Source organism: Staurois parvus, unplaced genomic scaffold, assembly GCF_062004578.1.
Source record: "Staurois parvus isolate SC_StPar_1 unplaced genomic scaffold, SC_StPar_1.0 ptg000090l, whole genome shotgun sequence".
Taxonomy (NCBI): domain Eukaryota; kingdom Metazoa; phylum Chordata; class Amphibia; order Anura; family Ranidae; genus Staurois; species Staurois parvus.
In genome coordinates, this window is record NW_028317886.1 from 2947540 (window position 1) to 3091718 (window position 144179).

A 144179-nucleotide genomic window follows, 5' to 3' on the forward strand; every position below is an offset into this window, starting at 1 on the left:
TGTTATTGACTGCTGAGATGCAGTGGTGAGCCTCTCTGTTGCTGCACAGAGAAGCGCAAGATCTGGTGAAGAAGTTCAGTCCTCCTCTCTGCTGCTGACTGCTGAGACAAGGTGGGGGCGGTGATGGGGGGGGGGGGCTGCAACTACAGGAGAAGTGGCAACATGAAATGACCTGGTGGGACAGATTCGGCCTACAGGCCTAGTATTTGACACATGCAATAGAAGATGGACAATCACTCTACTTTATGCTGAGCAAGTAATTGATTCCCATTAGAGGAATTCCAAACCATTAAATTAACCCTGTGTATATTCTCCTTATCCCACCTCTGTTGTAATAGTTTATACATTGTGATAGAAAAAACCCAGTCACATAGAAAGCACATTCCCACTTTTCAATATGAATTACAGGCATATTAAAATGTGGATTTGGTTGTCTCCATCCTCTACACACAGTCATCTCCATCCTCTACACACAGTCATCTCCATCATCTACAAACAGTCATCTCCATCATCTACAAACAGTCATCTCCATCCTGTACAGAGTCACCTCCATGCTGTACCGAGTCTTCTCCATACTGTACACACAGTCATCTCCATCCTTTACTGAGTAACCTCCATCCTGCACCGAGTCATCTTCATCCTGTACAGTCATCTCCATCCTGTACACACAGTCATCTCCATCCTCTACACACAGTCATCTCCATCCTATGCACAGTGTCATCTTCTCCCTGTACAGATTCATCTCCATCCTGTGCACACAGACATCTCCAACCAGTACACACAGTCATCATCATCCTTTACACACTGTCATATCCATCCAGTACTCACAGTCATCTCCATCCTGTACACACAGTCATCTCCATCCTTTACACACTGTTATCTCCATCCAGTACACACAGTCATCTCCATGCTGTACACACAGTCGTCTCCATCCTGTACACAGTGTCATCTCCATCCTGTACACACAATCATCTCCATCCTGTACACACCATCATCTCCATCCAGTACACACAGTCATCTCCATCCAGTACACACAGTCATCTCCATCCAGTACATATAGTCATCTTCATCCTGTACACACAGTCATCTCCATTCTGTGCACACAATCATCTCCATCCTGTACACATAATCATCTCCATCCTACACAAACAGTGATCTCCATCCAGTACACACAGTCATCTCCATCCAGTACACATAGTCATCTTCATCCTGTACACACAGTCATCTCCATTCTGTGCAATCATCTGTCAGCGTGCACTGGAAACAACATTAGGAGGTATACATCCACTATAATGTTGTTTTGCAGCAGAACTCCTGGGGACTTCTCATGGAGCCCTAGGGTTCCACAGAACCCCAGCTGAGAAACACTGCTGTACACAGTGTCATCTTCATCCTGTACGCACAATTATCTTCATCCATTCATCCCTGTCCTGTACACACAATGATCCAGTCATCTCCAACAAGTACACACAGTCATTTCTATCCTGTACACAGTGTCATCTTCATCCTGTACACACAATTATCTTCATTCATTCATCCCTGTCCTGTACACACAGTCATCCAGTCATCTCCAACAAGTACACACAGTCATCCTGTACACAGTGTCATCTCTATCCTGTACACATAGTCATCTATATATATATATAATTTGGGGGGGTTCTAAGTAATTTTCTTGCAAAAAAGTTGACTTTTACAAGTAAACAAAAAGTGTCAGAAAAGGTCTGATCTTCACACTTGTGTTTTGTAGACTACAGTAAGCATAACGTTTTTTTGTACTGCATATATTTGAATTCTGTTTTTTTTTTGTATTCAATTCAGTAATAATTTGTCTTTAAATTGACATTTGCATTTGGTGCAAAAAATAATTTTCTATAAGACTGCAAATTTCGAAATGTGTTCACATTTTTTGCCACCACTGCATACAGTATAAATATTTGCAACAAATAAATATGTTAATGATATGCTTCTTTTAGAATCACGCCCATAATAAATGAATGCCCTGCCCCTAATTAATGAACATGCTCTTTCTACAGTGAAGAATACTTCTCGGGAATATCCGATTGCCTCTCCGGGAATCAGGAAGGAATGTTCTCCCCTGCAGGAGCAAATTTGATCATGCTTTGCTGGGGTTTTTGCCATCCGCTGGATCAACTGTGGGTGTAGGATTATAACTTTTTTTTTTCATTGGTTTGGTTTTTATTGGTTGAACTGGATGGACTTTTGTCTTTTTTCAGCCAGATTAACTATGTAACTATGTAACAATGGCTTTCTGGATACACAGAAAATTCCTAGAGCCACGATTTTGTAGTTTGGATAGACTTGGAACAAGTAAATGTCAAGCATCTGTGGTAGTGAGCCCTTATAGATTGCCAACTCAGGGTTCCCTAGGATGTGGAGTCTAAGCCCCAGTCTTCCCAGGGTTCCTGATGGTGAGGATGAACTTGCAGCAACCTGGAACCAAGTTGCAGCCCCAAGGATGCGAAGATGTGTGCAGAATACAAACTCACGTGTGCAGAGTACAAACGGCAGGAGACAAGAGGAAATCCAGGAGACAAGCCAAGGTCAGGATGGGCCAAACACAGGCACAGATGGTGGACAAAGCTGGGTATTCCAGCACAGGATATACATGTAGTAAGCAAACAGGACCTCAAGGAACTCTGAAGTTGCTCAGGCAACATGGGCTACACTGAGCACACTTATATAGGCAAGCAAACTAGTAGGTGAGCCAGAAAGTGATAGAAAGGAAGGAAATAAAAACCCACAGAATAGAAGGCAATGTCCATAGGTAAACACAGCAAACCCACACATGTGAAAGGAATCATGGTAGGAAAAGCACTGCAGCAAAGAGGTAAGAATACACAGGCAGGCAATGCAGGCTACCTTGTGACAGCACAACCCCCCCCCCCCCCCCCGCTTTACAAAGTCTCCCCACTTTCCAGGCTTGAGAGGAAACTTACGATAAAAAAAGTTTCATGAAGGGGGAGGGGAAGGCAGAAACATCAGCAGAAGGAATCCAGCACCTCCCCTCAGGACCATATCCCTTTCAGTCAGTTAGACACAATTGCCTCCCCTGGAGAATTTGGAATCCAAGATTTGCTTGATTTCATACTGATCCATGGTACTGACTGTAGGAGAAGGACGATAAAGAGGACAGAAAAACCTATTGATGATGTACGGTATTAGGAGAGAAATATGGAAAACATTAGGGATCTTTAGATACAAAGGGAGATGGAGTTTGAAAGTTGGAGGATTAACCTGGCAGAGCATGGTAAAGGAAGCAATGAAATGAGCAGCAAATTTAACAGAGGGACTCACACGGTGATGAACTGCAGCTACTTTGTACTGGGAAGCTGCCAGATGTAAATTCTTGGAACTCACCAGTGCTGGCAGTAGCATGGTTATTGAGGGCAAACTCTGCCTAGGGTAGTAGGTTTACCCAATCATCATGATGGACAGAAATGAAGGCACAAAGATACTGTTCAACATTCTGATTGACCCTTTCAGTTTTCCCGTTAGAGGAGAAGTCCAACTTGATTCCAAAGGATGCAACCAGAACCCTCCAGAAGTGAGCTGTAATATGAGCTCCTCTATCAGAGACGATGTGCGGGGGCATATCATGAAGACAAAAGATTTACTCAATGAAGATGGAAGCCAAGGTGACAGCAGAAGGTAGTCCTGGAAGTGGAGTTAAGTGACACATTTTAGAAAACCTGTAGGCCACCACCCAGATAATGGTGGAGCCCACTGAGTGGGGTAGTTTAAAGATAAAGTCATTTGAGATACAATGCCAAGGTTCATCTGGAACAGGTAGAGGTAAAAGGAGACCTGTCAGAGCAGACATGGGGGACTAGATTACACACAAATGGAGCAAGCTTGAACATATTTTTCAACATCCTTCCAAAGTGAGAGCCACCAGTAATAACGCTGCAGGAAGGCATGGGTACATTGCAGACCAGGATGTCCTGAGAGTTTAGAGTCATGTGCCCATTTGAGCAGCTTGGAGTGAGGGGCGAGCACCACAAAGGTCTTTCCGGATGGGATGCATAAAGACTGAAGATGAGTGGTGGCCAGGATATGATTGCCAGGATTAATAAGTTCCCATTCAAAATGATGAGTCAGCAATGTCAAGTGATCTGGACAAGGCATCAGCACAGGCATTTTTACAACCGGGCCAGATGGTAATATCAAAGTTAAACCTGGCAAAGAATAGAGATCCCATTGCATTTGTCTGGGATTTAAAAACCGGGTGGATTGCAGATACTGGAGGTTCCTATGATCGGTATAAATCAGGATATGATGTGGAGATCCCTCCATTAGATGTCGCCATTCTTGCACTGCCAGCTTGATAGAGAGAAGTTAATGATGGTGTAGTTTCTTTCAGCATCTGAAAATTTCTTAACCACTTCCAGACCGGACACTTTTACCCCCTTCCTGCCAGGGCAATTTTCAGCTTTTAGCGCTATCACACATTGAATGACAATTGCACGGTCATGCAACACTGTACCCAAATGAATTTTTTACCATTTTTTTTAGATAGATAAAGCTTTATTTTGGTGGTATTTATTCACCACTGGGATTTGTATTTTTTTTGCTATGTAAATGAAATGTCCAAAAAATTTTTAAAAAAGTGTTTTTTTTATAAAATTTTGCAAATAAATAATATTTCATCATAAATCTTAGCCAAAATTTATTCCGTTATCTTTTTAGTAAAAAAAAAAATCCAAATTAGTTTATAAGCAAAAATTATAATTTTTAAACATTTTTTTTTTTTTTTTTTAATATTATTATTTTTTATTTTTATTTTTTTACATACTGTCACCCTAGCAGTACAGTGTCACCATGGTGACACTGTACTACTTGTGAGGGGTGATAAAGATTTTTTTTTTTTTTTTACACTGATTGCTTTTACACCCATATAGGATGTAAGGTGACACTGTACTACTTGTGAGGGGTGATAAAGATTTTTTTTTTTTTTTTACACTGATTGCTTTTACACCCATATAGGATGTAAAAGCAATCATTTCTCTTTCTCTCTGTGTGCATTCCTGCACTCATTGAGAAATACAGAGTGAGCTGTGATTGGTCACAGCTTGTCACATGGTACAAGGCTTTTGTGAATAGCCTTGTACCATGTGACCTCTGTGATCATTCACAGATTTCACACATAGTAAGCAATGATGTCAGAAGTGACATCTTGCTTACTACTTTGCATATGATCACTGATTGGCCAATCAGTGATCACATGATCGGGACCTCGTACAGAGGTCCCATCCGACGATCGGTGTTTCACTGTGTCCGGAGGAGGGTGCGGGGAAGCCGTTTATAGACGGCCACCCGACCCTGCAGTGCCACCGTCCGGCCGTTTATATACAACGGCCGGTCGGGAAGTGGTTAAGGAAGAAGGCACAAGGACGGACCTTACCATCATGCATTTGGAGATGAACAGCCCCCACTCCCAAGGATGAAGCATCTACCTCCAAGAAGAAAGGCTGGAGAATGTCAGGACATTTAAGAATAGATGCAGAGAGAAATGTCTTTTTGAGTTGACTGCCTCAGGAGGCCAGGTACTGGCATTAACATCCTTCCAGGTCAAAATGATTGGAACCACCAGCGAGGAATACTCAGGCATGAACAGGTGAAAGAAATTGTTGAACCCCAAGAAGCGCTGTGTAGCTTTCAGACCAGAGGGCTAAGGCCAGTTGGAGAAGGCCTGAAGATTGGCTGGATACATAATCAGCCTTTTATCCGTGACTATGTAACCTAGGAAAGGAGCCTGGGTTTGCTCAGAGAGGCACTTCTTCAACTTTGCGTATAGGCGGTGGTCCCGAAGATGTAGAATAATCATACATACATGCTGATAACTAGTATTCAAATTTGGAGAAAAGATGAATATGTTGTCCAGATACACAATGACACAAACGTATAAGAGCTCAAAAAAAATGTCATTAACAAAGTTCTGGAAGACGGCTGGGGTATCACACAAGCCAAAGTGCATTACAACACAGAGGCGGACTGACAACTCATGGGGCCCCCGGGCAGTAAGAGATAATGGGGCCCCTTGTGCCCCCGCCTACACTGAAGCACACCCACACAATTCCCTACCTACATATTGCAGCTCAACTGCATAGAAGGGGCATTTAAATATTTACTGCAGCAAAGACTGCATGAATGTTCCTGGCTTCTTTCTGTAGAAGCCACTGGGCACTTCCAGGTTTAAAGATGGCTCCCATGTGGGGAAAGTGAAAGAGAAAGGGGAGTGAGAGGATGAAAAAGAGGAGGGGTGAGAGAGAAAGAGAGAGAGAGAGAGAGAGAGGAGTGAGAGAGAGAGGAAGGGATGAGAGAGGAGGGGTGTGTTTTAAATTGGGTTAAAAATTGGGTATGGATTAAAAGGGGTGTGATTAAATAGTGTCTGAGATGACTTATATAGTGCAGAATGAGGTAATGTTAAATAGGGAATGTACAGTGTGGAGTGTATAACAGTAGGTAGTATGTAAAGGGAGGGGAGTGCGGAGTGTATGGCGGTGGGTAGTATGTACAGGGAGAGGAGTGAGGAGTGGATGGCGGTGGGTAGTATGTGTAGGATGGTGTCAGTAAGTGGTGCCAGTAGTTCTTCATTATTATTAGTATTATTTTATTTTTTTTTACAATTTTATTTTTTTTTCAAATTAATGTTTTATTATTTTTATCTTTTTCAAAATGCTTTTGGGTGGCCAGTGGATGGTGTCAGTAGAGCAATGGCGTGGGTGGCAGAATTTTTAAGTATTTTTTACAATTTATTTCTGTATTATTTCTTTCACATTGATTTTGTGGGGGCAGTGCACAGTGTCAGTAGGGAGTGAACAGGGAGCACTACCATATGTTGGGCTGTCATTTGATTGGGATGAATAAACAGAACCTGTTACCCCTTATATCGGTAGGAAGGGAATGAATGGAGGGAAGGAAGGAAGAAAGAAAAGGGAGGGAATGGATGGAGGAAGAAAGGGGAGGGAAGGAAGGAGGGGTGGGAGGAAAGAATGAAGAGAAGGGATGAAGGAAGTAAGAGAAAGAAGAAAAGGGAGGGAGGGAATGGATGGAGGAAGGAAGGAAAGAAAATGGATGAAGGAAGGAATGAAGGAAAAGGAGGGAAGGGAGGAAGTTAGGAAGGGAGGGAGGGAATGGATGGAGGAAGAAAGGGGAGGGGAGGAAGGAAGGAAGGAAGAAAAGGGAGGGAATGGAAGGAAGGAAGTAAGGAAGGAAAAAGGAGGGAAGGAATGGATGGAGGAAGGAAGGAAGAAAAGGGAGGGAGGGAGGGAATGGATGTTGGAAGGAAGGAATGAAAGAAGGAAAAATATGGATGGATGAAGTAATGAAGGTAGAGGAGGGAAGGAAGGAAGGAAGAAAGAAAAGGGTGGGCATAGCTGGAGGGAGAAAGGAAGGAAATGGATGAAGGAATGAAAGAAAGGGAGGGAAAGAAAGAAGGAGGGGAGGGAGGAAGGAAGGAAATTAAAGGAGGGGAGGGAGGAAAGAATGAAGGGAGGGGATGGAGGAAGGAAGGAAGGAATAAAGGGAGAAAGGAAGGATTGAAGGAAGGGGGGAGAGGGGGGAAGGAAGGAAGGAATGATTGAAGGACGAGGAGGGACGGAATGAAAAAATGAAGGGAGGGGATAGAGGAAGGAATGAAGGTAAGCAATTGGAGGGAGAGAATGGAGGAAGGAATAAAATGGATGGAGGAAGGAATGAAGGAAGTTGAGGGAGGAAGGAAGGAATAAAAGGAAGGAGGAAATGGATGAAGGAAGCAAGGAAGGAAGGAAGGAAGGGAGGGAGGGAGGGAGGAGATGGAGGAAGGAAAAAAATGGAGGGAGGGAATGGATGGAGGAAAGAAGGAAATGGATGGAGGAAGGAAGGAAGGAAGGAAGGAAGGAAGAAAAGGGAGGGAGGGAGGGAATGGATGAAAGAAGAAAGGAAAAAAGGGAGGGAAGGAAGTAAGAAAAGGGAGGGAGGGAATGGATGGAGGAAGGAAGGAAGGAATAAAGGAGGGGAGGGGAAGGAAAGAAGGAAGGGAGGAAGAAAGGAAATTAAGGGAGGGGAGGAAGGAAAGAATGAAGGGAAGGGATGGAGGAAGGAGGGAAAAAATGAAGGGAGGGAGGAAGGGAGAAAGGAAGGAAGGAAGGGGAGGGAAGTGAAGGGGGAAAGAAGGAAGGAATGATTGAAGGACAAGGAGGAATGAAGGTAAGAAAGAAAAGGGAGGGAATGGAGGAAGGAAGGAAGAAAATGGATGGACTAGGAATGAAGGAAGGGGAGGGAAGGAAGGAGGGGAGGGAGGAAGGAAGGAAGGAAGGATGAACTATAGGAAGGAAGGAAGGAAAGAAGGAAGGAAGGAAAGAAAGAAAGAAGGTGAGGGATGGAGAACTAAAGGAAGGAAGGAAGGGAGAGAGGAATGAAGGGAAGGAAGGAAAGAATGAAGGGAGGGGATGGAGGAAGGAAGAAAAGAGAGGGAGGGAATGGATGGAGGAAGGTATGAAGGAAGGGGGGGAAGGAGGAGGTGGAAGAAGGAAGGAAAGAAGGAGGGAATGAAGGAAGGACGAAAAGGGAGGGAAGGATTGGAAGGAAGGATGAAGGAAGAGAGGAAAGAAAGAAATGAAAGGAGGGGAGGGAGGGGAGGAAAGAATGCAGGAGGGATGGAGGAAAGGAAGGGGAGAGAGAGAGAGGAGGGGAGAAAGGGAGAGGGAGGGGGAGAGAGAGAGAGATAAGAGAGGGAGGGGGAGAGGAGAGGGAAAGGAAGTGGGGAGGCAGAGCAGATCCTCTCTTCTCTGCCATGGAGGATGGGGGGAGGGGCTGGACACTGTCAGAGAAGATGAGGCATCAGAGACCTGCAAGGGAGGGGGGGCTGAGCTGCACAGAGGGGGGGCACAGGAGGGAAATCTGATGCACAGTCAGGGATGATCGGTGCAGGGGAGGGACAGGGACAGCACCGATCTCCCTGCATGGATTCCAGGGAGGCAGCTGAAAGTTTCTCCCTCCCGTAGCTTTCAGCTGCTTCTTTGAAATCCATGCAGGGAGATCGGTGCTGTCACTGTCCCTCCACTGCATTAAACACCACTCCAGTAAACACCCCGCAACCATGGATAACATGCCTCTCACCTTCCACTGCCCACCGACTCCATCACCAGCACTGTGTCCAGACCCGTCACCCAACTCACTCTGCCACCACCTGAAGTGACAGGGGAGCTACTTCTGGGTTGGTATCTGAGATTGCCTTCTCCTCCGCTCCCGACACTGTCACTGGACAGTGATCCTCTCACGGGTCCCCCTACTGATCCCGGGCCCTCGGGCAATGCCCGAATGCTCGATTGGTCAGTCTGCCCCTGTTACAACATATTCATAATGCCCTTCTCTGGTGTTGAAAGCTGTTTTCCACTCATCACCCTCTTGGATCCTAATCAGACTGTGTGCTCAACGAAGGTCTAACTTTGTGAAAATTCTAAAATTGAAAAGTTCAGAAAGCAAGGGTAGTGGGTACCGATTCTTAATAGTTATGGCATTGAGACCTCTATAATCAATGCAGGCCTGGAGCGTACAACCAGAAGAAGCCAGCCCCAGCAGGAGAATTTGACTTACGGATAAATCCTTTCTGCAGATTTTCCTGGATGTACTCAGACATGGCTTGACTCTCAGGGATGGAGAGAGGGTAGACTCAACCTCGAGGCAGAGTAGTTCCAGGTTGCAGATCAATAGCGCAATTGTAAGGACAGTGAGAAGGCAAACTGTTAGCACAGACAATGGACGAACCTGGGATCAGTACACAGGTAGTCAGGCACAGGATACACAAGTAGCAAGAGAACAGGAGCTCAGAGAACTGTGAAGTTGCTCAGGCAACATGGGCTACACTAAACATGTCTTTCATAGGCTTCTGTTAACTTCTGATTGTCGCCTGCACGCTTTTTGGGGGAGATTTCACCTCACTTTTTCCTTGTGACAGCAGTACAAGAAATGCAGGAAAACACCGACAGATGATGTACCCGTTACACTTTTACTGAAAAACATGTTTTGTTGTAGCCTGTGTCTGTGAGGTAAGATTTAACCTGTATGTATCACCCTGTGATATTTTATTTCAATTTATAATATATGATTTTAATATAGTTGTGATCATATTAACTACAAATGCATGAATGTAACAATAAGCAGTTATAATAATTGATCTTGAGCTACCGGACTGTAATCAGTTCATGGAACCCTCCCCACACAAGTTTAATGGGATCATAAATAAGGGTCAAGATCAGAGTTATTGGATTCAGCATAACATCTCCATCTGCCTTCTATGTTGACTACTGCTTATATACTTCTGTAGAAGGGTAAAATCCCGGTCAGACCATTTGCAGATCAAATAGCCTCATAGGAAACAACACCACCCAGCCCCCCCCTTACCCCCCCTGACATACATATTTTGGTGTACATATACATAGGAGGTGATGCTTAATGTAATGAGGCAGAGAGAATACTTGAGCTCAGAATTAAGGGTACAAATCCAGCTCCCATTGAAGTTGATTATTAGGTAGCCAGAGGAACAACCTGACTGCCAAAGGGTTTTGTATCCATCACTCCACTGGCCAACCCCTTCCAGTGTCCCTCCCCCTATAGTGTCCCTGCTTCTCCTGATTACCCCCCTCTCCCTCCATTACCCCCAACCAGCTTTTGTGGCTCACTCCCCTTTCTAAGGTCACTGTTGGTCTTGACTCAGCTTGCACCCCAGCAGTCATCCCTCTCTACCCAGACCCCTATATTGGGTTTCTGCTGTACATGATGTCAGGCAATAGCCATTTCAATTTTAAATCTGTGCAAATATCGTGTGACAGAAATAATTGCACACACCTCCAATTTATTTTCCAGGGCCTCTGATTATGCCAAATATGATGATTGGGCCTCTTCTACGAAATTGTTTGACCCCCAAAAATGCTGAATTTTACATGCCCAAGGTGGCAGATGGCTAAGGTTAGATAGGCTGCCTTCAAGTACAGGATAAAGCCCCCTCATTTTACAAGTACACGCTGGCTCAGGTGCTAAAGCAACGGGCTCACAAGCCTGATGGAACAACTTTTATCTGACCTGGTCCAGCCAGGGAGCACTGGTCAGGGTCATGGTGATGCCTACATCCATTATGATCATGTGAACATTCCCTAAAACCTATTGGCACTTTAACATCAGCATGAGGATATGTGCATATGTAGGGTGACATTGATGATCCCAATATTATTTCTGTACAAGGCCCCTATGCAACTTAGATCAGCTAATTGACAACTCCTGCCAAAGAGCCAACAGTTTTGAATGGGAATGCTTCCAGATCTATTAAACCACTCATTACACAGACTGAAGTACACATTGTTGGAGTTTAATGTATGTCTGTGATGTGCTTGCGACAAGAATACCTGGCAGTGTAAACTTACAATGGGACATGGCACTCTTTATTAAATTACAGCTTGAAAGTTTGTCTGAACAAGCAGATGTAACATATTTAATCAGTTCACACAATGATCATGTTCAATACAGAGTTGCTGTGCTTTTTCCAGTGTACAAAGTATGTAATATGTATTAAAATGCTGATATGCCACTAGTATGCAATTTTATTAACTAATAATTTAATAGACTGAGTATTTCATATTGCACAGAATATCAGGTAATTACAGCAATGATATAATCTGAGCAGTAACCTCTCTGATACATTCTGCTGTTGATGGATTCACACTACTTTGCTTATTTATTATTATAGTGCAAAGAGCTGTGGTGTGTAGTGGTAACCCACAGCAACCAATCAGAAATGAGCACTTACATTGCTTAACTCTTGTCATTATACACAGCAGAGGATCCTCTTACCATAGCATACCCCTGTAATATGTGCCACAATATGTTCCATAAAATATAGATAGCCCAATGTTATCTTTTTAACATGAGGATTTATAATTTAGAATATGGAGCATTTAAAGTTTAAAATATCTAATCTACATAAAATGTGTTCTTTCAAATGTGTTAACACTAATAACTACTGACTAGTACCACTAATATTGGTGAGACTAACGATGATGATTTCTGATAGGTCACTGTGGGTTTATTATCTATTGATCTACAACATATTAACATATCCTCTGAAGGCTTACAGAGTACACAAAATCATTCCTGCCCTCATGAAGCTTACATTCCAATGGCCTCACAATGATCATATAACGTCACACACTCTTTAGGACCAGTTTCAGTAGAACCTCAATAACCTACCAATAGGTTTTAAAGTTTCAGGTGAAGACCCACACAAGCAAAGGAATAACATATGTTCTATTTGATGTGGATTTTGTACAAGTTGAAAACTTATGGACATTTGCAAGGCTTTTGCCCTCAACATAAGGGAGACTTTCCTGCCTAAACTCTCACTGCTATTTTACTAATGACTACATTTTCTAACCTAAAGACTATGTAGCGCCCTCCTAGTTAGCTAGGTGTGGAAAATGCATGTTGTCTAGCTGAGCAGGTCTAACGGGGGATCCAAAACTCTAGCGACTCCTAAGGACTACAACTGTCACATCCTTTTTTTAATTTTTTATGGACATCTGCTATACAGTTGAAACAACAGTTTAGATGACTTTCATTTTATGTTCTTGTAATGTCATTATTTGGTCATATGTTAGTTCATATCTACTGCTTATTCAGAACACCTTCCTAATCTGGCCTTCAACTGGTCATATCTTTAATCTATATCTACCGGTCAATCATCACAGTTGTCATAAGTGGCCTTCAGCCCGAAGGCAACAGGGGCTTTGAAATTAAAGAAAAAAATTTTAAATATGTACATCTTATTGGCTTTGTAACATGTTATGTAATATCAGCTCATGTCTTTGGGATGTAATCAGTATATAAAAGCAGTATACATCTGTCATAAAATCACATTGATAATCTACATTCATAGTTCTCCCACATGTGGGACACCTTCGCTTTGCATAGCAAGAAGTCTTTGATTTTTATCAAGGGTTGAGTCCATCCAGGACAACATATGTTCTATTGCAGACAAACTGAACCTCAAGACCTCAATGCTAACCACTGTGCTTTATGCCTTTGCCCCTTGGACAGCATTAGTAAATATGCCTATATATGCTCTATTCAGTCTTCTAGTATGAGTTTGCTCTCATCACCAAGGTTAAATCAACAACAGCTGCATAACAGACATAATGGCCCTGATTTACTAATGTGCATAGACACATTTCCATGGGCTAAAGTCCACTTTTCATTGGAGTCTGTCTACTTTTAGATGGCAAAGAAATTTACTAAAGAAAGAGTCTAAAAAGTAGGCTCAAAAGTGAATTTACTAATTAGGCACAATACAGGAATCAGTCTAAAAAAGCAGTTGTGCTAGAAGCACGTCTAACAAAATGAAAAATCACTGCAGAAACATGTTCACATTGAAATTTGCTTACCCAAATATCTGGACTTCACTTTAAACAATATATTATATTGCAAAAAACAAATTTTCAATGGGTAAAAATTAGTTTTTTAAGCAAATTCATGACAATCAAGAACTAGACACTTTTCCGTCTATGCAGGGATAGAAATGAGCATGTGCAGGACACAATTTAGCCATCTGCTGTGGGCACTTTCTTTTTAGACGCTGTTTAATAGTAAATCTCTGTGTGGAGTCCTCTGCAAGACAGCAATCGAGTCCGTCTACTGTGTTTAACAGACAGCACTATTTGTAGCTAGGCATATCTTTATGAATTCTAATTTGACTTCCTTAGTTTTATTGATTCTATTTTTGTTTCTTATCCTTTATAATTATTTCTGTAATGGATTTACATATCTCGAAAGTCTAGATAATATATATTTTGACAGCTAAATTTAAAAATAAAGATCGGCAATTAACTAAAGAAAAATGGCGTGGGTCCCCCCTCCCATCCAGCACGTGGCCTGGTATAGTTCAGGAGGGGGGGCGCTCACTCACCCCCCCCCCCCTTCCTGACCTGCATGCTTCAATAAGGGTCTGGTATGAATTTTGGGAGGGACCCCAAGCCATTTTTTTTAAATTTTGGCGTGGGGCTTCCCCTCTAAATCCACACTAATCCCGAAGGGCTTGGTAAGGATGGGAGGGGGGACCCCACGCCATTTTTTTTATTTATTATGGTGCTAGTTTTTAAATGTAATTAGCAGGTTTTTTTTCTTCACTATAGCTCAGAAGAAAGTGAAGAAAAAAAAAAGGATGGCATTTGCATTGAAAAATCAGCACCGACATACACTTAGTATTGCAAAAAAAAATATAAAAAAATATGTAAACCGAGGCTTTATTTTCAATGGATTTTCATTCGTAAATCAAAAATTACGTTAACCGAGGCATTCGTAAACCGAGGTACACCTGTATTAGTATTGCAATCCTTTGTATTGGGATACATAGAACCAACATACATCTGAATTGGCAACATAGCACAACATTTGTGTCACATTTGAGATATCTGGCTAGTTACACTGACCTTGCCCAGGGACTTAGGGTTGATTCACACCACAGAAATACAGATAAAGACAGAGGCAGAGACAGAGAAGGATTTGGAGGGGAACCCCTACGCCAAAATTTAATAAAATAATGGCATGGAGTCGGGGGACATGCTGATTACAAGTGCGATTTGCAAGACATCTGACACAGATCTCTCTGCAAATCACACCAATAGTGTATTCACTACTTTATAAACAGTTGCAGCTCCAACCAAGTTTGAACCACACCAATATGAACGCTCTAATAGCGGTCACATTGAGCGTGACTTGGCATGCAATTTGCATAACATGCGACTTGCAAATAGTGTGCCAAGTAGCACGCTATTGTCCGCTATTAGAGTGGTAACAAGGTTGCATTTCCCACACCGATATCTAAAGTAGTACATGTACTACTTTTCTGGCGATTTGCATAGATATCTGTGTCAGATGTCTTGCAAATCACAAGGAAATCGTCAACTTCACTGTAAGTCTCACGATTTCCAAATCGGCTTTGATGTGACCGGGGTGTAAGGTCTTTTTATGTTTGATTTCCTGAGTGTTTTTCCGATTTATGGGAAATCCCGCATACTAGCAAATGTGGATTGACATTTTCAGTATAGCTTGCGAGATGTGGTCATGTGACTGCCTTAACTCATGCGATAATCTGGAGTGAATTGTGCCCATAGGGCCAATAAATGTTGCCATGGGTGTCCCCTTCACATCCCTGTTCATTTTTCTGTTGTATGCTGCACAGGTACACTTCACTGTTGCTTTCTTTCTGACTCTGATTTGTGGGGCCTGTATACCAAGGGTTAACGCAGGTGGGAAGAGGATTGGTGTCGGCTAATCAGGTGCAATCACTTTCTCTGATCAAATGAAGGACAGTGGTGGGTGTGGCCTTCATTGGAGGCGTGGTGTTGTTTGGCGCGCTCCAAAGCTAACCTACCTTATATAAATCCTGCAGTAGTGGGTAGTTTGGCCTGGCATAGGCCAGGTTATTTTCAGCAAGTCCTTGCCTGTGGTGGTTTGGGGGGAGGAAGAAGAGATATTGTGCTGAATTGCCCCAGACCCCACTCAGGATGTGTTTTGATGTGGGCTGTAAATGTTTTGCATTTTTTTCCTTCTAAAGTGTGTTTGTGTATTATTATACAATGATTGTGTGTTTATTATCTTTGCATTGTAATCCTAACACATGTCAATGGCGAGATGTGGTCATGTGACTGCCTTAACTCATGCTATAATATTGAGTGAATTGTGCCCATAGTGGCAATAAATGTTGCCATGGGGGGTCCCCTTCACATCCCTGTTCATTTTTTGTAATTGTAATCCTAACACATGTCAATTGCTCTGCTCTTCCAAATCTGCACTTGGCTATAGTTTGCTTGCTTATTTATACTGAAATGCAGTTTTAGGAGAAACCTGATCAGAAATGTATGTGTGGGGGATTTGGGGAGGTGGGAGGTGCTTGTTATTTTGGCACTTTCTTATGTATTTTTATATTGATATTTTGATCTGGAGCCTGTTTTGTGGCTAGATAATCCTACTAAGTGATGTGTGAATTTTATGGCCCTGAAAATGTTGCTGGATTCATATTAACTGTTTGTTTCCTGCTGTAACCCATGAAAGCACTGTTCATTAGAAGTATAATCTTTTAGATTGTAAGCTCTTATGAGCAGGACCGTTCTATTTTAGCAACATCAATCCTGCAAGGTCATGTGGCCTTGTATGGTTTAGGAGGGGGGGGAGCTCTCTCTTCCCCCCTCCTTTCCTGACCTGCAAGGGTGCATGCTCGGATAAGGCACTATTTTCAATGGATTTTCATTCGTAAACTGAAAATTACGTTAACCGTGACGTTCGTAAACCGAGGTAAACCTGTATTAGTATTGCAATCCTTTGTATTGGGATACATAGAACCAACATACATCTGAATTTGCATAGACATCTGTGTCAGATGTCTTGCAAATCACAAGGAAATCAGCAACTTCACTGTAAGTCACATGATTTCCAAATCGGCTTTGATGTGACCGGGGTGTAAGGTCTTTTTATGTTTGATTTCATGAGTGTTTTTCCGATTTATGGGAAATCCCGCATACTAGCAAAAGTGAATTGACATTTTCAGTATAGCTTGCGAGATGTGGTCATGTGACTGCCTTAACCATTTCAATACCGGGCAATTTTACACCTTCCTGCCCAGGCCATTTTTCACGTTTCAGCGCTCTTACACTTTGAATGACAATTGCGCGGTCATACAACATTGTACCCAAACTAAAATTTTATCATTTTCTTCACACAACTAGAGCTTTTTTTTGGTGGTATTTAATCACTGCTGGGGTTTTTATTTTTTGCTAAATTAACAAAAAAAGACCAAAAATTAAAAAAAAAACCAAGTTTTTCTTTGTTTCTGTTATAAAAGTTTACAAATAAATAATTGTTCTTCATAAATTTAGGCCAATATGTATTCTGCTACATGTCTTTGGTGAAAACAACCCAAATTAGGATGTATTATTTAGTTTGTAGGAAAGTTATAGAGTTCACAAACTATGGTATAGATCTGAAAATTGATCAATCCTGAAGTACTGACAGCCAATCTAATTTCTTGAGGTCCAAGAATGTCAGAATAGTACAGATATCCCCCAAATGACCCCTTTTTGTAAAGTAGACAGTCCGACGTACTTCATAAGAGGCATGGCGAGTTTTTTGAAGTTGTATTTTTTTTGTCATAATTTTTTGGAAAATGAAAAAATTAAAAAAATAATTTTCACTATTTTTTTTTTTACATACTGTCACCAGTGCAGTACAGCGTCATCATATAACTGGCATGGCGGTGAACAGGGATACTGACTGGTGACAGTATGAAAAAAAAATATATATACATTTTTTTTTTTATTATTATTATTTTTAATTACATTTTGTTTTTATTTTTTTTAAGATTTTTTTTTCATATTTTACTATGACCATAGTAACATTGTACTACTTTGGGGAAGTGATCAGTATTTTTTTTTTTTACACAATTTGCTTATAGCAAAGAATTACTTTGCTATAAGCAAGCATTTACCTGAATGACATCGATTCATTCAGGTTTTTTTTTTTTTTGTGCTTAGCTGTGATTTGGCCACAGCTAATCACATGACATGTGCATGTGACCTGCTGTGACCATTCACAGCTAGGCACTAGTATACAATGGATGGCATGAATGAAGCCATCCATTGTATACAACTGTCATGTGACCTGCTGTGATTGGTCACAGCAGGTCACATGGTACCAGCAACGGGAGCTGGTACTCAGATCTGTCATCGGCCGTGTCCCAGGTACACGGCTGGTGACAGATCGCGCCGCTGCGCGGCTCTGCAACCGCGCGAACTGCGCATGTGCGGGAGGACGCCAAATGGCGTACACCCCAGAAAGCTAAACCATTTTTGCGGCCGCCAAACGGCTATAGGCCGGGCGGCTAATGGTTAACTCATGCGATAATATTGAGTGAATTGTGCCCATAGGGCCAATAAATGTTGCCATGGGTATCCCCTTCACATCCCTCTTCATTTTTCTGTTGTATGCTGCACAGGTACACTTCACTGTGGCTTTCTTTCTGACTCTGATTTGTGGGGCCTGTATACCAAGGGGTAACGCAGGTGGGAAGAGGATTGGTGCTGGCTAATCAGGTGCAATAATTTTGTCTGACCAAATGAAGGACAGTGGTGGGTGTGGCCTTCATTGGGGGTGTGGCGTTGTTTGGCATGCTCCAAATCCAACCTACATTATATAAATCCTGCAGTAGTGGGTAGTTTGGCTTGGTATAAGCCAGGTTATTTTCAGCAAGTCCTTGCCTGTGGTGGTTTGGGGGAAGGAAGAAGAGATATTGTGGTGAATTGCCCCAGACCCCACGCAGGCTGTGTTTTGATGTGGGCTGTAAATGTTTTGCATTTTTTTCCTTCTAAAGTGTGTTTGTGTATTATTGTACAATGATTGTGTTTATTATCTTTGCATTGTAATCCTAACACATGTCAATTGCTCTGCTCTTCCAAATCTGCACTTGGCTATAGTTTGCTTGCTTATTTATACTGAAATGCAGTTTTAGGAGAAACCTGATTAGAAATGTATGTGTGGGGGATTTGGGGAGGTGGGAGGTGCTTTTTATTTTGGCACTTTCTTATGTATTTTTATATTGATATTTTGATCTGGAGCCTGTTTTGTGGCTATATAATCCTACTAAGTGATGTGTGAATTTTATGGCCCTGAAAATGTTGCTAGATTCATATTAACTGTTTGTTTCCTGCTGTAACCCGTGAAAGCACTGTTCATTAGAAGTATAATCTTTTAGATTGTAAGCTCTTATGAGCAGGACCGTTCTATTTTAGCAACATCAATCCTACGAGGTCATGTGGCCTTGTATGGTTCAGGAGGGGGGAGGGAGCTCTCCCCCCCCCTTTCCTGACCTGCAAGGCTGCATGCTCGGATAAGGCACTATTTTTAATGGATTTTCATTCGTAAACCGAAATTTACGTTAACCGTGACGTTCGTAAACCGAGGTAAACCTGTATTAGTATTGCAATCCTTTGTATTGGGATACATAGAACCAACATACATCTGAATTGGCAACATAGCACAATATTTGTGTCACATTTGAGATATCTGGCTAGTTACACTGACCTTGCCCAGGGACTTAGGGTTGATTCACACCACAGAAATACAGATAAAGACAGAGACAGAGAAGGATTTGGAGGGGAACCCCTTCGCCAAAATTTAATAAAATAATGGCATGGAGTCGGGAGACATGCCGATTACAAGTGCGATTTGCAAGACATCTGACACAGATCTCTCTGCAAATCGCACTTAAGTAGTGTATTCACTACTTTATAAATAGTTGCGGCTCCAACCAAGTTTGAATGACACCAATATGAACGCTCTAATAGTGGTCACAGTGAGCGCGAGGTGGCATGCAATTTGCATAACATGCGACTTGCAAATCATGTGCCAAGTAGCACCCTATTGTCCACTATTAGAGTGGTAACAAGGGTGCGTTTTCGACACCGATTTCTAAAGTAGTTCATGTACTACTTTTGTGGTGATTTGCATAGACATCTGTGTCAGATGTCTTGCAAATCGCAAGGAAATCGGCAACTTCATTGTAAGTCGCACGATTTCTAAATCGGCTTTGATGTGACTGAGGTGTAAGGTCTTTTTATGTTTGATTTCATGAGTGTTTTTTCGATTTATGGGAAATACTGCATACTAGCAAAAGTGAATTGACATTTTCAGTATTGCATGCGCGATGTGGTCATGTGGCTGCCTTAACTCATGCGATAATATTGAAGTGCATTGTGCCCATAGTGCCAATAAATGTTGCCATGGGTGTCCCCTTCACATCCCTGTTCATTTTTCTGTTGTATGCTGCACAGGTACACTTTACTGTTGCTTTCTTTCTGACTCTGATTTGTGGGGCCTGTATACCAAACGTTAACGCAGGTGGGACGAGGATTGGTGCTGGCTAATCAGGTGCAATCACTTTCTCTGATCAAATAAAGGACAGTGGTGGGTGTAGCCTTCATTGGGGGTGTGGCGTTGTTTGGCGCGCTCCATATCCAACCTATGTTACATAAATCCTGCAGTAGTGGGTAGTTTGGCCTGGTATAGGCCAGGTTATTTTCAGCAAGTCCTTGCCTGTGGTGGTTTGGGGGGAGGAAGAAGAGATATTGTGCTGAATTGCCCCAGACCCCACTCAGGCTGTGTTTTGATGTGGGCTGTAAATGTTTTGCATTTTTTTTCCTTCTAATATGTGTTTGTGTATTATTGTACAATGATTGTTTATTATCAAGTTGTATAAGGAGAGATGTTTAAGAGAAGAGAAACAAAGTTGCAAGGAAATATAAACAGAAGGAAAATTGAAAGTTTCAAACTTGTCAGAAGAACAGGACACAGGTAAGATTCACTCCCTTTCCACTTTCTAGTCAGTAGCCAAAATCTTAATTGATTGATCAATATTCCTGGCTCTGACAGAACCCTGAAAATTGATCTCCATCTTTTGGGCATTCACAAATGTCAAGGAGCTTACAATCTAAGGCCAGAAATTCAGTCATATACTAGGCCCAAGTAACCTAACAGCATGGCTTTGGAGTGTTGGCAGAAACACACCCGCACAGTGAAAGCATGCAAACTCCAGACAGGTGTGGCCATGACTGGGATTAGAACCCATGACCCAAGTGCTGTAAGCCCTGTGTGCTAACCACGAAGTCACTGTAACAGACAGAGTTTGAGCTGGAATGTAGAATCGTTACATGATTAAAGAGAATGAAGATATATCATTATATTGGCACATAAAAACGCTAACGGGACAAAGCCCGTACTTGTGCACCACCTAGCGACCATATCCAGCATTGCTCCTAGAAATGTGTCTAACCAGACTGGGTATTTACTAAGGGAATTGTGCCTAAAAAGTAGACTCTTTTCCAATCAGCTTGCTAGACTCTTTTCTGAAGACTGACAGGTCTTAATTGATTGAATTGAGCCTGCCTGAATGTTCAGCATCTGCTGGTAGACTGAATTCTTAGTAAATCAAGGCCAATCTGTTCTGGTATTAACATGTGCTTGTGTTGTTTCGGCTGTATATTAGGATTACTCGGCAGTGTCATCCCATAATAATATAGTAATGAAATGCTAATTTTTTTGAGGTAACATAATGATGTAATTCACATTTGGAAGAAAATAAAATATAAATAAAGCGGCTCAATCTTTTCATATGTACCTTTCTTCTTCCAGGGCCCATTTCTACATACATACTGCCAAGATATTTTTGGCAAGAGCTGTGCTATACTATTGTGTAAACTAGAATATATTTTACAACACATGGCTTGGGCATAGAATATTGCATTTCTACAGAAACAGACATCATCTAACTCTTATGTTGGGTAGAAAATTGAAGCTGTCACTCAGACATTGTCACAGAATTGTTGTGCCAAGTTCTACAGTAACCCTAGCTTAGAGTCTAGCATTTCTAAAGAGTGCAGGTTCATAATTAGATTTTTCACAAAAACAAAGAGAACAGAGGCTGAAAGATCAAAATCACACATTATCAAGTATCTATAGGAATGAGTTTAAGACATGCTTTGGGGAATATTTATGCATTTATATAAACTCATTCCTATACATATATAGTCCACAGTACTGCATACCAACTGAACATATAAATTAATAGAATGTCATTATTGTTTTCTTAAAAATTCAAAGTCTGGGACATCATTTTCCACCATTCCATCAGCTCTTCCTTTTCCTCTTCTTTTCTTTCTGATAAGGACTCCAAATCAAAATCAATCTGTGTAAAAAGAAAAGAGATCTTCTTTGTGGTCAATCAAAAAAAGGAATATGGGAGCAGCAGAGAAATAAGAGCGTGGGAGGAGCAGAGAAAATATATATCACCTCTGGTATTATTCACATCTTGATGCAGAAAGATTTAGAAAGAAACCATGGAGCCCGCTTATAAAGCAGTAGCATGGCTTAACCAAAAACAACACTCCTGTATGAAAAAAAAAACACCTCCACATTTATAAAGCACAGAACAGTGCTTTACAAATATACCATTAAAGTAAAGGCTGAAGGTTTTTTTACCTTCATGTATTCTATGCATGATGGTAAAAAACCTTCTGTGTGCAGCAGCTCCCCCAGCCCCCTCAAAACTTACCTGAGCCTCATCGAGATCCAGCAATGTGAATGACAGTCTCGGCTGTCCCAAGTCTCTGCCTCCTCAATGGCTGAGACAGCAAGTGGGAGCCATTGGCTCCCACTGCTGTCAATCACAGTCAGCCAGCCAATGAGGAGAGAGGAGGCGAGGCCAAGCCATGGCTCTGTGAATGGACACACGGAGCAGCAGGTGCCCCCATAACAGGCTGCTTGCTGTGGGGGCCCCCAACAGAAAGGAGGAGGCAGGAAAGCCTGCGGGAAACCCAAGAAGAGAAGGATCCAGGCTGCTCTGTGCAAAACCACTGCATACAGCAGGTAAGTATAGACATTTTTGTTATCTTACAAAAAAAATTAACCTTTAGAAATGCTTTAAGTACCCTCAAGCAAACAAACCCCATTCGTTTTTAATAATGGCAAGGTAAATTCTGGGATGTCAGATCCTGGTAACACGACCTGTCACAGTAATGAAACTGGGTTCTCCTTCTTTGACAAGATTAGACTGCTTACTGCACCCCTCTAAGCGCCCAGCCAGTGTACTCCAGTGATCCACTACACTCTCTCTCTCTCTCGCATCAGTAAAGCCCATCCCAGCCTACTGTGAAAAAATGTAATGAAAAGACAATGCCCTCCTGACAGCTCGCATTTTAGATTGAGATGGAAAGTGGCCCCAGCCTAGGCTCCTCCCAGGCCACTGACCTGTTTCACCTCAGTGACTATGACTAAGCCCTGCATATCGGGGGCATGACCTGGGAGAAGTCTAGGCTGAAGCCACTTTCCATCTCAATAGAACACATGAGCTGTCAGGTGTGCAGTGTCTTTCCATTATATTTTGCACAGCAGGCTGGGCTCTCTATCACAGAGTATTTTCTAAAGAGTTAGGCAAGCCATAGATGATGCGACTTTCTTTGCAGCAGCCATGGGTCACAGGAAAGAAAATTGCTTGATTCCTCTATCAACACAGTCAGTGTTGATGGGGGAATCCCTCCAACTGAGCTATTGTGTTCTCCCAATTGGGGAGCACAGGGATCTTTCCCAGCAGGGAGAACAGAATGAATATTTCTAGCGGTTATAGCCGCTGGCAGTAATTGCATCCTAAAAATTCTTTGACGTGCTGGTTGTACTCAAGTCGATCAATGGATATACAGTGGGGATTGAAAGTTTGGGCACCCCAGCTAAAAATTTGTATTAATGTGCATAAAGAAGCCAAGGAAAGATGGAAAAATCTACAAAAGGCATCAAATTACAGATTAGACATTCTTATAATATGTCAACAAAAGTTAGATTTTATTTCCATCATTTACACTTTCAAAATGACAGAAAACAAAAAAATGGCGTCTGCAAACGTTTGGGCACCCTGCAGAATTTATAGCATGCACTGCCCCCTTTGCAAAGCTGAGACCTGCCAGTGTCATGGATTGTTCTCAATCATCATCTGGGAAGACCAGGTGATGTCAATCTCAAAGGTTTTAAATGCCCAGACTCATCTGACCTTGCCCTAACAATCAGCACCATGGGTTCTTCTAAGCAGTTGTCTAGAAAACTGAAACTGAAAATAGTTGACGCTCACAAAGCTGGAGAAGGCTATAAGAAGATAGCAAAGTGTTTTCAGATGTCAATATCCTCTGTTCGGATTGTAATTAAGAAATGGCAGTCATCAGGAACAGTGGAAGTTAAAGCAAGATCTGGAAGACCAAGAAAAATATCAGACAGAACAGCTCGCAGGATTGTGAGAAAAACAATTCAAAACCCACGTTTGACTGCACGATCCCTCCAGAAAGATTTGGCAGACACTGGAGTTGTGGTACACTATTCCACTATAAAGAGATACTTGTACAAATATGGTCTTCATGGAAGAGTCATCAGAAGAAAACCTCTTCTACGTCCTCACCGCAAAAATCATCGTTTGAACTTTGCAAATGAACATATAGACAAGCCTGATGCATTTTGGAAACAAGTTCTGTGGACCGATGAGGTTAAAATTGAACTTTTTGGCCGGAATGAGCAAAGGTACGTTTGGAGAAGAAGGGGCACAGAATTTAATTAAAAGAACCTCTGTCCAACTGTTAAGCATGGGGTTGGATCAATCATGCTTTGGGGTTGTGTTGCAGCCAGTGGCACAGGGAACATCTCACGAGTAGAAGGAAAAATGGATTCAATAAAATTTCAGCAAATTTTGGATGGTAACTTGATGCCATCTGTGAAAAAGCTGAAGTTAAAGAGAGGATGGCTTCTACAAATGGATAATGATCCTAAACACACCTCCAAAATCCACGGGGGATTACATCAAGAGGCGTAAACTGAAGGTTTTGCCATGGCCTTCACAATCTCCTGACCTCAACATAATTGAAAATCTATGGATAGACCTTAAAAGAGCCGTGCGTGACAGACAGCCCAGAAATCTCAAAGAACTGGAAGACTTTTGTAAGGAAGAATGGGCAAAGATACCTCAAACAAGAATTGAAAGACTGTTGGCTGGCTACAAAAAGCGTTTACAAGCTGTGATACTTGCCAAAGGGGGCAGTACAAGATATTAACTCTGCAGGGTGCCCAAACTTTTGCAGACGCCATTTTTTTGTTTTCTGTTATTTTGAAAGTGTAAATGATGGAAATAAAATCTAACTTTTGTTGACATATTATAAGAATGTCTAATCTGTAATTTGATGCCTTTTGGAGATTTTTCCATCTTTCCTTGGCTTCTTTATGCACATTAATACAAATTTTTAGCTGGGGTGCCCAAACTTTCGATCCCCACTGTACTTGTGTACAGTCAGCCTGCCCATTTATGATTCAAATCTCGGCTTGTCCCTGCTGAACCAGCTAAGATTCAAACCATCTATGGTAGGCTTTACACTCTATGGGATATAGTATACTCAACCTCGCTGCCTGTATTTTATCACTAACAATGCAGCATCCCGTAACTAGCATTATCTGCTCTGTTTTGAATAGCCCACTATGTATATTATTAGCATTTAAGTGTTTAAGGAAGCCTACATCAACTTTTTTACCATGGAGGAACCCTTGAAGTAACTGTTTGGCTTCAGGGAACCCCTGCTAATAATTATTATATTTACAGCTCACAGTACATTAGTGTGATGGTCAGTTTGCAGAATGCTCCTTAGTTTTGTGGTCATTGGGAAGATCCCTCCCTTACAGCAAAAAAGATCACTGGTGTCAGTGGTTACACATCTGATAGGCAGAAATCACTTATTGCTTAAGGAACCCCTAGCAACTTCTGAAGAAATCCAAGAGTTTTTATGGAACCCTGGCTGAGAAAACCGGTTTAAAGGCTCGTTCACACCAGGTGGCCCTTGTCTTGTTCCGTATGATGGCAGTATTGGTCAATATTAGAAAATTATTACCTTGGTAGCAGGACTATAACCAACAGCTACTTTCTTAGTGATTGCCAGAAAACCAGGAGCTGAAGCTGTGACTTTGTAGTTTCCAGGTAAAAGCAGCCTCCAGTAATCACCGTCCTTAGCTAAAACACAAATAAACAAATAAATATATAAATATTTAAAGCATATCCATAGTCAAAATTAAAAATTATATATTCATTTCCACATTGTATTTCAATTATTTTTAGCCTCCTTCTGAAAATCTGAATTATTTTGAAGTTTGTAAACTGAAGGAGATTCCCACTTCCTTCAATTCTATGAAGTATGCACTGTGCCCTGTGAATAGGCAATGCTGTGTCACACATTTCACAGAGCCTGCCTACAGAGGTGCTGAAAAGCAGGGTTTCAAGAGGCGGAGTAAGTACAGGAATTGCTGCTTCCAGGCAGTAAGGTACCATGGGATATGTAGTCCATAGAAATTGCAAGTAAACAGAAGAGGGGAAGCTGCAAATCATGCAGGGAATACAGGAAGTTGGGGAAAGAGATGACCAGCAGACAGGCAGCAATTACAACATGAAAGCAGATTTTCAAGTAAGCTTATACTGGATTGTCAGTGGTAACTATTGTTTGTAAATCAACCCCAACATAACTGATAAGAGTGTAGCACAAGCAGAGAGCATAGGAAGTTAAGAGGAGAGAGAGGTGCGCCAGACCTGAGTGCAGTATAAAATCATCAATTTATTGCACACAATATAGAGTAACTCACAGGAGGTTCTCAGAGGAGGAGCAGGGAGGGCAGGTGGGTATCCAGGGGGCCATAGTAGTCTGATGAAGAAGCATAGAGCTTTGAAACGCGTTACTGCCCCCTTCCTGCTGCTCCACGTTCCGTCCTGACGTCACTTCCTCCCGGCGGCCATCTTTGCGTTCCAGGCTGGTTCCAAAGACGTGACACAGCCCATGCCGGCTGGATAGGTGCAAATGTTTACCAGGAGACCCAGCTCTCATCCGCACCGTGGCCCCCTGGATATCCACCTGCCCTCACTGCTCCTCCTCTGAGATCGGTGATAGAGACTTGGTCATCACGTTAGCTGTGGCCCCTGGAACCCATCCAGTTCCTCTATCCTGCCTCTGGTACTATGCCTGGATGACGTCCCTTTTGCATTGATGTCTGAATACTACTTACCTCCTGTAAGTTACTCTATATTGTGGGCAATAAATTGATGATTTTATACTGCACTTAGTCTGGCGCACCTCTCTCTCCTCTTATTTCCTATTGCAGAGTTCCGCTTAACTCTAGTGGGTGCTGCCTCACGACGGTGCCATACCTTACAGCTTTAACATCACCCCCCCGAACTACCTATGTGATTGTACTGTATTATCCCCATCTCTCCAGCAAAATGCTCATTGCTATAATCTCCACCATTTTTACCCTTCTATGGAGAGTCTTTATATATCCTCATAGTTTAACTTCCTTGGTTTTCCCTATAACCCTTGGGACTATAATATCCATAACCACCTCTCCTGCGCCAATATACTCTCTTACCATAGGAAGTTAGCAGCCCAGAGAATTTCTGGCAAGATCAACAGGTTTTGCACTTAATGAAAATCTATAACACATTTTCAATAGTATATTGAATAAATTAAAAGGGATCAAATGCATAACCTTTAATACATTCAAGGACTGCAAGGACTGTAGGCTGTGGGCACCCAGAGGGAAGGCACGGCACCACACAGTGGTTATAGATGCGAAGTATATTGTCAAAACATTCCAGATACAGTAAAACAGTATGAGACAAGCAGCAACACTCAGTATGTGGGACTTGCAGGGAGAGAAAGTGATGCACAGCCCTGGGACAGGGAGTGGATGGAAGGCAGATGCAGCAAAAACAAGTATCAGAGAATTTCCCCAATCCTTATGATGTCCCTCCTCCTCTGGAACCTCTCCCTACGCTAGGTGCACTCTTCCTGCCCCTAACCAGCCACACGCAGAATTCCAACCAACTGCAGTGAGCCAGGGCTTTTTGTAAGCTATGTCCTCACTAAAGACATTTAAGATGGTTGTAGGTGTTACTCAGGTGGCAGCGTCCAATCAAACAGCAGCCCACCCCATGATAAATACGGAGGCCTAAGAGGAATGGGTCTACCACCTGTGTATGGAGGTATGCACCTGCCTACAGGCTCCCTGAACTGTATTAGGGAAGATTACTGATAAAACACAGAACTAACTATGCTTGTCTTTAAATCAGCTCTTTTCTGAAATGGGAAGCAGCCAGGATCCTGGGCCAAGGTTTTATATGGAGTTTCTATTTCTCTCTAAACCCAGGCAAAACCCAGCACCCTCCTGGTGATAATCCCTTCCCCATTTTACTCAGCTATCACATGCATGCACCTCTTTTGGGCAGTTTGGACCTAGGATGCAAGGACTTCATGGTACACAAGAACTGGTCTGAAGACAACTGCAGGTGTTTTCATGTGCTACAACATGCCTACACGTCTCCCAGTAATGATGGATTAAACATGTTGTTGTGCCTGACAGGTTCAAACATGTAATTCTAATTCTCCCATATGCACATCTATACACTTTCTTCTCCAAACAAATCTGGGTCTCTACCATATTTCTGGCCACAAACAGCAATTTTCCAGCCATTGCAACCACCTTCATGCAGCTTTCAATTCATAAAACGATCAATAAGGGTAAGGCAACAGCTTCCATTATTTAATGGTTTTAATAGAAACTGTTTATGGTAGCTTGTCATGATTCATTGAGACATTGGTTAAAATTGCATAAAAACTGTATGGTTAGAATATCTGTCAACTAATGTTCAAATAGAACCTCGTGATACCACTGGCCCTATTCATAAAAGTGGCTGAAGAAACATATTCACGGAATTTATAGCAACCAATCAGATTTAGATCAGCACTTTAGAATAGCAGCTGAACACCTGTCTGTTGGCTATTAATTGTTGGAGACAGTTCTGCACTCATTACTGGTATAAATAAGTTTTAAGAGTATTTTTATGTATCATATTACTAATATCTTTTTAGATAAACAACAATTAAGCATGTTTAGCAGCCAAAAATAACAATACAATGCACCTGTAATAAAGACTAAGTACTGTGTAAATGTTTAATCACTTGCCCTCCTGAGGATTTACCCCCTTCCTGACCAGGCCATTTTTTGCAAGACGGTGCTGCGTTACTTTATCTGACAATTGCACGGTTATGCAACACTGCACCCAAATTAAATTTATGTCCTTTTTTCCCACAAATTGAGCTTTCTTTTGCTGGTATTTGATTGCCTGTGCGGTTTTTATTTTTTGAGCTAAAAAAAAAAAAAAAAACTGACAATTTTGAAAAAAAAAAACAATATTTTTGACTTTTTACAATTAAACATGTCCAGTAAAAAAATTTAAAAAATCAAATTTTGTCATAAATTTAGGCCAAAATTTATTCTGCTACATATCTTTGCTAAAAAATCCCAATACGTGTAAATTAATTGGTTTACGTGAAAGTTTTAGCATTTACAAATGGCAAATGTTTTTTTTATACTAGTAATGGTGGCAATCAGTGACTTATAGTGAGACTGCGGCGGGCATTCTGACACTAGGGGGAACCGACTTGGTGTCACTGACATCCCCAGTGACACCAATACAGTGATTAGTGCTAATTAAAAGCACTGACACTGTACTAATGGCACTGGGCAGGGAGGGGTTAACATTTGGAGTGATCAAAGGGTTAACTGCGTGCTGTTTCACTGCGTGCTGTGTGTGCTTTACACTGTGAGCACACTGCTTTGTATGGCTGTGCTATGCAGAGCCATACAAAGCAGTGTGCAAGAGCTGACATGGGAGAGATCTGTGCTTTTTATACACAGGTCTCTTCCCCGTCCGTTATACTCGGTGATCACCGGGCGGGGAATTGACAGCCGAGGCCACGAATGGGTATATATACATGGTTTTGCGCACCCATGCTGCCCTGTAGCAGTATTTCTGCTATAAGGCGGCCCAGAAGCAGTTAGTGTCATTAAACCCACATCATAAAAAAAGACCAATAAATGCTGTATTACATGCTGTTAAAACGCCCTTATTCACTATAGGATTTTTTATTCTGAAAAAAACCTGGTTGATTATCCTGTTCTCTATCTCCCTCTTCTGTCCATGTCCCCAGTGGAGTTGGGAATTGTGCATAGCAGTATTTGCAGCTTCTGCACATGCTCAGTTTTCGATGAGTTTCTATGCTGAGCATTTTCTCCTTATCACATCTGAGCAGCCCATGTGAATACCGAGTCACAGATGTATACGAACACTGGTAAATGACAGCCCACTCCCTCCCTTCCTACTCCTCTATGCCCACTAACCAGCTAAACACAATGGGGGTGGGATATTACATCTTAATTGATGGAGGCTTCACCTCGCCTGTGACTGGCAGAAATCTGCCCATACCATGTTACTACTAAAAAATAATAAAGATTTGATTTCAAATATATATATATATTTGTATGACAATTTAAAACAGTTTATTGATAGTAATTATTTATTTTTAATCTGTATCCCAGAGGCTATTTATTTGCGTAATTTTGAACATGTGACCAGTAGCAGAGGGGTAGAAGCCCCTCCTTCTTATGCTTCCTTGCAGACCTGCTGCGATAGAGCTGGGTCATGTGACAGATGTATATCAATCAGGAAAAAGGTACTTCGATTTTATTGTAATTAAAATAAATACAGTGCCATCATCCACATACTGAAAGAGAAGGGATAATGTAAATTAAACTGTGTGTGTTTAGTATTACTTTGTCTTATACCTCTATCTAACAGATCAACTATACCTGTATAGAAAACAAAGTTCAAAAAATTCTTTAATTATGTATTTTTTTCCCCCTGTGCTTATTAAATGCCTAGACTTCCAGACTCACCTGTGATTATGTCATGGTTGATCCCGTCTATGGATATTGTTGCATTAGCAATGGGATTTCCCTGATGGTCCTTGACAAATCCTTTCACGCCACGATGCACCTGGAAAATAGATAAACTTGTTACCAGGCTATGTCCATCAGTAAGAGTCCAAAGAAAAACTCCAGGCAAATGTATAAAAACACCCTCTAGTAACATAAATCTTCTTTTTAAAAAGCAAGATTCAGTCACAAATTGCAATTTTTTTTTCCTATTGTGTGCAACCTGTGTTGCTTCCAATTTTTCCACCTAGGCAAGAATGATCCCCGGCCTGAAGCATCCTGGGATACCCATGTCAAGCAATCTAAGAGGCTTCAGGGCCATGTAGCACACATTGTGTCTTCACAAAAAATGATGTCTCTCCACTGCCAAGTCCTCCAACTGAAGGAAAGGAGTGCTAAGAGGAAGGGTCTGATTGCTAACATTACCTAATCAGTCCCAATGTAATAATAATAGAAACACTGGGAAATCTCATGATCAGAAAAGTACACTTCTGGGGATTTTCTGTACACAACTATTCTGCTTGCAATTCAACACATGCATTACTTCAATAAAACAAAGATACCTGCTTAACGTAATTCACTAAAGAGTCCTTGTTTTCTTCCCAGTAATTCTTTAGTAGTTCTTCAGGTGGAAACTTGTCACAGCTCAACTCCACTGTTATCTCAAAACAGTTACTGCTTAAATAATTGAAATCCTGCATACCTGGAAGCCAAGCACATTGTTGAATTGTTTACAGAGAGACTTCATTGAAACCACATCCTTGAACTGTAGGTTATAAACAATGTAATATGTAACATGTGTATCATCCAGTTTGCTCATGCTGGTTTTATCTACCAAAACAGGAAGGCAGCAAAGCAATTGTGTTGAGGTCCATAGGTGGAGAACAATGAACATTAAACAAATGTCATCATTTGCACTGCTCTTTGCACCCCTCAATAGGTCCACAGTGAGAAATACTGCCTAAAGAAACCAACAGAACCTTCATCAATGCTACATTCCTCTACCCTACTTAAAAGGAAACATTTCCAGATGTGCATATTGAAGCTTCACTGCTTTTATTGTATATACAAACACATGGAAAAAGGTGGAATAAAGGAGGTGTTGTTCAATGTTCACAACATCCGATTAAACATTTCAATGTTTTTATGTGAAAACCAATAGAAATTGTTTACGCTAGAAAATTATTTACCCTAAAGGGTTTAAAAATGAATGAAAATCAATAAATAGGAAAAGGTTTGCACACCCTCAGTGGAAAATATAGCAAATCAGACAACACAATGTAATGGGGTGGGATAATTATATTAACAGACTCCTCCAAAGGAAAAAGTCTCAAGCAACCACTAGTAAAGTAATGAGATAGTCATCACACCACTGTCTGTTTAGAATTAATGTACTGTCACATATAAATAGTTATACTATCATATAAAGACAGGACATACACTATATTGCCAAAAGTATTGGGACACCTGGCTGTACACGCACATGAACTTAAATGGCATCCCAGTCTTAGTCCGTAGGGCTCAATATTGATTAGTCCGACCTTTGCTGCTATTAATATTATTATACAGTATTTATAAAGCGCCAATAGTTCACTCAGCGCTGTACATTACAAAGGGGGACAGAACATGTGACAGAACAATACCAATACAATGTGATACACGAGGGGTTCGAGGGCCCTGCTCTTTCGAGCTTACAATCTAGGAGGGAGGGGATGGTGGCACAGGAGGAGATAGCTGTGGGGGATGGAGTGGTAGGAAGAGTGGAGGAGGTCGGCAAGTTAGCAGGGGGTGGGGTAGGCTTCCCTGAAGAGATGGGTTTTCAGGGTGCGCCTAAAGGAGAGGAGAGTAGGTGATAATCTGATGGGTTGGGGCAGGGAGTTCCAGAGGATGGGTGACACCCTGGAGAAGTCCTGGAGGCGGGCATGGGAGGAGGAGACCAGGGAACTAGAGAGAAGGAGGTCTTGTGAGGAGCGGAGTGTGCGTGCTGGGCGGTACTTGGATATTAGGTCAGTGATGTAGTTCGGGGCAGTATGGTGGACAGCTTTGTACGTCAGCGTTAGGATTTTGAATTTGATTCGTTGCGCAATCGGAAGCCAGTGGAGGGATTGGCAGAGGGGGGTGGCGGAGACAGAGCGGTTGGAAAGGTGAATGAGTCTGGCAGCCGTATTCAGGATCGACTGAAGCGGGGATAGCCAGCGGCGAGGCAGGCCAGTGAGGAGGGAGTTGCAGTAGTCGAGTCGTGATATGATGAGAGAGTGGATGAGCTGTTTAGTGGTTTCTGGGGTTAGGAACATGCGAATTTTGGCGATGTTGCGGAGGTGGAGTCTGCACGAGTTTGTTAAAGATTGGACTTGGGGCTGGAAGGATAGGTTGGAGTCCAGAATGACACCCAGTACTCTGGCCTGCAGGGCGGGTTTGATGGTAGCGTTGTTGGATGTGACGGAGAAATCAATGGGGGGTGGTGTCCGGGCTGGGGGGAAGACAAGAAACTCGGTTTTGGAGAGGTTCAATTTAAGGAAGTGGAGCGACATCCAGTCTGATATGTCGCTCAGTAGGTGTGTGATTCGGGCTGAGACCAAGGGGGTGAGCTGGGGGGTTGAGAGCGCCATAGTCGCTCCAGGGCACAACTTTGTCGTTTGAGGGTTTTGGTGTGATCAGTCTGCCAGGGCTGGAGCGGTCGGGGTCTGATGTTGCGTGTGGTTAAAGGCGCTAGTGAGTCAAGGGCTGTTGAGAGCGCATTGTTGTAGGCGGTCAAAGCCAAGTCAGGGCAGGACAGGGGGAGGATGCGGTCGTGGAGTTGATCAGCTGCAGAGTGGAGGGAGGCAGGGTTAAGGTTGCGGAGGTTACGGCTGGTAGTAGTGTGACATTTGGAGGGGTAGGTGTTGGAGGACGAGGAGATAGAGAAGGTGATCAGGTTGTGGTCAGAGAGAGGGAAGGGGGTGTTAGTGAGGTTGTGGGGAGCGCAGAGGTTGGAGAAGACAAGGTCCAGCTATAACAGCTTTAAACTATTCTGGGAAGGCTGTCCACAAAGTTTAGGAGTGTGTCTATGGGAATGTTTGACCATTCTTCCAGAAGCACATTTGTGAGGTCAGGTACTGATGTCAGATGAGAAGGGCCTGGCTCGCAGTCTCCGCTCTAATTCATCCCAAAGGTGTTCTATCACGTTGAGGTAAGGATTCTGTGCAGACCAGTCAAGTTCCTCCACACCAAACTCACTCTTCCATGTCTTTACGGACCTTGATTTGTGCACTGGTGTGCAGTCATGTATGAATAGGAAGGGGCCATACCCAAACTCTTCCCACAAAGTTGGGAGCATGAAATTGGCCAAAATGTCTTGGTATGCTGACACCTTAAGAATTCCCTTCACTGGAACTAAGGGGCCAAGCCCAACCCCTAAAAAAACAACCCCACACCATAATCCCTCCTCCACCAAATTTTACACTTGGCACAATGCAGTCAGGCAAGTAGCGTACTCCTGGCAACCACAAAAACCCAGACACGTCCATCAGATTGCCAGACAGAGAAGCGCATTTGGTAAATCCAGAGAACACGTCTCCACTTCTCTAGAGTCCAGTGGAGGTGTGCTTTACACCACTGCATTCGGTGCTTTGCATTGCACTTGGTGATGTAAGGCTTGGATGCAGCTGCTCAGCCATGGAAACCCATTCTATGAAGCTCTCTACGTATTGTTGTTGTGCTAATCTGAAAGCCTCACGAAGTTTGGAGGTCTTTAGCGATTGACTCTGCAAACAGTTGGTGACTTCTGCACACTGTGCTCTTTAGCATGCGATGACCCAGCTCTGTCATTTTATGTGGCCTACTACTTTGTGGCTGAGTTGCTGTTATTCCCAGTTGCTTTCACTTTGTTATAATACCATGAACAGTTGACCGTGGAATATTTAGTAGGAAGGAAATGTCACGGACGGACTTATTGCCCAGGTGGCAACCTATCACGGTACCACGCTTGAATTCGCTGAGCTCCTGAGAGCATCCCATTCTTTCACAAATGTTTGTAGAAGCAGTCTGCATGCCTAGGTGCTTGATTATATACACCTGTGGCCATGGAGGTGATTGGAACACCTGAATCTATTGATTTGGAGGGGTGTCCCAATATTTTTGGCAAAATAGTGTACATATACATTTTGGCTGGACTGTGCCTCAAACAAACCCTGCTAATGCTATATAAAGGAATGCTACCCAGAGTCTCAGTTATACAATAGTCATAGGAAAGATTTTATAAGGAGAACATCCAGCAAAAACATATGTAAAGAAGCACAAGATACCAAATACCGACTCTTTTGTGGTTGTGTTTGGCTTGATAAATGAGGTTCTTCTCTCTGAAACATTTGCATCATTCACATTAATGCCTTAATGTAAGCAAGGGTGGATTTACCATTAAACATAGTAGGCCTGTGCCTTAAGGCAGCAGAAAAAGAGAGCAAATAACCCTTGTAAAGTTATCTCCCACATTTTTTACTCATAATAAGAAGAAGTGCAGTTATCTAATACAAGCTTACTTACTGACACAGGAACTGTGACCCGTTCCTTATTAAAGTGGTAGTAAACACAGATATTAAAATAAAATAAATGGTTTCCCTGCAGGTTTAAGTCATAATGTACTAGTATGCACTGCGTACTGGTACATTCCTATATGACAGACCTATCTTCAAATGGAGCCCTTCAGCGTTGCGCTGTCACAGATCTGTTTGGTCTCCGGAGGCTTCCATCTATGCCCGGTCTTGAATGGACAGGCCGAAGCGACGTCACACCTGCACATGCACATGTGAGTCATATCACAGAAGCATGCAGAGCGGGCTGTAAATGTGGTCTGAGCTGCGCATGTGTGGCTCAGATCACATTACCCGCTGCTGGGTTGGGGCATTAATGACAGAAGAGATCTTTAGTGTCTCTTCTGTTATAAAAACCCTGCCACTAAATCAATCTTCACTGCCACTTTAACCTGGCAAAAATTCATTTTGTGGGTGTCCACGTTGCCCCCCATCATTATTTGATTGAAAAATTGAAGGTGCAGAGCATAAAATTGTCAACTGATACAATATCCCAGAAGATAGATTCACCCATCTGTACTGTATGGCATAGATTGAGGAATCTGTTAGATTTGTTTTTTTTTTTAGTCTGTAGTGTATGCCAGTATATGGCTCACCTAGGCCAGGGTAGGACCAAACCAAAAAACAAGGAAATGTTCTGTGTAAATGGATAATCCTAGCATAGGGGTACATTTTGAGGGGCCAAAGGTTGTGTGCCTACAGGTTCTAGTGATATAATTGATGCAATATGTAAAAGTAAGCAATAAGTAGATGGTTTTGTCTCCTGCCAAGTGCCTGCTGAATCATGGGGCAAATGTAGTGAAATGAGCTCAGTGACTCAGTACATATGGAAGAAGTGGGGGCAGTGGTGTGGGACAGCTGCCTGGACTTTTTTTTAATTTAATATTCAGGTCATGGTCATGGGGGAGCAGCAGAAATTCCACAGCAACAACACAGACACAGGATACTCTTTTACATGCAAAGTTCATGTGGATCCAGCTTTAGAGTCATGTACACGTGGAAGCGTTAAAAAAATACAAATCTTGGTGTGCTTCTCTGTTCCTTAGCTAGTCACAGCAGAATCTTCAAATGACTACCAATGATCTTAGAGTGCATGTAGATTGGCTTTCTTTTCCAGTATTTTACTTGGGTATGAAACAACCATTTAAAGCATGTCAGGTCACTTCCATTAAAAAACGATGCAGTGTTGATATGTGTTCAGAGACTTCATATAAATGGTTTTATGTGTTTTTGTGGATGCAGTCTATTGTGTATTGGGATGTGTTCCTGCAGCTTCAAAGGGACCACCAATGGTTGAAAAAAACAGAAGGCGCATGCTTTAAAGCAGAACATGAAATTAATTTTAGCATAAATCTCATCTACGTAAGCGCTTAAAGGAGTGGACACATGTAATATTTAATCTGCTTGTCTGATTAAAGAACTATTTTGCATATTAACAGTTTGAAGAAAAGAGACCAAATTTGCTAACATGCAATCTAAGCAGCCATACATTAATAGTTTCTTTAGACTGTAGGTCTTCATTGTTTAGACCAGCCCTTCTCAACTAGGGTGCCCAGGCACCCTGGGGTACCTTCAGGCTTCTTCAGGGGTGCCTTAGCAAAATGCCCAAAAATTGTATACAAGCTAGCAGGTGGATCAATCCTGCCTTTTACTACACAAAGCCACAAGTTTTCATTGTGCACTTTTATAACCTTCTAGCTGCCAGCATCCTAACAACCAATGACATCATCACTTGATAATGAGGACGTCGGGTGCATGCACATCATCCTTGTTTGGCCCTCCCCTGTCCCTCTCTGGGGTCACAATAGCAGAGTACCAGTGTGCAAAGGTGTATTTGCTTTGGAAGAATAAATCACCTCTAACATTGGGTGTACTGGATATGTGAAGTATAGGTTTTTAAATTTTAGATTGGGGTGTCTTGAGATTGTGCAGAATTTTAAAGGGTGCCTTGAGATTATCCATAATTTTAAAGGGTGCCTTGACTGAGAAAAGGTTGAAAAACACTGGTTTACACTACCTATCATATCAAAGTGAAATAAATGACTTGCAATGGAAGCTTACCTCCAGGAACACTGTACCATGCAGCACCATTTGTTGTCCCATCCACAAAACTGCTTTCATCGTCATTCCTGCGACATGGTTGCCGATTAGTGTCAGACATAACTGGGTTGAGAGAAGAATAAGTACGGGCCAAATTTTGGAAAACTTTGTCATCAGGGCAAGCACTGTATTCATGAGAAGTGCCTACAGGAACAAAGAAAACAAAATAAGGGGGGTGATGTTCATAACGATAGTTTGATTTCATTCTGGCAAAGGTGAACGTGCTTTAGAAAAAGCAACCCATCACATTGCAATCATAAATTCATATATATCTTTATTTTTAATCTCCCTGGCGGTATGATTATTTCAGATTTTTGGTGCTGAAAGCAGTACCATTTTTTTGCATGGAAATATGTATTTTTTTTATTGTAGGCATGTAATTTTTAGGAATAACTCACTGAAATCTGTTCGAACAAGAGTCTAGTAAACATCCCGGGTATGATAAAATTTGAAACACAAAATCATAAATTATAATTTAATAAATAATCATAAAAATAATAATATAGTAATAATAAATTTAATTCAATAATATAATCAAACCAAAAACACTGAAATCTGAAATATAGCGCCAAGTTCGCACATCACTGAGCAAAGTCGCAAAATCGTTTTCAGTGTCTGATGACGAATTTCCCCACGAATCATTATCAATCAATTCTGTAAGTGGTTCTGATTTACTATCGCTGTTCTCTAGCTGGTCTAAAACCGCTTTTGACCAAATGGGATGCTTTTTGGGCGCCATGGACATTTCTCAGTTTTTCAGACAGAAAGAACAGTAAAAATGCAGGCAGGGCACAGAACAAAGCACTAGGGACAAAATGTATGTGAAATGGTTTGATACAGTAATGTTTTACTATGTCAAATTCGTTTCTAAGAAAATGACAGTTTCAAAAAATTTTTAAATTTGCCGCCGTTCCGGCCCCCGTACGTCCCGACGCTCGCAGGGACCGGAACACGGAAGTCGGATGCCGGCATCGGCTGGAGGAGATGGCTGGGGGCGCTGCAGGGGACGCATCGCGGAAGCAAAGGACAAGGTAAGCACTGCAGGGAATCCCTGAGCAACGCCGCATGGTAAGCCTGAGTGTAGCTCGGGGTTACTGCTTTTGGTACTGAAACCTTACCCCGAGCTACACTCAGGAATACCGCCAGGGAGGTTAAGTGAAAGTTTCCATCAAATGGAATCCCATCACATTTTCTGGAGTTTTACTTTAAGGCTGAACTTTAGTCAGAATACGAATTCCTGCTAGATCACTCCAGGCTGGCCCCTTTTACAGGTAAAACGTTATAAGTGCCTATACCGGTTAAAATCCATTAACACACTGCCTCACCCTGCTCTGCACATGCTCAGTTGCTTTCTATTTTTTGGCACTGTACTTAAAATGTAGAGCCCGATCTGCTGACATCCTAAAGATTTACTGCTGTTCAGTGGCTCTGGGTTTCAGTAAAATGGAAGCCCCCAGGAAGAGGAAACAGGAGCAATGCTGGAGGCAATTTACATCACACACTAATTTTGGTAGCATAATTATTAATGTGGAATGTATGTTCCTTGCTAAAGAATGTTATTTTGTATCAAGCTGTTATGGTAAAGTTCCACTTTAAGCTTGAGCAGTAGAGCTGGCCAGCTTCCAACTAGAAATAAATCTCTGAAAGCTAGAGATTTTCTTGAGCTTCTAAAGCTTGAGATAGATGTCCAGGTCATGATGCTTAAGATACCCCAGAGTGCTTTGCAATCAGCTTATTGTTGATTGTCGGTGATTTTCTGGAGTACTTGCTGTTAGGCACTTTATTTTTTTACAAAGTTGGAAATATCTGACGCTCCTTTGCAGGGCAGCTTGATTTAAACTACCCATTGGTTTTGCAGTTATTTTGCTTGAATAAAATATAGACAAGAAACCTTTTGTTTCCCACAAATACATGACTTTATTGCTAAGAAGAAAGCAATACACTTATTCGATTACTTATCCTATTACGAAGGACTGTGCTGAGTAATAAATTTACACACTGTCATTCATCTGTGAACCAAAGGCTTATATGAATCCTTAACACTAGTCCAACAACTGAAACCTACTTAGATGAAGACAAGAACTTTCAATAATATTCCATTAACATCAGTACCTAGATCCGACTAAATATTTCCACTTGAACAGTAACAATGAAAATACAATATGTAAAAGAGTATAAGGCATAGAAAACCCCACTTTTCTCTCCTCGTACCTAATCGCTCGAGGCTTTGCCTATGCTACTTACATTTTTGTTTAGAAGCTTACCAGTGCGGGTCTTGTCATAAGGATAATTAGCAACAAGATCGCCTCCATGTAGATTAGCAGAAAGAACAAATGGAATATCCATAATCCAGTGAATGACAGCTTTGGTTTCAGGGGCAAGCTGGAAAAGACAATTGCATAGTATGTATGTTATTTACACCAGATTCCAGTAATGGGCAAATCTTATTTACTATGCATAAACAATTTATTAAACTAGCTAGCGGAAAGGTCTGCAATGTGTGCAAACTGCAGGCTCCTTCATAATCCAATCAGTTTGTTGCAGTTAGATGATAAATCATCGACATCATTTATTGCACTATGATTTTAGCCGCTTGCCGGCCGCCCTATAGCAGAAATACAGCTACAGGGTGGCAGGGCTGCGCAAAATCACGTATATATATATACATGAGTTTTCATTTCTGGGTAGGGGGAGCGTACTTCGCATTTGCCGGCTTCAGCTGTTGATTACCAGGCCCGTCTGGTAATTCCCCGCTGTCATCGAAGATCGCCAAGTATCACTGACGCGGGAGAGGTCTGTATATAAACAATACAGAACTCTCCCCTGTCCGCTCCAGCATGCTGCTTTGTATTGCTCTGCATAGCAGAGCAATACAAAGCAGCATGCTTATACTGTAAAAAACACACAAAGTAAAACAGCACACAGTTAACCCTTTGATCGCCCCAGATGTTAACCCCTTCCTGCCCAGTGCCATTAGTACAGTGTCAGTGCGTTTTATTAGCACTGATCACTGTATTGGTGTCACTGGGGATGTCAGTGACACCAGGTCAGTCCCCCCCAGTGCTAGAATGCCCGCAGCAGTCCCGCAGTCCCACTATAAGTCATTGATTGCACCATTACTATGATTGCCGCCATTTGTAAACACTATAACCAATTAATTTACACGTATTGGGATTTTTTTTAGAAAAGACATGTAGCAGAATACATTTTGGCCTAAATTTATGACAAAATTTGATTTTTTTAAATTTTTTTACTGGACATGTTTAATAGCAAAAAGTTAAAAATATTGTTTTTTTTCTCAAAATTGTTGGTCTTTTTTTGTTTATAGCGCAAAAAATAAAAAACACACAGGTGATCAAATACCACCAAAAGAAAGATCCATTTGTGGGGAAAAAAATGACATACATTTCATTTGGGTGCAGTGTTGCATGACAATCCAATTGTCAGTTAAAATGACGCAGCACCGTAACGCAAAAAATGGCCTGGTCAGGAAGGGGGGTAAACTTCTAGAGGGCAAGTGGTTAATAATCTCAGATGGACTGATACCTTGGTGCTTTGATCGACTGACTTCTTCAGGTTCTGCATTAAGTGATGATTGTTTCCTCCTTCTCTTTCATTGATGTACACGATACGATCCAAATCAGGGAAATTTCTGTTCAGATCTATACCTTGGCCATTGCTGCGACCCACAAACCAGTCTTTAATATCACCAGGCTTATGAAAGGATTTAAGAAAACACATTAAGTTCAAATATACACAAAATATTTCAGATATAAAAGGACACACTTTAAAGGCCTGGTTCACACCTATGCGTTTTTTAGTGCTTTTTGCAGAAACGCACTACAGTCAGTTTAACATGGTTTCCTATTGGACACGTTCACATCTATGCTTTTTTGAGCAGCTGTGTTTTTGGAAAGGTCAGGAACTTAAACAAAAAAGTAGCATTTTTGCTACAATAGAGTTCAATGGAGATGCTACTGAAATGCATCTAGTGCGTTTTTGCCGCAATTTGCATTTTTATTCTGCCCAGCAACAAAAACATTTCCCCTTTAACAAAAAAAAAAAGCAATACGCAGCAAAAACACGTGTGCAAAAACACATAGCGAAATGCAAAAATGGATCAAACGCAAACTGCATTGGTGTGAACCAGGCCTAAGGCTTCATCCTTCTGCCTTCTCTAGTCTGTCTGAAGATACAATAGATTTAATGAATGTAATTAACAGAAAATACATGTCATAATCTAAATTTGATTTTACATATTTGATTACATACATTTCCCAATGAGTTTCACTCAGGAAACACTTGAAAACTATTCCTTTAGAATGAACATGTCCCATTTTTTGTCTCTTGTGCAGGTCTTCAAAATGACCACTAGAGAGAGCATGAGCACACTAATTCTCCATAACCCAAAGCATAACTTCTGTCTACACTGGAATAAATCTGAAACCAGAGAATTATAGAAGGTATTATTATTATTATTATTGTTATAATACATGATTTATATAGCGCCAACAGTTTGCACAGTGCTTTACAATCTAAAGGGAGACAGTTCGGTTGCAATGTAATAAAATACAGGAGAGTTTAAGAAGGCCCTGCTCATAAATGCTTACAATCCAATAGAGAAAATGATATAAAAGGTTGTAACTGTGGGAGATGAGCTCATATAACAGATAAAAGTTCAGTTAGCTGGAGGCGTGATAGGCTTCCCTGAAGATATGAATTTTTAGGGATCAGCTAAAGGCAGCCAGAGTAGGAGATAGCCAGACAGATTGAGGTAGAGAGTTCCAGAGGATTGGGGAGGCTCCAGAGAAGTCCTGGGGATAAGCATGGGAGGAGGAGACACAGGAAGTAAAGAGTAGGAGCTCTTGGGAGAAACATAGAGGATGGTCTGGGTGATATTCTGGGACAAGACTGGTGATGTAGCTCAGGGCAGAGTTATAATTTACTTTGTTTGTCACTGTTAGTACTTTGAATTTAGTTCACCGGGCAATCGGATGCCAGTGGAGGGATTGGCAGAGATGGGGGCAGACACTGAGCAGTCGGTGAGGTAGATGAGTCTTGCAGTAGCATTCATGATGGACTAAAGGGGGAAATAGCCTATGGAGAGGTAGGCCTATTAAAAGGTAATGGAATAGTCAAAGCGAGAGATATCAAGGGAGTGAATGAGTAGCTTGATGGTTTCATTAGTTTAAAAGGAACACATTTTAGAGATGTTATGAAAGTGAAGTCTACAAGCTTTTGACAGCAATTGGATTTGGGGCTGAAAGGACAGGTTAGAGTCCAGTACCCTGGCGTGACATGAGGGACTGATAGTGGTAGTATTGATCTTGATGGAAAAGTCATGTGGAGATCAATAAGGCAGTTCAGCCTATAGTTCATAACTGATTTTATATGGAAGGACACAGTAGTGACATAGTGGACAGTGAGCACAGTGTGCAGCTGGCTTCTGACACAATCGAAAGTTTCAGATACCAATGGCACCTAGAGCTCTGCAAGAGAACAAAGAATGGAGTCACCGCCCATTGAAGAATTAAAGTGATTCTAAAGGTTTTTTGTTTTTTTTGGAAAATACCAAACATGTCTATACTTACCTGTGTGTGTAGTGGTTTTGCCAAGATCAGCCTGGATTCTCCTCTTCTAAGGTCCCCTGCAGGCTCTCCTGGTCTCTCCCTCCTGTTGGGTGCCCCCACAGCAAGCAGCTTGCTATGGGGGCACCCACTGCTCCATGTGTCCATTCACACATGGAGCCGTGGCTTGGCCCCGCCCCCTCTTTCTCCTCATTGGCTGACTGGCTGTAATTGAGCCAATGGTTCCCACTTCCTGTCTCAGCCAATGAGGAGATACAGATCCGGGACAGCTGAGGCTGTCATTCACATTGCTTGATCATGATGAGGCTCGGGTAAGTATTGAGGGGGCTGGGGGAACTGCTGCACACAGGAGGTTTTTTACCTGTATGCATAGAATACATGAACATATAAAACCTTCAGCCTTTCCAACCACTTTAAAGGATAAGTTTACCTCTTTGACAAAAATTAAAAATGCACATTTTTTGCAGGTAAAAAAATGTGCATTTATTTTTTTTGTCTGCAGGATCCTGGGAAGCATTGCACCCATGATCAGACAATTGCTGATGCCATGCCTGTCTCTGGCAGACCTGTCAGAATATCTGCTTGCTGTACAGGATGTACAAGTAAGCAGATATTCTGAAAGGAAGCTTCAATGAACTACCACGGCGCTCCACAGTGCCGTGGTAGATCATTGAAAACTACAAGCCGATAGCTGCTAAGGCTGCTGGGACTTGTAGGCACTCATTCACAGAACTCTGTGAATGAGCCCCACATGGCCGTGCTGTTTTCACATCTGATAGATAGTACAGGGAAACTTCTCACCATACTATCTATCAGAGGGAGGGGGTAACATGTAACATTATCCTTTAAGTATTTTTGTAGTGACAGTATCACTTTAACTGCAACCTCATCACAAGTATAGGTGAAGCACATATAGCAAATAACAGTTTCCTGTTTGTATACCTTCAATATGAAAAGGTTATAGGTAAGTGGGCAGGTATGACCTACAAGCCACCAGTCTGAGGTATCTATGAGGCTGGTGCAAGTTCTTTGGTGCACTGAAATCTGACTGCTAGCAAACCTTCCTGGAGTCTCAACAACAAAATCTCATTTTCTAGCCTGTGCCAAGAAGATGTGTCATCTCAGAGGGAAAGAGACATATGATTGGTTTCCTAGAATACAAATGTAACAAGCCCTTGTACAGACCTCATCCTTCCTGTTTAGATTTAATCTGATTCAAATGAACCTGGTTCATCCTAAAGAGGGGTCATTGTCTAAGATCATATAGGAGTTAATTGGAATTACAGTTATTAATTGATTTTAAATATTTTTATTTTATAACAAATTATTCATATAAAAGTTAGATGTAGTGTGCGATTTTTGTAATAATGCTTTTTTCGATATGCAGTATTATAAAAAATCAAGCCTCCTACCCGTGCACCTCTGTAGTAACAGCCCTTTTACGATATTCTGTTGCTCATTGTTAACATGCAGCAGATCACCATTTCAGTCCATTCAGGACTTAGCTAGATAACCATAATACAGAAGCCTAGGAGCCAATCATTTCAGCTGCTGGGATTAAAGTATATCTAAAACCAAAACTTTTTTTTTCATTTTAGATAAAAAAGGAATTGATGATCCTCTCACGTGTCTTTTTCTGCCATCTGTGTCCCACTGGGGAGATTCCAATCCTTCTTGTAAACACAACAGCAAGTGGCAGGACATCTCTCCAAAATGAGAGAAAAATCCCTCTTAGCAGTCACCGGAACAAGTATCCCAATAGGAAAATAAACCCTCTTGTCTTGACAAAGCAGAATGCTAGACCATACCCTGTGACAGAAGAGCTGCATGATTTGGTAGGGCCCAAGGAGAGTGTGCAAGGAGTTTGATGAGGTCTGAGTATCACATTCTCCTGGGCCAGTTTGGTGAAATGAACATCAGTGGAACACCCTCTTTCTGCAAAGTAGATGAAGAAGAAGCTTCAGGTGGAAAGGCAAAGATCAAGATGAACTGATCTCAATCTCGTGGAGATACCAGGGCATCCACTGAGTGTGCCTGGTCCTGGTGAGAGAGTAGCAGAGCTAAGACAGGAGCTAACATCTTGGTGAAGACTGAAGGTGCTGTGGACAGCCCAAATGGGAAGGCAACAAACTGTAAATGTTGTGTGCCCACAGCAAAATGCACGTAGTATTGATGGGGAGAAAAATGGGAATATAGTAAGTAGGCACACGTGAGGTCTTGGCTGATGTAGCAGATTGCATACAGAATTTTTAAACAAAAAGGGAACTTATTGCGAGTTTACGGATCCTGAATGAGGTGAATGTCCCATTTTACTTTGGGGACAATTAACATTTTGGAAATTTCCCTCTCTTTGGAACTGGGGCCGCACCCCCCCCCCCCCACACACACACACACACACGCACACACACACTCCTGTGAGAGGAACTACTGTGTGGAGGAAATCAAGTTTGATAGCATGAAGTGGGGTAGAGGCATGCATCAGAACCTTATCTTGCAGCCCCGACAACAATCAGGACCCAAGCGACCAAATGTCTAGGTCTGGTGACGAAACTGTGAGATGGGCTTTGTATCTTACTCAGATGATGAGAGTTCTTTTTTCTCCTAAGGAGTTAAAAACTTTCATGAAGGAGATTTTGTCCTCTACTTCTGCAACAAGAGGATACTCTTAGTCCCTATGACTTCCTTGATGTAGGTGTCCAAGGAGTTATGAAATAGATATTGTCATTTTAAAGGATTCCAAACAAGATGCTTCTTGAGCCATACTTGAGCCAAAGGATCCATTGAATATGCGCCAAAAGAGGGCTCATCCTAGGAATTGTGCAGAGAGTATCTGCTAACCTATCAATGCAGTAAAATTAGGCAATGGGCAAAAGCTTCAACCGAGAAGAGATAGATCAGTAAGAATGGACCCAGTGCCTCAGGCTATGCCCCTGGACCAGACAGCCAGAGTCTGACATGCAGACATGGTAGCAATCGCAGGTTGCATAGCAGGACCAGCCAGACAAACCATGGCTTTAAGGAGGGCTTCTAACTGACCCACAGGGTCTTTGAAACCTGGAACACCCATAGACACTGTAAGGGTCTTGTCAAGGCAGAACATTGCTCAGATTATGATAAGGACTGTCCATTTGTTTCAGGAACACTTCTCAATAGGGTATTACTCAGCAGAGCGCATGAGGATATGAAGATTTTTTCAGGAACAGGCCAGTCACCTTATAAGACAAGCTCCAAGAGGAAGTGTACTGGGGAAGCATCTTTTAGGAACCCAGCCTGGTCAGACTGAAATAGGTTGCTCTAGGGCAAGACAGGAGTATACTGTGTCAATAAGGACAGAGATAATATCTTTCAGCAGATTTAGCATCCTCCAGTGCAGAGTCATATGATGTGCCATCCATCACTTCATTGAGCATTGAAGCTGCAAGAAGATAATCAGAGAGGAGACTCAGAGGGGGTTTGATGGCATCCCAACATGTTTTAGGCCTCTAACAGGACAGACAGTCTTCCCAGTCAGCCCAGGGTTACTCACAACCTGTAATGTAGAGCAAGAAAAGGACATGCCTTCTGTGACCAGTCACTGTAGGTGGAAGGGGGTTAGCAAAAAGTAAAAAAAATAAAAATGGTTGCTTGTCTCAGAACAGAGAGAAAATATGTTTGTATATCTAAGGACACTAGCAAAACTGAGGTCTGAAGGGAGTGGAAGGGGTTATGCTAGGGCTGTCTTTACAACTTTGCTTGTCCAATCACATGAAGGCATCTGCATGACCCAAATGTCTCAGACTCAGATTCTGTTTCCTGTAGCATACAATTAAGAAAAGTAGTTTGTACCTGTTTTCTGCAATATTACAGAACAATTTTTACCCAACTGAATATGACATCTTTCAATGACCAGAAAATAGTGCTGAACAAAGTGTCAAAGCTACAATTGACATATCAGATATAGTTTGCTGCAAACATCTGCATCACTCACCTGCTGTGCGGCTTTTTCAAACCCATCAGGATTCATCGAAGGCATTATGTGTATGCGAGTATTGTGGATCAGATTGATAATTGTTTCATTGCCTTTCTGATATTCATTGCAGAGATACTGGGCCAAATAAATAAGAAGTTCTCTGCCCACAGCTTCATTTCCATGCATGTTTCCAACATACTTAAATTCAGGTTCACCTGCAAGAGTTCAAATTATGTTGAATGTTTGTTTCGATTTTTTTTAAACATTGTTTCACACTATAATTTTATATGTAACATTCATATCATAGTTTATTGAATAACTTTTTTTTACCCAGTGAGCAGTACATCAATGGCTGAAACGTGTGAGACATTTGTGTTGGACTTTTTTGGCCATAATGGTGATAAGAAAAGTGGAGATATACACTCAAAGGCAACTTTATTAGGTACACCTGTTTAATTGCTTGGTAAAATAAACTGCGAATCAGCCAATCACATGGCAGCAACTCAATGCATATAGACATGTAGACGTGATGAAGATGACTTGTTGAAGGTCAGCGAGCGCAGAATGGGGAAGAAAGGGGATTTAGGTGACTTTAACCATTTGCCGCCTGCCCTATGGCCGAATGGCGGCCGGCAAATGTCATCAGCGTTCCGAGTGGACGCCATATGGTGTCCTCCCGCACATGTACAGATTGCGCTCCTGCAGAGCTGCGCAGCGGCGCGATCTGTCACCGGCCGTGTACCTTGGACACGGCCGATGACAGATCTGAGTATCGGCCCCTGTTGCTGGTACCATGTCACCTGCTGTGACCAATCACAGCAGGTCACATGACAGTTGTATACATTGGATGGCTTCATTCATGCCATCCATTGTATACTAGTGTCTAGCTGTGAATGGTCACAGCAGGTCACATGCACATGTCATGTGATTAGCTGTAGCCAAATCACAGCTAAGCACAAAAAAAAAAAAAACCCTGAATGAATCGATGTCATTCAGGTAAATGCTTGCTTATAGCAAAGTAATTCTTTGCTATAAGCAAATTGTGTAAAAAAAAAAATACTGATCACTTCCCCAAAGTAGTACAATGTTACTATGGTAACATTGTACTACTTTGGTCATAGTGAAATATGAAAAACAAATCTTAAAAAAAAGAAAAAAAAATGTAATAAAAAATAATAATAAAAAAAAATATATATATATATATATATTTTTTTTTTTTCATACTGTCACCAGTCAGTGTCCCTGATCACCGCCAGTTATATGACGACGCTGTACTGCACTGGTGACAATATGTAAAAAAAAAATATTGAAACTAATTTTTTTCATTTTTTCATTTACCGAAAAATTATGACAAAAAAAATACAACTTCAAAAAACTCACCATGCCTCTTATGAAGTACGTCGGACTGTCTACTTTGCAAAAAGGGGTCATTTGGGGGATATCTGTCCTGTTCTGACATTCTTTGACCTCAAGAAATTAGATTGGCCGTCAGTACTTCAGGACTGATCAATATTCAGATCTATACCATAGTTTGTGAACTCTATAACTTTCCTACAAACTAAATAATACATCCTACTTTGGGTTATTTTCACCAAAGACATGTAGCAGAATACATTTTGGCCTAAATTTATGAAGAACAATTATTTATTTGCAAACTTTTATAACAGAAACAAAGAGAAACGTGTGTTTTTTCAAATTTTTTGGTCTTTTTTTGTTAATTTAGCACTTTAAACTGATTTTTAGCTATTTAAACTGATATTTGATGTTTCCATTTCTCCTCCAACTTCCTCGAGTAGCTTCTCTGCCTGTAAAACTCTGCTACATTGCAGCAAAGATGCTTGTGACAGATTCAAATATATCTTACCTGCACATACATGAGTCTGTTGCATGTTCCCCCTTTTGTAGCAATAGAAACAGAGGGGTTGATTTACTTAAAGAGGAACTACACTACATCTGAGCACCACAAATCAAAACCACTATTTAATTCAATTTTAATATTCAAAGCAAACTCATCCATCCATGTATCTATGATTTATTTTGCTAAGAAATCATTTTGAAAAACACCCCTCTAGCATTTCTGACCTCTGACAACACAAGTAAGGGCAGATGAATTTACATCCTGGAATCTGCAATCCATCTGCCTTAGCCGAGAAAGCCCCTCCTGAAGACTTCTGAGATGTATGAAATCGTTTGCCTAGGCATGAAAACCAGAAAGTAACTGAAGAAATGTAAAAAAAAGGTTTAACAAGTAAATATAATATACTTTCCTATCTATGTACTAATGCTAGCAGCATAGGGATTAAAAATAGTGTTGATTGAGAGAGTAAAGGCTTGCCTTAAGGCAAATAGACTGTGAACTTTGCAAGTGTAGTTTCACTCTGCATTGCTGTTGCTCCAGAGTTTAGTAAATGAGGTGAAACTTCCCTTTGCAAAGGATACCCAAATTACATGCATCCACATGTGTGGATCCTAGTCCTGACCAACCTGAGTGATCCTACCAGGTAGCTGTCTCTGTACTGGGCCAATCATAAACAGCCAAGGTATTCCTTGCACCGCAGTCGCATGTACACACGTCTCTTGTATATATGCATCTGTGGGGTGTGGGAATGCCTCGGTTGCTCATAATCGATCCAGTGGAGGTGAGAGCTTATTGGCGGTCTAGGATCCAAACACCCTTGGGCTAATCCCTAATGATGAATGCTACAAAGCACGCAAAATTAAAAAAAAAGAGGTCACCAATGGCAGATACCATATTGAAGATTTCCAACGTTTCTCTGTTTAAATATGAAGGCAATGATATCTTAGGTGGAAATTGTCAAGCTGATCAAGAGGTCAAGCAACTTCTGAATCTCTAGCCACAGGGATTTTTTTCAGAGGGAACACAGGGGAATGCAGTTCTGGCACCTCTAGCACTGAATGGGTTGTTGGAGGGTCTATTGGTGCTGGCTGCTGGGGAATCTATTGTCACTGGGGGGATCTCTTGTTGCGGGGGAGTTTAGTATTGCAGGTGGGGATCTATTGTTGCTTGGGGGGTCTTATGTTCTTAGGGGGTCCGTGCTACTGTGAGGGATCTACTGTTGGGGGAGGGGGTCTATTAATACTGGCTGCTAGGAAATTTACTATATTGTTCCTGGTGGGGGTCTATGTTGATGGGAAATCTATTGTTGTTGGGAGGTATTTTGTTGCAGGTAGTCTATTGTTGCTGGGGGGCTATTTTTTCTGGGGGATCTAATGTTGCTGTGGGTCTATAATTGCTGTGGGGAGCACCTATTGTTCCTGGGGGGTGTTCTATTGTTGCTGGGGGGGGCTGCTATTGTTGCTGGTATCTTTTTTACTGCTTTTCTTGCAATCATTAACACATACAAATGATACTTTGTTCTATATTCTCTAAGAGGGGTGGTACTGAGAGGTGGGTAGGGGGTAGAACCAAGTGATGGTGCTCAGAGGTGAGTAGGGGGAGGAGACAAGGAGTTACTTAGAAAGCCCTGGCTAGCCATACTTACGGGAAACATTTGACTGGCCAGGGGCTCATTGAGGACCCGAGCGGAAGCTCTTTAAAGCGGAGTTCCACTCACACTGTAAAAAAATAAAAGTCAACAGCTACTTACCTGTCCCATGATCCCACTGCGTCCTCCCCGCAGCCAATTTCACTGTCTATCCTGTGTTCCAGGTGCCGGCATCTTCAGTGTGGGCAATCGGCTGTGACAGCTTGCGGCTTCACAGCCGAGTGCCCACTGCACATGCGCGAGTATCGCTGTGCTTCCTGAATTACCCCGTAGTCTTCTGGGACCTGTCACGTGTCCCAAAAGACTACAAGAAGGGAGGGCTGGAGGACAACTTCTGCTTTCGATCGCCTAGGCCAGCGGTGGGCAACTGTGGCCCTCCAGCTGTTGGTGAACTATAAGTCCCATCATGCCTCTGCCTTTGAGAGTCATGCTTGTAACTGTCAGTTTTGCAAGTCCCTCATGGGACTTGTAGTTCTACAACAGCTGGAGGGCCACAGTTGCCCACCCCTGGCCTAGACGATCGCAGCGCAAGTGGGAGCGGGAACCTGTCAAATTCGGGTACCTGCTCCCTAAAAATGCCAATCCTCAATGGGGAGCAGGGGATCAGTCTTTAAAGCGGAACTTCCCCTTTTTTGTGGAATTCTGCTTTAACCTTTAACAATTTCATGTTTTCCATCACAGCACCACTGAAGCAATAATTCCCTGTAAATAATAAAGTGAATGTATTTGATCTGTTTCCAGGTATACAGAGCTCTGCACTCCTTTCACAAAACACAAAAATAGCTCTTTAGCATTTTAGGAATGCATCCCAGCTGCAGATTAAGGCTTGTGGTACAGGTTTATGAATGTAATGGGACTCTTCAACTCCAATTTCAACATCTTCCTTTACAAAGTCTTACAACCGTTATACAGCAACCTGTTAAATCAGAACCTGGGGGAATAGTAATGATGTATTTCACATTCAGCAGACAAACTTGTAAAAGAAGCTATTGTGATATGTGAGACTTTACACTTCTTTTTTTTTTTACAAATGACTGATGACGGCGCGAACCATGCAAGGAATACATTTCTATGTAGAGTCATTGAGTGGGTGAAGTTGAGTTCAGATCCCAAGTTTTTAGTAGGGATGCACCAATACCAAGACTGAGTATTTTCACGAGCACTCATACTTGTGAAAATGCTTCCGATACGCAAACCAATACTTTGCACTGCGATTTGCGTCAATACAAAATGTATGGACGCAAATTGCACCACGAAGAATAGCATGCAGTTTGAACAGGAATGCTATTCCTGTCCAAATCGCATGCAGTTTCTGCACTGCTCCCGTGTGAAATCAGGCTTGTCATAGCCTGATTTCACACAGAAATGGTGCAGGAAACCTCCCTGCACCGATCCCATGCTAAGTGGAGAGTGAGAGAGAAGGGCTTGTAGGGATGTATACACCGGTGTTGGCTATGAGGCGGAAGATGGGAGTCTGATGCTCTAAATCAGTGGTCTCCAAACTGTGACCTGGGGTCCAGATGTGGCCCTTTGCTTGGTTTTATTCAGCCCTTGGGGCACAATTCCATCCACTGACTTCAACATTGGGACATCATTTATGCCACTGACACCAACAATGGGGCACAAATCCTCCCATTCAGACGAATGATAGTATATAATTCCACCCAATATCACCAATAATGGGGCACTATTCCTCCCAATGACATCGAAGATGTGGCACTATTTCCCTCGCTGACACCTACAATGGGGAACAATTCCTTCCAAAAAAACAAAAAGATAGGGCATACTTTCTTCCACTGACACCAGCAGTTGGGCACTATTCATTCCACTGGCACCTACAGTAGAGCACAATTCCTCTCACTGACACCAGTTCTGGGATACAATTCCTTTCAATGACACCAACCATGGGACACCATTCCTCTAATTAACAACAATGGTGTGGTGCTGTTCCTCCCACTGACACAAATGACAAGCCACTATTCCACCCACTGACACCAGTTATGGGGCACAATTCCTCCCACTGACACCAACAATGGGCTACAATTTCTCCCACTGACACCAATGATGGACACTATACCTCCTCCTCCCATTGATACCAATGATGAGGAACTATTCATTCCATTGACACCAACGATGGGGTAAGATTCCTCCCCAATTCCAAAGACCGGGCATTGTTTACTCCCAGTGAAGCGAGGACGTTTTCTTCTCTGACTTCCCACTGTCCGGCCCCCCTAAAGTCTGAAAGACCCTTAACTAGCCCTTTGTTTAGAAAGTTTAGAGACCCCCTATTCTAGATTTTCAGTTGTAGGAAAGGAGAGAAAGCCTCGGGGATTTCAAATCCCCGCGGCTTTCTCTCCTCTCATTGCAGGGATGACATTACAGCTTTTGATTGGTCAGCACCATCACAATCACCAATCAGAAGCCATCTAGCCTGTACTGTCATCCCTCCACTGAGCGCAGAGAAAACCATGGCAATTTGAAATCTCCTACAGCTGAAAATCTGGAGCATTGCTACGGCTTTCTCTTCTTTCCTACAGCTGAGAATCTGCAGCATCTGCCTCCATCCTCCATTGGCCGACACTATGGTATACATCCCCACACACCCTTCTCTCCCACTCTCCGCTCAGCATGGGGTTGGTGCAGGGAGGTTTCCCACACCTCTCCTGTGTGAACAAACTTGGGGTCACACAGGAGAAGTGGGGAAAACCGCATGCGATTTGGACAGGAATCGCATTCTTGATCAAATAGCATGCTATTCTTTGGGGGTGCAATTAGCGTCCATAACTTTTGTATGGACACAAATTGCACCGCAAAGTATCGGTATTCGGTATCGGCGAGTACTTGACCGAAGGTATCGTTACTCGTACTCGCTGATTAAAAACATGGTATCAGTGCATCCCTAGTTTTTCTGTTTCAATATTTTTATTAAGAAAGTTTTGTTTTAAGAATATAACAAGCTCAAGATACGCCCACGCAGGGGCAGAGCAGAACAATAACACATAAACAGATACATCCTACTGACTTGTATTAGCCAAATAATGAAATGTCCAAGCATCCCTAGTTTGTAGTCTTTGTTTACACTAAAGGTGAGTGCAGTAAATCCATGTGGTCTACTCCCCACACTACTCCCTCTAATGTGGCAAAGGCAGCGGCAGTGGATGTAAACATGCCGCGCCCATGATCCTTTGCACTGCAGCAAAAATTATTCCCGCCATCATGTTCAGCAAGTGTTACTACCTTCTAACCGTGACCAATTCTACTTAATAGGAGTGCCCCGCAATCAGTCCACAACTGTGAGCATTGTAGGGCGCTAACGCACACTTCCAGGGGTTAAAGCAGGTGGTGAAGAGGAAATACAACACCTCCTCACCTCCTCTCAAATGCTCTCCAAAGTGCAATCTGAACGTGGATCACTCTTCAGAAAGCATTGTACGTGTAAACAAGGCCTTAAGAGCTGAGCAGAAGGAAGATTATCTCACCCCAAACTGCATTCAGTCTTGTGTATTTGGCAGCCATGGCAGGTGGGCGAGGCTGGAAACTCAGGTGATGGGAGCTTGCCATCATAGTGCCTTTCCTGTTTCACATAGGCGTTCAGTCTAGATCCGCCTGTCAGTTTTTTAGATGGATCCAGACTAAACCACAATGTATAAAGTGGGCAGATGTAAACAAATGTATGTTTGTTTACATCCGTTACTTCCAAGTCAGTTTATGTTCTTTATTGTTTTCGTGGGCATAAATGGATGATGTCCATTTACATCCATTGTTATATATTTTTTGTTTATACTTTACTCACCTATTACTATTTTCTTCAACAACTGGAAAAAAAATAGCATGTAAAATAGTGATGCCAAAAAAGATGCAAACGCATGTAAACTGAACTGAAGATAGATGTGCATATTGATGTAACCTGAATCAGTATTTATTAGTTTGTTTTTTGAACAAAACATGACTGAACTGATGACGCCTGTGTGAAAGGACGCTTACAGTAATAGTAAAGTCCAATACTAACTCTTCTTAAAAATGTTCCCACCCCACTCCTCCTACTTATCCTGTGAAAAAAACATGTGTACATACCTTTTTTTAATCTGGTCCGGTCCAGTCATGTGATCCTGCAGATCCTGTGAATTCTGGGTGAAGAGGCATCGCCTATAGGCTTCTGTGACCAAGCCATTGTCGGTGGTCCCTCCTCTCCCTCGCAACTGCTCACTGACACATGACAAATGTAACAGCAGGATCATGTGATTGGACTGGACAGAATTACAAATACACAGGGTATCCAGAATAAATAGGAAGAGAGGGAGGGAACTTTTTAAAGAATAATTTGTGTTAGGCTTTACTATTATTCTATGATGGGGGTCGGCAACCCATTGATCATAATCTACCCATCGATCGTGGAGAGGTGACAAGTAGATCACCTCTTTTCCTTGAAAACCCCTGGAACCTGGACAGGAGGGGAGGCAGGGGCATAATTTTTACTTGAACTGATCCCCTGTATTTTCCTCCTGCAGCAGCTGAAGACGTCTTCTCCTGCTTTCCCTCCCTCCAGCATTTAGTTGATGCAAGAGGAAAATGCAGGGGATCGATTCCAGCTAATTCCACCCCACCACCCTTCCTTTCTAGAACCCCTTTTCGTCTACCTCTCGGGCACCCCGTGTGCTCCCCTGGTCCCCCTGCAGTGCTGCCAGCTTCCCCTCCTCTCCTGCTGTGGGGAATGGTATCAGGATGTAAAGCAGGGAAGGGGCCAGCAAAAATTTCTTGTTCAATACATTTTCTATTAGAGTTTACATTTTTAGAAAAATGAAGTACACAAATTAAGTAGACAATGAGATATAATGAAAACAATAGAGTAAGAAGTATCCAACACAGAGTGACGACTGATGAATGTAAAAAGGGCTCCCAAGTACCACGTCCTACCACAACTAATGTAGTTCAACCAAAGAAAAGGAGGCCAGAATTAGAACTTTAGAGGCACTGCAAATAAAGAAATGATTTTAATGAATATTGATGTAGTACCTCTAAAGTCCTAATTCTGGCCTCCTTTTCTTTGGTTGAGCTATAAAGAAAATAAAACTGGGTTGCAGAAATACACACAGAGGGGCTGGGACACCCCGTCGCAGGCACCAAGAGTAGCCGATAACATCAGAGCAGCCAAGGCTACTAGAGCCAATTAGGCCAATTGTAACAGAGGTGCAGCAAGTAGATATAGGTTCTGTAAAGGACGAATCAAATATTACCCCATTTTGGGGAAAGCCATAAAAAAACAGAACCCTATGGATATACCCAGGCTCTACTCTTCTGCAATGATTTCAGATTAGAGACAGTCACCTGTATGATTGCCTTCCTGTATCGAACATGAGGGCCAAGAACTATAGAGGCCCTTTCCTTTTCTGAATGAATACAGTGATGATTGGCACCAATCTCTTCTGTGTTCATTCATAACTGAAGTTTAGTAAACTGTGTTAGCTAGGCTTCTGTTTGTGAATGAATAGGAAACCACTCAGCACAGTCCAATGCACCTAAGACTGTAGAGAAAGGGACTGGGGAACCTCTGTCATCAGTCCCTTTCTCTGCCTCAAAAGTGAGACATCAGAGGTTTGTTTAGACCCCTGATAGTTCACCAAAGCCCCCCCCCCCTAACAGGGCTCCCAAAACAGTTGTAAAACATAACAAAAATAATGTTGTAAAAAATAGTAAAAAATTGTACAAATTTATTGTAGCGCCTTCCCAGCCATCTAGGGGGAGCTAGATCCTAATGGTTATACAAGAGCTGAACAGCAGCTCAGGTATAATAGCCAGAGGGGTCATATATTGGTCAAGAGCTTGGAAGGCTCTGCACACTTCCCCTTGCCTAGAACTTTGGGAAAGTTCTAGAAGCAGTGGGTAGATGTAAGGAGTGGCTGATCTGCATATCTAAGGGACTCTGATCAATCCCCAACAGAAGGCTTGGCAAGGGGTCAGATAAGCCCTTAAATATGAGTGAGCCTTTCCAATGAAGGAAGTCGGGTGGAAAAGGGAGAGAGGAAGATGTGAGGCTGTGAGGAAGGAGGCTGCCAGGAGGTCTAGTGGAATTGGGCCTGTCTATGAGCCTGGAGCTGGAAAGACAGAAAGCTTGGAATTTATTGGACCCCTGAGTGAGGACAACCTGTATGGCAGGGAAGGAACAGCCCAGCTGATAGGCCTGGTAGCAGCGGCCAACCCACAAGCGATACAGGAGAGGATCTAAGTGAGTACACCTAACCCCCCTGGGCAGATAGGAGAAGAAACACTCTGGTGGGAAACCAGATTATCCCCTTACTTGTGACTGTGCACCTCTTTAAAGGGACAGGAATCGGATTCCCTGCTCAGGGATACTTCCATATTGTTGGGAGAGGAGGAGAAGGTCATCCAGGATCTGGGGTGGTACATTAAGGAGACGCTGGCTAGCTCTCTAACAGAGACTGTGCTGCAGAGAAGGCTTGTAAATAGTTCCAGGGAGTTGTCCTCGGTACCCTTGGTCATCCAGTACACTCCTAACCCTATCCCAGTTCAAATCCTCTAAACAACAAAACCAAAGTACAAAGACTGATTTCTGACTCAGGATGCAAGCCTGTGTGAAAATGTGTGATGCCTGGCTGCGCAGGGCTATAGGGAGACCCAATTCATCAGAAACTCCTAAGAGGTAGTGCTACATGATTAAAAAAATAATACAAATAAAAAATATTGACACAATCCACTACAGTACTGACACCAACCTCTGCCTTACTAAAACCATCCACTGTTCTACTAACACAATCCTCTGCCCTACTGACACCATCCACTGCCCTACTGATACTGTCCACTGCTCTTCTGACTGACACCATCCTCTGCCCTACTGACACCATCCACTACCCTATTGACACCATCCAGTGCCCTACTGGCACTCTCCATTGCTCTACTGACTGACACTGTCCACTATTAAGGTAGGCCAAATTAAAAAATGTTACAGTGACATTTGTTTTATTATATTTGTCTAACTTTCCTTACTATTTAGTTTGACCTCACTAGTTAATTTCTTCACCTCTAAGATAACAGATGTTAGTAGGTGAATGACAGACAGCATTAGCCTTCAAATGAAATAATAGGAACTGCTGCTGGCAAATGAAAGACTTTGTAGTGTAAATGCATGCCTGATTGTATACAGACTGATTGGTTTGATTAGATAGGTGCTTGTACTACATAGTTGATTTACATAGATTGTATGGCCAGACTGTCACATGTGATCAGGGAAGCCCAAACACTGATCGAAATGCGCCAGTCCCTTCTTAACTGAATGCATTTCAATCATTTTATGGCCAGCTCTAGATAAGGAAATTTTCTCTTACTTCCTGTTCTGTCTACCAGGTAAGAATTCAAGGGAAATCACCTCTATGGAAAGCATAAAAAAACAACAGGGGAGTAGTATGTCTACTACATCTATTATGTCCAAAACAAAAATAAATTTGGTTTTAGGCATACTGTAAGAAACATAAAAGTAATGTTCTGTTTCCTCAGGATAGGTAGGGTGATTATATTCATTATTTCAAGGAAATGATTTCCAACAAACAAAATTACTTGTAAATATTCAAGAGTAATGTTTGAAATGGAAGCCAAGCCATTTAGTATAGATGTAATCATAGAGAACCTATTAACGTCCTCATTTGTCAAAGAATACAATATACTCATCACATTAGGAAATCATCTGTAACCAGCGCCAAGTTTTCACTTCTTATTATATCTCTTTATGTTACTCATTATGTCAGCCCATCACTACATTATTATCCCTCTGTTCTGCTCTGAGCTGAGGTGCAGACAGGGGAGGGGGACATGATAGAGAAAGATATGTTCCTCCATTTACTTCAAACTACTTATATCCCAAAATTAGGATATCACTATATTGAGGGCTTGTCCACACCATATTTTCAGCATTCCTGATATGTTTTTGCATATGTATTCACACACATATTTAATGCGTTTTCAATGCAGTCCAATGCATTTTTGTCCTCTTTTTTTATTTTGACACTTGAGAAAACCTTCAACATTTTCACTAGGATAATATTCATTCTTAGTCATTTGCATGCATTTTAATGCATTCTGGATAGAAAAAATGCAGCAGCTTTCCTTTTGTTGAAAGCTCTGGAAATGATCGGACTGGTGTGAACTAGTATATGGTAAACACTGTCAATGCAGTCTGGATGTGGTTTAAAAATGAACGGTAAAGAATCAGGTGTGAACTAGCCCCTAAAGGATCTTTACCTTTTATAACATGTTACATGTCACATCTGTATTTAGGGTTATTTATGTTACCAAAGCCCACACCCCCAAACCCTCATTGTGACAGCAGGCAGGGGATGCTGTCCCCTGGCTCTGCCCACACTGCTACATCATTCACTCACAGTTTCCAGTTTCCTGTGAATGAATGAAAGTACCACCTGCCATTACGCCCTGGGCTGTCTTTAAGGAGGGGCAAAGGGGGCAGCTGCCCTGGGCCCAGTCATTGTTGTGGGGCCCAAAGCAGCTGTCCCATACTTGCCAACTGTACTGGTTTACATTCCCTTGTCCCTGGAAGTCTTTGTTCCAGGCTGTGTCCAATATCTCAGTGTGAAGTGCTGTCATGTATGCTGCCCAGCTCTGTCCTATTACCATGTACAGATGACTCACCATGATGACCATGATATGTAAATATTGGTGACAATGTGGCATTCATATGTAAACAGTGGCAGCAATGTAGCATTCATATGTAAATAGTGATGACAGTGTGGCATTCATATGTAAATAGCAACCCCTCCCCTCCAGGTTCCAGACACCAACACCTCAGCAGGTGGTCAGTGTACATTCCCCCTTACATTGGTGGCCAGTGTAGAAATGTATTGGTTGTTGGCGTAAATGCTCCCATTACATTGGATATCAGTGTAAATCCTTCATTACATTGGTGGCCAGTGCAAACTCCCCATTACATTGGTGGCCAGTGTAAATTCCTTTTACATTGGTCATCAGTTTTAATTTCCCCTAACATTGGTGGTCGGTGTAGAAATATCACCTCCCATCCCCTTCCAGCACTACCATTCATCCCATCAATCCCAAGGACTGTCATTGATCCCATACCCCCCAAGCACTGCCACTGAACCCATCTCCCCATCAGCACTGTCACTCATTCCATCCCCCCAGCACTGCCATTTATCCCCTCCCCCCCCAGCACTGCCACTGATCACACCCTACCGTCCAAAACTGCCATTGATCCCAGGAGTCCTAGGAGTTTTCTGTCTATTGGTGGGTCCCCTAAACTTCTCGGTCCATGATGTGCAGGCAGTGAGCTGATGTGCTGTAACCTTCAGCAACCAATCAGTGAGATGTAATTAAGTGCTGTAACCTTTAGCAACCAATCAGTGACTGGAAAGGATGCGTAGTAACCTCTAGCAACCAATGGGTGAGCAGTAATGAAGTTTAGTAACCTCTAACAACCAATCAGTGAGCGGTAATAATGTGCAGTAACCTCTAGAAACCAACCAGTGACCAGTAATGATGTGCAGTAACCTCCAGCAGCCAATAAGTGAGCGGTAAGGATGTGCAGAAACCTCTAGCAACCAATCAGTGAGAAGTAATGATGTGCAGTAACCTCTAGCAACCAATCAGCAAGCAGAAATCATGTGCTGTAACCTTTAGCAACTAATCAATGTGTGTGTAATGTGTGCTCTAATCTCTAGCAACCAGTCAGTGGGTGGTAATGATATGTTGTAACCTCCTGTAATCAATTGCAATTGCTGCCTGATCTGCTGCAGTAAACTGATTTTGAGATTAGCTGCTATTTATTGTATGTCTCAGAGCAGGAAGAGAGAAAAATTTCATGGGGGGGGGGGCAAGAAAATGTATGCACAGGGTCCAATCAATATTAAAGATGGCCCTGATTACTCCTAATGGCTTGTAGTTCTCGAACTACGGGGGCGGTGGTGAACTGTCTCATACTTCACTGATTCCTCCTGCAGTTCAGTAAGTGTCCGCCTGCACATCTTTTTAGATGTGAATTTATTTATTTTATTTTGTACTTAGCCTTTAAGTGTATCTAGACCCAAAAACAAAAAGGTAATATATTGCAGCTTGTCAGTTCTTAGATGTGATGGCAGCGTTTGTTTCCTTTTTTCAGTCTGGTTCCCTTTATTTTCACCTGGTTATCCTGAAAAAACACAGTTCCTGTCCCTTTGTGGCTACACTAATGTTTCTGCTGTATCTATGTAAGAAACCATGGTTGTCACAGAGACTGGGCTCCAAACATGACTAAATTCATCTCCATTATATGGTGGGTTGATAGGACTAGTAGTTTATACAGAAAACATGACATGTTTGTGCTCTCTGTTCAGATCACTGGTAGTAACAAGGACACTGCACTTCTGGCAACATCATCAGATATTTTGTATTGTATTTGCTGAAAATGTTCCTAGCCTTAAAGAAGAATTCCAGACAAAATGAATATTTTACCATGCAGTGTGGCTGTGCCCACACTGCATGGGTTAAATGCTCGTTTTTGTCTAGGAGCTCAGAAAGCAAAGAAATACCTAACTTATCTGCTGATCCTCCGAGCTCAAGACCGGTTCCCGCTGCTCTTGCCCCCCACCCCACATGCAAGCGGTCTTGTGAATGGGCTGTTTCTGAAGTGATCACACCCACAGACCAGCTCTTGACCTGAGGATGGCAGGAACAGTCCACTGCTGGGCATGGGGGAGAGCCATTTTCTGGAAGATCGGAGGATGGGGTAAGTACAGCTTTTCCCTGAGCCCCTGGACAAAACAAGCACTTAACCCATGCAGTGTGGGCACAGCCCTATTGCTTGGGAAAATAAACGTTTTGACCGGAGTTCTGCTTTAAATAAAGAAAACTAATGGACTAGGACCAAGGACTAGTACGCTGAAATATATTACATTTGTGTTATAGGATTTAGATAAAGTTCAATATTTTTCTGTTCCACTGATCCTTAGCAGGCAGCAAATAACCAATATTTAGAATAAGTGGGCAGAACACTGACAAATGTGACAATATGTAGACAACAAATGGGCAGTCATGAAAAAATATGGCTACATACAAAATCACTCGCTTATGCTCCTCCCCACACTCAGCAAAAATCTTTCCCTTCTAGCAAAAATCTCTTATCCCCTACCAAAAGATCCCTTCTCCCCAAGCAAGCCCCCAACAAAACGTCTATCGGCAAGAATTAACCCCACCAGCAAAAAATCTCCCTCCCCCTAGTAAAACCCCCTCCAACAAATTGAAACTTTACTAGACCTTGGCTTCAGCAGCACCCAGCAGAATGAGGGAAAGTCCTCCCGAGCTTCTCCTTGGATATTTTATGACACATCAGAGCTGAGAAGAAGCTCTGTCCACCATTGTATGTGACTTCTAGCATTCTTAACTCAGCACTTGCAGTTTACATGCTGGCTCCTGCTCTCTCAGTGCTGCTTCCCTGAACGTCTGATCTTCATAGGAAACAATTAACAATGAATATTTCTCACTGTAGTCACTCAGAATAGTTTAGACTGGAATCATAGGGGGTCCAGACCAGATCCCCTGTGGTCTGGAGGTTTTGCTTCAAGCAAAGTCCATCCAGGCCCTCTACCTGGAGACCGCTGAGGCCTCTAGAGCATCTGTACAGTCCATAGCCTGCCTGAGGACAGTAGACCTTCTGGCTCTGGAACCCTCTTGGGCAGACAAAATCCAGCACTCCAGTGTCACTCCAGGGATTGGCTGGAACCTAATAAATATTCAAGCTGGTTATTTTGAATCTCCCACCCTAAGCTCTGAAAGCTTCTTCCAGAAATAGGGGGAAGCAATCGAATTCCCAGTCTGTGAACCCTGAGCAGACAAGGCTAAACAATTATTGCTCACTTGAGTACAGAAGGAGCCAAACTTAAATTTACTTAAAGCGGAGTTCCACCCAAAAGGGGAAGTTCTTCAAAGATTGGTCCCCTGCACCCCATTAAGGATTGGCACCTTGGGGAGCGGGGGGGGGGGGGTACCCGAATTTGACAGGTACCCGCTTACACTTCTGCTGCGATCGCCTAGACAATCGGAAATGGAAGTTGTCCTCCTACCCTCCCTCCCCGAAGTCTTGTAGGACATGTGACAGGTCCTAGAAGATGACGGGCCATTCAGGAAGCGTAACGCTACTCGCGCATGCGCAGTGGGCACCCGGCTGTGAAGCTGCAAGCTGTCACAGCCGGGTGCCCACACTGAAGATGCCAGCGCCTGGAATACAGGACGCCCATTTCTGGCAAGATCAACAGGTATCCTCTGTATTTGCTGAAAGTGTTCTTAGCTTGAAAAAAAAAAGAAAAATCCTTTTACCATTGTCTTACCAAAGCAATCTGGGAAATAATAATCCATATACCTTGTTATATCATAAAACATCTACTAGACAAATGGACACAAGGCAGATAGATTAGATAGATAGAAAGATTTCATATCATCAGATAACCAGCAAGTGTGGTGAATTTCAAGCCATTTCCCGTAGTCAGCATGGACAATTGATTTTTACAGACGTACTGAGCAGGAGGTAGGAGATTGTGCTGCTGACGCAGTTGGTGGATGTGAGTAGGCGTATAATAGAGACCGCTGCTGGCAAACAATGGTGCTGTGTGTGTACTCTTAATGGGGCATAGGAAAGACAACAGCTGGCCTTTTAGAGCAGGTAAACATATTAAAGGCAAACAGCATGCTCAGGGTCTTCTCGTATGATTAAGATCTCTTTTTCCATGCAGGCAAAGGAAAAAAACACTCATGACAGTCATCACTAATGTTCCTTCCAACATGGCTCATTTCCCTGGGGACAAGTCCTATGAAGAATATCAATTATTCAGTAACTCTGATAACTGAAATTACTGAGGCAACAACATCCATCATCAAAGATAAAAGAGCTAAGAAATGAAGAGAAAAATGAAAAGGCACGAATCTTCAGAGTTCTAGTTAGGTCAGCAATGGAATAAAGGAAATGTGAAGTATGATGTATAATCATTTTTGCTGAAGTGTCTAATACTCTCGGATTGTAATACATGAATTCTCCCCATAATGGATTCTCTATATACAGAGATTTTATCGCCATTATTGTCAGGTTTAAAGTACACCTGCCACAAATCTGGGAAATTCTAATTAGGCACATAATGAGAATTATGCATAGGAAGAGGTTACCTTCAGTAAAAACAATCAGTGGATCATCAGATGCAAAATATATGCAGCAAAAATGATGTGCAAATCTCAACTTCCCTATTATATCAAACATGACCCCCTCTTCTTTTCTCACCCCTCTCCCCATTAGTTCTTTAGCCTGGGTTCACACCTGTGTGGTGTGGTATATCGCATGTAATTCGCACAGGAACCGCACCTCATTCCTGTGCAAATCGCCAGCAATTTGTGTGCAGTGCGATCGGAGCCATACATTTTGTAAGGCTATAATCGTACCGCACCCACACCAAAAACATTCAGGACCCTTTTATTGGTCAGCACTAGAATCGGATCGCATGGGTATTCACACCTATGTGATTCGATTCTGCACATCGCACCGTATTTTGCGGACCCCTTTTGGGGTGTTGCTAGCTTAACCATTTCAATACCGGGCAATTTTACACCTTCCTGCCCAGGCCATTTTTCAGGTTTCAGCGCTCTCACATTTTGAATGACAATTGCGCGGTCATACAACACTGTACCCAAACTAAAAATGTATCATTTTCTTCACACAACTAGAGCTTTCTTTTGGTGGTATTTAATCATCCCTGGGGTTTTAATTTTTGCTAAATTATCAAAAAAAGACCGAACATTTTGAAAAAAACACGTTTTTCTTTGTTTCTGTTATAAAAGTTTGCAAATAAATAATTGTTCTTCATAAATTTAGGCCGAGATGTATTCTGCTACATGTCTTTGGTGAAAATAACCCAAATTAGGATGTATTTTTTAGTTTGTAGGAAAGTTATAGAGTTCACAAACTATGGTATAGATCTGAATATTGATCAATCCTGAAGTACTGAAGTACTGACGGCCAATCTAATTTCTTGAGGTCCAAGAATGTCAGAACAGTACAGCTATCCCCCGAATGACCCCTTTTTGCAGAGTAGACAGTCCGACGTACTTCATAAGAGGCATGGCGAGTTTTTTGAAGTTGTATTTTTTTTGTCATAATTTTTCGGAAAATGAAAAAATGCAAAAAATTATTTTCACTATTTTTTTTTTTACATACTGTCACCAGTGCAGTACAGCGTCTTTATATAACTGGCATGGCGGTAATCAGGGACACTGACTGGTGACAGTATGGAAAAAAAAATATATATATATATATATTTTTTTTTTATTAAATTTTTTTAAGATTTTTGTACTACTTTGGGGAAGTGATCAGTATTTTTTTTTACACAATTTGTTTACAGCAAAGAATTACTTTGTTATAAGCAAGCATTACCTGAATGACATTGATTCATTCAGGGTTTTTTTTTTTTTTTGTGCTTAGCTGTGATTTGGTCACAGCTAATCACATGATATATGCATGTGATTAGCTGTGACCATTCACAGCTAGACAGTAGTATACAATAGATGGCATGAATGAAGCCATCCATTGTATACAAAGGGGCTGATACTCAGATCTGTCATCAGCAGTGTCCGAAGTACATGGCCAGTGACAGATCGCGCTGCTGCGCGTCTCTGCAGGAGTGCGAACTGCGCATGTACAGGAGGACCCCATTTGGCGTCCAACCCGGAAATGCAGTACATTTTGCCGGCCGCCTTTTTGCTATTGGCCGGGCGTGTGCTGGTTAACATACACACCCGCAGCAGTTCGCATGAACGAGGTGCAATTCTGATGCGGTGCGGAATTTGCACAGAAAATGCTGCAAATTCCGCACTGCATCAGTGTGAACCAGGGCTTAATGTGGAGGGCGGTTTCAATAATCAGCAGGAAGTCTTGGAAGCTCAGAGGGGTCAGGATCAAGTTGATTTTTACAGGAAAAGACAGGATTTGCATGAGTTTTATACATTTTCATTAAATGCTCAGTTCACATTGCCCATGTTTGTGACAAATGTACTTCAACCCTAGGTTCACACCTATGCAGGTTGTGTTTGAGGTGTTTCTGCACTTGCTTTTTTGCCACGTTTTGTTTTTTGTTCATTTTTTTTTATTTTTGCAAAACGCATCAAAAATGTGGCAAAAACACAGCAAGAATGCAATACATGCTTTTCAGCAGCATTCCCACTGAAGTCTATAGAACCAAACACGCAACGTTTTGTGTTCAAAAAAGTCCCTGACCCTTTCCAAAAAACGCACCGGGTGAAAACGCGGAGATGTGAACCTGTCCCATAGGAGATCATGTTAAATGGACTGTACTGTGTTTCTGCAAAACGCATAACGCTGCAGAAAACGTTTAGGTGTGAACCTAGAGTAAGGGTCCATGCACACTGGCTTAAAAAAACACTGCTTCTACAGGAGTTTTGTGTTTTGCCTGTAGAAGCAGCTCAATGTTATCCTATGTGACCGTGCACATTATTATTATTAATATACAGGATTTATATAACACCAATAGTTTGCGCAGCGCTTTACAATATAAGGGAGACAGTACAATTACAATACATTTCAGTACAGAAGGAATAGCAGGGCCCTGCTCGTGGAGCTTACAATCTAAAGGAAGGGGGAGGTGATACAAAAGGCGACAGCAGCAGGAGATGATCTGGTGGAGGTGATTCAAGTACAGTTCTTAGGTGGAGGTGGGGTAGGCTTCCCTGAATAAGTGGGTTTTCAAAGATCGGCTAACGGCAGACAGGGTGGGGGCTGACCGGACATACTGTGGTAGGGAGCTCCAGAGGATGGGAGAGGCTCTGGAGAAGTCCTAGAGGTGAGCGTGGGAGGAGGTGATGAGGGAGCTAGAGAGGAAGATATCTTGGGAGCAGCGGAGTGGGTAGAATGATGCTGTGCAGCTTCAGGCCCCCGTGTACAAGGGGCCTAAGTCCTCATGCACACTGGACAATTTTACAGCTGCTGTTTTTGGTTTTTGATGTTTTTTTACTACAGCCAGTAAACCCCCCAGCATGTTATCCTATGTGTCCATGCACACATAGAATGTAATCAACATTTTTGGCAGAGACGTTTTTTGGCTGGAAACAACCCAGGACTAGTGGGTTTCTAGAGAAGTTTTTTAGCTGAAAAAACGCTCTAACGCTGAAAAATGTGGTATAACGCGATAAATCTCTGTAAAATGCAGCAAACCGGCATTTTGGATGTTGTTTTAACAAAATTTTGTGGTTTTTTTGTAAAAACAAAAACGCTAAAAAACGCAAACGCGGCAAAACTCTAATTAGCTAAGCGCTAATGCAAAAACGCTAAAAAAAGCTGAAAAACACATTTGCACAGTTAACATTTACACAGACTTTACGCAGCTAATGTTACCAGCGTTATCGAAGCACCCCGTGTGCATGGAGCCTTACTGTCAAGTGTTTTCCTCCAGCTAAATTGCTCCTGAATATATAAAGTTTACAATTACTACCAAACACCATATTTATAAGTCCTCATGCACACCGGACTATTTTACAGCGGCTGTTGTGGCTTTTTTACTTTTTTTCTACAGCCAGTAAATTCTCCAGCATGTTATCCTATGTGTCCATTCACACATAGACTGTAATCAACGTTTTTTGGCAGGGACATTTTTTGGCTGGAAAAAAACCCAGGACTAGTGGGTTTCTAGAGGAGTTTTTTTGACCCAAAAAAATTATTTTTTTGTACAAAAAACACAAATGTGGAAAAACGCGAGAAAACGCAGCTAAACGCGGAAAAACGCTGCTAAACACTAATGTAAAAACATTTAAAAAAGCTGAAAAACTCACGTTTTTAACGTGCCTTTACACGCTAACATTACCAGCGGTATAAAAACGCCCCGTGTGCATGAGGACTAAAGCAGCAAATATGACTCTCATGAAACATTCACTCTCTGAAGTGTGAGAGAAAAGCCATGCAAGCACAGAGAGAGTATGCAAACTCGATACATATAGGACTCCAGTACTGAAGGAGTGCTAACCACAAAACCACTGTGTACAGTTGTGGTATTTACTCTTTCCCATTGCTGGACATGCTTTTACGCACTTTAAAGAAACTGTAAACTGTTTTCCCTGTTATGCTCATAAGCATTTTATATTCTATTTCCTCTATGACATCAGTGTCCGTATTGTGTGGTTTCAAATACTTTTCTTCTGACAAGCATTATAAGTAAAGTGTTCCTTTTGGCAGTAATTATTTCCCAGTATAAAGTGGGCAGGCACTTTTATTGTTCAGTTTTCACTGTGGTGGTGATGTACCCTGGAAGTAGCTGGAATGCTTGATGAAGCCACCAAGAAGTTCAGCAAAGCTGGCTAGGAAATGGTTGGACTCATTCATGGTGCTGATCCACAACCCCCAAATCAGCTGCCACTGTTACAGTATTTATTTATTTTATGTACTTATATAGCGCCATCAGTTTACGCAGCGCTTTACATATATATTGTAACCCTCAACAGGCGTACAATCTAAGGTCCCTAACTCACATTCATACATACACATACTAGGAGCAATTTAGACAGGATCCAATTAACCTACCAGCATGTCTTTGGAGTGTAGGAGGAAACTGGAGTACTCGGAGGAAACCCATACAGGCACAGGGAGAACATGCAAACTCAAGCAGGAGTTGCCATGGCTAGCATTCGAACCAATGACCCAAGTACTGCCAGGCAGAAGTGCTAACCATTTAGCCACTGTGCTGCCCAGTACAAGTTGTTTGGATTTGTCACCAGCGTTGGTTAGACTACGTCCATCAAGCTGAACTCCAGACTTAAGCCGGCCATACATGCGTTGAATTCCAAAAGAATTTTCTTTAGAAAATCTTTTCTAAGAATTTTTGTTTGAATTTCGCACCCTTAGTGGGCCACAGCAAGAGCCAATTTTCCCGCAACTATCGAATTTGAGTGATCGGGCATGTTGGAAATTTTTTGGAAAAACAAACACATTTCTAATCAATGATGGGAGAATATTGCGAGAAATATAATCGAAATTATTATTATTATTATTATTATTATACAGGATTTATATAGCGCCAACAGTTTGCTCAGCGCTTTACAATATAACGTGAGACAATACAGCAACAATACAGTTCAATACAAGAGGGATAGGAGGGGCTCCTTGGAGCTTACAATCTAGGAGGGAGGGGCTAGTGGTACAAAAGGTAGTAACTGTGGGGGATGGACTGGTTGGAAGAGTAGAAGATTCCATTATTAGCTGATGGCAGGATAGGCTTCTCTGAAGAGATAGGTTTTCATAGATCACCTAAAAGTGAGCAGAGTAGGCGATAGTCTGATAAATTGGGGTAGAGAGTTCCAGAGGATGGGGGAAGCTCTGGAGAAGTCCTGGAGGAGGAGACAAGTGAGCTAGAGAGTAGGAGGTCTTGCGAGGAGCGGAGCCAGCCATACATGGGTTGAATTCCGAAAGAATTTTCTTTTGAAAATCTTTTCTAAGAATGTTTGTTCGAATTTCGCACCATTACTGGGCCACAGAAACTGACAATTTTAGTGTGACCATCGAATTTTGAGTGATTGGGCATGTTGTAAATTTTTTGAAAAATTAACTAATTTATAATCAATGATGGGAGAATCATGCAAAAATATAATTGAAAAAAGAAAGAGTATGAGCTGTGACCTGGTAAGAAAAGAAAATTCTTGGTCTTGAAAATTCTTTTCTGTAGCAACATGAGGTGAAATTGAAGGCTTGGTTGGTCAAATTTTGAAATTAATGGTGGCACCATCGGATTACAAAATGCACTTAAATTCTGATTTTCTAAAGACAATTTGTTTGGAATTTGACCCAGGTGTGGACTGCATTATCAACCAATGATGTCAGTGGCCCCTTGGATGCTGGCAGCTGGCCTGCACAGCACCCAAGGTTGTAATGTTGCACAAGGAAACCTGTGGCTTTGTATAACAAAAAAGAAGGTTGATCCAGCCTCTGCTTTGGGCAATTTGGGGCAATTTACAGGCATTTTGCCAAGGCACACCTGAAGAACCCAGAAGGCACCCTGGTTGAAAAAGTCTGGCATAGAGAAGCAGAGAGATCCAGTGATGACATCATTGGGTCTAAAATAAGCATATGTTATAAAAAAAGGAAAAATTTTGTTATAAAATGTCATTAGCATGTTGATGAGAGGGACAGGAGGATGCGGGGAAGGCAAAACATAAGCAGAATAAAAATGCAGCCTGCACTGAAAGGAAGTAAAACCTTATTCTAGACCCTACTGTGAGCCCTGATTCACACTGATGCGGTATGGAGCTTCCGTGCAATTTCTGCACTGCATCATAATTGCACCCCATTCATGCGAAGCGCTGCTGGTGTGTAATTTAAGTTAACAACACACCAAAATCAGTTCGAAAAATGCGGTGTGATGTACAGAATCGGATCGCATGGGTGTTCGTACCCATGCGATCTGAATGTGGTGCGGACAAAAAAAAAGGCTCCTGCAGTATTTCGAAGCAGATGCAGTGTGATATAAGCCATACCAAATGTATAGCTCAAATTGCATCGCACAGAAATCGCATGTAAGTTGCACACGAATGTGGTGCGGTTCTAGTGCGAATCGCATGCAATGTGCTGCACCGCATCAGTGTTGACCAGGGCTGAAAAGTACAACAGTTTTTCTGCAGTATGCATTAACACCATGATCAAGGTGCAGTCACCTATAGCTACCATCAAACACCATCTTTTATTCTTTCAACTCTTCAAAACTGATAAAAGTGGAAACAAGGTTCACTGCAATGCCCTATGAAATAGAAGTGGCATTGAACATTTGCTTTATTGTGATATTGTGTGCACAGGGAAGCATTTATTTTCATCAAGGTCCCAGATCTTCTGAGAATATGCCTCTCTATGGCAACGCTCTCTGTGCTCCCTGATTTCTCCCATTATGGTAGGCTTGTCACTGGGAGCACTAACACTGAATAATGAGAGCATAACATCTGAAAGACCAAACTGCAGGAAATCAGCTCTGCACTGCATCAATGTACCAGAATCGACCGTATATTCCACAAAACGTACAGTTCACACATCATCAGAGGCATTGTTCTGAAGGTTTCTACTGAAAGACTGCATCTCAGTGACCTTCCAGCACATAAATGAATAATATTGTACTCTAGGTCAATGACGGACAAACAACTATGCAGATGACAGGGATCTTATAGAAAGAATGACAGAATGCAAAGTATAAGAAAACACAAATTCGCAAATATACTGGTTGAATAGTACCGGGTTTGGACTTGCAGGGGGATTTACTAAAACCGGTGCACAAAGAATCTGGCGCAGCTAAGCATAGTAAGCAATCAGTTTCCAGGTTTTATTGTCAAAGCTTAATTGATCAAGCTGAAGTTAGAAGCTGATTGGCTACCAGGCACAGCTGCACCAGATTCTGTGTGCATCAGTTTTAATAAATCCCCCCCCAAAGTGTATCTAAACCAGGGGTCTTCAAACTGAAGCACTATTCCTTCACTGACACCAAAGATGGGGCATTATTTATCCCAATGACACCAGAGATGGGGGACTATTCCTCCCACTGACACCAAAGATGGGGCATTATTTCTCCCAATGACACCAGAGATGGGGAACTATTCCTCCCACTGACAAAAGAGATGGGGAACTATTCCTCCCACTGACACCAGAGATGGGGCACTATTCCTCCCAATGAGACCAGTGATGGGGCACTATTCCTCCCACCAATACCTATGATGGGGCACGATTCCTTCAACTGACACCAATGATGGGGCACCATTCCTCCATTACACAAATGATGGGGTACTATTCCTCCCACTGATACCAATGATGGGGCACTATTCCTCCCACTGACACCAGTGATGGGGCATTATTCCTTACACCAATACCAATGATGAGGCACTATTCCTTCAACTGACACCAATGATGGGGCACCATTCCTCCACTGATGCCAATGATGGGGTACTATTCCTCCCACTGACACCAATGATGGGGCACCATTCCTCCATTGACACCAATGATGGGGCACTATTCCTTCAACTGACACCAATGATGGGGCACTATTCCTCCACTGACACCAATGATGGGGCACTATTTCTTCCTGCAATATTTCTTTCCTCCACTGACACCAATGAGGAGGCACTATTCCTTCAACTGACACCAATGATGGGGTTCCATTCCTCCACTAATGCCACTGATGGGGCACTATTCCTTCAACTGACACCAATGATGGGGCACCATTCCTCCATTGACACCAATGATGGGGCACTATTCCTTCCACTGATACCAATGATGGGGCACTATTCCTTCCACTGATACCAATGATGGGCACTATACCTCCACTGACACCAATGATGGGGCATTATTCCTCCCACTGAACAACAAGCCTTTGGCATTCTTTACTCCCAGGTAAGAGTCATGGTGATTTTTTTTTTTTAAGTTGATGCCAAGACATTTTTTATACTCCTTCTGCCCCCCCCCCCCCCTGAAGTTTGCAGGGCACTAAACTGGCCTTTTCTTTTGAAAGTTTGGAGACCCCAGATCTAAACACAACAACAATTTAATATAGTGCAGCTTAATTTAAGATCTGGCGGCTGCCTTATATTTCTTTTTTTAGGCTTTGTTTTCTTATAGTCACCTGGTGATCCTGACAAAAACACACTTCCTGTCCTAGAGTGATAGCTGTCACTCACTGTACTGTATCTATGAAGGCGCAATGTTGTCACTCTAAGACTTGTTTTTATAACATAGGACCTTTTTCTGTAATGGGGACACTTCTGTTCTGTAGTTCACAAAGGTAACTTTCAGTTACAGTAGATGCATTGTGTTGTACAGGAAATATGAAGCTTGCTACATTTCTGGCAGGATCAAGGCATTTTCTTTGCATTGACTAAACAGATATAACACTGATTTCAGTGGTTTATTTAACAGACCAAGGGACAGCAAATAAGAGAAGTTTAACGTCAGATTTAAATACACTTTGTTTCAGATTTTTTCTACAAAATATAAAAACGCTAAGGCCTCATTCACAGAAGCATACTGATCTGTACACCTGCGTGAAGGGCCATCTTCACCTGCTTCCACTAGGCAAACTAGGTGGCAGCCTAGGGTGCATTGCCACCTAGGGGAGCTTGGGCGCAGCACAATTCAGCACTCTCTCTGTGTGGGACGCCGCCACGTCATGAATGATTCAGCTGAGCGGAGGGGGGGCAGAGGGGAGGAAGAAAGGACAGAGGAAGATGCCAGGTGTCTTGGGCCAGTGCAGCAGCTGAGCTGCAGCTCTTTCCAGTGTTCCTCTCAGACTCAGTCCCTTACTGTAAGATGGCTGGCAGTTGCTGATCACTGTGTAGTTCCAGCCCTTCTCTTCCCATTCATCAGCAGAGGCAGAGCTGCTCCTGCGGATGAAGGTAATGTCTGACTCTGATGTCTTGTGTCTATGTGAGTGTGACCCAGCCAGCCATCCATCACATGTGCAATGTGTCAGTGAGTGATGACATCATCACAATCTTGAAGCATGCTCTTCTAGTGCCTGATCTGTATCACTGTTGGTGGTGGTGTGTTGTGTCGGATCTGTCACTGTGTGGGATCGCTCAGTTCAGCTGCCTGCTGTCACTGAGTTTTATCTCCCCCCCCCCCCCCATTGCCTGGGTAATTCCAGCCTGGGATCTGTCAGAGTGTAGATCCATCATCCTCCACTCACTGCAACTGTCACCCTGCCACTGCCAGCCACAGATACAGTCCATCCGTGACACTGATTTTGTCTTTAATATTGGTGCTGGTGGCAACTTATATTTGCTAATTAAAAGACATGTAGCAGTTTCATGTTTTGTTGATGTATTATTTTCTACTGTTTTTAAAAACTTTAATTTAATTTTTTTTTGGGGAGGGGGGGTTGGTGCGCAAGTAGCTAGTCTTGCCTAGGGCAAAAAACTGTGCTTGCAAGGGATACACAGGTGTTCAATGTAGCCCCGTGCAGGCAGCCTGTTCAAATCAGTGGTCCAGTGCTCCTCCATGGATCTCCAAGCAGTGTACATCTGTGCAGGTCCAATGCATGGATCAGGATGCAGTCTGTGTTCTGCACTGATGTGCTTGGAGATCCCTGTTGGTGCCTGCAGCCACTTGGCTGTGCAGGCACAATTTTTGAAAAAAGGAAGAAGACTCACTCCTAATATGCTAGGGGAGATAACCAATGGCTGTGGCCAAGCTGCATGGGGTCAGAAGACTCAAAGATAGCCTACAGGCATGTCATCTGCATCTAACTACTTCAACAAACTGCACAGTACATTTAAAACTACCAGGGCCCCTTGTCTGCACAGGCCAGTTTATGTAAATGGTGAATTTAGCTGTTAACGTGACTGTAAAGTTAGGTTTTTTGGTATTGGTATTCAGCAGTCCTGAACCTCTCCTTCTGTGGTCCCCTGTCGGCGCTGTCTGCTCCTCATTTTCTCTCAGTGCCCCTATAGCAAACTGCTTGCTATGAGGGCAGACATGCGGACTTGATCCCAAGCTGGTCTGTGTGTTTCTATAGACACACACAGTGTGGCTCGGCCCCGCCCCCTGCTCCCTCTTTACAGGTTTTGACTGACAGCAGCAAGAGCGAATGGCTCCAACTCCTGTTGAGTCTCCTGTGAGTAGAGAGAGGGGGAGAAGAGCACAGGCAGACAAGCACAGAGCTGGATCGAGATTGGGCTCAGGTAAGTGTATATGGGGGAGCTGAGGGGCGAGCAAATTTTGAAAGGTTTTTTTTAGCTAATGCAGAGAATGCATTAAGGTAAAAAACCTTTTTTTCCTTTTAGAACCACTTTAGGCAATAATCACTTTTTGCAATAGCACAGTAATACAGGCATACAGTAGGATGGGGTGAGAGGATGGGTAGGCGTGGGCCACACAATGAAATAAATGCATGTTAGCTGTTTGCTTATAATATATGTTTCATAAACATGCCATTTAAATGATTTGCCTGGAAAATAATTGTTATGGGGTGTCAGCGCTGCATTCAGCATATATGCAAACATCATATATCTGCTTAAACAAAGCTTTGCATTGATCACAGGGCGACAGGCTGACAGCAGATGGCCAGAACCCTTGTAGCAGCAGGAGTGAACATATTACTGTATCTAAGAACAGAAACCAGAGCCAATGGAAGGACCAATGAAATCATCTACGCCAGCTAATCCTCTCTGTCACCATGGCAACATCTCCCGGACAAATCTTTCATGTCTGCATCGAGTGACCGGGAACTTTTCAGCCGCACTGCTGCCTATTCACAGATTCATAAAAAAAAAACTGTGAGCTTAATAGTTCAATTAAATGGAAAATACTGTTCCTGATGGGCATATTTCACTAATGTAAAGGCAGCCACACTTAGAAGGGAGGTGAAAGCTCATGCTGGCATTGCATACAGTTAGAAAGTATTATATTTAATACATTAGAAAGGCTTTTACCACTTGCCACCCAGCGTACATATGTAAAGGTTCTGGATGGCAAGCAGTTTTGCCACTGGAATTGTTCTTTTTAAAGCTGGCCATTGGCTTTTGTGTGAAAGTGATCCAGGGTGGTTTACAGCAGCCCAATCACTTTTAGAACCCACCCTTCCCCCTCCTGCTTCCCACTGTGGTTCCCAGACTTTCCCATTCTGCCAGGAAACCCAGAACCACAGCTGCCCAAAGAGGAGATGGAGGAACATCCGTTCCTCCATCTCATCTGTAACACAAGATCCCAGAAGCGACAGGTGACGTTTTATCATTGAGCTATTACAGCTAGGAAAGAAGCTGATTAAATGTGATCTGTGCTTGATCAGCTGCTTCAGAGGGCAGTAGAGATATCTAGTAGATGCCTGATGTCTCCATAAAGAGTACCTGTCAATTATACCCTCCTAGATTGTAAGCTCCAAGGAGCAGGGACCTCAAATCTATCTTGTATTGAACTGTATTGTTGCTGTATTGTCTCCCGTTATATTGTAAAGTGCTGAGCAAACTGTTGGCGCTATATAAATCCTGTATAATATTAATAATAATTGTGAGAGCAATAAAGTTAAATGGAAAAAAAAATTAACTTTCTGACCACGCTATAGTCAAAAGATGGCTACAGTCTATCCCAGCAATGGGCAAACTACGGCCCGTGGGCCGTATACGGCCCAGCGGACCTTTTAATCCAGCCCGCGGAGCTAGACTCCTCTCACAGTCCGCCCTGAAGACCGGTGTAGCATGAAAATCTGTCTCCTATGAGGATCTGTCCCCCTCGACGTATCTGCGCATGTGCCGGAGATCGCCGATCGGCTGCTAATGCCTGAAACTGGCACATGCGCAGATACGTCGAGGGGGACAGATCCTCATAGGAGACAAATTTTCATGCTACACCGGAACGCGGGAACACGGCGAGAGGAACGCGCGGAGCAAAGGTAAGTGAATTGACTCAGGGGGGACTTGGGGACTTAATATGAGGAATGAATTACTATATGGGGGATGAATTACTATAGGGGGGATGAATTACTATGGGGGATGAATTACTATGTTGGATGAATTACTATATGGGGGATGAATTACTATGGGGGATGAATTACTATATGGGGGATGAATTACTATATGGGGGATGAATTACTATATGGGGGATGAATTACTATGGGGTATGAATTACTATGGGGGATGAATTACTATATGGGGGATGAATTACTATGGGGGATGAATTACTATGGGGGATGAATTACTATATGGGGGATGAATTACTATAGGGGGGATGAATTACTATATGGGGGATGAATTACTATATGGGGGATGAATTACTATGGGGGATGAATTACTATAGGGGGGATGAATTACTATGGGGGATGAATTACTATATGGGGGATGAATTACTATGGGGGATGAATTACTATATGGGGGATGAATTACTATATGGGGGATGAATTACTATGGGGGATGAATTACTATATGGGGGATAAATTACTATGGGGGATGAATTACTATGGGGGATGAATTACTATATGGGGGATGAATTACTATGGGGAATGAATTACTATGGGGGATGAATTACTATATGGGGGATGAATTACTATGGGGGATGAATTACTATATGGGGGATGAATTACTATGGGGGACGAATTACTATATGGGGGATGAATTACTATATGGGGGATGAATTACTATATGGGGGATGAATTACTATAGGGGGGATGAATTACTATATGGGGGATGAATTACTATGGGGGATGAATTACTATATGGGGGATGAATTACTATGGGGGATGAATTACTATATGGGGGATGAATTACTATATGGGGGATGAATTACTATGGGGAATGAATTACTATATGGGGGATGAATTACTATGGGGGATGAATTACTATAGGGGGGATGAATTACTATATGGGGGATGAATTAATATATGGGGGATGAATTACTATATGGGGGATGAATTACTATATGGGGGATGAATTACTATGGGGGATGAATTACTATAGGGGGGATGAATTACTATGGGGGATGAATTACTATATGGGGGATGAATTACTATGGGGGATGAATTACTATATGGGGGATGAATTACTATGGGGGATGAATTACTATGGGGGATGAATTACTATATGGGGGATGAATTACTATGGGGGATGAATTACTATGGGGGATGAATTACTATATGGGGGATGAATTACTATGGGGGATGAATTACTATATGGGGGATGAATTACTATATGGGGGATGAATTACTATGGGGGATGAATTACTATATGGGGGATGAATTACTATGGGGGATGAATTACTATATGGGGGATGAATTACTATATGGGGGATGAATTGCTATGGGGGATGAATTACTATATGGGGGATGAATTACTATAGGGGGGATGAATTACTATATGGGGGATGAATTACTATGGGGGATGAATTACTATATGGGGGATGAATTACTATATGGGGGATGAATTACTATGGGGAATGAATTACTATATGGGGGATGAATTACTATATGGGGGATGAATTACTATATTGGGGATGAATTACTATGGGGGATGAATTACTATATGGGGGATGAATTACTATAGGGGGGATGAATTACTATATGGGGGATGAATTACTATGGGGGATGAATTACTATATGGGGGATGAATTACTATGGGGGATGAATTACTATATGGGGGATGAATTACTATGGGGGATGAATTACTATGGGGGGCGAATTACTATGGGGGGATGAATTACTATATGGGGGATGAATTACTATGGGGGATGAATTACTATGGGGGATTAATTACTATGCTTACTATGGGGGAATATTACTATACTTACTATGGATGACACATACACATCATTCATCTACTCTTGGTCCGGCCCCCGGGTCCAATATATGAACCCATTGCGGCCCTCAAGTCAAAAAGTTTGCCCACCCCTGCCCATATAGTAATTCATCCCCCATAGTAATTCATCCCCCATATAGTAATTCATCCCCCATATAGTAATTCATCCCCCATAGTAATTCATCCCCCATATAGTAATTCAGCCCCCATATAGTAATTCATCCCCCATATAGTAATTCATCCCCCATAGTAATTCATCTCCCATATAGTAATTCATCCCCCATAGTAATTCATCCCCCATAGTAATTCATCCCCCATATAGTAATTCATCCCCCATAGTAATTCATCCCCCATATAGTAATTCATCCCCCATAGTAATTCACCCCCCATAGTAATTCATCCCCCATAGTAATTCATCCCCCATATAGTAATTCATCCCCCATATAGTAATTCATCCCCCCTATAGTAATTAATTCCCCATAATAATTCATCCCCCATATTAAGTCCCCAAGTCCCCCCTGTGTCAATTCACTTACCTTTGCTCCGCACGTTCCTCTCGCCGTGTTCCCGTGCCGTTCCGGTCTTCAGGGCGGACTGTGAGAGGAGCCTAGCTCCCCTCACGTTCCTCACGCTGCCCTGCCTACACACATTCTGACAGCCGATGTTTGCCACGCTCCGCGGGCCGGATTAAAAGGTCCAAACTTGATGGTTATTGGCATTTTCTTTCTCACGTGCTTTCACTGTGTGAGGAAAGGAGAGACGATAACCGGAAATCCTGACAGGACACATTTACATAGGGCACTTACCATCAGTGCAGCCCCATAAGTGCCCATCAGTGCAGTTTATTAGTGCCTATAAGTGCAGCATATCAGTGCCTATCAGTGACACCTTATCAGTGCAGCCTCATCAGTGCCTCCTCATCATTGCCCATTGTGCCACGTCATCAGTGCCCATCAGTGAAGCCTCATCAGTGCATATCAGTGCAGTCTCATCATTGCATATCAGTGCAGCCTCATCAGTGCCCATCAGTGCAGCCTCGTCACTGCATATCAGTGCAGCCTCAGCCAATAGGAGTTGCCATCTTCTGAGGAAATAACTGCCTCTGGCAGTGGAAGGCACAAGTTATCACAGAGATTTTTGCAGTTTACATGTTGTATTAGAAAATTCTTTGAGATACTCCATGTGCACTGTTGTCACCTTTGGGCAAGACTTGGAGCATATCCCAGCATTCAAGAGACTCACTCAAGGATGAGCAGACATATGTGGCCAAATGGAATGGTGGGAGGTGAAGGTGAAGGGGCAGTTAAGGGCCCATAAGCACCATGGGCTAGGTTCACAGCTCTATATGTTGCGATTGATGCTTTTTTCTGATGTGCTTTGCGGTGTGTTTTGCATTTTGCACACTCATATTTGATGTGCTTTGTTTTGTTTTTTTTGCCATTAGGAAAGTATTGACTTTGTTGCCACTTTGATGTGACTTTGGATTTGTGAGACTTGGATACAACTTTGATGCTACTTGAGTGTCAAAGAGTGTAAAGGCGCATCAAATTCACATCAAAGTCGTTCTACATGAACAAAACTGACATACTTTCCTATTAGCAAAAAGAAAAAAAGAAGCATTAAAAGTCGCACCCATCCAATGTTGCACTATTTCCTATTGTAGCTATTAGCTAACCATTGTTAATATGATAACTGATTTTTTCAACATGTTGGAGCATTTACCCACAGCAATGAGATTATTTAAAAGATTAGTGCAAAGTGCAATTGCTACGTGTACAATGCAGTAATCAAGAGCAAACAATTATCCAATGTAAACAATCTCAGTCAAAAGAAGACAAATGTGGAATTTGATTTTTAATATAGATTACTGTACTTTGCACACAGGCAATGCATTTTGCATGATTTTACTTAAAGTGGTTTTAAACTCAAAAGCAAACATTTAATGTACTGCAGCTGACCAATCATCAGATGTGATGTCTGTATCAGTTTTCTTTTTTTAGGCTTTCTTTTCCTTTTTTTCACCTGGTGATCCAACCAGTAAGTCTGTTATTTTTCAACAGAACAAACTGTTCTGCAGATGTAGCAGTTAGAGGGTTGAAACAAATAATTTACCACTGACAGGGGTGCTCACGATGATCAGCTTTTATTTATTTATATAAAAACTTTATTCCAAAAGAAAAAATCTGTTGCTGTAACTGATTAGAAAATATCAGGCTTCATGTACACAAGCAGCTCCTAAACTCGAGTTTAGGAGCTTTTGGCATTTTTGTTTTGCCAAAATTCCTAAATTCCACTCCATAAAAGCCTACATGTCCATGTACACATTGACTTTTAGCAGAGTTTAGGAGCTGCCGCATTTAGGTGAGGTTAAACCTCCCTCTCCTGAACGTGGAAGAATCGCATTCAGGATAGGAATGTTTTGAGCACCGACCGCAGGAAAACGCAAAGCGCGGCAAAAACGTGGTACCGCGGTTGCCTTGTTTTGCTGCGGCTTTGCCTCACTTTGTATTTTCCTGCAGTCAGCGGTCAGGGTAGGCTTGTGTACATGAAGCCGTAGAAGGAATTTGTCTTCAGTGTGTCAGTTTGTCTAAATCTGCTAGTACATCTAGCATCCCCTCCATGGCCAGATTTAAGGGGGTTCTGGTGGGCTGCAGCCCCCCAGATTCAGTTGCCCCCCCCCAAAGTTTTCAGCTCCCCCACTCCCATCTTCAGGGCTACTGATAAGGGGATAGTCGGACACGATTCCCATAAAGTCTGCGGGGGCGGCGAGGCGGCAGGGAGGCTGTACTTAAAGTTGCCACTATCTCTTGTATTATAATACATGTCCTCTCGGCTGCTTGCATAGTAAGCTAGCCAGCTGGGATGCGGGAGATCCCAAGTGATATCAAGAGGGAAGGGCTTAACAGAGAAATTCAGCTACCTATTGGTTGAAGAGGCAGCAGGAGGCGGCAGCGGGCATAAGGGGACCCTGATGTAAGGAGGGTGACTATGGGGACCCTGATGTGAGGAGGGGGGATAAAGGTACTATGATGTAAGAAAGGAGGCTAAGGGGACCCTGATGTAAGAAGGGAGGCTATGGGGATCCTGATGTAAGGAGGGGGAGCTAACGGGACCCTGATGTAAGAAGAGAGGCTATGGGGACCCTGATGTAAGAAGGGAGGCTATGGGGACCCTGATGTAAGAAGGGAGGCTATGGGGACCCTGATGTAAAGAGGGGATAAGGGGACCCTGATGTGAGGAGGGGTGATAAGGTTTGTGTATCTGTGAGAGTGACAGTAAATAGGAGTATTTTGTAAGTACAAGAACTGTGATATATGTGTGCAAAGTATACAGTGACTAGGCACAAATTTTATTTAATCATTCCCTTGAAGCTTCTCCCACTGTTAGGCAAAATCTGACCTCTGCATTACTTATTACTGGCCCCTGAACTCTGCAAACTTACTTCTGACCTGTGAAGTCTGCTTCATCTACTCCTGACCCCTGTCCTCCGCCCTGCTGACCCCTGTATACTGCCCTACAAACTAATGACCTCTGCACACTGCAATACAAACTAATGACCACTGCACACTGCAATACAAATTAATGACCTCTGCACACTGCAATACAAACTAATGACCTCTGCACACTGCAATACAAATTAATGACCTCTGCACACTGCCATACAAACTAATGACCCTATCCTCTGCCCTGCTTACCCCCTAAACACTGCCCTGATTGATGACCTCCAATCTTCTGCACCCCTGACTATTTTTTACTGCTCCCCTCCCATCAGACTGACAATGCTGCTGTCCAAATGTGACTCCTGTGCTCCTTCATCCAGAGCAGGGACATTCTAATACTGGAGGTGTGTTACTGGCCAGATCACCAGATGAAAACTAAGGGATAAAAGCCTAAAAAAGAAAACTGATACAGCCACCACATCTAATGACTGGTAAGCTACAATATATTATATTTTCGGTTTGGGGTTTCATACTGCTTTAAAAGCCTGATAGTCTCCAACACACATTCATTATTCTGGCAAAAGTTTACTGTTGCCAGCCTAAAAATAAGCAGCTTTTTATCAAACAAAATCATTTTATTCAGAATATCAGGCTATGAGATGAGTTATACATTTAAATTGACTGCTCTGCTGACGTAAATAGAGAGTGAATTTTCAATAGCTATTTGTAAAGGTCATTCAGTTTATTTTGCAATCTGAGGAATGAGAAATCAGAATGCATGAACAGGTTTATGTATTCCTGCCGATGACGTCCTTCAGAACATGTTGTACCCGAGCATTCTCTACCTTCTGTGCCTATGGGACAAACAGGCTGAGAAAACTGACAGGAAGGCTTTAATGGATAGATCTGAATCTACTGAAAAGAAAAGGCCACGGTTTCATTTTCATTGAATTCTTATGATGAATGAAACTGCTAATGGGACTGACCACCATTTAGGAGGCAAGAACTAGACTCTCCATTTAATACAATAGAAGAGTTTATATGTATGCAAACCCTCAGAAACCCCTTCTGTTTTTATTCCCTTTTGTTTTGTTAAATACGCCATTAAAAGAGCTATATCTACAAGTATAAGTTCACAAAATACCTGTTGACACCTGTGATGTTGCTGAACTGAAATCTCAAGCAATGTTATCAGTTTGGCCTCTCTGGACTACAGAACACCTTCCACCTATGTTATGGAGATGATTGGGGGGGTGGAATTCTGTAGCCCTGTTCTAGTGAGTGAACACTGACCCTAGGACTGGAAATGTTACTAGCAGGATCACCAGGTAAAAATAAAGACAAATGTGCAAAAAAAATAAAACAAAATCAGCCACTACAAGGACTAGTAGGCTCAATGCACACTAGCTTTGAAAAACACTAGTGCTCTTAGCAGAAAAAAAAGCTAATTTTGAGCCTTTTTTTTGTACTAGGGTTTAGTGTTTTTTTGCCAGAAAAACGCTCCCAAAAATGCAAAACAAAAGGGTTTTTTCTGCCTTTAAACACTGAGCTTAAAGTGGAGTTCCAGATGTTTTTGTGTTTAATAAAAGTCAGCAGCTACAAAAACTGACTTTTAATAAACAAACACTTACCTGTCCCAGAGTACAGCGAACTGAGCCGGAAGTGGTAGCAGGTACCTGTCAAAAACAGGTATCCGCTCCCCCCTCAACCCCAAAGGGGGAAAACATGGCAGTGGAGGGAGGAGGCAAATAAGCGGAGCTTCTGCTTTTGAGTGGAACTCCGCTTTAAAAACACCTCTAGACTACCTAATGTGCATGGACACATAGGATAACATGCTAAACTTCTCTAGGAGCAACATTATTTTGTGGCAGCACCCAGATATTTCTAACAGTATCTGCTTGCAAAGCAAGGTTTTCAGCTCACTTTTCCCCTCCCTTATTTCCTGTAAAGTAATGTATACCAGCCTGTAGAAAGCACCCTTATCTGTACCTGGAATTCAAGGCTATGTTCTGTAGAGTTTAGAAAATCTTTTGAATGTATAGAAAGTGAAAGTGGAAAAATATGCATTGTGATGTAATCATTGGTATATATGCTTGTAAGAAGTGGATTCAACTCACTCGGCTTTGCAGGCATGAGCCCAGCTGGGTCAAACAGCGCTGTTTTCCTCAAGGTCCATGTCCGGAGTTTACCTGGTTTTCCAAAATTGCTAATACAATTTAAGCCAGTGTGCACGGACCCTTAAATTGTTACTAAACCCAGGACCCTGCATTTGCTATGTCTGGTCTCCCACAGCACACAAAACATGGATGTGCAATTAGTTTAGTAAAAATAAACTGCTACAGTTGCAAGAAAAAGTGTGTGAACCCCTTGGGATTATGTGGAGTTTTGCATGAATTGGGCATAAAATGTGATCTGAACGTCATCTAGGTCACAACAATAGAAGAACACAGTCTGCTGAACATAATACTACACAAACATTAGATGTTGCCATGGTTTAATTGCACATAACATGTAAACATTCACAGTGCAGGGAGGAAAAAGTATGTGAGGCCCTAGCTTAATGACTTCTCCCAGAGCTAATTGGAGCCAGGAGTGAGCCAACCTTGACTCCAATCAGTGTGATGATATTGGATGTGTTGCTGACAGCTGTCCTGCCCTTAAAAAACACACACCTGTTTTGGGTTTACTGGTTTCAAGAAGCACTGTCTGATGTGAACCATGCCTCACAGAAAAGAGCTCTCAGAAGACCTACGATCAAGAATTGTTGACTTGCATGAAGCTGGAAAGGGTTACAAAAGTATCTCCAAAAGCCTTGATGTTCATGTGTCCACGGTAAGACAGACTGTCTACAAATGGAGAAAGTTTAGCACTGTTGCTACTCTCCCTAGGCATGGTCATCCTGTAAAAATGACTGCAAGAGCACTGCGCAGAATGCTGCATAAGGTAAAGAATCCCAGAGTGTCAGCTAAAGACCTACAGAAATCTCTGGCACATGCTAACATTTTTGTTGACACATCTACAATAAGGAACACATTAAGCAAGAATGGAGTACATGGGAGGACACCACGGAGGAAGCCATTGCTGTCCAAAAAGAATATTACAGCACATTTGAAGTTTGCAAAAGAGCACCTGGATGTTCCACAGCACTACTGGCAAAATATACTGTGGATCGATGAAACCAAGATTGAGTTGTTTGGGAAGAACACACAACACTATGTGTGGAGAAAAAAAGGCACAGCACACCAACATCAAAACCTCATCCCCACTGTAAAACATGGCGGAGGGAGCATCATGGTTTGGGGCTGCTTTGCTGCCTCAGGGGCTGGACGGATTGTTGTCATTGATGGGAAAATGAATTCCAGAGTTTATCAAGACATTTTGCAGGAAAACGTACGACAATCTGTCCGCCAACTGAAGCTCCGCAGAGGATGGGTGATGCAACAGGACAATGACCCAAAGCATACAAGTAGTTCAACAAAACAATGGCTGCAACAGCACAGAATACACCTTCTGGAGTGGCCCAGTGAGAGTCCTGACCTCAACCCAATTGAAATGCTGTGGCATGACCTTAAGAGAGCGATTCACACCAGACATCCCAAGAATCTTGCTACACTGAAACAGTTTTGTGAAGAGGAGTGGTCCAAAATTACTCAAGATCGTTGTGCAGGTCTGATCTGCAACTACAGGAAACGTTTGGTTGAGGTTATTGCTGCCAAAGGAGGGTCAACCAGTTATTAAGTCCAAAGGTTCACATACTTTTTCCTCCCTGCACTGTGAATGTTTACATGTTATGTGCAATTAAACCATGGCAACATCTAATGTTTGTGTAGTATTATGTTCAGCAGACTTTGTTCTTCTATTGTTGTGACTTAGATGACGTTCAGAGTACATTTTATGCCCAATTCATGCAAAACTCCATGTAATCCCAAGGGGTTCACATAATTTTTCTTGCAACTGTAAATACCTTTTCTCCTCAGAAGTTAGAGCAGTCTTGTGACTTCTATCAGTGTCCAGCAGAGCACTGGTTAAAGCTTGTAGGAGGAGTTTTCTTTTTCTGCTCTAGGAGGATGTAATGCAGCAGTTAGTATGAATAGACTCTAAGTCCCCGGTCGCACTGAATGTGAATTGGCAAGCGAAAATCACATGCCAAGTCACACTTTATTGTCCGCAATTAGAGCAGTCATATTGGTGCGGTTCTGACTTGGTCAGAGCCGCACTGATTTCTAAAGTAGTACATGTACTATGTTTGGTGCGATTTGCGTAGACATCTGTGTCAGATGTCTTGAAAATCGCACCTGAAATCGGCAGGTCACCCAACTTTGAAATCATGTGACTTTACTGTAGATTTCAAAGTCAGGTTTGATGTGACCGGGGTGTAAGGCACATTAGAGCCCTAGTTAATGTGGCAGCTTTGGCAACACTTTCTTTCTACTGACTCCAATAAGGACTGCAATAGGCACAAAGCAACAACTCCATCAGTACTGTTTGTACTAACATGCAGTGGCGGGGAGTGCGCACCACACTGGGTGACACCTGACCCTCTCCACGAGCTCCACGAAAAAGAAAGTTTTAAAGTAAGCCGACGATCCCCGCAAGATGGATCGGCTCTGCGGATTGAGCATAATGGATCGGATTCCAACCCATTATGCTCCCCAATCTGCAGATCCCATCTATCTTGCGGGAATCGTCGGCTTGCAACCTATACAGGGATAACTGATCTAGGTAAGGCTTTGCAAGATCCGGGTCTTGTCTGTTACCAGAAAATGCGGCCGCGATAGCAGGAACCGCCTCCATCTGACATCACTTCTCGAGCATGTGCAGACCAGACCAGTGTTGAAAGATCAGTTAACCCCATATAGGTTGCAAGCCGATGATCCCCGCAAGATGGAATGGATTTGCAGATTGGGGAGCATAATGGATCACACTCCGATCCATTATGCTTAATCCGCAGATCTGATCCATCCTGTGGGGATCGTTGGAGGGGTGACACCAAGTGTTACTGCACCGGGTGACACCAACCCTAGGGACACCGCCGCTAACATGGTCTGCCCCATTAGACACCAAAAGGGTTATTTACTATAACTGAAGAGTGCAAAATCCGATGTAGCTTACATAGAAACCAATCAGCAAGCAGAACAAGTAGAAGTTACAAGCTGATTGCACCAGATTCGGAGTGCACCCGTTTTTGTACCCCTAACTGTTACATATGCATCCTCCCTTGTGAAGTGACAAGCAGGAGAACAGACTGACTATGCTATCCCCTTGGTTTACTGCGGAGAATGAATGTTGTAGCTGAGCCTTCATGGCATCCTGCAGGCCTCAGAGACCTAGACGGTCTGGTTCTGCACATTATTATTTGTTCCTGTTATGATGAAACTTTTTAAGCCACACCCCTTTATTGGCCAGAATATATACAGTAAGTTATTCTTCCATCTAATGAGAGGAACAGATGGTAAAACCATTTCTGTATTTTCAATAGTTCTGTTTTTTTCCTCAATAAATACAAAACATTGGTATTTTATTAAAAATATAACCAATACTATATCCAGTTTGTTCCAGATATCATTTGCAAAGCAACAACCAATAATAAAGAGTTAATAAACTGTTGGATTTGTATTTGCTATGCAATTATTTTTTTTTTTTACTGCCCAAATGGGATAACAGAAATAGATCACAATGAGAGAAAACAGGCATCTTATTAAAAGAATGACTAAGCCAAATGTTTTCCCAAGGAATTTACAAATGGAGGTGCCAAGAGATAACTATATAAGCTCAGTGGAATTGGTCAATTCATTTGTAAATGATATGTCTTCCAAAGGCATATCATTTGGGCTAGGAAAGGTTTATTTAGGTAGAATTTTTGCACAATTGTTATTTCTGATTGTATACTACAGGGGTCTCCAAACTCCAAAGAGCCAGTTAACGATCGTTCAGACTTTAGGGAGGCCAGACTGTGGTTAGTCAGAGATGAAAACGTTCTGGCTTCACTAGGAGTAAACAACACCCAATCTTTGGAATTAGGGGAGGAATCATACCCCATCATTGGTGTCAGTGGAAACAATAGTTCCTCTCATTGGTGTCGGTGGGAGGAATTGTGCCCCATCATTGGTGCCAGTGGGAGGAATTGTAGCCCATTGTTGGTGTCAATTGGAGGAATTGTGCCCCATTACTGGTGTCAGTGGGTGGAATAGTGGCTTATCATTGGTGTCAGTGGGAGGAACAGTGCCCCACCATTGGTGTTAATTAGAGGAATGGTGCCCCATGGTTCGTGTTGGAAGGAATTGTATCCCAACACTGGTGTCAATGAGAGGAACTGTGCTCTACTGTAGGTGTCAGTGGAATGAATAGTGCCCAACTGCTGGTGTCAGTGGAAGTATGCCCTATTGTTTTGTGTTTTTGGAAGGAATTGTGCCCTATTGTAGGTGTCATCAAGGGAAATAGTGCCACATCGTTGATGTCACTGGGAGGAATAGTGCCCCATTGTTGGTGATATTGGGTGGAATTGTATACTATCATTCGTCTGAATGGGAGGATTTGTGCCCCATTGTTGGTGTCAGTGGAAGGAATGATGTCCCAATGTTGAAGTCAGTGGATGGAATTGTGCCCCAAGGGCCAGATAAAACCAAGCAAAGGACCACATCTGGACCTCAGGCCACAGTTTGGAGACCACTGGTATAGTAGAATGTTAATATACAGTAATGGCTAGAGTAAATATGGAATCTAAAGGAGCCCTGTTAGAAAGAGAAACACTTTTAGTGCTTTACATATATTTAATTTTGATTAGGATGAAAAATGTTGCATGTAGGGTGGAACTACAACAAAAATGATCAACCATATTTTGTCTAGTGCAATATTGTATGTATGAATGAACCATATCTCTTCTCCGTGTTTTTCCCTGTTTATCTCTGAAAAACGTAATAAAAATATTGAAACATAAAAATGTTGCATGTAATTTGGTCCTAGAACATGTCCCTGGTGACCTTTGATGTGACTTCTAAAACTGACCATACATTGAGTGAATTTGGTCTGGTTCCTACTGAACCAGAGGAAATTTGATCAGTGGGTGGCCCTGTCCACACCACTCTGCTCGATATTTTTCAAATAAAGGAGTCTAGTAGAAAATTGTTTGCCCAGCAGCATCTTTATCCAATTAGATGCAGGTTTTCTGACAGCCACTAGCGCCAGCCGTCAGAATACAATAGCCGCAGTGAGAGATTCATCCATCCACACTGTTTAGTATGAATGGAGGAGTCAATTGGGTTTAGCCTTCAGGCTGAGTAGAAAAACAGTCAATGGTTGGAATGTAATAAATCTGCTGCGCCACTTTTCTGGTGTTGATCCCTCTTGTTAAGGTATTGTGGTAAATTCAGGTAGTTTTATAATGCACCACTTTCACATAGTGGTGCAATAATTACACCAAATTCAAAATAAAATACCAACACCCTATCTAGTGGGGGAAGAGCCTAGATTTTGGCTTTAAAAACAAAAAAAAAATGTTGCCCTACCCACTGGAAATACATTTCACCAAATTAACGAAAAGTTTTCTAAAACAAATTTTTTATCTTAATTTTTAGTAAATAAAAATTCTTAGTTTCCCAGGATAGGTCCTCAGCCTTCCTCAGTCTGGCTTGCTACCATTACAGCATTATACACTGTTTTGTACATATCTATGTTAGCTCTATACACAGAATGTTTGTCTATTAGCATACAGTATATACATGTAATATTTACTTACATGGGGTCACGTTATGATCATAATATGTACATTGTACTCTGTGTCTTTTAAATATTTTATGGGCAGCACAGTGGCTAAAGGGTTAGTGCTTCTGCCTGGCAGTACTAGGGTCATTGGTTCAAATCCCAACCACGGCACCACCTGCCTTGAGTTTGTATGTTCTCCCTGTGCCTGTGTGGGGGAATGCCGGCTTCCTACCACACTCCAAGGACATGCTATGCTATGACACCATTACATACAGATTGGATTGGGATCAAAGTCCTATTTGTTATAATAAGATGATACAAATTATCAGAAGAAAGTGGTGTCTGCAAAATGTTCAGGAATATATTTTTGTTATTAGAAGGGTTCCCAACATAATTAAGCAACAAGCACCACGGCAGCTCAGGGCCATAGATGCTTTGGTACAAAGGCTGTGGCTTATTCCTCCATAAGGATTTCAGATCTTTTGTATATGTTGATAATAGTATAGTCATTAAAATTGTGGGTGTGCTAAGTTATTTTTATGAGAGACTATTGGACAAATATAGGAACATTTGGGAAATCCCACCATAATTAAGCACCCCATTTTGATTTTGCTTTCTGATGTTGTTTGTAACATGTAGGCGTGCAATCAGTTATTTAAATATGCAGCTCTATTCTATCCTAGACAGAAATAGTGCATTGCCTAGTGAACTACTCAAAGAACAGCAAGCTTTGAAAGGTGCAGAATTCATTTAAATGCATTTAGAAAAGGATTGGGTAAACAGATATGTGATGCGGCAGATGGAGTAATCAGACAACACAGCTTACTATAGTCACTGTGCATACATGGCATATTGTGATGTCAGCTTTTATTTTGCGTAATGCTATTATTTAGATCATATTACAGCAAATACTTCAGTTTCCATCCACAGCTTTATTTTATAGTTTTTGGTTTTGCTTTAGGCAAGGATGAGATTGCGTAATGGTTCTGGAGTCTCAGCAGACTGCTTTGACACAGAAAATAGGCTGATCAATAAGCTGCTATTTCTGTATGGCCCTGGATGTGCATCCTTCTATAGAGCCATTCTTTGTTTCACACAAAAATATTTAGGACTTCATTACTTTTGGACTGACCTTTAATTTGTCCCAAACCAATTATACAAATTTAGACAAAAAAATTGTGGTATATAAATTATATAAAATTACAGAAAATAAACATAATAAAGTAATAAAATTAATTTATTATTAAGTATGCATACAGTTTTTAAGAGCAATATTCTGGGCTATGAAATTAACATACCAGGAGAGAAATGCTAAGGCTGACTTGTTTTTCTTGCATGCTCTAGGGCCATCATCCTATTTTGGCATCATCCTATTTTGGCAGCATCCTCTTAGGCCTCTTTAACACGGGCAATTGTTCTGCCACTTGTAAATGAGTCGAAAACCGAACCAAAATTCTCGGTCGTTATTTTTTGCATCATTAGTGTGCCAGCTGCAACATGCAATTTTCAGGTCATAATCAAAAGTGCCTTATCCAACATGCTGGATTTTGTTTAGAAAAACAAAACAGGGGAGGGGCCAGAACATGGCGTTAATCGGACGTTAGGAGCAGGAGCTGCCGATGTCTGCAGCCAAAATAGAAAGTGATAGTTGAACAATCCCCGTCTTACTTGTCTCCCAACTGAGCCTCTTGTGTGGTGTGTGGTGGACTGAGGGGGGAGATCATTGCCCCGGGTCGAGCCGGAACCCTGCTTGGTGGGTTATGTGGGTGAAGTGGTGGGAGCGCTTACGTGACGGAAGGAGAGCACCCTGGGAGCCCTGCATGCTGGAAAGGAGACCGGTGTAGAGCTTTGGAGAGCAGTGGATGTCGCCCCCGCAATGGCAATGGAGTGCCACGGGTGCCACAGCGGTGTTACGGTGAGACAAGATACAGGATGCCTGCAGCCCTGTTACCCACGGAATGTGACCGCTCCACACCACCAATGACCCCCAGTGAGTTAAACACCTGCTCCTGCAACGGGAAACTAGAAAGGAGGAGCAAGACATGAGGTCCCCTTCAAGTGGGACATGGACAGTGGGGATTAGTTACCACGAGTAGTGACAAATTCTTCTTTTCTTACACCGATACTGTCTCTGTGCATGAAAGAAGGGATGTTAAGACATTACAGTAGGCTCTAGGAAGGATCCTGGAGATAGTAAGTGCAAGGAAAGGAACGGGAAAAAGAGAGGGGTCACCCGGTGGATATGGAAGAAAAGGAGCAAGGGCTGAATTCTTTTTGAAATCATTTTATTTTGTGTTGTAACTTACATAGGAAGTGGAAGAGAGCATTTGTCTGGACTCTTTGAATTAAATTGCAAAATTTGAAATTATTATCTGGACTGGAGTTTTATTGTCATAGTGACGAAAGGGAAATCTGGTAACAACATTGTAACAACATGAAGAGCAGATCTGTCAAAGGAAGAGGAACAAAAACTCCCCAATTGAGTACAATAAGGAAATATATGCCCCCACAGGAAAAAAGTCCAGAAGGTCATACTCCTGAGAGACAACAGGGAGCAAAGGGGAGGCATGAGCTAGTAAATAATAATGGAGATCAAACCAGACTATCATTAGGAGCATGAAACCTGGATCAGATCAAAGAATCGAATAATATGGAAAGTAAAATAGACTCTAGAGATATAGAAGAACAAGGATCAAGCTTACAAATACCTACGAAAATGGAAATGGAAGAGATGTTTGTGAAACTAGAGCACTCCATAAAGAATCAAATGAGCATATTACATAATGATTTGGGACAAGTTCTATCTCAATTAGAAGAGATGGAGGAAAAATTTGAGATACAAGCACAAGTAATTATGAAGCTAGAAATGCAGGTGGATGATATGCGTAAGGAGCAAAGGAAGTTGGCATATAGATTAGAAGATCAAGAGAATAGGGATAGAGGAAACAACTTGAGGATTTAGGGCCTGCCAGAAGTAACATCAGAAGATCTATTGGGAGAAATGAGAAAAATATTTAACCCGATAATGGATGGACAGATGGACAATCGGAAAGGCTAAGGTTCCCAGAAGATCTAAAGCCCTTTTGTGAAAGACTGGACTTGGAGATAGTAGACATTCCAGAATGGTCTGGAGGGACCAAGGAGAGTGTAGAATTAAGGAAAAATAGGTGGCAACTGGTTTCTAAATAGAGCAAAGGACAGAGAGGCTGTAGTCTAGTACTCCCTTGTGTGTGTGTGTGTTTTTTTTTTTTTTTTGTCTGATGCAAGGTATAAAGGTTGATACAGTCAGGAGGCAGGGGGGAGGGGAGAAGGAAAAGAGAAGGCAAGGGAAGGAAAGGAAAAAGTAAAAGAAAGTCAGGGAAGGAAAAAGGGAAAGAACATTTAAAAAAAGGGCATCCGGTCCAGGAAGCGCGGCTGCTTCTTCAGTTCGGCCACTGGATGTTTGCGCGGCTGCTCGGCTCTGCCTCCTCACCGGTGATTGGCCGCCAGAACTGTAGCTCAGGAAAGGCACACAGGCAGCTAATCACCGGTGAGGGGGCGGAGCGGAGCGGCCCCACGAAAATCGAGTGAAGGAGCGGCCGGTAAGTGTGCAGTGTAGAGGTGCTGCTGTAACCACATATGCTGGCTGCAGCAGCACCATACTAGAACATCGGTCAGCAAGTGTAATTGGTGTCAGTGGGATGAATAGTGCCCCATCATTGGTGTCACTGATACTAATGATGGGGCATTATTCCTCCCACTGACACCAACGATGGGGCACTATTCCTCCCCCCCACTGACACCAGCGATGGGGCACAATTCCTCCCCCCCCCACTGACACCAATGATGGGGCACTATTCCACCCCCCACTGACACCAATGATGGGGCACTATTCCACCCCCCACTGACACCAATGATGGGACACTATTCCTCCCACTGACACCAATGTTGGGGCACTATTCCTCCCACTGACACCAATGATGGGGCACTATTCCCCCCACTGATACTAATGATGGGGCACTATTCCTCTCACTGATACCAATTATGAGGCACTATTCCTGCCACTGATACCAATGATGGGGCACGATTCCCCCCACTGACACCAAAGATGGGACACTATTCCTCCCACTGACACCAATGATGGGGCACTATTCCCCCCACTGATACTAATGATGGGGCACTATTCCTGCCACTGATACCAATGATGGGGCACGATTCCCCCCACTGACACCAAAGATGGGGCACTATTCCTCCCACTGATACAAATGATAGGGCACTATTCCTGCCACTGATACCAATGATGGGGCACGATTCCTCTCACTGACACCAATGATGGGGTGCTATTCCTCCCACTGACACCAATGATGGGGTGCTATTCCTCCCACTGACACCAATGATGGGGCACGATTCGTCGCTCTGACACCAATGATGGGGCACGATTCCTACCACTAATACCAATGATGGGGCACTATTCCTTCCACTAATACCAATGATGAGGCACTATTCCTCCCACTGATACAATGATGGGGCACTATTCCTTCCACTAATACCAATGATGAGGCACTATTCCTCCCACTGACACCAATGATGGGGCACTATTCCTCCCACTGACACCAATGATGGGGCACTATTCCTCCCACTGACACCGATGATGGGGCACTATTCCTCCCACTGACATCGATGATGGGGCACTATTCCTCCCACTGGTGTGCATTGGAAGAGGGGTAGTCTTATACGGCGAGTATAGCCCAAACACTACATTTTAGCAGGAAAAGTAGGGGGTCGTCTTATACGCCCAGTCATCTTATACGCCGGAAAATAAGGTATATGTATTCACAGAGTGTTCAAAAAAAGGATTTTGTTTACAGGCATCGTCGCTACAATTTGCACACAGAAGTGGATGACTTACCAGTAGGCTGTAAGCTCCATGTGCAGGGCTTTCCTATTCCTTCTGTATTGTATGGTATTGTATTGTATTGTAATTTTACTGTCTCCCTTTATATTGTGAAGTGCTGGGTTGGCATTATATAAATCCCAGGGGCGAACTGACAACTACAGGGGCCCGCGGGCAATAGGGGATCATGGGGCCCCTGTGTCCTTGCCCAAAATCAAAAAAGCCTATGAAAAAGGTACCAGGGGCATCTCATGGGGCCCCCTACTGACCCTGGGCCCTCGAGCAGTGCCCGAGTTTCCAAATGGTCAGTCCGCTCCTGATAAATCCTGTATATTAATCAGTACTGACCCCTGCTATACAGCTCAGTCAGACAAAGGGAGCGGCAAGGCAGGCAGATACTGCTATACTGTATCATCAACTAACCCATAATGCTATATACAGTAAGTGGCAATTGGGAATCCACTGGTCATTGATTGAAAAAATAAAATCACCGCAGTGTAGTGTTTTTTCTTAAATGTTCAAAGGTGCAAGTTTGTAGAGCTTGAATAATTGAATTGAATATGCATTCTGTACTTGAAGAATGCACCGCTGCCAGAAAATGAGACAAATACTGGCTATGAATCAGTCTTTCATACAAAATATTGTTCATAAATCTGCTGTTCGGCATGTCCATATGTTGACAGTTAGTTTTATCCAACTGCTTATATTCAACTTAAAGTGTTACTAAACCCAGGACCCTGCATTCACTATATCTGATCTCCCACAGCACACAGAACATGGAAGTGCAATTATTTTAGTAAATATAAACTGCTAAATACCTTTTCTCATCAGTAGTATATAGCAGTCTTGTGACTTCTATCAGTGTCCACCACAGCACTGGTTAAAGCTTGTAGGAAGAGTTTTCTTTCTGCTCTAGGAGGATGCAAAACCTCTGTCCTCTGTCTGGACAGTGCTGATTGGCCCTGTGCTGATCACATGCATTCTCCCAAGAAAAAAAAAAACCTCTCTAGCAATACACACTAAGCTGAGCATGTGCAGAATGGCTACAGTTCAGTCTGTCTTAGGACCTTTGAACAAGAGGAGGAGCAGAGAAGACAGGATCAAACAGCATTTTTACACAATGCAGAGGATTAACCCCTTAGGTTCCACAGTGAGTATATCAAGCATGCTTTACTGCGTATACAGACTGATTTTACCGTTGTGGGTTTAGTAACACTTTAACATCACAAACCTTTTTGCTGTGATGTTTGCAGAAGCCTATGCATGAAATTATAATATCAATAATGACAGAACATCCATACCCTGCCTGCCCCTAACTGATATTAATCCAGAAGATTATTCACATATGTCAATAGTCACTGTATTGATTAGTTTTCTCACTATTGTATCTCTTGTTTCAGCTATGTGACTGTCCAAAATCCTAAAAGCAAGGCCCTGGTTTTCCCTGCCTATTTGTTTGTCTTCTAGTAAATCACTGATAAATATGGTAGGATAAAACAAGACATTCCAATAAATATTCTTTGACATGAGTTACATTATTTCAGATATGTATTATCTGCCATGAATGTTCTATTTTTGCAGCACTCTCAAAATAACAGAAAAGTTTTGGTTTTTTTACAAACAAGATATATGGTGATCCCTTTAAGAGCATTTTATATCAGTAATGTAGATGTCAAGTGCAGTATATTTATAAAACCAGTGTAGAGAGGCAATGACGTAAAACCATGTGTAAAGTGAAGTACACTACAGCCATTCACAGGTTATGATGTGTAGGTTTGGCTTCACTGCCTGGCACTACATTACAGCGAGTGATTGAGAGAATAGAAGCTTCTATTTGAGACCCCTTAGCTAGTTCTTCAATGTGTTTACTAAAGCCCTCTCCTGGTTCTGTATAACACCACTGTGTGCACGGATAAACTTTAGAGCAGCCTTTCTTATGGTGGTTCTAAAAGCCTATCCTCAAATAGTGTGTATCTGACTCAATCCATAGTACCTAGTGTAGATCCTGGATGCCCTCTCCTTCCTCTGCAATCTGCATGTGTTAATTCCAGCAGTATTCTCTGCCACCAGGTAATCCATAATGAGGGCTGCCCCCATTCTCCATTCTCCCCAGCAAATTGACAGCCTCAGATGGGCCTATTTCTCAGTGAAGCAGTGTAGAAGAGAGGGTGTCCATTCCCTCCAATCAGATGTCAGATTACACTCAGCTCTATGCTTTGTGCTGTGTAGGATGTGACATCAGATCCCTTTCCCTGATCCCTGAAAGCAAATGAAACACCATCTGATTTGTGTACTTAAAGCGATAGTAAAGTCTCTATCAAACACTAAAATAATGTGCCCCCTGCAGGTTTAAGCCGTAATGTACTAGTAATAACTGCATAGTGCATTATGAGAGACATACCCACAAACGGAGACCTCCAATGCTGGGCTGTCACGGCTCCTAAAGAGTCCCAAGCACTTCCATTGTAACCTGGTCCTACTTTCGCCCTACGAATCTTCAGCAGTTTGATTAGCCAGGCTATGTTGACATCACTTCCGCGCATGTGCATGGGAGACATACCACAGTGGCATGCAGAGCGGCCTGTAAATGTGGACCGAGCATGCAGATGCAGATCCCATTACCTGCTGACAGGCAGGGGGGGGATTTATGACAGAAGAGAACTCTAGGGTCTCTTCTGTTATAAAAACCCTGTCTGGCAGAGGATTTTTAAAGAAGAGAGTTTACTACCACTTTAAGAGGGCTCTGGAGGAGAAAGCACTATTGATACAGAAGATATAGGAGGTACAGCTTATGTGGGAGGATTTTCTTCATCATTGTTTATCCTCTGAGGCCAGTCATTTCTGGAGGCTTATGTAAATGTTTATTACCACTTTAACCTTTTTTTTTTTTTACCAAGCAGGAACCCTTAACATAATATTCAGGTCTCAAGGAATCCCTGATAAGAATTATTCTACCTAGAGCTCATGGTATAGAAGCATAATCAGTACATTTTGGATATAACAGAAAGAAGAATAAAATACGTGGCACATATAAGATATTTTAGACCCAGAGCAGACCATTTTATTTTCCTCCACTAATAAAATGGATAGACAAATAAATAATAATTATGACATGGCTATAATAAAGTGGTCAGTGCAGTGTCCCTCACATTGGAGGTCAATTGGAGGAAGACCCTCTTTGATTGGTGGTCCATTTGACATGGGTCCCTTATTATGATAGTCAGTGGGAGCAGGGTCCCCTTACATTGGTGGTCCTTCGAAGAAGGATCTCCTTACCTTGGTAGTCAGTGAAAAGAATGCCCAAAACAATTGTGGTCATAGCCATCTTTAACACAGGGCAAAAGGGGCAGCTGCCCAGGGCCCAGTCATTGATGTGGGGCCCACAGCAGCTGCCCCTTGAGCCCCTTGTCTTGGAGGTTCCCGATCCTGGTGGTGACCAGAGCAGGGGGAAGGCGAGCATCAAGGGTGGCTAGGATTGAGAGCCTGTGAGTGAGAAGACCTCCATTGACACCCAGAGAGGCAAGCTGCAGCGGGTGCAGCATTCTTGGTGGAGGTGCCTCCCACAGCATTGACTCCTCCAACCTCTCGGCTTGTGGCTCTGACAACAACAGCAATAGTTGCCTTGAGGACAGACTGACCAGGGGCCCAGAGGACAAGAACGGGCGGGGGTGCAGACAGCTAGGGATCACAAATTACAGGAAGAAGCAGATCACCCAGAATGAGAGAATGGACTCTGCCCGCTGCTGTCATGCCAGGTACCAGGCATTACACACACCTACCCACAGACAGGGAATGGGACAGGGAGGCACAGGAGGAACTGCAGACAGGGATAGGGGTCTCTCTCATCCTCCCCCTCTCTTTCTCACACACCTCTCTCCCTCCCTTCTCTCTCATCATCCTCTCCCCCCACCCCTTCTCCCCTCTCTCTCTTTCTCTCACCCCCCACCTCTCTCTCTTACCCCCTTCTCTCTCACCCCGACTCCTCTCACCTCCTTCTCCCCCCCTCTCTCTCTTACCCCCTGTCTCTCACTCCCCACCTCTCTCACCACCCATCTCCCTCTCACCCCCTTCTATCCCCCCTCTCTTCCTCACCCCTCTCTCACTCCCCACCCTCATCTCTCTCTCTTTCACCCTTTTCTGTCTCTCTCACCCGTCTCTCGCTTTTTCACCCCCTCTCTTTCTTTCTCACCCCCCTCTCTCTTTCTCACCCCCTGCACTCTCTCACCCCCATTCCCTCTCTCTTTTACCCCCCTCTCTTATCCTCCCCCTCTCTCACCCTCCCTTACTCTCCTCCTTCTGTATCTCTCATCCCCTTCTGTCCCTCACCCCCCCCCACCTCTTATTTCTAATCCGCCCTCTCTTTCATCCCCTTCTCACCCCTCTCTCCCTCACCCCCCCCTTTCTCATTTCCTCACCCCTCTCTCATTCCCTCTCTCTCTCACCCCCGTTTCTTTCTCTTCCACCCTCCCATAAAGGCAGGGGGAACTAAGTGGACAATAACTGGCAGATAACAGCAAAGGAGTGTCGCTGATCCCATCCTCCCCAAGCACTGCCACTGATCCCATCCCCCAAGCACTGCTACTGATCCTATCATCCCCAAGCACTGCCACTGTTCCCATCCTCCCACCAGCATTGTCACTCATCCCATCCCCCACCAGCACTGAATGTCATCCCACCTCCCCCAGCACTGACACTCATCCCACCCCCCTAAGCACTGCCACTGATGTCATCCCCCAGGGCACTGCCATTGATTCCATCAACCCTCCAGCACTCATCCCACCCCACCCCCCAAGCATTGTCACTGATGCCATCCCTCATGGCACTGCCACTGATTCCATCAACCGCCCAGCACTGTCACTGGTAACACCCTCCCATCCCCCCTCCCCCAGCACTGACACTCATCCCACCCCCCCAAAGCACTGTCACTGATGCCATCCCCCATGGCACTGCCACTGATTCCATCAACCCCCCAGCACCACCCCCCCAAGCACTGCCAGTGATGCCACCCCCTACGGTACTGCCACTGATTCCATCAACCCCCCCAGCACTGCCACTGGTAACACCCTCCCACCCCCCAGCACTGCCACTGATTCCATCAAGCCCCCCCCCCAGCACTGCCACTCATCCTATTCCCCTGTAAGCCCTGCCACACATTCTATCTCCCAACCAGCACTGACACTAATCCCATCCCCCATCAGCACTTCCTTTCATCCCCCCCTGAGCACTGCCACTCATCCCATCCCCCCCAAGCACTGCCATTTATGCCATCTCCTCAAAGCACTGCCATTTATGCCATCTCCTCAGCATTGCCACTGATTCCATCAACCCCCCAGCTCTGTCACTGATCACACCATCCTCCCCAGCAACCAATGGGTGAGCGGTAATGATGTGCAGTAACCTCTAGCAACCAGTCAACAAGCAGAAATGGTGTGCTGTAACCTCTAGCAACTAATCAATGATCAGTAATGATATGCTGTAACCTCTGGAAACCAATCACAATTGCTGCCTGATCTGCTGCAGTAAACTGATTTTGAGTCTTTTTGAGTCTAACTGCTATTTATTGTATGTCTCAAATTAGGTGGAGCACAAAATTGCATGAAAATGTTTGTCCAGGGTCTAGTATGTCACCTAGGTTTCTTACATACATATTGTGAGGAGCTTCAAGGTTTAAAACGGTTTGTTTCTCAGAATCCTATTAAGCTCTTTTATAGGCCTTAAAGCCCAGAGGCTTTGTAAAGCTTTGGGTGGGAAAATCCTTCACGCTGACTCATGGTAGCCAGGCTTCCTTATTAGTCTCAGCGGTCCACAGGACTTTATATATGCAGGCTGACTGATACTTGGACTCTTTTGCTCTCTCTGCCGAGGCAGCCTGCTGCTGGGCGAAAAGGCTGACTGCAAAGGCTCCTGTTCTACCTATTTGTGTTGGGGAACCCATTAAGGGGAATCCTGTCTGTCAGTTTTGTGGCCCAGACAAGCTTTGTTTGCTTTATTCAATAAACTTTTTGTAGAAAGTCGACCAGCATTACACCTGTGTTGCTTTGCTGGATGAAAGGGCAGGACAAACCTGCTTGGTCTGTTCCTGGGTGTCCCTGACTTGTGCTGGTTTTATCGCTACCAATACTAGTTCAGCCTTCCCACCATACACTGTTAGTAAATGAATTTATACATATACTACCATTCTGCAACTTTTCACATTAGCCCATGCCTGAAAAGTTGCTCATTAGATAACATGCCTGACTTCAATCATGCAGAGGTACCAGGACAAACTGAGAATAACATATGAGAAAAGCAAAGCATTCGCAGGATACATGGACAGAATCCAACCCCACAGACCTCTCCTCTTTTCTGACACTGTCTGCTCTGCAAAAAACCTGTGCTTCAACTGTCACTACCTAGAGACTGTAAAGAGGGGTCCATAATGTTAGTATACAGCAGGGGCAGACTGACAACTCATGGGGCCCCTGGGCAATAGGGGATAATGGGGCCCCTGTGTCCTCGCCCACACTCAAATCACACCCAAAAAAGCCTATGAAAGGTACCAGGGACATCTCGTGGGGCCCCCTACTGACCCCGGGCCCTCGGGCAGTGCCCGTGTTCTCCAATGGTCAGTCTGCCCCTGGTATACAGTATGTGTCCTTATGTGACTATACACCACACCTATAGATAAGTACCACAAGGCTTTAATCACCCATTAACAATAATAGAATTGGGAAATTTATCAAAACTGGAGCAGCCAGAATCTGGAGCAGCTGCACATGGAAACCAACCAACCTCTGTATTCCGATTGTTCAATTAAGCTTTGAAATAAAAGATAAAAGATGATTGGTTGCCATGCACAGCTGCTCTAGACTCTGGCTGCTCCAGTTTTATTAAATTCAGCACATTCTATTTTTATTTTTACCATTCTTAGAGTAGAGGGTTGGATGACAAACCAATCTACAGAAATTAAAGTACATTTATATACAGCATATTATGTTTTTAATAATATACTTCAAAATATTGTTTAACTACTTCACTACCGGGCAATTTTACCCCCTTCCTGCCCAGGCCAATTTTCAGGTTTCAGCTCCCTCACACTTTGAATGGCAATTCATGCACGGTCATGGAACATTGTACCCAAACTAAAATTTTATCATTTTCTTCACACAACTAGATCTTTCTTTTGGTGGTATTTAATCACTGCTGGGGTTTTATTTTTTGCTAAATTAACAAAAAAAGACCGAAAAGTTTGAAAAAAAAGGTTTTCTTTGTTTCTGTTATAAAAGTTTGCAAATAAATAATTGTTCTTCAAAAGTTTAGGCCAAGATGTATTCTGTTACATTTCTTTGGTAAAAATAACCCAAATCAGTATTTATTATTTAGTTTGTAGGAAAGTTATAGAGTTCACAAACTATGGGATATATCCGGAAATTGATCAATCCTGAAGTACTGACAGCAAATCTAAATTCTTGAGGCCCAAAAATGTCAGAACAGTACAGATATCCCCCAAATGAGCCCTTTTTGCAAAGTAGACAGTCCGAGGTATTTCATAAGAGGCATGGCGAGTTTTTTGAAGTTGTAATTTTTTTGTCATAATTGTTCGGAAAATGAAGAAATTAAAAAAAATATTTTCACAATTTTTTTTTTACATACTGTCACCAGTGCAGAGCAGCATCAACATATAACTAGTGTGGTGGTGATGGGGGACACTGATTGGTGACAGTACGAAGAAAAAAAAGGATAATTTTTTTCAAATTTTTATATTATTTTATTTAATTTTTATTACATTTTTTCTCTTTTATTAAGATTTTTTTTCTCATATTGCACTATGACCAAAGTAATATAATGTTACCATAGTAACATTGTACTACTTTGGGGACATGATCAGTATTTTTTTTTTTTTTACACATCTTCATTGCTCATAGCAAAGAAACACTTTGCTATAAGCAAGCATTTAACTGAATGAAATCAATTCATTCAGGTTTTTTTTGATTAGCTGTGATTGGCCACGGCTAATCACATGACACAGATGGGCTGTGATTGGCCCAGCCTGTGCATGTGATCGCTGTGGCCATTCACAGCTAGACAGAGTTGTATACAATGGATGGCATGAAAGGAAGCCATCCATTGTATACAACTATCATGTGACCTGCTGTAATTGGTCACAGCAGGTCACATGGCACTGACAACGGGGCCGGTACACAGATCTGTCATCGGCTATGTCCGAGGTACATGGCTGGTGACAGATCTCACCACAGCGCGGCCCTGCGGGCACGTGCACTGAGCAATCCGGGAAGGATGTCATATGACACCATCCCGGAGGGATGAAGTGGTTAAAATGCAATTTTATGAGTTGCTAATTAAATACATAGGAATTCATGTACTACAGCAGTCATTTTCTCCTTAGCATGCCTTCACCTGAACACTTTTTTTTCAAAAAGAATTACTAAGTGTTAAAGCGATCTTACCAGACTGTGAAATGCTGCTATGCTAATGCTTAGTGCATTCCCTATATGAGTGTTTTGTGGCTAGCAAGTCTCCCTATGCATTTGGTTACTGACAGCTCTAAAGGATATGCCTAGGACTTCTAAGAAAAATTCTATGTACCCCTCCCAACCCCATTTATGGCAGACGTATCCTTGTCTCCATGGCCACAGCAGAGAAGTCAGCCTCCTGTTTACTGAAGAACATATGATTGCAACTCCCATGGGAAATCATGGCTACCTGAGACTTTAATATTTTATATCTATATGCATCTTTACTCATAAAGAGTTGGCACTGTTGAACATTGAACTTTTATTTATTACAGGAACTTATATAGCGCTGTTAATTTGCACAGCACTTTATGCATATATTGTACATTCACATCAGTCTCTGCCCTCAAGAAATGTACAATCTAATGTCGTTAACTCAAATTCATACATATACACTGCTCAAAAAAAAATGAAGGAACACTTATTAATCAGAGTATAGCATCAAGTCAATTAAACTCCTGCAGTATTGATCTGGTCAGTTAAGTAGCAGAGAGGGTTGTTAATCAGTTTCAGCTGCTTTTGTGTTAATGAAATAAACAACAGGTGCACTAGATGGGTAGCAATGAGACAACCCCCAAAACAGTAATGGTTTTACAGGTGGAAGCCACCGACATTTTTTCCCTACTCATCTTTTCTGACTGTTTATCACTAGTTTTGCATTTGGCTAAGTTCAGTGTCACTACTGGTGGCATGAGATGATACTTGGACCCTACAGAGGTTGCACAGGCAGTCCAACTCCTTCAGGATGGCACATTAATACGTGCCATTGCCAGAAGGTTTGCTGTATCTCCCAGCTTAGTCTCAAGAGCATGGAGGAGATTCCAGGAGACAGGCAGCTATTCTAAGAGAGCTGGACAGGACCATAGAAGATCCTTAACCCATCAGCAGGACTGGAACTGTGCAAGGAGGAATAGGACAAGCACTGCCAGAGGCCTACAAAATTATCTCCAGCAGGCCACTGGTGTGAATGTCTCTGTCCAAACAATCCGAAACAAACTTCATGAGGGTGGCCTGAGGGCCTGACGTCCTCTAGTGGGCCCTGTGCTCACTACCCAGCACCATAGAGCTCAATGGGCATTTGCCATTGAACACAGGAATTGGCAGGTCCACCACAGGTACCCTGTGCTTTTCACAGATGAGAGAAGGTTCACCCTGAGCACATGTGACAGACGTGAAAGGGTTGCCACCAGTTTGCACCTCAGACAGTCCAGGAGCTCAGTGATGCCCTGGTCCAGATCTGAGAGGAAATACCCCAGGACACCATCCATCGTCTCATTAGGAGCATGCCCCGATGTTGTCAGACATGCATGCAAGCATGTGGTTGCCATACAAACTACTGAGTACCATTTTGAGTTGCTGCAATGAAATTTCAGGAAAATGGACCAGCCTGCTGCATAATTTTTTCACTTTGATTTTCGGGGTATCTTTGAATTCAGTACTCTGTAAGTTGATCATTTTCATTTCCATCAAACAATGGGGCATCCTTATGTTCCTAACACATTACCCAGTCCATATCAGTATAGATATCCAGCATCCTATTTTTGCCCATTGAGATCTGTGTTTTCAAAGTATTTTTGAGTGGTGTATATTCTAGGGCCAATTTAGACAGGAGCCAGTTAACCTACCGGCATGTGTTTGGAGTGTGGGAGGAAACCTAGGCTAGCACAGGGAGAACATGCAAACTCTGTGCAGGTAGTGCCGTGGTTTTGATTAGAAACAACAACCCTAGTGCTGCTAGGCAGAGCTGCTAACCACTTAGCCACTGTGCTGCCCTATTGGTAACGGTATTGAACCGAGAAACCCCTTACTTCCTGTTCTGGGGACCTCTCCACTCCTCCTCACCTGTGTTTGTCCCCCTAGCAAACCGTGTGCTATGGGGGCACATGTGTGGGCGCGTTCCCTAGCCAGGGTGTTTTCCATAGACGCAAACAGCGCAGCTCACCCATGCTCCCCCTCCCTACAGACAACCCCCCCCCCTTGCTCCATGCTGGCCATCTCCCCCCCACTCCATGTTCACAAGATTTGACTGACAGCAATGGCATCTGGGCACAGCGTTGGGTTGAGAGAGGACTCAGGGTACATGTTTATGAGGGAAGGAACATCAAGTGATAAAACATTTTTTACCTTAATGCAGGGAATGCGTAAAGGTAAGAAGCGTTTTAACTTTTGAACCACTTTAAGTTGAGAATTATACAGGCAATTTTCACGAATTAATCATGCTGCTAAAATTGTTGGTGACTTAATGCTAGGGGTAGTAGTTGCTAAACAAATGGAACCAATGGCCCCTTCTTGATTAATCGTGCATGACCACACAATCTAATTGTGTGTGACTGACTGCTAATACTCTATATATTACTCATATGGCTTACAATAAATTGACACATTTGTTGCATCAGTTTAGCACTAAAATCAGGTGTGGGTGCTTTACTCCCAAACAGTAATGATCCCTTGTTAGATGGGACATGGTTTATATCCCCGGTGCTCAACCTGTGGCGCATGCAGCCCCTTGGTATATGATACAAGGCCCTCAAATGTCAGCAATCTGTAGTATAGACATTGATTAGGGATACAGCATTGCTTCTACTAGCCTCATGTAACATATCCCCACCTTCATATTGTCTTCTGCAGCATATTCTCCGCCAAAAATGTAGCATGCCACACTCGCTATCCCTTGTTTCTCTATTAGATCTGCAGTTTCCAACAGTCCTCTCAAGCATTACATATATTGAACTTTGGAGATGTCAGGTGCAGCATTTGAGGCCCCCTTTAGCTCATAAATTGACAACCACTGGACTTTAAGGTGTGGGCTATTAATGTAGCTTGCAGTAGTGATTAAATGCACAATGCTCCAAACATGTGCGATTAACAGCTGCTACATGCTAATTGTGAACAATCGATACTAAAGATTAATTACTATCGATCTTAGTAGCATGACTGAGCTCCTAAAATAACCCATGTGTTCCTACACTAAGGAGGAGGCTGAGAGAAGAACTAATGCATCTTATCTAATTTGATAGATAGTCATTATAAATGTTACTCTCACCCTGAACACTCTAACCTCCTATTGGTTCCCACACTTTACTATTAACCTTACTGAAAAAGCCTAATAGTCTCTCTTTTCTTGATCTGAAAGCCTCTGCCTTGACCAATGACAACTGCTGGCATAAAACTCGTGTATTGTCTGGCAACTAGTGTAAGGAAAATAAATCACAGCCTCCATCGATCTTTAATTTCTCTGCACTTCCAGTAGACCTCTTTTCAATTATTATATATGTAACATTTGCTTTTATTCTGAGCTTTACTGTTTGCTTTTTAGCACACGTGGAGTATTGTGCTACAAGGAATAAACATACGATAAGGGTATGTGCACCTGCATCAGTACAGTTAAGTCAGCCATAGATGGAGTAATTTTCTTTCCTGCAACCACAGCTTGCAGAAAAGAAAATCGGTCAATTCCCCCATCAACACTGACTGGGTGAGCAACTGTCTCCCATGGAGCCATTGTGTTCTCCCGAGAGGGGGGGGGGGGGTGTGAGGGAAGCCATCCTTGCCAGGAGAACACAGTGATTACTGCTAGTGGCTATAATAAAAATCGATCAATCAACTTACATGAGTACATTCAGCCTGACCATACACGGTTCTAATCTCGGGCCGGTCCCTGCTGAACTGGCCAAGATTCGAAAAGTCTATGGCCTGCTATAGAATGGGACCCAGAGTTCCCCCAATACTACCCTACTGCTTTGTTGTCTCACTGAACTCTCTAATCAGCACTTCAGCACTGCACCCCAAGCACTCTCTTTCCCCAAGTGCACCCCAAGCACTCTCTATTCCCAAGCACAGTGCATAGCCTCTGAAGAAGACATATTCCTTCTCAGATGCTTTGCAGTGCACTCATCAGCATCTAAATGGGGTAGGCTCACCTATTCTAAATTCTATCCTAGGCTAATATTCAGTACAGGTATTTATATAGCACTGACAATTTATTCAGAGCTTTACATATTGTACATTCACATCAGAAAGAGTTTACAATCTAACTCAAACCTCACAGGCATTCATACACGTATTAGTGCCAGTTTACACAAGAGCCAATCACCACCAGACCAGGGTTGTAGAGATGAGGTCCTTGTTCCCATCAAAATGACCTTGCCAGGGGGGCTCCTTAGCGGGGTATCTTCCCAATGTTTAGAGCCTGTGGTCTGGATCAGCAGGAGCTGGGGGAGGGGGGGGGCGGGGGCACACTCACTGCCCTTCCCTTTCCTGGTCAGCCAGTCTGCATGCCAATGGTCTGGTAAAGGATGAGGGTCTTGTATCAAATTTTTTTTTTTTTTTGGGGGGGGGGGGTCATACCATTTTTTAAACATTTTTTATGGGATCCCACTTAATTTCAAAAACACCCTACAACATTTTTTTGTCAACATCATCCAGAATTCCCTGGCTTTGTTTAGAAGCACAAGCAGGTCCTGGCTCACAACTGTCATTTAGTAGCAAATGTTTTTTTCCTTCTAAATGTCACTTTTGCTGTAGTACATGCTATATGTTCGCCATATCACAGGTAGGTATGAATAGTTGCAGACTTTGGGCATGCTACACACACCCAAAAAAAGGTCATCACTGTACATAGGATATGTGTAACACATCCAGTCTTCTTGTTTGCCAGAAACCCCCATCATGTTGTCTTTATGTAATAAAAGCAGCATGGCTGTGTACACAGAGAAGATCCACAGCATCAGCTGTAAAAAAAAAACAAAAGAAAACAGCCTGACAGTGTTTATAAATAACACTTGTGCAGATGCTGAAGGATACAATGTAACATATTGTTACTTTTGTATCATTCTGTTTACTCACCTGCAGATCAAGTGAATGACCTTCTGCAGATACTGTCAGTTAAAGCAACCTGACAAGTAAAAAAAAGGTTTTCTTTTTAAATACAATGTTTCTCTGTTTAACCCTTGGTTTACTCTGATCATCCCTAATTAACTCCTTATTCTCCTCCTTTTTTGTTTTTGTTATTTTATGTTTTATTAACCATTATTACTGAAACATTGTTTTGTTTTTGTTTGTTTTGTTTGTTAATATTTTTAGACCTTTACAATATATTCATACAGTTCACATTTTATAAAGCACAAAATTGAAAAAAAAAACACTTCATTTTTAAAATAACTTTGCAATGCTGTGTACCAGAATCATAATTTTAATGTCATTTTTTAACAGGACAAATTACAGAATAAAACATGTCCTTTCTGCAGTAGCACTATTTATATTTAAAACTAACACTGCTAAATAAAAAAAAAAGTGCATTTTGTTTAACTTTGTTGACTTGGTCTATCGCCTAAGGACTGCGAATAAAAACTGCTAAATAATTTCAGGAAAAGAAAGTCTTGTATTCCCTTAAAACAGCAATATATGTATTACTTTGTATCCTAAGTAATGGCAAAATTATCGCCGAACAAACAGTTACATAGCAGAACTGTCAAAACTGCTCTGGTCCATAGAGATTAACAGGTGTGGAGAAGTGGTTAAAGCACCCCCAAGCATGTGATTTAAAGGAATCATGCATTTTCAATGTTTCACTTTAAAGTGGTTGTAAAGGCTCAAGGTTTTGTACCTCCATGCATTCTATGCATGAAGGTAAAAAACCTTCTGTGTGCAGCATCCCCCCCAGCCCCCTCTAATACCTACCAGAGCCCCCCCTCTCAATCCAGCAATGTACATGAGAGCAGTGGCTCTCTATGAATTCTTCCTCCTCAATGGCTGAGACCACAGCAGGAGCTGTGGGGTCCCACTACTGTCAATCACACCCATGTGAGCCAATGAGGAGAGATCTGGCGCGGGGCTGAGCCTCACTAGTGTGTGAATGGACACATGGCAGGAGGGAGGGGCCAGGAGCACCAGCAGGGCCTTATTAACTGCTTCAATACTGCCATATATATATATATGCCCTGTATTGAAGAAGGTATACCAGGATCTTGATAACAGCTACAGGATCCGATCTCGGTTTGATCTGCTGCTTTGAATGCCAAAAGAGAATTCTGGGGTCTCAAAGACCCCAGATGTCCCCATAAAGAGGACCTAGAAATCTTGGGAGAACCCTCTGCACACTGCCATAAACACATTGCAATACATGTTTAAGCTGGCCAACTGCAATTGAAGTAATTCCTTTTGGCCAGTCCTACTCTGTTCTGCCAACACAAATACTACTGTGGATACCTGGGGTAAACAAACACAAAGTAGGGGAGAGCTGCTAGGTTTAGGTCTGGCTACTGACCTGTTAGGCAACAGAATAGTTGGGCTTGATGCAGAGCAGACACAGAGCTGCTCGCTCTCCTCAATGGGCGGTTGGATAAAACGGACTGACTGTCCATTTCCATATGACCAGATCTAACGGACAGAAGGGAATTGGATCCCCATCTGTCCCTTTTTTGCCTATCGGATGTCAGCGTGTGTAAACGGACACATGCCCGTTTACACCCACCGCTCCATAAAGAAGAAAGGAGGTTCCGATTGGGTCCGCCTGAAATACGGGCAGGCGGACCCAATTGGAACGTCCATCTGAAAGAGGCCTAAATCCCTCCCAGTCTGTGCACAAAAAAAACTGAACAGGCATGGATGTCATGGAGTGAAGTGAACCTGTGTTTAAGAATCCATACAATTAGAACTCTTTCCTGAATGACGACAACTGCATTATTGCATTTTTAATGTAGAAAGCATTACATGGGTTTATGGTAGCAAAACAATTCAATGTATCAAGAATTAATAGACAATCACAAAATATACCTAAATAATTCATGTGAAATTATTAAGAAATTACAAGATGCCCTTTATATTGATGTTGACAGATTGCTTACTGCTAGTCAGTACAGCCTGCAGGATGAATCACATTCTATCAGTATGCACATCACCTTGCATTTTAGTTATCAAGCTATCGTGTACAACTGGGCAGATTTAGAGATGTACAAAATATATATATATACACACATATATGTGCGTGTACTACAATCATTTACAACGCAGATACAAGCAAGTGCACATATATATATATACCAGAAGGATAGATTGATGAATAATGCCTGCAGGCGAGGAGTAACAACGTCATAATGACACACATGCACAGCACATCAGACATTTCTTCAACATTGAATGTAAATTAGTGATCCTATACATGTCTAAGTATAATGTGCGAATTTACTGGTCATTTTTTAAAACAGCATTGAAATTCTTTAATGCGATATAAAGACAACTTGGGGTTGATTTACTAAAACTGGAGAATGCAAAATCTGGTACAGCTGTGCATAGAAACCAATAAGAGTCTAGATTTTAGTCGCCGGTCACACAGCTGCGATTTAAAATTGCGTGATTTGTGTGCAATGTCAGCAAAATTTCTGAAGACTTTATTGCTGCTTGTGAAGATTGTCAATGATTTCTTGCAATTTGCAGTGCAATTTCCATTATATTATATGTATGTGAAATTGCAACAAAATGCAGGAAAAGTAATGCAAGAACTACCTTAGCAATTGCGCTGCAGCAAATCACACGTTAAGACACTAACATTCACATTCATTAGACTTGATTTCAAATGCAATTTCAATTTGAAAATTGCACCTGAAATCGCACCGGTGTGACCGAGCACTTAGCCTGGGTTCACACTGATGTAGTGCGGAATTCAAACCGGTTTCTCTACGATTTCCGCACCACATCAGGATAGCACCCCGTTCATGCGAATGGGTGTTTATGTTAAGTTAACCACACTCCAAAATTGGTTTGCAACACGTAGTGTGATGTGCAGCATCAGATGGCATGGGTGTGAATACCCATGCAATCCGATTCTGGTGCAGACAAAAAACAGGGCCCTGCACTATTTTGTGCAGATGCGGTGCAATCTGAGCCATACAAAATGTATGGCTCAAATTGCACCACACAGAAATTGCATGTGATTTGCACAGGAATGCAGTGCGGTTCCTGTGCAAATTAAATGCGATGTGCCACACCGCATCAGTGTGAACCCAGGCTTACCCTCCATTCGCATCAAGCCTGACTTTGAAATCGTGTGACTTACAGTGATGTTGCATGATTTCAAAGTCGGGGGACCCGCCGATTTCATGTGTGATTTGCAATACATCTCATACAGATGTCTATGCAAATCGCACCAAAAGTAGTACATGTACTACTTGTGAAATCGGTGCAGCTCTGACCAAGTCAGAACTGCACCGATATTACTGCTCCAATTGTGGACAATAGGGTGCGACTTGGCATGCAATTTGCAAGTCGCAGGGCATGCAAATCGCATGCCAAGTCGCATCCAGTGTGAACCAGGGTTTAATGTCAAATCTCATTTGAACAAGCTGAAATTAGAAGCTGATTGGTTACCATGCGCAGCTGCATCGGATTTTGTACTTTCCGGTTTAACCCTAAGTTCACACCTAAGCATTTTCTGCAGCATTTTGCATTTTGCAGAATGCACTACAGTCCATTTAACATGTTTTCCTATGGGACACGTTCACATATCTGCATTTTCACACAGTGCGTTTTTTGGAAAGGGTCAGGGACTTTTTTGAATGCAAAAACTTGTGTTTTTGGTTCTATAGACTTCAATGGAAATGCTGCAACAAGAAAAAATAACAAACAGAAAATGCAAAACACATCAAAAATGCATGTGCAAAATTGCAAAACGCACTGCAGAAACAGATCAAACTGTATAGGTGTGAACCTAACCTTAGTAAATCAACCCCCATTATACAGTATCATATGACCTGAGTCTCAGAGATAAAGGATAACAGATCATTTAATGTATGTAACAGTAATATAACAAAAATCTATGAATGATAAAACATTAGTCTCTAGCCTGGTGAATGTCATCTCACACCACCATCCATCTGACAAAAAATCTCTTTGTATAAATTTTTATGTCATCAGACATCACATACAGTATATGTCACTATACATGTGTCATCATTAAGTGACAAATCATGGGCTCTGTCATTGTCCATCAGAGCCAAATGTCACAAATCTCTCATCACATAGTCATGTGGGTAAAGCACATCTTTTTATGTTTACAGTCTATCAAAACAAACAGTTTATGAGAAAAGCTGAACAAGCAAAACACTGCAATACTGCCTAATGTAAACAGACCTTCCTTCGTTCTTTTAGGCCTCATACACACGGGACATATGAACTTGCCATATGCCTGTAAAAGTGGCATTTTTATGCCCATGTGCACGAGACCTTACTTCTAATGTTACTAATGTTCCTTTACCACATTTGTAAATTTTTTTTTCTTTTCAACAATTGCTTTTTTGTTTTTTAACTAGAAACCACTGGTGCTCTCACCTATGAATGACATAGCCCCAGCAGCCCGCGGCCTCCTGGGATACCCACGTCACACATCCCAGGAGGCTTTGGGCAATAAACACCACACTGCACACGTGCATCGGCAGTTATCCAGCACACTGTGTGTGTACCGCAAGGCATCATGGAAGAGGCAGCCAGCCCCCTCAGAGACTCCGCTCTCCTGGCTCTCTTCCTATCTATCGCAGCGCTCCTGCAGTGTTACCTATAATGCTACCACCTCCCCCTCGCTCCCCCTCTCTGTTGGGGTCCCTCAAGGTTCTGTCCTCGGACCCCTTCTCTTCTCCATCTACACCTCCTCCCTTGGCCAACTGATACACTCTCACGGCTTCAACTACCACCTCTATGCCGACGACATGCAAATCTATCTCTCTACCCCTCATCTCACCCCTTCAATCTCCACCGGTATCACAAGCCTACTAAGCGACATATCGGATTGGATGTCACTCCACTTCCTCAAACTAAATCTGTCCAAAACTGAGCTCCTAGTTCCCCCCCCCGTCTTCTCCATCAAGACCAACAACACCACCATCAGTCCCTCCCCTCAAGCCAGAGTACTAGGTGTCATCCTAGACTCTCATCTGTCCTTCCAGCCCCAGGTTCACTGCATTGAACATTGCATGCGGTGGTAAAGTGACAGATTACAGCAGAATTTTGGATTTGCTGCGCAGGTATGTTTTTTTAAAGACAACCCAGCGGACAGGGTAAGAGGCAGGGGCGGACTGACCATTTAGAAACTCGGGAAACAAGGGCCTGGGGTCAGTAGGGGGCCCCATGAGATGCCCCTGGTACCTTTTTCATAGGCTTTTTTGAGTTTGGGCAAGGACACAGGGGCCCCATGATCCCCTATTGCCTGGGGGCCCCATGAGTTGTCAGTCTGCCCCTGGTAAGAGGAGAAAGAAAATGAAATGTGTAAGAGGGGAGTGAAGCACCTCTGTAAAGTGGTAAACCCAAAACCAAAAATGTGAGGTATTGCAGCTTACCAATCATTAGATGTGGTGGCTGCATTAGTTTTCTTTTTAAGGCTTTTTCCTCTCTGTTTTCACCTGGTGATACTGCCACTAACAAACTTTCTGTATTAGGATGACTCCACTCTGGATGAAGGAGCAACAGAGACACCTTCGAACAGTAGCATTATTATTCTGTTATTCTGGGGGGGGGGGGAGTGTTAGGTGGACCCCCAGATTTAGATACACTAACAAATTGAAGCCAAACTCCAGCTACCACTTTATAAGCAGTTACAACATTTTCATTTGGGATAAAGGTTTTACAGAAATAAAAATTGATTATTGTAAGCACCCTTGTCAGTGGTTAATGGCTTGTCACAACCCTCTAATGGATAAATTTGCAGGACAGCACGTTCTGTTGAAAAAACAGCAGAATTACCAGCCAGATCACCAGGTAAAAATAAAGAAAGTCTAAAAAAAAACTAAGGCAGGCCATACATTATGTAATTTTCTTTCCTTCAACCACGGGTTGAAGGAAAGAAAATTGCTTGATTCTCCTGTCAACACAGTCAGGGCTTCTTCACACCAGATGCAGTCCAGTGTGGGTTTTTTTTTGCTTCAAAAATGCATAGGCAGTAGGTTATATGTGTTCCTATGACCTAGTTCACACCAGATGCAGTCCAGTGCATTTTGTTTCTGCATCACAATGGACAGTAGGTTATATGGGTTCTAGTAACCTAGTTCACACCAGTGCAGTCAGTTCTAGTGCGTTCCAGTTCCAGAAAAAAAGTAGAACATGCAGCAAAATGCAACAAAAATGCAGTGGAGCACCAAAACACACCTAAACTCATCAAAAACATACCGGAACACGCGTGTCCCTATAGCAGACATACTGCTACAGGGCGGCAGGGGTGCGCAAAATCATGTATATATACTTGATATTTGTAGGGGGAGCACATGAGCCACGTGCGAGCCCTACCCAAGCAGCCATTTGCGGCTGCGGTTGTCAATCACAGGGTGCCCAGGCGGTGATTACCGAGGATCTCCAATGGGGAGGAGGGCTGCTTTGTTTACTAACAGTCCTCCTCCCTGTAGGCTCGGGCACACTGCTTGGGCACACTGCTCTGGATGGCTGTGCACAGCACAGACATCCAGAACAGTGTGATTACAGTGAAGCACCAACACACCGCCCCCAGTAAAACACACCAAGCACACAGTTAACCCTTTGATCGCCCCTCATGTTAACCCCTTCTTGCCCAGTGCCATTAGTACAGTGTCAGTGCTTTTTTAGCACGGATCACTGTACTGGTGTCACTGGGGATGTCATTGACACCAAGTCAGTTCCCCCCCAGTGTCAGAATTGCCGCTGCAGTCCCGCAGTCCCGCTATAAGTCACTGATCGCTACCATTAATAAAAAATTTTTACACGTATTTTGGCCTAAATTTCTAATGAAATTTTTTTTTTTTTTTTTTTACTTGACATGTTTGATGTTTGAAAGTCAAAATGCAGTTTTTTTCTCAAAATTGTCGGTCTTTTTTTCATAGCTCAAAAAATAAAAACCACACAGGTGATCAAATACCACCAAAAAACGCTCAATTCGTTGGGAAAAAAGGATGTAAATTTAATTTGTGTGCAATTGTCAGTTAAAGTGACACAGTGCTGTAACGCAAAAAATGGCCTGGTCAGGAAGGGGGGTAAATCCTCAGGAGGGCAAGTGGTCAAGATGAAGAAAAAAAAAGAGGGGAAAATGCACATGCATAAAAAATGCATCAAATACGCACCAGGATGCATCAAAAACACATCCGGAATGCATCTAGACTGCGTTTCTGTGGTGTGAAGTGGCCCTCAGTGTTCCCTCCCACGACATTATTGTGTTCTGCTGGTGGGGAGCATGGGGGCCCCATTGGCAGAATACAATGCTCGCTGTTGGCAGTGATCTGGTGAAAAAAACTGACAGACTGGTTGTACTGAAGTTGATTGATGGATCAACTTCAGTACAACCAGCCTGCCCATAGATGGATTGAAATTTGGCTGGTTCCTGCTGAACTGACTGATTTCCTATCTTTCTATGGCTGGCTTTATCCAGACATCACATCTAGAAATTGATAAGCTGCAATATAAGGCTCCATTCACACTGGCTTACAAAACTCTGCATCCAGAGGAGTTTAGCATTTTGCCTGCAGAAGCAGCTAATATTATCCTATGTGTCTATGCACATTAGCAAGTCTAGAGGCATTTTTTTAAGCTCAGCATTTAGAGGCAGAAGAAAAATAAACCTTTCTGTTTTGCAATTTTAAGACTCCATGCGCATTTTTTTTCTTAAGCTACAAAAACACTGAATAAAAAATGCTGGTAATAGCGGTTTTAGGAACATTTAGGAGCATTAGCATTTTAATAGTGATTTTACAGTACATGTAGAAAAAAGCTAGAATAAAGCTGTTAGGAGCGTTTTAGTAGTGTTTAGCAGTGTGTAGGAGCGTTTAGTGTTTTTTCTCCTGGAAAAATGCTCCAAAAAACCCTACAAAACCAATTTTTTTGTGCTCCTAGATGCTGAAGCTCAAAAAATGCTAAAAGCCTAAATTGGTGTGCATGAACACATAGGATAACAGAAGCAGAAGCAGAAAAAAATGTTATTACCAACTTCTTGGAGCTTCAGGCTCCATGCAAACTAGTGTTTTTTTAAGCTCAAAAAATGCTGGATAAAAAAATGCTGGTAATAGTCTTTTTATGGTAGTGTTTGAGGAGCATTTAGGAGCATTAGCATTTTATTAGCTTTTTACAGTAGAAAAAGAAAAGCTAGAAAAAAGCTGTTAGTAGCGTTTTGTTAGTGTTTTTGAGCGTTTAGGGGTGTTAGTATTTTATTAGCGTTTTTACAGCACATGTAGAAAAAAAAAAAGAAAAATCTAGAAAAAAGCTCTTAGGAGACTTTCAGTAGTGTTTAGCACCATTTAGGAGCATTTAGTGTTTTCTCTGCTGGAAAAACACTCCAAAAATCTCTACAAACACCATTTTTTTTCTGCTCGTAAACGCTGAAGCTCAAAAAATGCTAATAGTCTAAAGCAGTGTGCATGGACACATAGGATAACATTATTTAGCTTCTAGGAGCAGAAAAATATCTAATAACAGTTTCTAGGAGCTTAAAGCGATAATAAAGGTTCTTTTTTTTGTAAAATAACAAACATATCTATACTTACCTACTATATGCAGTGGTTTTGCACAGAGCAGCCTGGATCCTCCTCTTCTCGGTTCCCTGCAGGTTTTCCTGGCTCCTCCTTTCTGTCGGGTGCCCCCACAGCAAGCAGCTTGCTATGGGGGCACCCGCTGCTCCATGTGTCCATTCACACACAAAGCTGTGGCTTGGCCCCGCTCCTTTCTCTCCTCATTGGCTGACTGGCTGTGATTGACAGCAGTGGGAGCCAATCACTCATTGCTCAAGGAACCCCTGGCAACCTCTGGAGAAACCCTGGTTGAGAAAACCTGGTCTACATGTTCTGTGAAAATGCTATTCAAACGCTAATGCTCCTAAAAAACACTACTCTGCCATTTTTTTATCCTTCGTTTTTTTAGTGCTAGTGTGCATGGAGAATCAATACTTGTTGTGGGTTTAATACTGCTGCATTTGGAATGTACATAAAGATGTGCTAACTAAATGATTACTCATAGCATGGATAAAGTGCCTTGTGTGTATGTTCTATGGGAGTGTGTGCAGAACTGGGGAGGGATGATCTGGGGAAGTGTCAGTAGCAGGGGTGGACTGACAACTCAAGAGGCCCATGGGCAATGGGGGATCATGGGGCCCCTGTGGCCTTGCCCAAACTCAGAAACGCCTATGAAAAAGGTACCAGTGGCATCTCATGGGGCCACCTACTGACCCTGGGCCCTCGGGCAGTGCCCGAGTTTACAAATGGTCAGTCCACCCCTGGTCAGTAGCTAGAAATCATCCTACACTCAGGTGTCCGATGGTTTGGGATGATCTAGTGTTTTATATATGGTAAGCTCTGCAAATACATAGACATATATATACCGTGTGTATATATATATGTATGTGTGTATGTATATATATATATATGTGTGTATGTGTATATATATTTATATATGTGTGTGTATATAAATATATATATGTGTATGAGTATATATATGTGTGTGTGTGTATGTGTGTATATAAATATATATATATATATATATATATGTGTATGAGTATATATATATGTGTGTGTGTGTGTATATAAATATATATATGTGTATGAGTGTATATATATGTGTGTGTGTGTATATAACTATATATATATATGTGTATGAGTATATATATATGTGTGTGTATATAAATATATATATGTGTATGAGTGTGTATATATATGTGTGTGTGTATATAAATATATATATGTGTGTGTGTATATATAAATATATATATGTGTGTGTGTATATATAAATATATATATGTGTGTGTGTATATATAAATATATATATGTGTGTGTGTATATATAAATATATATATATGTGTGTGTGTATATATAAATATATATATATGTGTGTGTGTATATAAATATATATATGTGTGTGTGTATATAAATATATATATATGTGTGTGTGTGTATATAAATATATATATATGTGTGTGTGTATGAGTGTATATATATATATATATATGTATTTGTTTTCTATAGCTGTTCCCTGTGCACAGCTCTCCATCCACGGTAGGATTTCACTCACCAGGCTCATGCTCTCCAGGCTTGTCGGAGATCTCTATGACCAGCAGCTCCCGGCCCTCGTAGCTCCGGCCCACCGTGTAGATCCTGCTGATGGAGGGACATTGCAGCCACACGGCCACCAGCGCTTCTCTCAGCTCGGGGTAGCGGTGGTACTCGAAGGAGATGCCCCCCGGTTCCCGGCTCAGCCGGCGCCTCCTGCCCTCGGATGACGAGCAGCAGCCGATCAGCAGGAATAGGAGCCCGCAGGCGGCCAGCCACAGAGAGGTTCGCAGCATCTTCCTCGCGGATCACCTGTCAGACAGTCAGACAGTCAGCTCCGGACCCCCAGACAGCTCCTGCTGAATGTGTATCACTGTGTGCAGATGTCGGAGCTGTGCTCTACCATCACCTGACCTCCTTCAGCCAGCTCTAATCCCTGCTACTGACATGTGATGATGTGATCAGCCTGCTCGATCCGTCCTGTGTCTTCCCCTAGCTGCCCTTTTCGTCTCTTTGTTTCCTTATCTCTCTTCTCTGACTGTCACTGAGTGCTGATGTGTTTTCCAGCCTCTCCTCCTCCTCCTCCTCCCCTGGATCAGGCTCTCCCCACCCTCCTCCCACCTTCTCATCCTACGGGGATACAGATGGCAGGGAGGTAAATATGTCAGGGGGGGAGATCAGCTGAGAAACACAATTTAGGAGCTGAAATCAAGGCAGCATCCAACCTCAACTGTCCGTCAGAACATCACTATTCTGTACCATATCATTACCCGCTTGAAGACCAGACTTGTTCTGCTACTGTCTGCTACATGCAAAAATCAGGATTGTTTTGCTGGAAAATATATATATATATATATATTAGCAGAGGCCCTAGAGCAGGGGTCTCCCAACTTCTCAATCAAAGGGCCAGTGTGCTGCACTTCAGACTTTAGAAGGGCCGGATTGTAGCCAATGAGGGTAGAAAAGGTCCGGGGCCCAGCATCAGTGAGAATAAATATCACCTCAGGGTTGGTGGTCAGTAGGAGGATGAGTAGTGCCCATCATTGGTATCAGTGGCAGGAACAATGCCCCATCATTGGTATTATTGGAAGGAATAGTACCCATCATTGTTATCAGTGGGAGGAATAGTGCCCCATCATTGGTGTCAGTGGGAGGAATAGTGCCCCATCATTAGTGTCAGTGGGGGGAATAGTGCCCATCATTGGTATCAGTGGAAGGAATAGTGCCCCATCATTGGTGTCAGTGGGAGGAATAGTGCTCCATCATTGGTATCAGTGGAAGGAATAGTGCTCCATCATTGGTATCAATGGAAGGAATAGTGCTCCATCATTATTATCAGTGGAAGGAATAGTGCCCCATCATCGGTGTCAGTGGGAGGAATAGTGCTCCATCATTATTATCAGTGGAAGGAATAGTGCTCCATCATTGGTATCAGTGGGAGGAATAGTGCCCCATCATTGGTATCAGTGGAAGGAATAGTGCCCCATCATTGACATCATTAAAAGGAATAGTGCTCCATCATTGGTATCAGTGGAAGGAATAGTGCTCCATCATTGGTATCAGTGGGAGGAATAGTGCCCCATCATTGGTATCAGTGGAAGGAATAGTGCCCCATCATTGACATCATTGGAACGAATAGTGCCCCATCATTGACATCATTGGAAGGAATAGTGCTCCATCATTGGTATCAGTGGAAGGAATAGTGCTCCATCATTGGTATCAGTGGGAGGAATAGTGCCCATCATTGGTATCAGTGGGAGGAATAGTGCCCCATCATTGGTATCAGTGGAAGGAATAGTGCTCCATCATTATTATCAGTGGAAGGAATAGTGCCCCATCATTGGTATCAGTGGAAGGAATAGTGTTCCATCATTGGTATCAGTGGAAGGAATAGTGCCCCATCATTGGTATCAGTGGAAGGAATAGTGCCCCATCATTGGTATCAGTGGAAGGAATAGTGCCCCATCATTGACATCACTGGGAGGAATAGTGCCTTATTATTTGTGAGAGTCTGAAGAATCATGTCTTATATCATTCAGAGATATAGTTCCCCAAGGGCCAGATAAAGGCTAGCAAAGGGCTGCATCTGGCCCTCAGAAGTTTGGAGACCTCTGCCCTAGAGAATAAAATGGTGGTCGTTGCAATCAGGGCCAGTGCTAGAATATTTGACACCCTAGGCAAGACCAGCCATAACCTCTGACACTGACCACACTCATAGGAGTGATGGGAACACATTTAACATCATAAATAGCCACTGCCTTTCTTGTCATCCATCTACAACAGCCAGAGAGTTCTCCATCCAGCCTGCCAAAGGCTAAAAGGAAAGACTGCAGCTACCGGGCATTACTGATGATCTGGCAGTGCAGGCACTTACCTTACACAGGAAGAGGACAGTTGAGTCCACCTTCTCCAAGGCCAGATTCCAGATGCTGGGGTAATGGAAGCCAGGCACATTGGGCAGCAGCTCAGTTTCTGGCAGCATTGGTTACAGACCAGGTGTCCTGCCCGGCACTGCAGGATGGGGGGGAAGCACATAGTCGAAGCAGATGGGACACTCATACAGAGATTTCAGCACACTGTGCTGCTGTCCAGAAGGGATGATAGTAAACTTCCAGCTGGAGGGGGACACAGGACAAGCAGTGGATCATATATACAGTCATGGCCGAAATTGTTGGCACCCTTGATATTTCTCCAGGAAATCATGTATTTCTCACGAAACGTATTGCATTAACACATGTTTTGCTATACACATGTTTATTCCCTTTGTGTGTATTGGGACAAAACAAAAAAAGGGAGGAAAGAAAGCAAATTCGACATAATGTCACACAAACCTCCAAAAATGGGCTGGACAAAAGTATTGGCACCCTTTCACAACTGCGGATAAATAAGAATGTTACAAGCATGTGATGCTCCTGTAAACTCACCTGGGGCAAGTAACAGGTGTGGGCAATATAGAAATCACACCTGAAAGCAGATAAAAAGGAGAGACGTTCACTTAACCTTTGCATTGTGTGTCTGTCTGTGCCACACTAAGCATGGACAACAGAAAGAGGAGACGAGAACTGTCTGAGGACCTGAGAACCAAAATTGTGGCAAAATATCAACAATCTCAAGGTTACAAGTCCATCTCCAGAGAACTAGATTTGCCTTTGTCCACAGTGCGCAACATTATCAAGAAGTTTGCAACCCATGGCACTGTAGCTAATCTCCCTGGTCGTGGACGGATGAGGAAAATTGATGAAAGATTGCAACGCAGAATAGTCCGGATGGTGGATAAGCAGCCCCAAACATGTTCCAAAGACATTCAAGCTGTCCTGCAGGCTCAGGGAGCATCAGTGTCAGCGCGAACTATCCGTCGACATTTAAATGAAATGAAACGCTATGGCAGGAGACCCAGGAGGACCCCACTGCTGACACAGAGACATAAAAAAGCAAGACTACAGTTTGCCAAAATGTACTTGAGTAAGCCAAAAGCCTTCTGGGAAAACGTCTTGTGGACAGATGAGACCAAGATAGAGCTTTTCGGTAAAGCACATCATTCTACTGTTTACCGAAAACGGAATGAGGCCTACAAAGAACAAAACACAGTACCTACGGTAAAATATGGTGGAGGTTCAATGATGTTTTGGGGTTGTTTTGCTGCCTCTGGCACTGGGTGCCTTGACTGTGTGCAAGGCATCATGAAATCTGAGGATTACCAAAGGATTTTGGGTCGCACTGTAGGGCCCAGTGTCAGAAAGCTGGGTTTGCGTCCAAGATCCTGGGTCTTCCAGCAGGACAATGACCCCAAACATACGTCAAAAAGCACTCAGAAATGGATGGCAAAGAAGCGCTGGAGAGTTCTGAAGTGGCCAGCAATGAGCCCAGATCTAAATCCCATTGAACACCTGTGGAGAGATCTTAAAATTGCTGTTGGGAAAAGGTGTCCTTCCAATAAGAGAGACCTGGAGCTGTTTGCAAAGGAAGAGTGGTCCAAAATTCCGGGTGAGAGGTGTCAGAAGCTTATTGATGGTTATAGGAAGCGACTGATTTCAGTTATGTTTTCCAAAGGGTGTGCAACCAAATATTAAGTTAAGGGTGCCAATACTTTTGTCCAGCCCATTTTTGGGGTTTTGTGTGACATTATGTCATATTTGCTTTTCTGCCTCTGTTTTATATTTGTTCCAATACATACAAAGGGAATAAACATGTGTATAGCAAAACATGTGTTAATGCAATACCTTTTTTGTGTGAAATACTTGATTTTCAGGAAAAATATCAAGGGTGCCAACAATTTCGGCCATGACTGTATAGTGGATATATATATAGTATATTCACATCAGTCCCTAACCCTCAATGAGCTTACAATCTAATCATTCATTAATTCATACATACACATACAAGGGCCAATTTAGATAGGGGCCAACTAACCTACCAGCATGTCTTTGCAGTGTGGGAGGAAACTGGAGTACTCAGATCCATTTTTTTGGTAACATATAACAGATGATGTTACACTGAGTAAATAGATACCTAACATGTCATGCTTTAAAACTGAACACACTCATGGAATGGTGACAAACTATGATACTTATAAATCTTCATAGGCAATGCTTACAAATATTTACAGGTTACCAGTTTAGAGTTACACAGGAGGTCTAGAGCTAGAATTATTGCTCTCACTATAACGTTTGCAATGATACCTCACATGTGATGAGCACTGATTACATATGCGTATGCTGACACCTCTGCACATGAACACGGGTGCTTTAATTTTTTTTTTTAATATCACTGTGCTCTTAATTTTTTTTAGCACTTTTATTGTTATCACAAGAAATGTAAACACTCCTTGTGATAGTAATAAAGCATACTGGTACTCTTTATGGAGACATCTGGGGTCTATAAGACCCCTGATCTCTCCTATACCCTTAAAGCAGTGGTAAAGTTGTTTATTAAAAAAAAAAAATCAGATCCCCGGGCAGGTTAAAGTCATAATGTAGTTGTATGCATCACATACTGGCACATTATGACAGATTTAACAAACAGAGCCCTCCAGCTCAGTGCTGTCATTGATCCCCAGGCGCTTTCATCTTCCCTGGTGTTCCTTTTGGGTTTCGGATCTTCGGACACTTGAATTGCCAGGCTGCGGTGACATCACTTCCATGCATGAGCACGGGAGCCACACCACAAAGGCACAGAAAGCGGTCCCTAAATGTAATCTGAGCTGTGCATGTGCTGCTTAGATCATATTACCTGCTGAAAGGCGGGGGGGTCATTTATGACAGAAGAGACATCTAGAGTCTCTTCTGATATAAGAACCCTGCCTGTCAGCAGATTTTTAATACCAAGACTTTACTACCACTTTAAAACATGAGATTAAAAAAAATTGATCTCAAGTTGATTTCCAGAAAAATGTATCTGTTTACATTTGCCATAACCGGAAGTGATGAACAGCTCGTCACTTCCGGTCTCTGACTTAGACCATAGAAATGATCAAGGACATTCTGCTCCCCAATTAGCTCTATGATGAGCCAGCGGAAATGCCAGCTTCTGTGCTGGGCTCCCCAGTTACACAGGAGAGTCCAGAGAGCCACCGACAGGTGGCGGGAGGGGGGATGACTGTCATGTACATGTATGTGATTGTGAGTCAAGTGGTTAAAGGGTAAGTCAAACCAGAGAAACTAAACATTGCCAGTAGAAGAGAATTTATTATTCTCATTATTATATACTGTATATTGAACCAAAAAAGGGTATATTTACACAAAAGAGTTTACAATCAATTTATTAAAAGGTGAAGTACAGTCAAAGCTAGTTTGGCTATACTTCTCCTGTGGATCATTGGAGTGCAGTTCATTCTGTATTCCCGTGATCTGTTTTCAGCCCACAGTTGGCTAAAGCCTGCTGTCAGCTGACATCACAGAGCCGGTTCAGGTTGATGAAAGATGCGGACCATATGGTCGGGATCCACCTAGAGCCTGGACGGGCACCTGGCTCAGCCTCTCGAGGAGCTGCTGAGAGCCTGAGTCAGCTGCTCCCACCCCCTCCACATCTCAGTGCTCCAGTGAGTGCTGGAGGGGCAGAGCAGAGAGCGGCGACTGTTAGTCACCACTTTCTGCTCAGAGAGGCTGGAAGAACTGAGCAATTTGTGGAGTCTGATCGCTCAGTTCTCACCCTTAGAGTAAGCAGGGGACAGATGCAGCATTGGATCAATTCTGCATTCACCTAGGCAAGTATGAGTTACAAAAAAAAACCAAACACTCCTCTTTTAACAAATGTAATACATTTTATTATTATTATTATTATTATTATTATTATATATAAATATATATCAAAAACAGAAATTCATATATGCATATATTCCCTCTGTAGACTCACAAATATAAAAACAATTAAAGAGGTATTAAACCCAAACCAAATGTAATACATTGCAACTTACCGATCAGTAGGTGTGGTGGCTGCATTAATTCCTTTTTTGGCTTTTTTCCCTGTTTTTACCTGGTGATCTGGCCAGTAACACATCTCCATTATTAGTGAGGCACCAATCTGGATGAAGCAGCACAGGAGGCACAGTAGGCAGCAACATTGTCAGTAAGAGGGGGGGGGTAAATGTGCCAGCAGATTTAAATAAATACAAGTTGAAGCCAAACTCACACTTTATAATCAGTTACAGCAAGCAGTTTTTTTTCCGTTTGGGATAAAGGTTTTACATGAATAAATAAAAGCTGGTCATTTTATTCACCCCTATCAGTGTAAGTGGTCTGTCTCATTCATGTAAACTAATATATTTTGCTAGAGAGCTTGTGCTTTTGAAAAACAACAGATTTACTGGTCAGATCACCAGAAAATAGAAGAAAGAAAGCCTAAAACATGCTGGTAGGTTAATTGGATCCTGTCTAAATTGGCCCTAGTATGTGTATGTATGAATGTGAGTTAGGGACCTTAGATTGTACACCCCCTGAGGGTTAGGGACTGATGTGAATGTACAATATATATGTAAAGCACTGCATAAATTGATGGTGCTATATAAGTACCTGAAATAAATAAATATATAAATAAATAAAAAAGAAAAATAATGCAGCCATCACATCTAAGAATTGTTAAGATGCAATATAATAAATGTTTGCTTTTGGGTTTAATACTACATAAAAAATATCCAAACACACATGAGCCAAAGGAAACTAACCAAAATAAAAAATGCTAATTTAGGAGGTAATAAACCCAAAACCAAAAAATGTAAGACCCCTTTCACACGAACATTCCAAACTGGTCTGCCTGTCCGTTTTTTAGGCAGACATGATCAGATTCTCCATTCTCTTCTATGGAGCAGCGGGAGTAAATGGACATATGTCCGTTTACACCCACCTACATCCAATCTGATCTGATCCGTCAAAAACAGATGGATGGGGATCCATTTCCCTTTCATCCAGCAGATGGGATCATATGGCAGTCTGTTTACATTCAACTGCCCATAGAGAACAGCAGACTGTGTCCATGTCTGCTCTGCAAAAGCGGCGTGGACACTGACCTGTCATCCATCTGCTCAGCGTGTAATCAGCAGACAGATCCAGGGCTGAGCAAGCAGAGTTCGCCCCATGAGAAAGGGGCCTTTTAAGTTGCAGTTTACCAATCATTAGATGTGGTGGCTGCATTAATTTTCTTGCCTCTTGCACACAGATTTATGAAAATAAGCAGCATTTTTGGATCGACTTGGGTACATCAGCCTCCCCTTAAATGGATCGAATCTTCTCAGGTCCCTGCTGAACCAACCGAGATTTGATCCATTTATGACTGGCTTAAATAGCGTTTTAAGCTCCATGTCCATGAGGTTTTTTTTTAGTACCAGTGTTTGACCATTCAGTGATCAAAGCTATTAAGTGCAAAGTCTTTTAATGATCATCTACAGTCAGCAGTTTGACAATCAGATCTTCAAAATCAATATACAGTATTCATCCCCAGGTCTTTGCTGATATTCCATTTTTGGACATCTGTGTATGAAGGATTTAAGTTGGATAATCAGCTTCACCATATATAACCCAATTATTTGATCTGCTGTTCAAGACAGTAAGTCAATTTAGGACATTACACTTTAATATTACTGTATGTAAACCCAACATTTCATTCATGTTTTAATCCATGTATGGGCTATCTGGTTGTACACAAGTGGATCTATCGATCGACTTGCGGACAACCAGCCTGTTGGTTTTTTTTTCTGAACTATCAAACAGTGATCAAAGGGTAATTTCACTTTCGTAAGGAAAGATAGCAAACGGAAATAATTTTTTCTTAGCATTATACAATTGCTACACAAGTCATATTGGAATTGAATGTAATAAAAGTTACCTTTATATTTCAATCTGCAGCATTGTAATTTTCTGCAAAAGATTTATGAAATATGGCTACCTGGGGGCCTTCTGTACACAGTTGATAAAAAAAACTTAGTGAAAAAAATTTTTAAATGTAAAAATTAAAGTTATACTCAAGCACTTAAAATCCCCTAATGCATGAAAACGTTGACTGTGCTACATGTTAGCTATTGCTGCACACACCATAGTGAGATCAATAATTCTAAGCCCATTATTCATGGTTAACTCTAAACTGGTGACCTATAAGGTCTTTTAAGGCATTGCCTATGGAAAATATAGGGTACTGAAGTTCACAGGCGCATGCAATTTTAAAGCTTGACATAATGGATAACTATGTACTTGGTGCAACCATGTTAAAGCTGGGTAATATATTGCAATTTTGTGCACTACAATTAGCCTTACTATATTTTTTACTGACATTTTGCATTTCATAAACCATTGCGCTAATATCTGGTGGCATAAAAAACATGGAACTACCACTATTTTGTTTTCTAGGGTGTCTGCTTTCAGAAAATATATAATGTTTTAGGGGTTTTACATAATCCTCAAGCCTAAAATGCTTTTTTGAACAAAACATGCAAAAAATGCAAAGACAACTCTTGCACCCAAAATGTTGTATAGCATTTTAAAAAGGACTTAAACCAGACTTAAAAGATGATGTAGGCAGGAACAGCCCAAGTCATCTGCTTCTGGTGCCAAGGCCCAAAATCAATCTATCCGCAAACAGGACGCAGAATCCGCAATCTCATTACACAAACCCGGAACATAACTTGCTTTTAAATATTACATTTGAAAAAAACACTTGTTGAAGTATTGCTGAAGAGATTTGAAAGGTAAACAATAGATTAGGTACACAACACCCTTGTTATCAGAACTGGATACAATTCTAAAAGAACAATATTTTTAGGTAATCCCTTGTCATGCCAGGATTGAGGCCATTTTCCACTTCACCACTATCCTTGCCAAAAAACTCCATAGCTAATAGAGCCAGCCATATCCCTCGCCAAATTAGAATCAGAATCCATTTGAGGCAATTTGCCAAATCCAACAGCCATTAACTGTTTTGCTGCCAATGCCATTTTTGCATTTTTTTGCACACATGTTTAAACAATAATTTTATGCCTGGAGACATTATACAATATATTACCCAATGTTTGCTAAATTATAAAATGTAAATATAAAATATAAGGTTGAACAGAGTGAATAAGAGTATAATGGCCTTAGAATTATTGCTCCCACTTCGGCATGTGCGGTGATATGTAACATGTTTACTGCAAGTGACATTTTCATGCATCAAAAAAGCATTGCAAAAAATCCCCATTTTCTCCTTAATGAGACATCAGGGGTGTATTAGATCCCTGATGTCTCATCTGCCCTCCATTAAAGCTAATGGAGTGGAGATTATGCTCCACTAACTCCTTCTGTGGCCACAGCGCCCAGGGAAAGTGATACCTGAAACTGGAAGTGTCAGTTACGTATGTCACTTCAAGGGAACTTTGCAGCTAGGGGAACTAGATTTCTAAAAGCAGACTACCTACGCTAAAAAGGTAGAAAACAATGAACATCTCCTGGGTAGGCAGTTGCCATAAAATTACTCACCTAACATAGAGAATCAAAAGTGTCAACAATTGGAATGCTGATTTCATGTCAGTCTTTGTTAACAACAGATTGTTTACAGCATCTGTACATGGAGAATATGATACGGAACATAGGGTCAGTATTATCATTAAAGGGAAATCCTTTTTTTAGAAATTATTTTCATAAGGAGAAATCTACAATTAGGAAATGGAGGTGAAAAAAGGGCCAGCTCCCCTCCCTTCTTTCATTTTCTGAAATACATTTTTCATCACTGTGTATTTGTAGCAAGAAACAGAGGGCAAATTATCAAAAACAGTGCAACCTACACCGTGAAAAGAAGGTAAAGGGATAGCATTGGAGAACCCTTTAAATAAGAGGACACCATCTGTTGGTTTGGCCATATGTGTAGCCAGAAAGGAATTTCTGGAAGTCTCACCAGCGTTGTTGCTTTTGGAAAAAGGCCCCTTGAAGGTTGTTGATGCATAGAAACCAATTTTTCAAATAACAGGAAGCAGAATGGACTTGGAACAAAATGCACACATGTGAACAAGAATTGTGACATTTACACTGACCTTCATTGAAGCCTAAAAACAAAGAGCCTTCTTATATGAAATAGAAAAAAAAGGTATTGTATTTTGAGATTAAGAATTTTATTTAGGAAATGTTTTTGAGGTAACAACAGATTATAATCCAACATCCATTGTGCGCCATTGCAAATGCTTCTGTACCAAAATGTCCCGTCAGAATGATGTATCATGAAAAACCATCAGACCATCACACTAGCACATATGCAGAACACCTGCAATAAATTGTTAAAATCGCGCAGAGCATGTCTGCATTTATCATCATCAAGTTTACCAAGCTCTTTGTTAGAAGGAAGTGAGGAAAAGGCTGTCAATATATTCTTCTTTCCATTTTTTGTTTATTTTGATCATTCTCATTAATAAGGGTGGAAGAAACAGTGCTATTAGGAGTAGGGTCTAGCCATACATTTGCTATTTCCCCAACAAATAGAGCAGAAAAGGTAGAAGGAATTTATTTGCTAAATTGGAAAAATAACAAGCAATATCTAATAAAAATGAAAGTTATCAGACTCCCCCTGCATCTGCACTAGCGGTCAGGCTATAAAGTGTTAAGTACAGAAATAAATAGCTCTAATGAAGCTGCATGAGATTGTGAAAGGTCAAGATTAGATTGTGCTAGCATCTCTTGATGTTCTAGAGACCTAGATTGTGCTTTTTCAATAATCAGATTATCAGCCCCAAGCCTAATATGCTCCTGTTTGGTGCAACACTGGAAACCTAGCGAGAGACTACCAGGAATGTCACTTACCAACCTTCTGTGTGTAAAGTGGGGACAGAGAGTTCAGTTGACTTGGCCTCTTCATTCAACATCTCCTGAATCTGTGTCTGTGTCTTTACTGCCGCTGCACCTTGCTGCACCTCCCCACATGGAGAATGCTGTTTCTAGGCTTCCAGCCATAGGTTTACAATATAGAGTATTTCCCAGAATGTCACAGATTTGAATTCCCAGGAATGAAATTTAGTGATTAACACAGGTAATTGTAAACTTTAGATTAAATTAATTTTAAAATATGCAGGTCAGGAAACGCTTCAGCTTGTCTTGGGTGCCATCCCAAATCACAAGCATGTAATCTATGTATCTGTGCCATGCATGCCATGGCGCAAGTACAAAGACAAGGCATCCTCACTTCGTGGGGGTCACTCCTACACCCCCTCCCCCCACATACAGAGTGGCATACAATGAGGCACAGGTGCCGATCGCTACACCCTGTACCTGGAGGTAGTGGGAGCCCACATACACAAAAATGGTGTCTCAAAATAATTAAATTGCCATTGTCTGTGACCCCACTCTTTTAGAAAATGTCTTAATGAACTGGAATCCTTCTGAATATGGTATACTACTGTACAGGGCATCAAAATCAATGGTCACAAGCCAAGCATCCATGGGAACATGCAAACCCTCAATAGTTTGCAATAGTTGGATGGTGTTTTTCTTAAACAAAGGTAAGTTTAGTACATGGGGTCTGCATCGTGGAGATCTGTCCACCAATATACTTGCATTCTCAGTGAGGCTCTGATACCCAAAACAATGGGTCTTCCAAGAAGATGTTCTTAGTTTTTATGTGTTTTTGGTAAAGCATAAAATGTAAGATTTCCACTAGTAAATATTTCCAGGTTCTTTTTTTAGAGATTATGCTTTTGCAAGTGCCTCGTTGATAATATTTTATTATTTCTGATTGAAGCCCTGTACAGCAGCTTCAAAAACATTTGTATACCATTCTTTATTCTTAAATATGTTCAGGCACATAAAAATCATAGCCCCTTTGTCTGAAGGATTAATGTCAATATCATTGTTCTGCCTCCAGCAGGGAAATTCATTATGCAATATTAAATTCAGCCACTAGATGAAGCCTGTAATAAATGTACTGTTCATATAAGAGCTATGAGTTAAGAAAAATTCCCATCATTCTGAGAAAAACAGACAGATTCATTCTGGGAGCTCAGACTCTATCTTAGAAGCAGAGATGCTTTAGACAATTTCATGCTCCCAACTTTGTGAGAACAGTTTGGGGATGGCCCCTTCCTGTTCCAACATGACTGTGCACCAATGCACAAAGAAAGGTCCATAAAGACATGGATGAACGAGTTTGGGGTGGAGGAAATTGACTGGGCTGCACAGAGTCCTGACCACAACCCGATAGAATACCTTTGGGATGAATTAGAGTGGAGACTGCAAGCCAGGCCTTCTTGTCCAACATCAGTGCCTGACCTCAGAAATGCGCTTCTGGAAGAACGGTTAAACAACTTGACTGGCCTGCACAGAGTCCTGACCTGAAACCGATAGAACACCTTTGGGACGAATTATGAAATAATGCCAGCATCCCTATACATAGTACAAAACAAAGGCGACCAAAAGGTCAAAGGATTCCCCAAGGGACTTTAGAGGCAGAAGATATGAAACATGAAATATATTATAAAACAAGTAATCAATCTTTATTATTAATTTTAAAAAATGGGCAAATGGCCAATGGGACAAAGGTAAAATACAATATGATACACCAATTAATTAAGCCAGCATATACCCTTGCTTGGTGATAATAAAATATTCCCATAATTCCCAACATGTTTCAGAATGGATGTATAGCACGGCAGAAACAAATAGGGGAAAAGGAGAAGGGGAAAGGGAAAGTGCAGGGGGAGTTTTGTAAGCATATGCCTCCATAATTGCAAAAACTTACAATTAGTAGGTGTATCTGTGTAACTTGATTAAAAAATAGACATCCACAAAGCAGAGGCAGTCTAGCCAAAATCAGCGTAAGATCTTTAAATTCACATCTCCAGCTTTGAAAGAGTTACTGCAAGGATCCCAGTGAGGAAAGGCTAATATATATAAAGTATAAACATCAACTAAGGTATTGCACACCAAACCAGTAACCATATATACTGAGATACAGACCAAGGTTTTTTTGAAAATATTATGATAGGTAATAATAAAATAAAGATGCTGAGATGGACTAAATCCACAGAACTTGTATCATAGAGCTGACATTTGTAGAGCGCATAGTAAACAAAATATTAAATCGTGTCAGAAAAAAGTATATGTCTATATCACAAAGTATCCCAATAAAACATATGGCAACTGTGAATGGTGTCCACTAAAAGTATACATCTGTGTCACAGGGTATCCCAGTAGAGCAAAAAGCAAATGGGGTAAGGTGAAACAACCCTAACAAAATACCTGGTCATAGCAGTATGACAATCAAAACAGAGGTATGCTCAACAAGGATGTGATAGAATAAATGACTTATGAGTAGTGGGTATTAAATAGGTAGAGGGGGAAGGAGGATATCCTCTAATTTGGCCAGTGATGTTTCTGGGAGCAGACACAACAAACCACTCAGGTGCATAACATTCCACCATGTGATCTGGGAACCCAAGACATGGAAACGTGCGGCGCCGCTGCACTATACAGGTGCGCGATGGCGCCTCCGGCGCGCAGAATGGTAATCACACCCATATCTGTCCCTGACCTCAAAAATGTGCTTCTGGAAGAATGGTCAATCATTCCCATTGACACACTCCTAGACCTTGTGAACAGCCTTCTCAGAAGAGTTGAAGCTGTTATAGCTGCACAAGGTGGACCAACTCAATATTGAACCCTACAGTCTAAGACCGAGATGCCATTAAAATTTATGTTCGTGTAAAGGCGGGCATCCCAATACTTTGCAATATAGTGTACATTTATATAAAAATATTCCTTGCAACAGTGGTACAAACAAGCTGCAAGTGACAAATCACCCTAAAAATGCATAAAATAACTGTGCTGTCCTTAATGCCCACTATACCACTGCTGCTGAAACCATTACCTTACCCTTTCCTTACCCTAAAACTTAAAGTGGCTATAAAGGCTAAACTTTTTTTTTACCTTAATGCAAGCAAAAAATGAGGCCCAGGGCTGGTCTATTCAAAACAATTGCACAGAGCAGGTAAGTGTTTATTAGTTTGAGTGAAAAAAAAGAAGCTTCACAATCACTTTAACCTAAGACCTGACCCCTATAAACTCTAACCATCTGAAAATACATCTAAAATAAATAAAATATCATTCAAGGTTTAACATGTCAAAATAATTTTTAAAAGTTGTTTTCCATCTTTTTAAAGATACAGTTTTCATAAAATAATACCTAGTTATTGTATAATTAAGTCCTTTGTCAAGAAAGTTGTTTTTATAATTAAAATTGTCTCCCAACTGTGCAACTGTATTGCTCCCCTTGTCACGTGCACCACCCATTGAGACCACAAGCAGCCATACCAACATACATTGCGCGGCATGGTGCCCTGCAACTATTGCAAAGTCTGTCTTGAGAAATGATTTGCAAATGATGATGGAGTAAGTGCATATAGATAAAAAGTAACTGAAAGAAGCTGGGGGATTCAGCAGCACTGATAAGGGGGAAAAAAAGGTGAAAACTATATTTTATGGAAAAAAAGCACAGCAGTTCTTTATGATACATTGTGCTTTAGAATACTAAATATCATCCAGTTAAGATTCAGATTTACTTTAATTTTAATACCCTGCCAGAGGTGCTTACAATAGATACCTTTTATTTACTTGGATTAAACAATCTTTAAAAAGAGACTGCTTAACTATTCCTGGCAATGTTATAGCTCGCCTACTGATATAACTTTCCTGTGTACTTAAACTAAAAGCCATTTTTCTTCAATGCATGCTATATCTGCTGTTTATGTTGCTTCTATCTTGCTTCAGATCTACTTCTGGTTTCCTTCTGCTTTTCTTATGACTTGTTTTTTATACATTCGCACTGACTTGTATGCAATAAAAGCCAAAACAGTTCAAATGCAGGACTGGTCAAGCTATTGATTCACAGTGTATGCAGGAAGGCTCAATAGGGTGAGCTCATGTAGCTTGCAGGCAGGGAAGTAGACAGGACCATAACAATGTAATGACACTCTGTCAGTCTGAGGGACAAGATGACATGTGAAGCTGCACATGGCCAGTGGTGTCACTGGCCAAGAGTGCGAAATGTAAGTAGGGTGGGCAGTATGTAGTGGCAGGTCAGGACAGTGAGCAGTATGTAGTGGCAGGTCAGGACAGTGGGCAGTATGCAGTGGTGGGTCAGGATTGTAGGCAGTATGTTGTGGCAGGTCAGGACAGTAGGCAGTATGCAGTGGTGGGTCAGGAATGTAGACAGTATGCAGTGGCAGGTCAAGACAGTAGGCCATATTTAGTGGTAGGTCAGGACAGTGGGCGGTATGCAGTGGTGGGTCAGGCCAGTAAGGAATATGTAGTGGCGGGTCAAGACAGTGGGCAGTATGTAGCGGCAGGTCAGGACAGTGGCCAGTATGCAGTGGTGGGTCAGGATAGTAGGCAGTATGTAGTGGCAGGTCAAGACAGTAGGCCATATGTAGTGGCAGGTCAGGACAGTGGGCGGTATGCAGTGGTGGGTCAGGCCAGTAAGGAATATGTAGTGGGGGGTCAGGACAGTGGACAGTATGTAGCAGAAGGTCAGTACAGTGGGCAGTATGCAGTGGTGGGTCAGGATAGTAGGCAGTATGTAGTGGCAGGTCAAGACAGTAGGCAGTATGTAGTGGCAGGTCAGGACAGTGGGCGGTATGCAGTGGTGGGTCAGGCCAGTAGGGAATATGTAGTGGGGGTCAGTACAGTGGGCAGTATGCAGTTGCGGGTCAGAACAGTGGGCGATATGTAGTGGCAGGTCAGGGCAGTATGCAGTGGTAGGTCAGGACAGTGGGCAGTATGCAGTGGGCGGGTCAGGAAAATGGGCAGTATGCAGTGGCGGTTCAGGACAGTGGATCTTAGTTCTATAGATCTGTTTCTTGTAAGCGGTAGATGTCATCTCTTCATCAGCAACTCTGATCCACTTTTGTTTCTCATGGGCTGGAAGTCTTTGCATCTCATCCCTCGAATCTGGATCTGATTTTAATGCTATGTGGGCAACCTAGCACAGATGTTTGGCTGGGATGCCTTTATTGCTTCTGGTGGATTTACTGATTGAAGCTTCTTGTGACCTGGCTTTATTTTTTTTACAATATTTGGATTGTGTGCATTCATTTCTATTTCTCTGTCAGTTTGTTGTTTATCTTCATGTGACATTGATGTGGAATTTCCCCCAGTTTGAAGCATTTGTGTTAGTTCATGAAATTTTGAACACACTAAAGTATCTTGTTGTAGAATTCTCTATCTCTTTTCAGATTCACTGTATCCCACAAGTACACATTTTGAGTGAGCATCCCATTTTGTACGGTTTCACATAGGCTTTGCTTCCAAAAATTTTTAGATTGTTAAAATGCAGAGCTTTTGCCTTCCACAGTTCACATCAAATTTTCTCAGCTGATTTTCCTGGTAGTCTATTTTGGAGATAGCAGGCGGTCATAATTAACCCCCCCCCCCAGTATGTGGTTGCCATATCTGCATTAAACAGCAGGGGTTTCCATTCTCACATAGAATACGGTTCATTCCTTCTGCAACCCCATTTTGTTCTGGGTTGTATGGTTCAGTAGTTTGAAATATTATGCCATGCTTTCTGAGAATCACCTTTGTGTTTTATTACCTGTATATTCAGTTCCATTGTCTGTGCACCAAACACTCAGCATTTTGCCAAATGGTCGCCACTCTAACCTTTGGCAACGGCAGTGTGACGTCAGACGTCAGCAAGTGTGTCTCCACCCGACGTGTTTTGTGCACATGCATGTCTTTAGGGGTACACAGCCGCCGATGCCGAAGGCCAGAGCGGTGGCCATCTTGGTACTCCTACTTTACCTTATCTATTTTACTCCAGGTGGATTGTTTTACTGATTTTTGCAATAAAGTACTGCACTATATACTAATTCTGGGCTCCTGTGGTGAGCTTTTGTTCTAGGAGAGATCCCATCTTCAGTTTGCCTGTGGCAGAGCAGTCCATTTTAGAGGATTCTGGCTGTTTCTCATCCTCTGATGTGATATACATGCTATTTTACCAGTAGCTTTCTGGCGAGTGTACATCTGGCAGAGGTGGTGGATTCCCTCATTGGATGATTTCACAGTTTATCCTTCACCTTGATTGCTGTGCCTTGTAGTCCCACGAACTCTATTCATTGTTATATATGGGCTATATTGAGTTTCACTTTATATGCTGCACTTGACTGTTTCACAATATTATATTACCTATTTATTTAGCGTTGCACTTTATACCACAAGGAGTTGTCACCTTTATCTCTGTGCATTAATTATTTATTAATTTATTTATTATTAATTTATTTAGCGCTTCGCTTTATACCACATATTCCAATGTCAGTTCATCATCTGGCCATGCATCAAATGCTGTGACAAGCATTTTCATAACTTTCTGGTAAATGTCTAAGTAATAGTACAAGGACATGAAAATCATTTATTTTTTCTATATATCTCAGGCATTCAACCATTTCCAAGGTGTGCATATGTAATCCTGCATATCCTGCCCTTTCATCAGCTGTATGGTATAGCTTTCTAATAAAATACAGTTTGTTGCTGAGCTTTTTCATGCACCTTTTGTCTTTTTCTTTTGGAAGTATTTGATCATCTCTGTGGGTTTTTTTTTTATTTTGAAAAAAAAACTAATATTTTTTCCTTTTTGCTGTAAACATATCCAATACAAAAATTGAAAAATAAAATTTCTTGATAAATTTAGGTCAAAATGCTACATGTTTTTACTTAAAAAAAACCCCAATAAGTGTATATTATTTGGTTTACGTGAAGTTATAGCATCTACAAATGACGGTGTATATATACTCTAATTTTTTTTTTACTAGTAATTGCGGCGATCAGCGATTTATAGTGGGATTACGGAGGGCATTCTGACACTGGGTGGGAACTAACTGCCACTGACATCTTCAGTGACACTAATACAGTGATCAGTGCTAATAAAAAGCACTCACACTGTACTAATGACACTGGGTAGGAAGGGGTTAACATCTGGGGCGATCAAAGGGTTAACAGTGTGCTGTGCTGTGTTTACTTGGACATGCTGCTTTGTAGCTCTCTGCACAGCAGAGAGCTACAAAGCAGCATGTCTCCCATGCTGACAGCAGAGAGATCTCTGTTTGTTTACACACAGATCTCTCCCCTCTCTGCCCTGCCAACGACGACTGAGTTCGCGCTAGAAATCTCCGGCCAGGACCCGGTCTTTGACATATCCAGCAGTCAATAGTGGTGCGGGTAGGGTGATGTGCGCGTGCCCCCTACCCGGAAATGCAAAATCACGTGCTTTTACCTGATTTGGTGCAGCGAGCCACCCTGTAGCAGTATATCTGTTATGGGGTGGCTCCTAAGTGGGTAATAATAAAAACCTTACATTTAACAAATTACAAACACAGTGTTTTGACAGTTAAAAGGGTAAATCATTTAAAGTGGTTGTAAACCCCAACATATACCCAGTGAAGTGCCTGGCCTAAGGTGATACACAGAGATGAAACAAATTCTCCTACAATATGAAATAGTTGTAAAGCTTGTAGTTATGATCAGTCACTGAGCCCATCCCTGTGTTTACTTCCTCTTCTAAATGAAGTGAAAATTACATTGTATCCTTCTCTTTTTGCAGGAGAGGAAGATATAAACAAACAAAAGTGTGTAAAGAAAAATAATAAAAACAATAAAGAAAAAGTTAGACCAAGGTTTGATCTAGGTCAGTACCAAGATTAGTGTAAGGGTCAATGGTCAGGGTAAAAGGTTAAGGTCAATATATTTTAGATAGAATTTGAAAAAAAAATATTTTTATTAAATTTGTATCAGTGTCAGTATGTTTTAGGTAAAATAAAAAGACAAAATGTTGATCATTGTTTCTGGGGCCTGTTATGGGTACAAACAACAACTAACATACACATATGTAGTATCGCTGCAATCGTAAGTAGCAGGAGAATTTATTTTGGGTTCTTCTTTGATAGTAAATGATGTTAATAGCAACAAATATACAGCTAAATAAAAAAAAGATTTTTTTTTTTTACTATTTTGGGCCAGTTTTTATTTTGTGTATCCAGGTGGATTATATTTTGTTTTTATCATCAAAGTAGTTGCAATGATATGTACAGTTTTATTAATGCATCTCAGTTGCAAACTTGTGTTTAGGCATTAACATTTGTTTTACCCTCTACAGTCACTAAGATGTTAATAAACAAACAAGGTATAAACAATGTTTCAAACGGTATAATCTTTAATAGCAATTAGGTATCCAAGTATATGTATTATATGACCTTCATTTTTTAATAACATATTATAAACATAAATCTGACAGTACAACAGACCTGCTATACATTATAACATAAATTCCCACAAGAGTGAGAACTCCAACCCCTGTATCTGAAGGGGCCTACCTTACATTTATGGGATTACATGTAAAGAGACATGAAAAACAACTTTGCATAGGCTAAAGGCAAGAGGCAAACAGCATGTCCTGTATGAGGAGGGGGGAGTGCGTGTCACTAAGATGGTCTTTAAAGGCAGCAATTTTAAAAATAAAATAAATAATAAAATAAAACTGAATAAAGAACACAGTAAATGTCATTTATATGTCTACTATGTGAAAGGCAGCAGTTGGATGAAAGAAGAAGATTTCAGCCATAGTAGCACATTAACAGAAAAACAATTACCATTGGCATACAATATGCGCCCTGCTCTTGACAGTGTATTGTATAGGCAGGGTTCTTCTCCTATCCCTAATGGACATCAAAATTATAATGTTAGTGTTTTGGAATACCATGATTTTATCCCTTTCATTCTGGTTCCAGCTAAAACAGATATGTAGCATTTTTTGTAATGCCTATGGATCAAATTGAAAACAGAACTGCAGAAGCAATAATGTGATCGGTTTTAGGCAGTTGACTGACTCATTTATGTCTATGCATCCAACTTTAGGAACAGAACACTACAGAGTTTTTATGGATTCACTGTCATCATGAATGTCAAGTGACCTGAAGGTAAAAGGGTTCAAATGGGTACTGAACATTGGTTTCTACATTCAATTTTACAAGGATGTAGAGATAGAATGTTATTCCTGTGTTTGTGTGAAATATCTCAGGACACTCTAGCTTCCTTCCCAAAAACATAGTGGTAGTTTAATTTGTGTCTGACTGTATGTGCCTTCTGTGTGTGCATGCATGAGTGTGGTTAGGACACTGGATTGTAGGAGCCTTCATAGGCAGGGATTATTTATTCTTTGTGTATGTTAGGATGGTGCTGTATAAATATATAAAAACAATTAATGAATAATGGGTTTATAATTACCTCTGTTCGTTCATGCTGTATGTGTACTATGCAAAGGATGAACAGGATGTATGCCATCTAGTGACAAGAATATATATTGACAGTTCTGTACAAAGTGAGGAAAAACTGTATGTGGGCCATAACAACATGAAAACCTACACTTATACTGAAAGCAACAGTGATAATAAAGGAGAGGCACCTTGCATGGACTGCACACTGCCAAAATAACCTACTGTCGAAAATGGGGAAGGTAGGTATTACAGTATTGGTTGCTTCATAGCAATAGTTATAAACAGGGATTTTTTTTTCTCAAAAAATAGGTGCGGGAACTCGCCCCCCATTCCCCCTTCTGAGTCACTTCTTGATTCCGCCCACTACCCACCTCCGAGAACCGTCCCTAGATTGTACCTCCCAGTACCTCTCATTTTAGCGAATCCCGAGCCAAGTATCATTTTGTGGTGCTATATAATTTGTATGGAATTTGGCAATGAGAACAAGAAAAGCAGAAAAATAGATTGCCAGCAGCAAAAGACCCCCCCCCCCCACACACACACACACAACAAAAAAATTCCTGCAACGACAATGGGTCCCCAAAACAAACTACCACCCCAGCAACAGTAGACAGCAGCTACAACAGATCTCCCAGCAGCCAGCATCAATAGGCTCTCCAGAAGATAGCAACAATAGACCCCTCCCGCCACATTAGCTCCCTTCCAGCACCAAATGACCCCCCATCAACAACAGACCCTCCCACCAGCAACAATAGAACTCCCTTGCAACAATAGACCACCACACAAAAATTAGATCCCCTTCAGTGACAATAGATCCAAAAGCACCCAGCAACAATAGATCCTCCAGCACACCCCAGTGCTGGAGGTGCCAGACTGCGCCCCCCCGTTCCCGCTGAAAAAAAATCCTTGGCTATAAAAGAAGCCCAGGATCAAGTGTTGGCTTAAAACTTCTGTGGATCAAGATTGAGGGTGGGTGGGTGTATACAGGTCTGTCCAGCTCTGGTTCTGGAAAAGTGAAAGACCTTTAGGTGAGTCAGTGTTCAGACTCTCTCAGGATCAGTCTTTTTGAATGTGGGCACAGACAAGTACTGTAGGAGCGGCAGGTTGAAGGTAAACATTTTGCTGAGGTGAAGAATAAATTTTGTTTTACATTAAACGAGCATATAACTGTTCAAGGCCTTTTTTTCTCATGCATGTATTTCCACTCTTGAGTGGCTTTTTTTTCTTGTTTTTTTATAAAAAAGCAACCCACTAAAGGAAAGACATTTCATATATTTTTGTTCTGTGAATTAAGTCTAATTGTCAGGATATATCTTCAGGTTTTTTTTTCTTATTTTGAGCTACAGTTACTGCAAACATATTAAAACCTCCCACCTGAGAGCATCTGTCTAAATTTTAAGAGCATTAACACTTTTTCTCTAATTGCTTTAAAGTCATTAATTTAATAAATGTGAGAGTGCTTAATGGTCAAGTGCTTAAGAAAGATTTTGAAAGTTTAAAAACCCTCTGAGCAAAACTAAAAAAAGATTTTGGGTTGCAGAACAGAATTAAAGGGGAAATCTTCCAATGTGGGCACTAGTTCCAGTGACAACTAGGGATTCTCTCACTGGGGGGGATTTAATCTCACTTCCATTTTTGGCTGTGGAAATCTCCCCAATGGGACACAGATGGCAAAAAAAAAAAAACTGGCAGGGTTTCAACCCTCCCTTACTCTATCCAGAATGAAAAGGTATAGGTTCAGAAGCTCACAAAGGATGTTACAAGGAGTGATAAAACAAGGAATTTTGACATACTAGTTAAATCCGTATCTTGGAGTACAGTACAGGACACAGGAAATTGAAAGACCATGAGTTTTATTTTGCTACCTTCAGGTGATTGGACACTGGCAAAAGCTTTGCTGGGTCTGCCCCTAAGTGTCCCACTATAACCCCACACATTCGACGAGGTTCCAGTTTTATTAGAAAGCAAAAAAGTGGTTACAGAGAAGAGAGTGGAGGAACCTGCGTCCTGTACTGTACTCCAAGATACAGAATTTACAGGTAAGTCAAAATTCTCCTATTGTTTTCATACAATGCAGGAATTGGTTCATAGACCATAGGCTGTCCCCAAGTAATAATCAAGAGGTAGATAGCAACAGGTCCATGGAAAAAAAAAACAAGAACAAACCCAAAAAAACTGTTAACAGTAGAAGCGCCTCACTGCTGAAGCAAGCAACAGAATAGACTCAACACCTGTCTAGTAAACAACAGTTGGGGAGAAAAATGAAACTGATAAGGCAATGGCTCTACTCCAGGAGAAGCGTAGAGGCTAGGTGCCTACCTCAATGGGAGAGTGGGCTCTGGCAGAGAAGGATGGACCTCTTCACAAAGGGCAAAAGCCCCACAGAAAGTGGCAAAATGACCAACCATGCAGATGGAAGTGGAGGGAGGAAACCCAAGGGGGACCTTCCAGTAAGGAATTAGGAAAAGTGGGGGCAAGTCTTAAAGGAAACATGGCACATATCAATAGAGGTCATGCCTGACTTCTAAACACTAAGGGGAGCAGAAAACGAAATATAATGAAGAAAAAAAATTAAGTTCTTAAGGGACAATAAAAAGCATAATGGAAGCAAGGAAAGCATATTCTGTCTTTATATGGAAGACAAAAGTACAGCTGCTGATAGGAACAGAAGAAGGAAAATTCATTCCTATAGGGATGCCCCAGAAAGGCAACCCTTTTATGTACAATGTTGACCAGGATCTACATGGTCACAGGTTTGAAATGTTGTAAGCAGAGTCCAACTGAAGGATATACAGAATGAGGGATGGGTAAAGAACTCGGGACGAGGTTCCCTATCAGACCACTAGCTGGAACGGAAACGGAAAGATGGAAACTTTTTCCAATTCAAAACTGCTCCCAGGCACAAAGGTCAGATGTATGGAAGGGAAGGCACAATAGGTGCCTTAGCCCAGAGATGGGCAGGTTGGCAAGGTTGAAGGGGTAGAAAAGGGTGCATCACGACTCAGGACAATGCCTGAGGGCTGAAGCCAGGGTGGACATACCATGGCAAAAAAAAGATTAGTAGGGGCTCTAGATTTTGGAACTAACTTTCTCAAGTAGAGGGAATTAGAAACTGGGTACCTAAAAGTAAACTACCCTTGTGCCATCTAAAAGGTAAGCCCTCGGGGGGGGCGCTCGTGAGCAGCAACCAAGATGGTTGCTTTGTAAATTAACTCCTCGGCCGCCGGACACATCGGCCGATTTTCTCTCCTCAGGGGGGGTCCCCCTGTTTCCTCCCTGGCCCCCTGTCTCTCTGGTGCCCTGATGGGCAAAAAAACGCCGACGGCCGTGCCTCCAGCTCCCGGCAGGCTGCTCCGGAGTTTGCGGCCTACCCGCCGGAGATCGCGGCTGAAGCCGGGGCCTCGATTTTGGGCCGGCCGCCGCGGACTTCCAGGACCCCGGCCACGGGTTCGCGGCTCCCGCCCGGGACCACAGATAGAGCCCCAGCCGCGATTTTGGGTCCCCCGCTGACACCATCCATAGGTGGGTCGGACCCTGGCAGTGTAGAGGACCTGGCACCAGAGCCATCCCTGCAGTCTCCCATCCCATCTCTGCGGGATGCTGAGCTCCTGCGCCGATTCCAATGTATGCTGCAGTCCGAGTTGTCCTCCGCTACCTCCAAGCTGGCCGACCGTCTTTCGCAGGAGATTCGCGAGTTGGGCAACCGGACGAACGACCTCGAAGATAAGATGGACGCTGCGGCCACGGTCATGGAAAATCACGAACCGGATTTGTGCGACCTCAAGAAAGAATTGGCAGACGCGCTGCTACGGCTTGAGGATTTCGAAAATCGTTCCCGCCGTGGCAATCTGCGGTTAAGGGGTATCCCGGAAACGGTCGCGGATCTTACTTCCACTGCTACAGCTCTGTTTCAGGAGCTGACACCCGCTGTTCCCATTGACCGGCTTGAATTTGACCGCATACATCGTGCGTTGGGCCCCAGACGACCGGATGGGCCCCCGAGGGACATTATCATCAAGTTTACGTATTACCGCACTAAGGAAACTATCCTCTTGGCGGCCAGAAACAACCCTGACCTCAGCTTCCAGGGGCATCGCTACCAGCTCTTTGCGGACCTCTCTCAGACCACTCTTCAGAAGCGTCGCCAATTGAAGCCCTTCACTTCGGTCCTGGTGAAACACAGTATCAAATACGCTTGGGGCTTCCCGTTTCGCCTCACCTTCACCTACCAGGGCCGCAGTCATTCTGTGGCTACGCCGGAGGGGGCCCATTCTCTTCTGGAATCTTTACACCTTCTTTCGCCTGAGGCTGCGGATCGGAGCCCAGCTCATTCATCTGGATCCCCGGCAAGGCCGCTTCTTCCAAGCCGCATCTGGGAGCGGTCATCCAATAGGAAGAGGGCCCTCCCTTCACGATCAAGTCCTTCCTGTTCTTCTCCGGGCTGAAGATGTGTCTTGGACTTCCCATGTATCATCTCACCGATGGACTTCCTTGACGAGACCGTGAGTTTGGCCCTTAGGGCTCCCCCAGTTTGTCAGCACTACGGGTTGGGACTGCTCCAGTGTGCCCCCTTGGGTTCCTTCCCTGGTTGGGGGGGTCTCCTCATGGATTCGAGAATTATGACTTTCTGCTGCCGCAGCCTATTTTGGGCCTGGGTGATGGTATTCCGGTTTTTGTTGGTAGCACGGAGTGAGGGTTCCCTCTGGTTTCGGGGTGGGAGGTTGATCTGGTAGGCCCGGTTGGGTGGGAGGGGGTTAGCCCCATGGTTCTCTGGGTTGCTATGGGGAGGTCATCACGGTGGCCTAGCTCCTTTAGTTTTATTGCTTTGGTACCCCGTTCTATTGTGTTTAGTGCCTTATTGCCCTTTTGCCCCCTGGGGACTTATGTTTCTGATGTTTCCATTTGCAGCCATGTGTCCGGTGGTAGAGCCACCCCTAACTGGTATCCTTCCTTTGTAGGATGCACGTCACCATTGGCGTGACACAATTGCACTATTGTATATTCTTTTTGTGTACTTTTCCTTCTTTCTTTCTTTGTTTTTTTTTCTCCTTTGGTTTTTTTTTGTTTTTGTTTTCTGCAGGGTTCCGGGACGCCACGGTCCGATCGCCATTGGGTGCGGAAATTGCTAGCTGCTTTATGGTTTCTTCTGCTGAGCGTGTTGCCCTGATGCCACCATGGCCTCGCCCCTTTTGAAAATTCATTCGCAAAATGTTCAAGGCTTTAATTCGCCTCAGAAGCGGGCTAAAGTTTTTCATCACCTCAAATCACAACAAATTGACGTGGTATGTTTACAAGAGACCAGGTTTTCTCAGTCCTCCGCCCCGCGTTATCTTTCACCTCACTATCCCACCTTTTACACGGCCTCGGCCCCTGAGAAGCGTCGGGGTGTCCTGATCGCTTTTAAACGCAATCTCCCCTTTGTCTGTGCTAGGAATATAGCGGACCCCACGGGCAGGTATCTGCTTCTGCAAGGCACCCTCTGGGATCAGGAGGTTACTTTTGTCTCTTACTACGCGCCTAATCGTTTTCAGGATAAATTCTTTTCACATCTTTGCACCATTGTTTCCCGACACTCCAAGGGTCTTCTTGTTGTTTTGGGGGATTCAAATGTTACTTTGGATTCCGCATTGGATAGGCGCTGCGCACGGGGGGCGGCCCCTTCTCATGACTTGGTGCTGGAGGAACGTATGCGCTCTCTCCTGCGGACAGCGGGGCTGGCGGACGTCTGGAGGGAGCTTCACCCAACGGAACGTGACTTTACATTCTATTCCAGTCCTCATGATAGTTTTTGTAGAATTGATCATATATTTATGCAGGTTCAGCAGCTTCCCTTGGTCAGGCGGATAACTATTCCCTCCTCGCCTTGGTCGGATCACGATCCCTTGGTACTTCTCCTTGCCCTCTCTGGGTCAGAACGGCGCCCTTTTCATTGGCGCATCAATGATTCTTTATTGACCACTCAGGCTACTTGCCAACAAATAGAATTTTTTTTACGAACATACTTCACGGAAAACGCGGGATCGGTCTCCTCGGCAGTGCCCCTATGGGAGGCACATAAGGCCACGGTGCGGGGTCATGTTATACAGCTGGCGGCGGTCCGGAAGCGGGAGCGGGAGCGCCGACTTTTGGAGCTTCATTCTCTCCTGGCCTCTGCGGATGCGCGTTGGAAGTCCTCTCCATCTGCGGCCCATAAACGCGCTCGGGACGCTCTGGCGGCAGAGTTAGACCTACTTGCCTCTTCAGAGGCGGAACGGGCCCTGCGTTGGACCAAACACAAATTTTATTCCTGTGCTAATAAGCCAGGCCCGATGCTGGCCAGGAAACTCAATTCTGTGGGGAAACCCCATAAACCGATTCGACTGCGACTGCCTACAGGTGGCTGTACTTCTAATCCCCAGCAGATTGTTTCCCGTTTCTCAGACTTCCTTGCACGCCTCTACGCTAAACCAGATCCCTTCCCCGTGGCTCAAGCAGAGGCATTCTTTCAAGATCTCCGACTTCCTGGGTTATCCGAGGCAGCACAGGTGGCA

At 42.5% G+C, this 144179-nt stretch overlaps 1 protein-coding gene across 1 annotated transcript; it reads right to left on the minus strand.

Moving 5' to 3' along the window:
• Positions 1 to 11344: 11344 nt before the first annotated feature.
• On the minus strand, positions 11345 to 117526 carry CPE (carboxypeptidase E). The gene is made up of 9 exons (XM_089670358.1): positions 116971 to 117526; positions 46656 to 46852; positions 40647 to 40814; positions 39365 to 39482; positions 37062 to 37244; positions 30996 to 31135; positions 30394 to 30493; positions 25506 to 25624; positions 11345 to 21781 (listed from the first exon to the last, which is right to left on the minus strand). The coding sequence occupies exons 1-9, from the start codon at positions 117242 to 117244 to the stop codon at positions 21683 to 21685; spliced, it is 1398 nt and encodes a 465-aa protein (XP_089526484.1). The 5' UTR covers positions 117245 to 117526; the 3' UTR covers positions 11345 to 21682.
• Between the last annotated feature and the right edge of the window lie 26653 nt (positions 117527 to 144179).

What these genes read in the sequence shown, in the direction of transcription:
- CPE (XM_089670358.1), bottom strand. Translation starts at nt 117,244, where the DNA reads ATGCTGCGAACCTCTCTGTGGCTGGCCGCCTGCGGGCTCCTATTCCTG. An exon ending in CAGTCGATCAAAGCACCAAG is followed by an intron (nt 39,483 to 40,646) that starts GTATCAGTCCAT and finishes TGTCTTTTCCAG; the next exon opens with CTTGCCCCTGAAACCAAAGC. An exon ending in GTTATAGTCCTGCTACCAAG is followed by an intron (nt 21,782 to 25,505) that starts GTAATAATTTTC and finishes CTTTTTACACAG; the next exon opens with ATTGATTTTGATTTGGAGTC.